Source organism: Plectropomus leopardus, chromosome 12 (genome assembly GCF_026936395.1).
Source record: "Plectropomus leopardus strain MGB_pleo_1.0 chromosome 12, ASM2693639v1, whole genome shotgun sequence".
Classification (NCBI taxonomy): Eukaryota; Metazoa; Chordata; class Actinopteri; order Perciformes; family Serranidae; genus Plectropomus; species Plectropomus leopardus.
Window position 1 is genome coordinate 7,950,501 of NC_142187.1, and position 135,056 is coordinate 8,085,556.

Sequence of the window (135,056 nt, forward strand, 5' to 3'; positions counted from 1 at the left end):
GCGCCGAGTCAAAGCGGCTGGAGTCCCACGAAGACCCACACGGAGGACAGTTACCCCCGCAGAATGGACGAGAGGGGGTTAGCCACGAGCCAAAACAACGCCGAAGCCAAGATGAAACTAAAAAAAGAAAAAAAACCCAGGCCAAAAGGAAGAGCCCGGACACAGAAATAGCCCGGACACAGAAAGAGCCAGGACACATAAAGAGCCAGGACAGCAGCAAGGCTCACAGCGGCGCGTGACGGCCGCGTACGGAGAGCAGGATCAGAGATGTCACCGTGGCAGGAGGAGGAAGCGCACACCCCAGACTCTAGCAGCGACAGCCGGGAGAAAACAAATCAGTACACCTCACCTGACCATCGGCAGCATAATATATAAAAAAAACAGAGAACTGAGCATCTTACCCGCAGAGAGTGCACCACACACACACTGCCCCGAGGGAGACAGCTCGGCTCCAGGTAACACCGCGCTGCCGGACGGAGCGAAACTGAGGTAAGCGCCAGGCCCACAACACAGAATAACTTGAGCAGATCGAGGAGACACAGAGCATGCATACCTTTGTTTGGAGATCTAACCTGCAAACCAGCGAGACGCCACCACACACGCTGTCGGCTCCGTGAAGGAGGAAGAGGAAGCGGAAAGAATGAGACGGGTCCGACCTGGTCTATTTATAGGCGATGCGCAATTGTCTGCCACACTGCCCCTCACGGCAGGGAGCGCAGCGCTATCCTGCCACATCTACCCCCAGATTTTGCGTCGTCGGCCCGACGATGAGCAGAAAATTACGGAAGCTAACACCAAGGTCTAAAAATGGCCATTTGGGCATTAGACACAGGCTGTGGGGGGCTACCATGCGGGCCTGCAGGCAAGGGAAGATGGTGGGGGTTGGAATGCTGGCCGGCTGTAGCGCGAGCAGTCCGACGCAGAACCTGCTGACTGGTGCTGGGTTGCTCTGAGGGGGACAACGAATGAACGGATGGCACAGTGCCCCTCGATGTAGGAACTGCACTTGAACTAGCCTGAACCTCTGAACGGATTTCGGCAGAGGGACGACTCGGACCCGCAGAAGGCAAAGGTGTTTCAGGTACCAAGAGCCACAAGTCACCATCACTAAGGGAGTCAGCCTCCACCTGTTCTGATCTACAAGGCGGTTGGGCCCTAGGAGGGGCTACTAGATTCTCAGGGCCACGAACAGCCTTCAACATATCTCGATGGACCGTTCGTACCTGGTGCAGATTACGTACGGGAGCAACAGTGTAGACCGCTCCTTGATCTACTGGGGCTTTTAACACCTGGTGAACAACAGAACTCCAGATATCCTGGATTTTATGCCGACCCCTGGCACTATGATCTTTTACATACACCAACTGGCCCACTGGTAGAGGCGCCTCACGAACACACTGATCATGGCGCTCCTTCCGGCGACCAGCAGCAGCCAACAATCGCTCCCGAGCACCCTCAAAAGCCACATTAAGCCTGGCTCGATGCTCCACAACCCAGTCCTGTACTTCCCCACGTACAGGATCCTGAACTCGCCCTAAGAGGAAGTCAATGGGAAGACGAGGTTCTCTACCAAACATCAGGTAGAAAGGTGACTCTCCTGTACCCTGATGAGGTGTGGTATTGTATGAAAACAACACTTGAGGCAAACAGGGGACCCAGTCCCGCTTCCTGGAAGCTGGAAGAGTGCGCAACAGGTTATGAAGGGTTCGATTAAACCGCTCACACTGCCCGTTGCCCGCCGGATGGTACGGCGTAGTGCGAGATTTAGCGACCTCATACAAACCACAGAGCTGGTGAATCAAGGCGCTCTCAAAACTCCTACCCTGGTCTGAGTGCAGGCGGCTTGGAACACCAAATTTGTAGAACCACTCAGTAAGGAGGACCTGAGCCACAGTGGAGGCCCGTTGGTCTCGTGTGGGGACAGCAACGGTGAACTTGCTAAAAACATCTGTCATGATCAGGACATTTTCAACACCATTGCGGGACGGCTCAAGCAGGGTAAAGTCAACAGCCACAATTTCATTGGGCTCGGAGGCAAGCAAGTGACCCATGTAACTATGTGGAACTGAGCCGGAGTCCTTGGCAACCTGGCAACGCTCGCACTCTTGGACCCACTGTTTAATGTCCGCGGACATCCCCGGCCAATAGCAGCGCTGCCTCACCAGGTCGGTGGTCCGATCAATGCCCTGGTGGCCATGCTCCTGGTGTAACCGATTTAAGGTCTCGTGCTGCAGAGCAGCGGGCAAAATCAACTGGAAAAATTCACTCCCGCCATCAGGCTGATAGACCCGTCGGTGGAGCACACCCTCTCTTTCGACCAAGCGGTCCCACTGACGCTTAACAAAGCCATTGCCGGTTTAGAAACCTGCAGCCTCTCAGCGGGAGTTGGCTTAGCCCGTCTCCGCCAGAACACCAGGACTTCCCCTACAAGGTGATCTGCCTCCTGCAAGGCACAAATATCAGCAGGAGAATGAGAAGGAAAAACCGATACCACACTCTGGGTTGCCGCAACTACCGGGTCTGGACGCGCTGTAAGCTGGAGGGCATTGGGGATTGAAGTGCCTGGCACAACACCCTCAGCCAAGCCAGAACCAGACATATACTGCCGAGAAAGTGCGTCAGCGTTGCGATTACTGCGACCTGAACGATACTTGATGTCAAAATCAAATGCAGCCAACTGAGCAGCCCAACGATGCTCAGTGGCTCCAAGCTTGGCGGACTGCAGGTAACTCAACGGATTGTTATCAGTAAAAACCAGACACTTATGGCCCAACAAATACTCACGGAACTTTTCGGTCATGGCCCACTTCAATGCCAAGAATTCTAACTTCATGGAGCTGTAGTTATCCATGTTGCGCTCAGTGGGCCTGAGACCTCGGCTGGCATAAGCCACAGGCTGCACACCTCTGTCGGTCTCTTGGGAGAGCACTGCCCCAAGGCCACTGTGACTAGCGTCGACCTCCAAAATGAAAGGACGAGAAAAGTCGGCATAAGTTAGAACAGGTGCTGACACTAACCTCGACTTCAAGGCCTCAAAACTGGTCTCACACTGGGTCGTCCAAGCAGCACTAAGAGCCTGCTCAGAACCTTTTCTGGACTTCTTGTTGGTAAGCTCAGCCACTAACTTATGCAGAGGACTAGCGAAGGCGCAAAGCCCTCAACAAAACGCCGGTAGTAGCTGGCAAAACCCAAAAAGGAACGCAACTCAGAGACATGACGAGGCCGCTCCCACTTGGACACAGCCTCAATCTTTTCGGGGTCTGTGGAGACACCCTCACTGGAGATCACATGGCCCAAGTACTTAACTTCCTTCTGGAAGAAGGTGCACTTCTCCAGTTTGGCCTTCAAGCCTTCCTTCTGAAGGCGACCGAGCACAACCTTCAGCCGCTGCAGATGTTGAGACACAGAGGAGGAGAAGATGACAATGTCATCAAGGTACAGAAGAAGAGACTGACCTTGCTGATCCCCAAACATCCTCTGCATCAGCCGCTGGAACGTACTCGGGGCGTTACACAGTCCAAACGGCATCCTATTGAACTCAAACAGCCCAAATGGAGTGCAAAAGGCAGTCTTGGGCCGATCGGGCTCCGAAACTGGCACTTGGTTGTACCCACTGGCAAGATCAATGGTTGAGAACCAGCGGGCACCACCAAGTGCATCAAGGCTTTCCTCAATGCGAGGCAAAGGGAAAGCATCCTTACGGGTCTTACTATTCAGAAGACGGTAGTCTACGCACAAGCGCAAACTGCCGTCCTTCTTACGGACCAAAACAATGGGCGAGGCATAAGGGCTACTGCTCTCCTTAATGACCTGCGCTTCGAGAAGCTGGTTGATGTGAGCTTTTACCGCTTCGTACTCAGAGGGGGGGATGCGACGGTACCTCTGCCTCACCGGGACATCATCCAGGAGCGGAATGTCATGGGAGATGAGGTTGGTACAGCCCAAGTCACCATCATGGGTTGCAAAAACTGAACTGTACTCCTGCAACAAGGACCTCACCTCCCCCTGCTCTTCCTCTGTCAACATTGACAGATCTACCTGTGGAGCAACCCCGGAAATTGAGCTAGAAGCTACGTGGGAAGAGACGGTAGCTGTAGCCTGCCGCACCTCTGTTACCCCTGTGGGTAAACTCACAACTTGGGCGCTGCTGAGAGCACCCAGACAGGTCCGTGGGTACAAGAGAATGTCAGTTGTCCCCACATTGACCACTGGGATGTAAGCCGTACCCCGGACAACACGAACCAAACAGGGAGATGCCAGCAACCCATCTGGCAGACCAGACTCAGGGGGCTCAAACAGCACAGCCTGCTCTGAAAACTGCGAGGAGCAAGTGCTGGCAACAAGCTTCATTACCCCACCAGGGATGCGAAGGGCCCGTTTACCTTGCACCCTGACTGAACCAGTAGGGTGTTTAAGACCCTGGGCTGCAACCTGGTGACATTTCTGAAGGGCCTCAATGACTGGGCCAGGGGCCTGTAACACAGGGGGTGCATCGAACAGAGACCGACCATAGGCCCCAAAAAGATCTTGATAACAACGTCTGATCACGTTCATCCCCAAAACTCCAGGGACTGAGGTCACAGCTTCAGGGGGGTCTTTAACAACCAGGATCCCACAACGGGACATCACCTTGGCACAAAGGGTCACATCAAGCTCTAAATAGCCAACATACGGAATAGGTAGGCCATTAGCTGCCCGGAGCCGCAACCAATTACAGGACTGCAGGCGATCATGTTCCCAGGATGCAAAGTGCTCCTGAAAGAAACTTTCTGTGATGGTGGAAACCATGGACCCAGTGTCCACCAAGCATGGCACAGAGACATCGCCCATCAAAACATTTGTAGTGGGACAAGAGGACATTAAACCAGACAGTTTACTTCCTTCAGAGCCTGGAGGTGCCCCCACTGAGCTGTGGCTCAGAAGCTCAGCGGGCTTCAGTTTTCCGACGGCTGCTGAGTGGACAAAGCAGGCCTAGAGGGGTGGGAAGTCGGCCCCGTAGCAGAGTGAGCGCGAACACGTGATGGAACACGCTCACCATCACACTCACGGGCAAAGTGCCCGGGCTGCTGACACCTGCGACATATAACTGGGTTGCGTGCTGTCCGACCTTGAGATTGGGGGGCCTGTAAGGCAGCCACAGTGCGGGTCAGATGGTTAAGCTGTTCTTGTTGGCGCTTTAAGAGGTCCATCAGTTCAGTTAAACCGGGCCCCTGTGGGACAACCACCGGGGCCGGGTGGAGCGATTCTGGACACTAAACTGCAAACCATGAGCAGATGGAAGAGAGCAGCTGCGCCCACGAGCACCTCCAGGAAAACCCTCCCTCTCCCATCTAATGGCCTCCCAGCGCACCTTTAACAATGAAGCTGTGGGCTCGCGCCTGACCATTTGTTTTAATTCACGGCGTAGAGAGCCGTCAAGGACATTCTCTACGAACTGATCGCGCAGCAGAACCTCAGAGTTCGGCATCTTATCAGGGGCGCACTGCTTGATACTCTCCATTAGAGCTAACAAAGCCAGTGAGAACTCCTGCAGTGTCTCACCTTCCTGTTGCTGCCTCGCAAAGAAAGCCTGCTGCAGGGTGACATAAGACAGCGAATGGCCATACAGCTCTCGCAAGATGGAAAAAATGCGAGCTGGATCCTCGCGCTCTACACCCGGTCGAAACCTAATCTCCTCACGCGCCTCTCCCTCCAAATGGTCAAGGATGAAGAGGGCCTGATCAGCAGCAGAGAGGTGGCGGGCTCGCATGCATGTCTGTATCTCCTCAACCCACTCAGCTACACCGATACCTGACCTACCATTAAACACAGGACATCTACGGTCCCTGGGAATCACCACCAGCCGCTCCGTCACAACAGGAGGAGGAGCCTCACTAGCACTAGCACCACTAGTTGTCTCCAAGGACACCGACGCTGCCCCATCAGGGGCCAAATGAGGCGCAGCATGCTCCTGACGGAGTCGCTCGTTGTCTGCCCTTAGCTGCAACACAAGCTCTTTGAGCTGCTGCACTTCCTCCTCCATACCGACAACAAAAATCTACCCCACCTACCCCTCTGATAGGAAAGAGGGGATGATTTTTAAACAACGACTGTTGCGTTACTGCTGTCTTGGCTCTATAACAAACCCTAGCTAGAAAGCTTACACACAAACACTACAAAATTTTTTTAAAAATGGAAATCACGTCTCTGTCCTTTAAAACTGTGGATCCTGCCGACAACGCCAGATTGTGGCAAGGCGAGCGGAATCAAAAGGTTGCTGACAACGCCACCTGGGGGCTTTCACCCCAGGATATAACAGGACTTCATAAGTTACCAGTTTTCGATTTGAAACAAGGCACGCAGGTCAAAATAACTCCACAGGACGAGAGCGTGATTTCCAATTATAAAAATATATTTTATTAAACAATTATTTTTAACCGAGTAACAGACTAAATGAATCAACATAAAAGATGGTAATAATGGTGAGAAATGATGTGAGGAGCCACTTAAAGGAAATAAGGGACAGGGCTGGGGCTTACCACGACAGCGGTAACAAAAAAAGGAGGGATCCAAAACTACACTTCACCCGTGACACTGCAAACCAAAACGTGAAAAAGGAACCACCACCAGGGAAACCGCTGCCGCTCTGGGCCTCAGCACCTGTCAACAGGAAGAAAACAATATTAAAACCATAAAATCAAGGCAGTCCTCACACACAACATAATCAACAATAACACCCCAAAGCCAAAAGAAACTATACTAAATCGCAAATTATCAAAATCAAGAAAAGAAATATTTCTAAACAATTAATCCGATATAACAGAAACTCAAGCAATAATAATTCAATGAAAAGAAATAACAAATAAATTCAAACAATAAATCCAATATAACACTGAGACGCAATAATAATCCAATAATAATCAATAAATGTCTGCCACTCTAATTTAAAACAGTCTTGGCGGGTGTGGCTCTGTGGCAATAAAAGTTAGGACGCCTCTCTGGGCGCACGCCGGCAACTTTTGGCTAGGCTGTGTTGCCACAGCCTTTGACTGCAGTCAACAGGGCCGGATCGGAGAGTCAAAGGCAGGCCGACCCGGAGCGCCGAGTCAAAGCGGCTGGAGTCCCACGAAGACCCACACGGAGGACAGTTACCCCCGCAGAATGGACGAGAGGGGGTTAGCCACGAGCCAAAACAACGCCGAAGCCAAGATGAAACTAAAAAAAGAAAAAAAACCCAGGCCAAAAGGAAGAGCCCGGACACAGAAATAGCCCGGACACAGAAAGAGCCAGGACACATAAAGAGCCAGGACAGCAGCAAGGCTCACAGCGGCGCGTGACGGCCGCGTACGGAGAGCAGGATCAGAGATGTCACCGTGGCAGGAGGAGGAAGCGCACAGCCCAGACTCTAGCAGCGACAGCCGGGAGAAAACAAATCAGTACACCTCACCTGACCATCGGCAGCATAATATATAAAAAAAAACAGAGAACTGAGCATCTTACCCGCAGAGAGTGCACCACACACACACTGCCCCGAGGGAGACAGCTCGGCTCCAGGTAACACCGCGCTGCCGGACGGAGCGAAACTGAGGTAAGCGCCAGGCCCACAACACAGAATAACTTGAGCAGATCGAGGAGACACAGAGCATGCATACCTTTGTTTGGAGATCTAACCTGCAAACCAGCGAGACGCCACCACACACGCTGTCGGCTCCGTGAAGGAGGAAGAGGAAGCGGAAAGAACGAGACGGGTCCGACCTGGTCTATTTATAGGCGATGCGCAATTGTCTGCCACACTGCCCCTCACGGCAGGGAGCGCAGCGCTATCCTGCCACACTTGCAAGACAAAACCAACATTCACAAGTTTAAACTTAACCCTTTGAAACCTGGAGCGACATCCCTCTTCTTGTGCTGCTTTCAGACGCCTTTCACGTGTTGAATTCAGTGGGAAAAAGGGAATGTTACATTGTATTATCATTACTACGTTATTGCTATAAGATATTGTTTATTTAAGCTACACACATAACTTGTGGCCACCAAAATAAACCAAAAGCCACAATTTGAATGATATGTGGTCAAAACTCCTCTGCAGAAAACCCTGTTGAGTCAATGTTGTCAGAGTCTCTCAAACATGACAAGACACTGAACTTCCCCTGCACACTTTCAGTTCTCCTCTGTTAGTCAGTTTACAGAGAAACCTCAGCTGACAAAACCAATGTGACCTCTCATCCAAAAAGACCCAGCAACCAATGAGAGCAGACGGTGTGGAAGAGTAAAAATAACAGAAACTTTGTGGTTTGGCAGGAGATCTCAGTGACGTTATTTCTGATACGTGATGATGATGATGAGATGGGAATACCAGCTGGCAACATGCTTAAGGCAGGTGCTTTGTACACAGTCGACTAGTTTGAACAACATGCTAATATTAGCACGCTAACATGCTTACAATGACAATACTAACATGCTGCCGTCTAGCAGGTATATGTTTACCATGGTCAGCATCTTAGTTTAATGGTAGGACATAATCACAATACACCTTGGGGGTACAAGTACCCCCTTATATTCAGAGAGCATTGAATTCCCCCTTAAAAAACATGTAGGCTATTAATTTTATATATGTATTATGTAATTGCAGACAAATTCAGGTGCTTTTCTGTCAGTTCTACTAAATTTGTGCAAAATTGAGGTTTTTGTGTCTATTTTTTGCAAGTGTTGGTTGTGGATTTTGTGTTTGGCTTTGGACGGTGGTGGCGTGTGGCTGAGTGTCAGTCATTGGGATGAGGACATCAGTTCACCATGCTGTAAACTGTCCTTCTGCCCACTTCTAGCTCCTAGTTAGCCAGGTAGAAGTTTTCAAATGTAAATGTCCGTAAACACAGAGGAAAAGATGAAGAAGAATGGACACCGGCTGTACTTGTATCCTGCTAACCATTGTACAGGCGTTAGAAAATAAACTGGGTGACTGAGTGCCACATCAGTTTTCAAGGGGATATCAGGAACTGTAATATCTTTTGATTCACCAAAAGTTGGCTAAATCCTGGACAGTGGCATTGAACCAGGTGACTCTGTTCTGTATATCGATTTAACAGAACAGAGAAATGAGATATGGGCCTGAGCTTTATGGTGAATAAGGACTGGTGTGATGTGTGGGATTGGGAAATGCTGTTGTGTGCCTGCAGTGGATTACTGCACTTATGCTGTTCAGAGGTGGCCACAGAGCGAAGTCGATGTCTGTGTTCTGATGTAACAACCTGAGGTATGGATGTGTGGACAGTTCAATCATTCCATAACCAGAAACCATGAATTACCAGAACTACCCAAAAACATAGAAAATTAAAAAGTAGCAGCCATTACATGATGCAAAAAAGGACTAAATTACAATGCACAAGTTAAAAGAACTGATTGGACCACATTTCACTGCAGTAGTACCTTGTATAATTCCAATGGACAAATAAATAAATGATTGATAAATTGATTGAATTTGACTGATATATTTATGTTCTTTTATTGTGCATAAGATTTGGCACCAATCAATATTGATTTCCAGTACAGCGGTGAACATTGAATAGATTTAACAAGAACGCACAACTGGTTCAAAGATGAGAATCGCCACTTGTTTGGGTTGTGGCTAGACTGCAGTTTTGTTGTGTAATAAAAGTTGAGCTGCGATGTAACGCGGGGGTGAGCTGGGTCTGCTTTCTATTAATACAAGGAAACATTGCGAACACGAACTTCTAGCTGTTTCTCAAAGTCTTGATAAAACTAATACGCAGTGTAGCCAAGACTGCACATATTTGTGCTTTAGCTGTTTGGTCCGTGTCTGATGTCATAAGAATAACTCTGGAATGAGTAACAATGACATTATGCTTCTCTTTGGAAAATTGTAAAAGAGAGACTCCAAAGCATCTACTCAGCAAAAGCACAATGTGATGAAATGTTTCACTGGTAGTTTTGTCTCATACACAAAGTGCCAGCGTCCAATGAGAGCAGGCAGTGTGGCTGACTAAAGTGCCTCATCAACTTTGTGGTGTGGCAAGGGATCATAATGATGTCATATCTGATACCTGATGATGAGCAGGGAAGACTCAAGATACATATCCAAACCTGCAGCGCTCTGTCAACCACATCATTACATCATCTCAGCTAAGATTTGCAGCAATGCTAGGTGCTCGGTGAGGCTGTACTTAATGCTTATGTTAGCATGCTAACATACTCACAATGACAATGCTAGCACATTTATATTTTGCAGGAAAAATGTTTACCATGTTTACCGTCTCATTTTTAATGTGTGAGCTTTGCTAACATTTAATAATTGACCCTGAACACAAGGGACAGTGGGGGCTGTTGTAATTAGGCAAGTTTTACAGGTATTTGTAATTAAACATAAGCAATGGACAAACTGAAAATCTGAACTGACATTAGCGCAAAATGGAAAGTCAGCTTACCAACATCATTTAAATCAATCCTGCAGGGGCAAGTTTCAATATCATTGTCGTTGTCTAAAAGTATGTGTGAATACTTGATTAAGAACAAACCAGAATTTAATCATTTATTATTACTTTACTTATTTTTCTAATCCCACCAGCTTTTTGCTTTTTTCATACAGGCTACATTGTCAAAGCATTATAATTTTCTAACTCATATTCAATCAATATGAGCAATTGTCAGTTCAACTGTCCAGGAGTCTATAGCATCATTAGCAACTCTGTATTTGGAGCAGTGTCGCTTTTAGATAAATGCTAATATCAACATGCTAACACACTCAGAATAACAAAACTGTTTAAGTAGATATAACTGTTAGGGACTACCAAGACATACAAAATAACCACACAATGGGCAGAAAAATCACAGTAACATACAAAATGACAGCAAAGCAACACAAAACAACTAAAAAACATTAAATGACCTAAAACAGACACAAAACAATAGAAAGATGCATAACAACTACAAAGAGAGGCAAAACCAACCACAAAGTTTCTGTGTCTTGATCCAATTAAGGAAAGGTGGTGGGGCCCTTCGCATATCTGTGCCCAGGGGGCCATTGTCTCATTATTTGCCCATGAAAAATGACATCGCGGTCCCTAAATCCAAGTATGGCTAAAAGTAATCAACCTCCTATCATCTCTACCTCCTTCTTTTTTATGTGCTATTAATAACTTCTATTTGGATACACCTCATTAGTAGACATTGTAAAGAGTTTTTTCAACCATTCCGTACATTCATCATATACTAAAATCCACTTTCTTCTGCTCTTGCAGTTTATCTGTGGAAAGTATTACATGTTCCGTGTTTCCATTCTGATCAGAAATGATGACTTCTCAGCTGGCCTCACCTCTGAATCATTTAACTACACGCCCAAACACAGAGTGCAGCCAGGGGAATGTCCCTGTATAGAGGAAGTATAATGCTGTCATTATTGTAATGGAGGAGACAGAGGTACTATTATTTTGCAAGTGAAAAGCAAGCCATAGGTCGCAAGTCTTAAGATGTAAATAGCAACAGAGCAGACCAAAACCTGTGTAGTGTGCATTTTGAGTTGATTTTTTTTTTTCATTTATTTAAAGTGTGTGAAAAAAATTACAAGAAGCTTTTTTAAAATTAGTATGTCCCACTGACCACAGCAGTGGTATGTGAAAACTTTTTTGAATGAAAGATTAGATTTAAAGAGCACTGTGACTGATTTGAGCCAAAGTCTTATCGCACTTGTCGAAATACATTTCACAGCAATCCATCCAGTCGCTCTCAAGATACTTAAAACCAAAATTCCCATCCTCATGGTGATGCTAAAGGGAAAGTCAGGGATCAAAATGTCAGTAGGGTTCAACCTGTGGGACCATGATTGCACCAAATATCATGGCAATCCATCCAATTGTTTAATGAAGATATTTAATTGAATTTGTGAAGTCTTGACCTCATGGTGACACTAAAAAACTCAGGGGACCACCAAGGTTCCTAAGCTTCATTCTCTGCGGGCCATAAATATTTGTGCAAATTTGAATGGCAATCCACCCAAAAGTTTAGGAGATATGTCAGACAGGACACAAGTGGTGGTGGGCCAAGTGACACAAGTGAGGCTAAAAACCCTGTAGAAACATACAAATATGTACAAAATAGCAATGCAACAAGAACTGACTGTATAGTGCATGTGTTAGGTCTTGTTTTCAGTATTGGGTGGTGGTGGTTTTCTGCATTGTGTCAACCAGAGATGAAACTGCTGTTTCTTTGCTGTTGAATTAAATAGATTCTCTCCCGAGGGTCAAACAGTCTGGGTCAGGGTTGGGGAGAATCATTTAGATGAGATAAGAAGGGTAGCATTAAGCAAAATGTTACAGGAAACACACAGTAAACAGCACAGCAGTGATATTCAGCCTACGTCCCTACGGGCCCGATTTGGTCTGCGATAGGGTGTCAGGTAGAACCACCAACCATTTTCTAATTTACAGTGAAAATAAATGGATTCATGTAGAGATTTCTTTTTGTACTTTGAATGTAAATAAGGTGCCACGTCGCATTAAAAGCATCCAAATAGAGGGGAGAAAAAAAAACAAGAAAAAAAACCCCACCGAAGGATCCCCCTGGACCCCCCTACTGAGGTCCAGGCCAACCCCCCTATGTCCTAAAATCCTAGAAACACTCCTGCTTTTATTGAATATATGCAGAATATAATGTAAAGAATTTCTTTGTCTCTAAAAGTTTAAGATTTTATCATTTTTACTATTCTAATAGTATTTTAAATTTGCATGCATGGTGATTTATTAGAAAGGCTCTTAAATGCAATACAGCCATTGGTAATGTTATAACTTACACCTGTGATTTTCCTGCTATGACAAGTAAAATATCAGCAATAAAATCTTGAACAAACCCCTTCATAAGAAAAAAGAAATAAGCTCGCCCCACAGAATTGATTTCTACATTTGCTGTGGTATTATTTGTAAAAATGATTTTCTATAAGAATTGTAGCTCGGAGCCATACATTACATTTTTGTCGTGACTATTTGTATTTTGGAAAAATGCAGACCACCGGTCTTATTGTTCATCTTGCTGGCTTGACACCAGTGTGATAAACGACACGGACAACATTTGCGGCTTGTGCAGAGCGGTGGGCGTGAGAGGAAACATAAAGGTGACTTGGGTTCGCTGAGTATCTGAGCATAACAGATGGGACTGGGTCTGGGCTCTGACACTGTACGTGGGAAACCAAACACCCATCAGCGCGCCAAAGGAAACTTCCTGACTGTGGGAGACAAATTAGGATTGGGGAGAAGAGTTATATAAATTTTTACTGAGCAGCAGTGAAAAACAATAAAGGAATAAAGTTCTGTTGTTCATTATATGTTGGGAAAATATGTGCACCACTGTCCTGCAAACTACAGTACAGCAGGATTGGCCCTGAGTCAAGGAGTGTCAGTGAGAATATTTTTGGTATGTGCTGTATTGACACGTCTCTGTTAAATAATAACCAAGTTCCTCTGACCTTTTCTGAACTTAAAAGGGACACAGAGCTGTTATACACTCTACTAAATGATCTGCTTTACATAAAAATAGACGTATAAAAAGAGAATAAAGAAGCGGCACACACTTAAAGTCCATATGGTGTTTAAGGAATAGTTTATCATTTTGCAAAAGCTTTCTTGTCAAGTTAGATGAGAGGATCAATACCACTCTCATGTCTCAGATATGCTCAGTAAAGCTATAGCCAGCAGCTAATTATCTTATCTCAACATAAAGACTGGCAGAAGGGTAAACAGCTTCACTCTTTCTGAAGATCTGTCTATCAACACTTCTGAAGCTAACTAATTTAGCATTCTATATGTTTTATCCTTACAGAGCCTGAAGTATATAGACAAAAAGTTATCGTTTTACTGGACCATTTTTAGCTGTTTCCCTCCTTTTTATTTAAATCTTCAGCTAACACTCACATAGCATGCAGCTGATACCAAGTACAATGAGTATGTAGGGCATTCCAAACGCATAGAATATGGTTTTTGTGTTCATGAGAAATATGTATACATATATGAACATATGTGTGGGAGATGGTTCTTGCAGTAGCCGGAACAGAGCAAATACAATACAAACACGATCTTATATACAATACATTAAACACTATAATATTTAATAATCTAAATATGCCTTAAAATGAATCTGTAAATTGTTACACTGGGTATAAGAAGTAACACTGAAGTTTCAAAAATCATAAAAGTAGTGTTCATTTGTGAAGTTTAGCCGGCTGAAAAAAACCTGTAAGTATCAAAGACTTTTGTTTTCCACAGTTTATTTTCTGCAGTGATCCAGAATCCAATGGAAAAATCCCATGGGCTTTTTGTTGAGGAAATCAAGGTCACATGAACTTCCAGGTCAGCCTACAAAAAACATAATCTCTGCAGCTCTCCGTTGCTCAAGTATACTTCAGTGTAAACAAATTGCTGGTAATAATGTACGTAATCATTACTTTAGTATGCAGTGTGTAGTACATATGGAATCTTAAATTGAAATAAGGAAGCAAAGTGGGGACAACTACAGTAGAAACTGCCAAAAATAGTTCAGCACATAACCTCCCATAAAACCACAACTTGTGTTTTTACATTTCTGTTTTTTTATAAATTGAACAAAGATGGAACAATGTGATGATTATCAAGACTTGCTGGTACACACTTTTTTTTAGCTTGCTGTTTTCCCTGCTTACAGTCTTTGAGTTAGTCTCCTGAGTTCTCATCAAACTTTCAGCGAAAAAAAAAAAAGTAATCTTGTCCACCATTGCTAGAAGGCAGATTTGCAATTTATCATCTAATGTGGGGTGTTTGTTAGAAAAGGTTGGCTCTTGAAATACCAGAGGACAAAAGCATTTGCAATATTGGTTTAATTATTGTCATAACTAATGTGACCTCTCACCCTGTTTCACCAAGAAAACAATTGTATCTTGACACAGAGCCAAACCACAGTCTGCCAAAGACAGAAGACAACTTTTTATGTAGTGAGGAATTTATGAATGCTTATATAATTATCTCTACAGAATTGTTTCTCACTATAATAAGTAGGAGTGGAGTATTTACCGTTGGAAATGACTGCTGTGTCTCTGATTTGTATGATTCATATCAAAGTTCAGCCTGTGACTGAGCTGTGTGTGTGTGTGTGTGTGTGTGTGTGTGTGTGTGTGTGTGTGTGTGTGTGTGTGTGTGTGTGTGTGTGTGTGTGTGTGGTTTACAACGCTGTGATGAAATGAGTCTGCATACGTCTGTGTGACTCTTAATCAATTGCAGTGTTCATTCACAGTTTGCCGTGTGGGGGGTGATTCATGCATCCCAGTTGCTCCGGAGATGAACACAAACAGACAAAGCCAACGGGAGCTCTGCTGTTCAACAAATGATTTATCTGTTGCTCTGCGTCTCTGCTCCACAGCCCCTGCTCTCGCTATTAAAACAAATCCTGACTGAGCATGCAGGGTTCACTTTGTCCTCTGTGTATCAAAGGCAAAACCAGGTTTCTCCTGAGCACATTTTAGACAGGAAGCATGTTCATTCCTGAAAAGTATTGAATAATTGACTGAGAGCAGACCAATATTAAATCATTTATCATTGCTTTCCATATTATTCTAATCCTACAATCTTTTTGTGGTCTATGTGGACTATTTCCATTGTCTGCATATGGCATGTGATTTTCTTACTTATGTTTTAGTGTAGCTACAATTGAGCAATCTTCATTTTACAGCCTTATATGCCTTCTATGGGCCCTTAGGGACTGATCATTATTTGCGGGGGGGTGGGGGCAAAAAAGATTTTTAAAGAAAATTTTAAAGAAAATATGCCTTCCAAAGTCATCTGTGGGTTTTCAAGGATTGGTAAAAATCACCATAATTAAAACATTTATCATAGCACGAAACTGTAAAAACCTAAATTATTGTTGGATTTTCAAATTTCCAACAACATGCTAACATGCTGATTCCACTTTCTTCTGCTATTGCAGTTTACCTTTAAGTTTACCTGAGAGTATTACATGTCTGTTTTTTCCACTCTGATCAGAAATGACAGCATCTCAGCTTGCATCACCTCTGAATCATCGAACACATTTACATGCCCAAACACAGACTGTAGCCAGGGGAAGCCATGTGGGACATAGGCTGATGCCGTCATTATTGTCACAGAGGGCAAAGAGGTGCCGTTATTATGCAAATCAAAAGTAAGTCAGAAGTCAAAAGTCCTCAACTATTGATTTTGAGTCTTAAACATGTGTCCTCTCCTAATTTTAGAGAAGTGTTAAGATGTAAATAGCAGCAGAGTAGATGATCATTGAGTAGTTCAGTATAGTTAGATTTATAGTAAGTAAGATTTTGTTAAATCTTTATTTATTTATTTATTATACTTTTTAGATACTTTGGGTTTGTGTCAAAAACTGTACCCAAAATAAAATTGTTTTTTAGTACATGCAAGTATGTTACACTGATCCCATCAATAGGTTGTAAAAACATGAGGGGGGGATACATCTTGTCTGTTAAATGATGTTAAAAAAAAACCCCAAAACAATGTGATATGGGAAGTAAATCAGAAATCAGAGATGGGGTCTAACTACTTTTAATGAAGCATTAGAATTCAAAAAGTTCTCTGATTAATTTGGGCCAAACTTCTCTTGTTCACAGTGGAATGTGTTGAAATGAAATATGTTTTTATACAATAAGGTTATCTGCACAAATACTGATGGCTTTGAAATGGGCCTACAAATTGAAAAAATGGCTGTTTCATTTCTACTGAATATACAACAGGCTCCCACCAAGGTTCTTCAGCTTTTTGCGTAGGGAAAGTAAAAGGTCTCTCACGTCAAGAGCCCTCATAAAGTCATGAGTCACTGCTGTTAAAGCTGGGTTTGTTTATTTGTTTTTTTTTTGGTTGAATCACATGCCTTGCGGTCCAGTCCACACCATAGACACCATGTATATAAAGTCTATGCAGTTTACGATCCAGATCTCTGATTGTTCCCACACACAGGGTGAGGTTTTGGGTGAGCATTATCATAAATCCTTTTACCAGTAAAGTAACCATGCTGCCCTCTAGTGGTTACAAACAAAACTCACCAGTACCACTCAAGATCACTGCAATTTATGGAATTACAAATAACAAACAGCATAAAACAAAGTATTTATTGTTTACTTGTAGACATCAAATTATTTTCCCAACATGAAGCATTTCCTTCTCTATTAATGACTTAGACTGAGTTTGCAGTAGTAAATAATTTTTAAAAAATGATAGTCAAAACAAGATTTTGTGTTGATAATTTAGATACTTTTGGTTTTGATCCACCCACTCCTAATTGTTATCTGGCTACACTTTTTGTGTTGTTGCATTTAACAAATCATAATTTTTCAGAGAAAAAAATGAAAGATCCAAAAAAAAGTAATGATCCAAAAGTGACATGGAAAATTAAGATATGATATTAAGATATATATGATATAATATGATATAAATAATAAATAAATAAATAAATAAATAAATGGCCATGGTAGATATAATATCAATAACAATAACAACAACAACAACAACGATAATAATAATAATAATAATAATAATAATAATAATAATAATAATAATAACAATAATAATAATAATAATAATAATAATAATAATAATAACACAGTTTAATTTGTCAAGAAATAAAGAAAGAAATTTTATTTTTTTTAAAAAGTCAGTAGGCACCGCCCAGTTACGTCATCACTACGCGTCTCTGTCAGGACTACACATCTCACACGTGAGTTAAACTGAACTACATGTTGTTGCTTTCTGTTAATTCTGTTTGTATCTCCTTGTATCATATTTTGCACAAATGACGCTAAGTGTCTCATTAAATGTTCTGTAACAGTTTGTTAAAAATGTCCTCTTGTTTCGAAAACTGTCGAGCGTGTTTGTGTCGCAGCGCTCGCGCGGTTAGCATGGACGCCTCCTCACGGTTGTACATGTAGCAATCGTCTTTAAGCCAAACTCCCTTTCCAGAATATGTCAGTATAACTTGACACTGTTATCGGCAAATATATTGACCTCGTAAAACATAACTTATGATATTTTCCAATTTAGTAGTAGCCGGAGGTAAATTCGGCATACATTACAGTTACCCAAATCCCTTATTTGCATTTAATTTCTTATTTGCCTCCCTAACATTGCCCTCAGTTACACCGTAAAAAGGCACTGACCGATCAAAAACACGACAGTCAGTACTGAGATACTCAGCAGAAACAGAAAATATTAATTTGTAAGTCTAAAAAATGTAAATGTATAATGTAAAAATTGTAAGTACAGAAAAAAGTGTTTCAGGGCATTTAAAAAAAATTTTTTTTAAAGAAATGTAGTTTTATTTAATTCCTCGTAAGGTTTTGGTCTGTTTATATTATGCCATTTTAATTATTAAATACAGACAAACTTGTTAAAAAATATTAAGTTCAGTACATACTATTGCTATTAATGTAAGTTAACAATACTCTGTGTAGCTACAGTATCACATCAGTCATGTTATTGCATGAAATACTTGTATTTGCATTAAAACCCAGCGCTTTAGTAATTAAAAAAAATTAATGTACTGTAGATAAAGATGTGCTGTTTGGTGAGTCACATTTCCCCCTTATCTTTTCAAAACTACAGCCTGAAGTTAAAACTCTCCAGAAGTCACCCTACTTGTAACTTGCTTGTTGTGAGGTCCAAGCTATGCTGGCGAAAACTGAGGAAAGGAAGCCACAGAAAGGAGGAGGAAAGAAGAGAAGACATCCTGGTGGAGATGGAGATGGAGAAGGAGAGGAGAAGAAGAGGAGGGGAGGCAAAGAAGGAGAAGCGGGTCAGGGAGACGGCGGCAGGAAGCGCCTGGATGCCCTGAGTGTGGGCTATTTCCGCCGAGTTGGGGAAAGACTCAGTGAAGCTTTTGAGGATAATGAGGAGAAAGGTGAGAGAGATTATTTCATATTTGTCACTAAATATCAAACACTGCCTGTGTATGATCTCTGTAACCTTTGTGCATTTTTTTATGTTTCTTCCTTAGAGATGTTTGTGGAGAACGTCCTAACAGAGGTTAAAGGTAAAGCGTCGCTGGTGGCGATGGACCGGACAGGAAGCATCACTCTGCAGCGGCTGCTCCCGCTCTGCAGTCTTGATCAGGTGGCGGAGGTGCTCACTGAACTGGGTGGAGAATTGGGAACAGAGTTTAAGGCGGTCTCTTGTGACCGGTGCGGCGGTCATGTAGTGGAGAGTGCAGTCAGACAGATATCCAGGTGGAGCGGTGAGATGGACATGTTTCATTTCTGAGCCGCAGTATGAAAACACTTTGTAGTAAATAGGCAAATAATAACTCAACTTTGTGTATTTATTCATTTTTAGATTCGGCACAGAAGGAGTCATCTGCCACCACAGAAGAAGAAGAGACCTGTGGAGCGTTGGAAGCCCAGGTGTTGTCTTTAAGTCAGGTGGTGAGAGACAACTGCGCAGAGTTCATCAGACATGTCCATGGCTCACACGTGGTCCGCACACTTTTACACGTGCTGGCAGGCTGTCTGGGACCACCCCGCACTGAGGCCCGTCCAGGTATGTATGCGCGCGCGCACACACACACACACACATTCAGTGCTTCGCCTAATACGGGACTCTCAAAATCTGATCCAGTGGGCCCTTCCTCTGACAAAAAATGAGTACCTCCTCTTATTTTGTCACTTGTCACTTCTATTATTACTCTTTGTCCAACTTCTATTTGGTAAGCAATCATTGCTCAAATTTTGGGCATTGGATAAGCCATGGAGTCAGTTTAAACAAAGTTTAGAAACGAAATGACATTTGTCCATGATCCTGCAACATCTTTGGAGTTGAAGGATGAGTTGATTAAAATCAGCAGCTACTATAAAGATATCATCCGTTTGCTCGGCCGTGTTGCTGCTGGTGGCATCCTTCCATTCCGGCATTGCTTTTTCTTGAATTCAGTGATTTAACTTAGTGATTAGCTGAATCTAATTTAATAATTTTTGAATGTGATCTGTATCATGATAGTTATTAACATACAGTTTCATGATATCTTGTGAAAAAATTACTTTTCCTGTACATTTACAGGTAATGTTGGACATACAGAAATCACACAATCTGAACAGGACAACAATAAACATAAATATTTACTGCAATAAACATGAACATGCCTTTTCAACGCACTTTCAGGTTTGGGTTGTTTTTTAAAAAAATGTGTTTAAAATGAAGTACGACCATTTAAAGATGAACGTTCCACCACCAAACCAAATCAAGAAACATCACTCCCTTCCCAGTGTTTAACAAATTATTCAGAGTGCCTCCCCCACTTTTGGATCACAGACTGTATAATCACAGTCAGTGTGTTAGTGAGTGTGCCAAGCTACACTAAGCAGTAAGTAACTTTCAGCTGATTTTAGAGCACCAGCATGCACCTGTTCCTTTCTCCTCATGTGGTGTTTTCACCTCACAGAGTTTGAATCCCCCCGGCCCCATGAAGCTGTTGTTGCTGAAAGCCGGTGACCCTACATCACCCAGTGTCTGGCAACATTGACTCCAGTCAACCCCGGTCAGACAGAGAGAGAGCTGTCTGAGCGGCTATTCAACCTAGAAAATAAGTAATTCATTCAATTGTTGTGGTAGTCACCTCACTCTCAGCTTGTTTACAACAAGAAAGAAAAGAAGAAAATAAAGCTTTAGGTCTCTTTGCTCTGTCTGTGCTCACTCTCTAAGGCCGTCCCAGCGTGTCAGCATCTCTACGCACAAACACACACAGGCTTGTCGCCTTAAGCTTGTATTCATGTTGTGTTTTGTTATTCTTGTTTTTTTTTTTTCAGGTGCGAAAGAACGCAACTTTGCTCCTCAGCTGACAGACTTTGAGATTCCAACGTCATTTTGGTACGAGCTGAAAAACCTCACAGAGGCCTTGATGGACAACGTTAATAGTGAGTCATCTTTCATCAAATATTATCAAGAAAATGGCTGTTTTATGCCTCTGTGGCAGCGAAAGCTGTGGCTAAAGGCGTTATGTGTTTGCGTTGTCTTTCTTGCCCACTCTTATGGATACAGTTTCTCGAAAACACCTCATGGGAATATCTTAAAATTTGGCACAAACGTCCACTTGAACTCAAGAATAAACTGATTGGAGTTTGGTGGTCAAAGGTCAAGGTCACAGTGACCTTGCATTGTACTTATTCCCCTGATCACAGTATCTCAAGAACACCTTGAAGGTGTTTCCTAAAATTTGGCACAAACATCTACTTGAACTCAAGAAGGAACTGATTAGATTACAGGACGGGGTTGTCAGCTGTGCAGGAGCTTGTATAACTTCATAAATGGACGTGAAATAGAGTGGAATATGTGCTTATAAATATGAAAATACAGCACTCATATCAGCAGGCAGCGGTATGCCTTAAGGTTCAGTTAAGGCTGGACTATTTTGATGCAGGAAGAATGGACTAGTTATAATTATCTCTGTTAGAGAAAAGTTAAAGTGTTATTCAAACTGCACTATTTTAACTGTAAGATGTTTTTGTTGGGCTGCTAGATTTGAGGTTTGTTACTGTAACAAAGAGTAACTGTTTTGTTAAGTGACTTGAATTTTACATCGTTTTATTTATTTTGCTGTTTGATTGCTAAATGTAGATTACACTACATTCCTTTTGCTTGAGTGGAACAAGCTCTTGCATTAATTTTATTTTGGAAAGACTTTATATCAGACTGTAAAACACAGATTACACACAGACTGGGCTATTTTTTGTTGGGAAATAATGCCCTGCAGTGTATGGCAAGTTTTAAAATGTTATTTTTGGTGAATTTGCTGTTATATTAATTGAGAAATAAAAAAATAATAGCAAGATCAATAAAAAAATAATCAATAGATTAATCGATTAATTGAAAAAGTTAACGATAGATTAATCAATAAAAAAATAATCATTAGGTGCAGCCCTAAAATGAAATACTGGTATCACCTGATGATTTCTGCAAATATCATAAACATTTTTTTTAACTGACAAAGTGACAAGGTAAGAAACATCAACCCGTAGTTGAGTAGTTTTCTTATCTTGCACAGTAAATAAATATTACATAAATTAACCCTTTGAAACCTGAGTAAATTGGCTTGGTTTCTTTCAAAAATGTGAAGAAGGCAAGGAGCACAAAGAAGACATTTACCAAAAATTTAGCTAGACTAAAACACAAGAGAATTATCTGAAATTTGTGATTTAAATAAATAAATAACATTTTAAAAAATAAATAAAGTGCTTAAAAATATAATTGTTTTGTGAAATAATATGACATATAATATAAATATGTTATTATGATAATTATAAATATAGTTTTCTCCTGGCTTTTGTCTTTTTTTACCACTTTACATGTTCCCTTTTTAAAAATAATTTTCGAAACCTACTGATTTCTTGCAATTTGTGAAACATTTCTTACCAAAGTGCCCATTGTCTTTCATGTTTTTGAAAAAAACTGCACCAAGTTGCTCTGGGGTTCAAACAAATCTTGTGAAAGGCATCTGAAAGCAATGTCTCCAAGAGTATGCATAATATGATGTTAAGTCCACCACAAAAAGTGACCTAATGATCACTATAATAAGGTGGGTGAAAAGTGGATATATCAATATCGGTATCGGTTATCGGCCTATTGGATATTGGCTAAAAATCCAATTTCATGCATCCGTGCCAGGATCATCTGTGCTTTGTGTGTTTGAAGATGTGTGTTAAACATCCATGTTTTCACAGAAACGGATGAAAACTGTAACTTGACTGGTATGTTGAAGCATACAGCTGCAAGGCTGTAATTCTGGTTAGTTTCTGTTTCTACCATATTTATGCAATTATTATTCATTTAGACACCTTTTTTTTTGCTTAGTTTTAGCCATAGTTTGAAAAAGCAAAAACAAGAATGTGTGTATTAAACACTCAATGGTTGTGTCACGATCTTTTATTAGGGAGTACTAGAATTTCAACTAATCTGGCAGACTTCCTCATATCAGCAAACACTGCCAACAGTGCTGCCTCCCTCTTTCTGTATCTGCTGACGGTGCTGGCATTTTTCTTGGAATCAGAAAAACAGTTAAGCCTGTTTAATGCAAGTGAGGACTCACAGGAGAGTCAAAGAGGAAATGCTCAAGGGCTGTTTATTTTCCGCTGTCTAGATTGCGTTTAGAATTCAAATGATAAATGCAACCTTGCTGTTTTTAATTTCAAAATAAAATGAAATGGTCAATACATAACCTCGGGGTGAGTGCACATGCTGCGGAGAAACCTAAGTGGCTTTTAACAGAACTCTTCTGCACAGGGACACATTTTTAACGCACCAAACAGAACACAAAGTGTCTGTTTAACTGGAGCGAGGTCACATATGAATCTTAGAGGCTGTTCTTCAAATCTGCAGTGGAAGTAATGGAGGCTGGCACAGCTGGTACTACTAATCATAAGCTTTACACGCATCATGAAATCACTTCAGTTAAAATTAAACACTAAATGCGCTGTGAGTGTGGGAGTAAATAAGGGCTGTAGCTAACAGCAACTTTGGTACAAGTGTTTTCTGCTGATATTTAGTAATTATCAGGGAAAAAAAGTTTTTCATATCCAAAAGTCTAAATGTGTATTCAGTCATTTTTAAATCCTGCACAAATTTAGGTCCACTTGAAAGATTTAAAAAACATCACATGAGTAAATCATGTCATGTTCATTGTTTAAGCTGAAAGGTAACCTGTGAGATTGGTGACCAGTAGTAGGGCTACTGAGCAAAACTTTTTGTTGTTTAATGTGTCGTGCATATGCACAAGGATGAACATGCACAACATTCCTGCTGCAGCTTTCACACTATTCCACTGATCTACAGTTGGTGGAGACCTTAGAAAGTATTAAAAAAAAAACAAAAAAAAACGCCATCATGACGTCATCCATTGGTTTTTGGATCGGACTACTGATTTGAAACCCTTAGTTTGGCATTTTGATAGTCGCCATCATAGATTTTTGAAACCAGACATGATGAGTAGTGACCATATTTGGAAGAGAGGGTGGAGCTAATCCCCCAGCTGGTAGCCCTGTCATCATAGTGCATGGTTTAACCCTTTACACACTTTTTACGCTTCATTTTTCAATTTTTTTTCTCTGTATTTATGCTTATGGCATACATTTTGTTTAATCTTGGAATTTCCAGCTCAGCTCTTACAATAAGTCTAAAATACACTGTGTAAACATAGATGTTATTGTTGAGTGCAAAAAAATGCACCATTGAAACCCATGCAATTTTTGATCCCACAGCCATCAAAGCATAAAAACATGCACTGTATTGTTTCTGGGTATCACTCTGGGCATTTGCCTTGGAATTGTTTTTATATGTATTTTTTCACTATTTTTCACCTGATAATGTAATTTTTTACCATATTTGGCATATGGAGAAAATACATGCTATTTCCATGAGGTGCACATTCACATGTCAATGTTTCTGCTAACCACTGACATATCCCAGGCTGTGATCATCAAAAAAAACATAATCTGCTTTACATGTAGTACATTGAAAATTGTTCATTGAACAGTGAAAATTCAAAAATGACCTGAAAATGTCCAGAAATGTTACAGAAATATGTATTTGTGCATTTATATCAGCACTTTTTTAGTTCATTTCCTATTTCATTATTTTATTTTACTGTATTATAATTTTTTTTTTAATAAGTTTCAGGTCATTTTCTTGTTGTTGTGTGTAGGGGGCAGTATTTTATTTTTTTTTCACTTTGGTTTATTTTCAGTTTATTTTCTTGTGATTTTTTTCTTAACAAATTTCTTACTAATTTTGAGTAATTTCATGTTAAGTTACTATCTCAGTGTATTGTAAAGAAATCAAGCCATTTGCTCAGGTTTCCAAGGGTTAAAGCAGCTTGGGGTTACCATTTAGCTATGAATGCTGGCAAACATCACAAAAATAGGACTTTGCTATTTTTTAAATATTTGGGTTTTTTTGGAAGGAAATAGAGGGGCTGCTGATTTTTGAGGTGTAGGATGGTGTATGACAGTTTCAGAAATCTGATAAGAATATAGGTATTTAAATATAACAACATAACATCAGCAATTTTATTGTGGATCCCTGAGGTTTGTTTTTTCACAAATCGAGTGCAAGATGTAAACTGGCTGGGACTCTTTACAGTGAAAAAATCATATTGTTGAAATGGTGATACTGTTTTCAAATAACCTAAAACCTAGTTTGTCATTTCCTACCTAGAGTTAATGGTTACTTACCTGCCGAGTTATACACCCATACTGATGGGCCTATATCTGCAAAAAGCTACTATGGACCTGGCAGATTTATTGGTCTCGCTTTGAGAGGAAATGCATTGTGTGCAGTGTGTTTTGGTGGGAAACACTGAAAATAAATATGACTTTTCTCTCCCTCTGTGTCTCTGTCCTTCCTAGTAAGCGTGACAGATTCTGTTGCCAGCGCCGCGTTCCAGACCATGTTGACTGTGAGTCACAAAAAAAGACCGAAACTGTGCAAACAGCTCCTCAAACGCATCATGGAGTACCTGACAAGTCGCAACGCTGCTCCAGGAGTGAGGTCAGAGACGACTCCTGTGCTGTTTTTCTTTTGTCCAGGAGTGAGTCGATAAGCCATGGCGTGTTATGTAACTCCTTGTTTGTATTTTTCACTCCCTTCAGTCCCCTTCTGGTGTTTCTTAAGGACCAGGCCTCGAGTCACCTCATTGAGACCATCATACAGCTGTCCCACAAGGCCCTCCTTCGGGACCTCTACAAGAACCATCTCAAGGGTCAGCTTGTTGACTTGGCCCTCCATTCCATCGCCAACTTCCCCATACAAAAGCTCACCGCCGCCTCGGCCAAATACAAACTGGTTGGTCTTTATTTTATTTTATTTAATTTTTACAGCACAAATGTTGCAGTTTCATGTTGTACAAGACAAAAACAAACAAATGAGACACACTAGACAAATGATTAGCACAAAAGCACACGATTCAAAAGTGATACATAGAAGACATAAGACGGACAGTACAACTACGGGTCGACCGATATTGGTTTTTCAGGGCCACTTCCAATTTTTAGTTAATGAGACCAGTAACTGATATTTGGAACCGATATGCATTTACAATAACAAAAAAAATCTTTCTGTCAATATTTAGAATTTGTAATATACCAAAGTCCAACATTTGTTTAAATACCTTTTGCAAATGTTCAATCAAAACTGAATCTTTCAACATCATATACAGCAAGCTCCCAGCAACATTTTTTCATAAAGTCAAGTGAAAATTTAGATAAAAAATGAACAGTAATAAAAGCTCCTTGAGGTTTTACAAAGTTAAAGTTCCTCCCATGCTGACGCGTTCTTTGCATTTAATGACTTATTTTTATTGGCGATTATTAAAATAAAAGGCAGATACAGATAATCAGCAAAATGCCAAATATCGGTCCCGATAATCACCAGGCTGATAATCTGTCGACCCCTAAATACAACGTAAAGCTACGCAAAGAAGCACATTATTTACAAAACACAAAATAAAATACTACACACTAAAGCGCATCACAAGTGAATGCTTGTCAAATTAAAAGTTATAAAATCCGGAGTTCACGGTCAGCGAGTACAGAGCTGAGCAGCTTTTAACCGCCTTTGTCTGCCTGTCACACGGTGCGGGATGTAAATCAGGATTTTGTAATGGCAAGAATGACTTGATTTTCTCTCCGTCTGCCCGTAGTTCCTGAGGTTGTTTGACGAGCTGGTTGAGGGTGTGGAGGCCATCTTGGCCGCGGGTCACATGGGCGTGATTGTGCGTCTGGCCGAGAGCTGCGCAGAAAGCGGGGAGAAGCAGGAGGAGTTGATGCAGTGCCTTCTCAGTGTAAGCATCAAAGGGTGTGATTGAGACGTAACGGCCCACCTGGGTCTTAAATCAATAGAACAACACCCTTGTTTTTATTTTTCTCCCTCTTTACGACCAAAATCAAAAGTGCATTACAACGCTATAAAACTACTTATGCTTTGATTTGTGGGTAATGAAATCGTTGTTGATGGGTTACCTCCCAGGCGTTCCACTGCGCTGAGCCTGGCTCTCGCCTCGTCAGCTGCCTGCCTCTCTTCATGTCCCTGACCACCTACGAGGTGTACTACCACTCTGACACAGCAGAGGGCAACATAAACACAGAGGTGAGCGACACAGCAGGCTGATCACATCATCTGGGGCTGGATTTTAATTGTGGTCTAGACATTTTAGTGTAATAATTAATATTAAGCTGAACCACAGAGGAAAAATGAATGCACCTTTCAGCTTGTCGATGTTGAATAAATGTTCACTGAGGTGTATTTCTGCTCTACTTTATCATCTCTAGGTGCCACTGTCCTCCATCTGTTACCACGGCTCCCGGCTGGTGCAGGCGCTGGCCAAGTTCAAGGAGCGCTCCCTCCTCCTCAGCAGCCTGCGCACTCTGACCCCCGCCGACCTCCTGACGCTGGCGTCTGACCCGTCAGGCAGCCACGTCCTCCAGGCCCTCATCACCACGTCCAGCGACAAGGGGAGAGGCAAGATCCTCAAGAGACTGGAGGTATGATTACAGTGACATGATAAGTCTATTATAGGCTAAGAAGAAGCTGTCACAACATTGGGATTTGTAATTTTAGCTATTAGCAGTTCCTGGTAGCAGGTTTAAACACTAGTACTGACATTTAACAGATGTTTTGGCAGATAAAGCTTGTCACTGGTTTTTGTTTTTTAACCCTTAAATTTAAATTTAAAAAATAAAAATATTATTTTTATTTATTTATTATTTATTATTTTTATTTTTATTAAATTTAAAAAATATTAGACATTAATATTGTTTTCTACTTTTGCTGAGTTCATTTTTTAACAAACATCAGTCCTAATCATAAATATCAAATATTCATCAATTTTCAGAATTTTAACCCTTTCAATGCTAGGTGTATTTTTTTTTTTTTTAGCACAATACCACTTTGTTTTTAAATGAAAAAACAAAAACAAAAAACAATTTCTTTTCAATGTGATTTTGCAAAATTTATTTTTTTTGGGATATGTCAGTGATTTGCAGCAATGTTGATTGTGGCCGTGCACCTAATGGAAATAGCATGTATTTTCTCCATATACCAAATGTGGTAAAAATGACGTCATCAGGAGGAAAATAGCTAAAATGACAAATTCCAAAGCGATAGCCCAGAATGACACCCATGAATAATACAATGCATGGTTTTATGCTTTGATGGCTGCAAGATCAAAAATGTCAGTTCGAATGGGTTTCAATGGCTCATTTTTTGCACTTGACAGTATAAATGTAACCATTTTGTTTATACAGTGTATTTTAGACCTATTGTAGGAGCTGAGCTGGAAATCCCATGATTAAACAAAAATACACAGTCTTGCCAAAATCTATGCGATATGCATGAGCACAGCTGAAATGATAAAAAAGAAGAAGGAAACGTGTGTAAAATGAGCCAAACAATCCTTGAGGGTTAATCACTATTAAATGGGAAGTATTTTGCATTTGTATTTGAGTTGGAAGGAGGATAGTTACACGTACATCACATGTAGGTGCAAGACTGTTGAGAATCTACAGACTGACTTCACACTATACGTGTATTTCAGTGGAAAACAGATGTGGTTTCCCAGGATGATTAACATCGCAAAGCAATGCTTAAAGTAGTACGCACACTCATGCAAAGAGCCTTTTGGAGGTAGAGATAACTGTGTAAAATATATATGTTTATCAAAAACATATTTTTTAAAAAGTAAATTTGTTGAGTTTTAAATGAAATATTGCAACATTGTACATAACAAAAGATATTAAAAGCATATTTCAGGAAAAAAAACAGAATCCACTAATCTACATTACATTTTTCCATTAACATTATATGTACATGCACTGTAGCTTATCAACAAGAAACTATACTAAAAAAATCTAAATGCATAGATGTTTTAAGTTATTTTTTATTCTTTATCTGGTGTCAAAGTGCCAAGAACTTTTCTGTTTTAAGTGGGACATTATCATGACATATCACAACTCTTTTGCTTCTTTTTTTATTATTGGTCCTCTCAGGGTCAGTATACTCAGATGGCCTGCTCCAGGTTGGGCAGTCGGGTGCTGGAGGCCATATGGAACAGCGCCTCAGTCAGTCACAGGCAGAACATCGCACAGGAACTAGGTAATGCCAGTCTACAATTCTACAATTCTACAATTTCATTTAGCAGACGCTTTTATCCAAAGCGACGTACAACACAAGCAAGAATTTAGACTTCCCACAATTTAGTCATCCCACAAATCCTCACTTTAAGGGGTTTCTGGATATATATGTCTTACATTTAGTTAATTTAGTTTTTAAATTCATTTCCCATCTCCTCTTGCCTTTCAGTGCCAAGTGAAAGCCAGCTGAGGTCAGATCAGTTTGCTCGGCACGTCTGGGCCAAATTTGCCCTCTCCCACTTCGTCCACAGGAGAGCCCACTGGCAGGAAATACAGACGGGCGAGTCCAAGAAGCGGAAGCTTTTCAGTGACATCCTTGAGTAAAATAAATGTTTTGCATATTTATGAAATGTAGTAGTGTGTTTATTTTCTATGTAATTGGATAAAAAAATAAACAGGAAAATATTCCTTATTTGTGTGTTCATTTTGAATTCCTCTTATAGATTACGGATCAGGGCTGTTCCTGAATACCAATTTAGGGGAATTGAAATGAGGTTTAAAAGTATTTCTGATTAATGAAAGGTTTTTGTCAGAATCATCTTTGTAAATATTTTATATATTTTCTGACTTTTTTCAATATCTTCGTCTAACAAGGGTCAATTTTTTTTTTTAAATACATGCTCTACCAAACAGTTGATTTGGCCTTTTATGGTAAAGGTAGTGAAGCTAAGCTAATGTCATTATTTTGACAATTTGCAATAAAAACAACAACCAAAAAACCCTGAAAAATACATACAGACATAAATACACACATTTAATGTTTTCCATTATATATGACATAATTTTGTTAGTATGTTTAAAGCCATGCTTGAGCAAATGGTTAAATTGTACTTTCATCTGAAAAATAGTAATGCTAAGATTATAAATTTACATTTTTTATGAAGTAAAAAAAAGGTGGATACTTACAGTTGTTAATAACAAATATTTCATGTTATTCAATTATAGCTTTGATGAAAGAAATATGATTTTTCTTCATTATCTGAGATGTTTTCAAAATGCTAGAAATGTACATACTGAGAATACATGCATGAAAATCATATCAGTGCTGATAATTCAACTAACTCCATGATAACAAATCGATAGACTTGCACAGCTGCAAATCCGGGTGGTTTTCCAGAAAGAGTATGTTAACCCTGAGATGAGGGAAACTCTGTGTTATCCGTTCCAAAAAGACAGTTAAGTCAAACTCTGAGTATGTTAACATGGTAACTGACTCTGTAAACAAAACCTACTCACTGGCAGGTTTTCTATAAGAAACACTGTGTTTTTACCTGTCTCCTGCAATCTGAGAGATATTAAAACAGAATTATTACGCAGTGCCTTACGTCAGGAGAGGATTCTCAGACCTTGATTGGATGTGCTCTCATTCCCGGATGAATATTTGTTAAAATAGCACAGTTTTTACAACACTCAATCATTTGTCTTAATGACATTCTCCGGCTGAACATATCCTATATCATACAGGAATCACACTTTCTGTTGGCTGAGTACAACTCAAATATTATTTATTTATAATCAGTACCTTATTAAATTTTCATAAACACGTCACCAAGATTTTAGTCTACAAATCAATGACTCCAATATAGATAAAATAAATGATTCAAAAACCCAAATAAAATATAAAATGAATATATCAAAAACAATAAAATAAAACAAACAAAATCAATAATCAAATATCAGTAAGCTAAAAAAAAAAAAGTACAGTCGACATATTTCTATGCACTATAATCTAATACACAATCATCATAGTCATTCTCAGTCCCATGAAGAAAGTTGATATCGTGTTCAGGGTGTGAGCTTTATATCAATATCAAATGCTAATCTACTCAGCAGGATATTAGGCGAGAGGACATATATGTGTTAAGACAGCATTCTGTTGGAGGGTTTAAATTACTATGTTGAAATAGCGACTGAATGAGTATTACTTTTTTGAACGTCAAATATGAATAATATGAATGGTGAATAATATATGTTACTTTTCTTTCTAAATAGGCCTATGTAGGCAGCATCAGGACCTCTAGTTCCAATGGGGTAGAGTAACTTGGTTTCTTTTTTCAGCCGTTGCCATGGTGAATCGACGTACCGGGGCTTTTTATAGAGGTCGTGCACGCGCTGAACTCAGGGTGAGCATACTCATAGTTGATTGAAGTAGTTCAGATCAGCTGTTCCGGAACCGAATACTCATTTCTCTGTCTCGGAGTAAATAAACTCAGAGTTCAGGGTTAGACTCAGTTTGTTGACCCTTTATTCTGGAATAATAATACGGTGTGTGCAGACTGAGCCCACTCGGCGTACGCCGGTGTGGGAAAGGTGCGCACCCACCAATCAGGTGCGCTCCACACAGGTGAAGGGGGCGTGGCGATGAGGAACAAAGGAAAGTGCATTATTTGGGGAGAGGATTTTATTTTTGTTTATTAAGGAGAAAATGAAGGAGTGACGTTGACAGCCCGTCATGGAAAAGACCACGTTTGACTTGTTTTTTTAATGCTGATATCTGGACTGACTGGAGCCAGCAGTGAAACTCCGGTGTATGGAGGACCATAAAGGCTGAGCGAGTCATCATGCGAAAGCTGGATTACAAGTATTTATTTTTTCGACTCTACAGCTGGTGAGTTTAATTTTCCTGGTTTTTATCTTTGTGCTGTGAAGGGAGGACATTGGGCATTTCTTATTTATTTATATTTTTCGCATGGAATACTTTCATGAAGGATGAGTGTTTTTGAGTTGGACGAAGGGGACAATTGGTAGAAATTCCTCCAGTTATTTATTACTTGTACTTTTACTTGGGAAGGGCAATTGTTAGCTTTTATAAGTTGTGATGAAGCTTCATTTCAGTTTTCTTTTAGTACTTTCTTTTGGAGGTGACAGTAGGCAATTAAAGGCAGCCCGTTATTTTCTTGCTGTTCGTCTTTTAACCAAGTTATTAATACCATAGTAGCTTTTTAATTCTACTTATAGCTAGTGTTAAAATTTAAACTGATTATTATTACTTGGGTTTAATATTCACAATCGTATGAATCACATTTTTTGTTCTGCTATGATATTATTTCAACGTGTCAAGTTTAAATCCAGAAAATATACATGTGTGCCCCCTTTTGAAAGTATGTTCTGTGCTCAAGCAGATTCATAAGAGCTACAGTGTACTTTTCTCCACATAATTATTATTTGATGTAAGGAGCGGCATGGCCACTAGAGGCTGCTCATGTAAATCTTTATTATCTGAGCCGGTCTTGTTTGGCCATAGGTCTTAAAGCCTTTGAGACCTGAGCGAATTGGCTTGATTTTTTTTCCCTCAAAAGACATGGGAGAAGGCATTGAACAACTTGAAAAAGAAATGACCCTTAAAATTGGCAAGAAATTGGTAAAAAAAAAAAAAAAAAAAAGAGAAGAAAAATAGCAAAAAGGGTCTAAAACATGGAAAAGACCTGAAAAAAATGTTAAGAATAAATATACTTTTGTAACATAATTTTAAATATAAAATAATGATATAATTATGATAATTATGTTTTTCTGGACATAATGTCTGTGTTTCAATTAAAAAAATAATAATCTAAATTTGCAGGACATTTCTTGGAAACTTTTGAAAGAAGTCTAGCCAATTTGGACAAAATTCATGAGTTTAGAAATTTGTGAAAGACATCTGAATGCAGCACAGGAAAAGTGACACTGATCAAGGTTTCAAAGGTTTAAATGAATATGGCAACACTGTAGCTCAGATATGTGAAAATCAAGTCACTTTCAGCAAAAAAAGCTAACAGTACATCTGTTTTTCCCTTTTGCATTGCTGAATAATAAAAACATCAGCACTAGTACAATATGCATGTATGCATATGTTTAATATGCAAAAGGCATTTTAGTACATGTCAGTCCAGGCTGAATTAGAGCAGAAAAGTATCGGGCAATCTTTGAATCTTGACTCTTCTGTTTCACTGTATGTTGCACCTCCTCAACAGAAACACAAACAAGTCTAGGCTGTCAGGAATCGTTCGTAGCCTCAGCAGAGAGCTTCTTTTGTCGCAGGCCTGTGGGAGATGCAAAAGCTTTGTCACAGAGGGGAACATTGATTTTAAATTGATTTAAAGACGGAAGGCCTTTATCTTGCCTGATGCCTTTCAGCAAAGGAGAAGAAGCAGGCAGACATGGAGCCACTCTGTACGACAGCACGTATTATCAGTGTGGGTACAAACACAAAGGCCACCATACCATGAGGTCATAAGTGCTCTGTCAATTCATTCACAGTTTGATTTGAGCCACACGGACAGCATGCACTGGTCCATACTGGACATACTGTACTGACCCCATATATATAACAGGTGCAAACCACCTTAAAGAAAACCACCCATGTCCAATTCTGGAACACTTTTTTACCTTCTTTTAAACCATTTTATTAACTAAAGACATTGATTCATACTCAATCCAAAGATCCTAATTCTTTGGAACCTGAGCAAATTGGCTTGATTTTCCCTTAAAAACATATGGAAAAAAAGGCAATGAGCAACTTAAAAAAATATAAACCCACAATTTGCAGTAAATAAAATAAATAAAAGAAAATAATAAAAAATAAAAAGAACAAGAACATTACCTTAAAATTAGAAGAAAAACAAATTTTCAAAGTAAAAAAAGACAAACAAGGAAATTACTTAAAAAAAAAAAAAGCTTAGAAAATAATTATGAGGGTACCCAGTAGCTGGTGGAGCGGGCACCCCGTGTGTGTGCAGAGGATGTGTCCTTGCCCCAGCGACCGCGTGTTCAAGTCCTACCTTGGCCCTTTGCTCCATGTCATCCCCTCTCTCTCCCCCTTTCACACTACATCTGTCCCATCCAATTCAGATGAAAAAGATCCTAAAAATATCTTTGAAAAAAAATATAATAACAATTCTGTTTAAATTTTTTTTAGAATATATATGTTATGATAATTCTAACTATAGTTTTTGGGATATTTATTCCCTAGTTTAAAAAAAAAATTCCAAATCTAGCAATTTCTTGCAGTTTACAGAACAGTTCTTGCCAAATTGCTCACTGCCTTTATTCCGATGATTTCAAAGGCAAACCACTTTGTTCAGATTTACTTTTACTTTTTAGAATAGCGAAGGCATCTGAACGCAGCACAAGAAAAGTGAATGTCGATCCAGTTTTCAAAGGGTTAAATGAAAACAGTCAGCGTTAGTGTGTGAGGCAGAAAAATAGAAACCACTCTACATTGTCATTCGATCTAACACCGTCCTCCTGTAATAAAAACATCCTTTTTTAAAACTGTGTTGATTCAACTGAGAGGTGCTGAGTCGAGCGTATGGTAATGTTGACGCTCCAGGTTGTGTTAGGTTGCTCTTTTGCTGTTGTAGGATGTTTCTGATGTTTCACTGTCCACATTGGAGAAACGGCTTTCAATACAGTGTGGTATAATAACCACCAAGGTGCAGTCTCAAAACAGAATTCATAAACGCCTTAAGAGGAAGTGTCAGTTATGTCAATTATTTGCTGCTGCTCTTCATTGCTTTGGATTACATCATGTACATCTAGTATTTTAGTTTGAAACAGCTCTTTTCATTGTGGAATATTTAAAGAATTTGTTTACTTGAGTCAGCTGCAAATATACTGCATTTTTCCAGTTTACTGAAGTATTGAACCATGAATGTAGTTTTTTTTTTTTTTAGTAGCAATGTTTTTCAGATATTTCAACACCTTACTACAGTTAAGCTAAATGAAAGCTGGCCTGCAGTGATCAAAGCAAGAAACCATGATTACCTTTAAAAACTCAACATCAAAGTACTGTCCTGTTGTATGTGTCTCTATAGTCTCCACTGCATGAATGAATCTTTATCTTTTTTCAACCCCTCGACCTTTTTTTCTCTGGCAGAATATAAAGTGCAGACTATGCACTTAAGATTTTAGTAACACTTTCTTATGGGGATTCATATCATGTGCTTGATTAATGCATAAATAATGATTCATGAGTCATGATTTAATGCATGAGTTACTGCAGGGTGTATCATGAGTTCCTGCTGCTCGCCATTAAGTGATGAAGTCACTATAAGTTTATGTAATTAATTACACTTAATCAGAATATGGAATATAACCAACAAATTTTTACTAAAGTACAAATTTGATGTACTTTTGACTACACAATACAGTTGTTTCATAACTTTAGTCACTAGTTACTTTGCAATTTAAGATTTTAGCACACAAATCATAAGAATATGTATGTATGTATGTAACTTTGATGCAGTAAAAATGCTGGATTGTCAGTATTTGAGATGTCCTGAACTCAAATATTTCAATTGTTTCAAATTATGAAGCTAACTGAAATGTATTAATCAATGTCAGTAATTATCTATTTAAATTTTATATCCAGAAACCTAAAAATCAAAGACTTTTTTTTCAGTGACATTTTCCTCACTATTTAATGATTTATTTTTAATTTTATAAGGGACACATGTTATTTGTTTTATTCTCCTTTTAAATATAATCCAATTATTCATATTTAAATTCATTGTTTGATTAATAAGAAAATTAATTAGCAACTAAAAAGCATGCAGTGGTTCCAGCTTCTCAGACATTAGTGATTGTTGCTTTTCCTTTAAAATATTTTAACTGTTTTGATTTATTAAATTTATATAAACTTTTCTGCATGAGTATTTTTTACTTTTGATACTTAAATATGTTGCCATGATCTTACTTAAATACTTTAATATACTTTAAGAGTATTTATATTTTATATACATTTTAAATACATTTTTTTTTTATAAATATTTGATTTATATTCAATATTTCACAGTGTGGTATTAGTAATTTAACTTAAGTAAAGAATCAGAATACTTCCTCCACCATTGCACTTTATGGATCATCCATTAATGAACATTGACTAGTTATTCTCTGAAAGCATAACAGCAACTGTTCTCATACAAATTTGAAGCCTTTTGTTAAGTCACAGCCGGATTTGCGACTCAACATTAATACTCAATTTTTTTTTTGTCTCACTTAATTACAATGTGAGCTGTTGATGTATGCTTTAACATGTCCTTCCATTCTCTCCTCGTGTCAGCTGGCACCTGCTCGATGTTGTTCATTTGGTAACTTGATGAATAAAGTAACTGTGAATTAACACTCTTTATGATCCGTCAGGCTTTAACTGAACTCTCAGTGACTCGATTCATTTGTTAATGGCGAGCAACAGGAATGCATGATGCATGACACATACATAATGCATCATCATGAGTGATGTACTTTTAAAAAAACTTTTTTCTTTTTTTGCACCACTCTATGCTTTGCAGTGTTATCAGATATTTCATAGTCCTGCTAATTACAGAGTATATTCAAACCCGCAAAGAGAGGAAAATGGCCACAGCTTGATGTAGCGTGCTTCAGCTGCACATACCAAGCCTTGATCAGCTGAGTTGTGATGGTGGCCTTACTTCAGGGAACAGCAGCTCCGTCCCATGACATTGCTTGGTAGCAGGACAAAGTACTGACAGTCTGTCCTCAAACCAATCTGGGTCTTAGACCGAACTACTTGGCTCTAAACTTGTGGCTCAGAAGGCAACTTGAGGAAAGGTTCCTTAAATATCTTGATGTTTTCAGATCTTGCAGCTTGTAAGTCAATCTCTTTGAGTTGGACTTTTCTTTTTTCTATGTCCTGTCCTTTCCTCTATGCACCTTATCGAGGACAAACTTTATATTTTTGTCCCTTCTACTGGGAACTTGTTATACATAAAAAAAACCATGACATTTATTCCATAAAAGACTTTTGGGTGTCATGTAAACCTTTAGAGATTCATAATTGTGAAATCTTCCACTAAATGCAAAAGTTAAAGGGACATTTCACCCCAAATGAAAAAATACATACTTCTCCTCTTACCTGTAGTGCTAGTCATCAGTGTAGATTGTTTTGGCGTGAGCTGCTAAGTGTTTTCAAAATTAGCCGTAGAGATGTCTGCCCTTATTTCTTGAAACAGCGATGACGTTCACAAAGATCCAGGTGCATTTGCCGAAACAGCTGATATAGTTCAGCACAACACTGTAGTTCATCTGCAAAAGGTCATGTCTTACCTACAACATTTAACACATGCTTCAAAAATTAAATCATTAATTCTCTCATAGAAAAAGTCAATGCCTTATAAATGAAAAGTTCCTTTGACAGTGTTTCAACAATGCTGGTCAAAATGTTTGGATGTTTTGTCAATGTGGCAGTGGACCCTGGAAATATCCCTCACATCCACATTTCACTCTTTTTGGCCCATTTTTTCATTGACACTGAATGGTTACTGTGCTAGAATGTTTTTTGTCCTGCTAACTGAATACTATTATGTATCAAACTGAGAAAATGGTTGGAGACACTGTAGAACGGTTCACATTAGGCTGCACTCAGCAGCCTGTTTTTGCCCACAATTGTTGCTGTATTTTGTCTGGGACGGTTCTGCATCGTTTAGATCCTCAGCACTTATCTTTACCATCATGGATCTTTTCTCCTCTTCCTCTTCCTCGAGCAGGCAGTCGCCCTTGCTCATTTACCTAGACAGGTGTGTCCATGTTCAGAAATGACCGATTCTGCTGTGATTACGTTTTGTACTTACTGTATATGTTTGGCAACATTCATACTCATGGGTAGCAGCTGTCCGCTAACTTGAAATAATGTGTGATCTGAGTTCTCCCCCTTCATTAATCCTTTGAAATCTGAGCAAATTATTTTGATTGCTTTCAAAAACATAGGTGGAAGACAACAAGCCAAGCCGAGAAAAAATTCAGTCACAGAGAAAAAGTGCTGAAAATAAAATATGTAAGTATTTTAGTATAAGTATTTATTTTGTTATATTATATTTCTATAATGTACATTTAAATATGAAATTAATTACAAATATAGTTTTATGGACACGTTTCCCTTATTTTCTAATAATCCTCCCCTCCTTTTTTTGTTAAACAAATCTTTAGTTAAAATTTATTCACAATTTGTGGGATTTGTGGGACATTTCTTGCCAAGTGAGTCAAAACCTTTTTTCCCCTATGTTTTTCAAAGAAATCAAACCAGTTTGCTCAGTTTTCAAACGGTCAAGCAGGTTGTGAGCTCAACTGATGTTGATCCAGGTTTCAAAGGGTTAAACAAGTTCAAGTTTCACCCGACAGTCAATTTACCATTTTGGCAGATGTTCCAAAGGAACCATATTACCGTGATGCTATTCATAATATATATGCCTGACAAATTTTGACAATTGAATGGACTGTTGTGCATGTGATGACTTACACAATGAAATTATGTCTTCATGTTTTGGAGGGTGCAACGACAATTCGACTGAGAAGCAACACAATCAGTTTCGATCAGCAAGATAAAGTCAGTTGGTAATTATGCAAACTGTTGACAATTGTACTCACTCATTTGGAAAGATGTGCTAAGGCATTTGCAATTTGTTGGAAGGAATGAGAAATTCAAATCTGATGCGAGCAAGTGCCACGTGCAAGTGGTTTAGGGGTTTGCATGTGTAGTTTTGAGAATATTAAGTCCAACTGGAAAATGAGCCAAAGCAATGGAGAAAAACTGTAATGGAACTAGATGGCTCTCTTGTGGTGCTCTGAGTGCCAAATCATTATGGGATTTTTTTTTTAGCAGAAAGCAGTGTACATGGCACTTTTGTAGTTCCATTGTGGGAAATTTCGAACTCAGAGTTCAGCCCCTCAAATTAAATGGCCGTTAGTTAATGTGGTGCACTAGATAGTAATTAGGGACTGAAGTCTTTGCTCCCGCCTTAGAAGTATAGTCTAAAAATGAGCACAAGTAAAACTAGAACTCATTTTTACACCTAAGTGTTGTACAGATTGCAGAAATACGGTATAAAAAGTCATTGATTAAACTTTAGTGTTACTTGTAAGTGTGTTACTTTTCTACAGAGCCGGCCTTGCTGTTGTCCACCACTTTGATGAGCATATTACAAGGTCCGATTCACAGAAAATGTTGCACTAATCATAATATGTTTACAAAGTCTTGTAGCTGAGTGCAATTAGCCCTTTTCTGCGTCTGATTGCGATTATCCATGTGGAAAAATATGAAAGTTGCCTTTGCAGCAAGCACACGAGGCAGAACAATGGAAGGCGAGCACAGAAATGCAAAAGTCCTCTTACACAGGAGCAAGACACACAGACTTTGTGGTCATTCTGCCTCTTTTTTTGTTGTCATTATACACTTTTTGTCTCTTAGAAGTCTTTTTGGGTCTGTATGAGGACAGTAAGTATTTTATGTCTCTTTATAGTGTCTTTGTGTCTTTTTCCAGTTTCTTTACATATCTTTGTAGTCATTTTGAGTCTCTTCCTGGTTGGTATGTTCTCATTTGAGTGACATTTTGCAGATGAAGGTCGGCAGGGCCCCTGACAGTTTGTTCCCCTGGGCCTGGGTCTAGTAGATCTGTTAAGTAATCCATCCATGCTTATGAATGCGCTTCTGTTACCACCAACTCTCGGAGGACGCTAATAATAATTGTACTGTACCTGCATGCAGCTGTTAGCTTGAATCTTTGTGAACTGGACTGTTTTTACAACGAGGCTTATTTGCACATAAAGGGGCCAATTTTGCACCAACTATATGCATATTAGCTAATTTAGATGTATGCATATAGCACAGGAGCAGCAAGAGGCTATTTGCTTGCCAGTGCGGTTTGGGGTGCATTTTAACCTTTGCGGGTGCACTGAGAATCGCACGCTGTCTTTTTGTCTTATTTGTGCAAGTTTTAAGCCACACAGTCCTTGCAATCCTCCTTGTAAATCCTTTTCTAAGGTCCTCTGGCTTCAGTTTAATATTTAACAGACAGATGTATGATTGGTATGAAATGTATGAAATCTTAACAAGAAAACCATTTAGTGTATTTCCTTAACCATCAAATGATTCATTTAAAGAATGTGGTTTTTGTATTTTTGTGGTCCTGTCGTGTTTTTGCAGTTGCTCAGACTGTAATTTCTTTCAGACAACAACTAGCTTTGTATCAAATCACTGTGGGTGGTATGTGTAAATGAGCTGTGGTAAACCTTCCTCCAAAAAACTGAGATTAAACGGTAAAACTAAGCAGTGCTGATAAAATATAAACTAAGATTCTATGACAGAGTTGCATATTTCTCGCCTCAAATGTTTTCCAGAAACATGCTTTAGCTTACTGGTAAACTTTTAACATGAAATCCGGCCGGCCTCCATCGTGATGAATGGATGAGATTGTTACCCACCAAGGGGAGCTTTTATTGGTCTGGTAGGGCGCAGTGCATTGTGGTAGTTGTAAGTTTTCTACCTCTTAAGCAAAAGCATCCTTTTTCTCTGTTTTCTCTGGTCGTGTAGCACCAATTTCCAAAGATTTTAGCATTTATTTCTACTGCATAGACATTCTAGTTTTATGTGCAGACCCTCTTTATAATGGTGAAATACTTCTTCAAGACACCACATTTATGTAATGCATTGGACAGTTTCCCACACATTCCCCATCACATCCATGTGGGCTAATGTTGAGATCAATACTAATCTGATGGCATCTAGTTATAGTTTTCCATGTTTCGCAGAACACATTCTGCTCTCACCTTTTGAACTGCTATTAATCCACATTACTGGAGGCACAGGGAGCGCTGCATGAGGCATTCAGCCCGTAATGATTTGTGGCTTTGTCTTCAACCTGATATTACAACCACTTGGCCTAATCATTCACTTTGGTGTTCTTGCTTTGACTGAACCAGTTTTAGTAACGTGCTTCATCCTGAGTGTGATATTCAACTGGTCTGGCTCATGCTCGCTCCCTTTTGTTGTTTGGTTATCATAGCTGCGTGCATCTATAATCTGCTGTGTGCCCTCGGGAGACAAAGCAGAGGAACAGTGACCTTTGGGGTACAATAAGCCATCGATAACAAATCAAATAGATTCCCCCGGGATTCAGCAGTGCTTGCTTTAATGCTCAACTTACTTTGGTTGGAGGCCACTTTTACAAAATGAGAGGAGGCCAAGGGCTAGTTGCAGCAGCCCTCTTCGTGTTTCAAGAATTTTAGGACATTTCTCAGATTTTAGCACGTTTTATGATTTTATGTCATTTCTAGGATTTAAAGACATTTCTAGGATTTAAAGACATTTCTAGGATTTTAGGAGGTTTCTGGATTGTAGGAAATTTCAAGGATTTTAGGATTTTCTAGGAATTTAGGCATTTTCTAGTATTTCAGGACAAGGACTTGGATAAGACCTCAGACAGTCTGGGGTTGTGGGGATCCTCCACTGGCACCTCCATTTTGATTCTGTTTTATGCACTGTGGCACCTAATGTATACTAAAAGTACAAAAACAGTTCCCAGTGTAAATGGTTGGGAGGTGAGGCACCTATCCAGGGAGCCACCCTATCAGGGACCAGATTTGGCCCCCGGGCCGTAAGTTGAGTATCCTTGCTTTAATGCCACTCAATGTCTGGCAAAACCAGTCCATCACTGCAGCCTCCACATGCTCCAGTCTGTCCCCTACATCCATTACACAGACCAACATCAGCTCCTACCTAACGTGCCTACACCCACACCTCAGCAAAATATGCATCTCATTAATTATGCACCATCAAAAATAGTCTTTCTTTGGTTGCAAAGTGAGCAGTAAGTTCGACAGGCTTTCACTGGTACACAGTAGGTGGTTTTTCAGCTTCTGTCTTCCCTGCTCTTGAGAAGCATTCTTTTGCCCAAAAATCACAGTCGATGCCCACAGAATGAGTCAGCGACAGAAAGACAGAGAGAGGGAGGATTTCTGTCACGATTTGAGAGACGGATAGGGTGTCACAAAAACAAATTGTATCATATTGTCTTCTTTCTCTCGGTTTCCTGCAGGGCGTCTGTGCAGCTGTCGAATGTATGCTATTATCTGACAGCTATCTGACCTGTTTAAGGCTGATAAAATCCTTTGTGTGGCATTTTTCATCACATGTTGTATAAAAGCCAGCCTGTCTCCATTTGAAAAGTTCACCTTTTCATTATCGCCATCTGTCTCATTCACCTGCTGGGGGGGGGGGGTCAAAACAAAACAAAAAGCTGGTCTTGCGGAAAATCAACATAAATATAGGACATTTAAGATGCCAAAGGACTCTAGGACTCATCGTCTCCTTGACAACGGTCTCCAAGCAACCATTACTCCTCAAAGCATTTCTCCAACCCTGTCTTTCTCTCTCTCTCTCTCTCTCTCTCTCTCTCTCTCTCTCTTACTCTGAGTCTCTCTTTCCTCAACCCCTCTGTCTCTTTGCCAGTTTTGCCTTCCTCTCAAGAGTCCTCCCATGTAACCACTCCAGATAGTTGCAGTACCAGCATCAGAAGCTGAGAACCGCAGCTATCTGATGTGATGTCATGTGACTGGCTGGAGAGAGACGTGTTCTTGCTTTTGAGCCTGAGGCGATCTTGTACACCTGCTAAAACTAGGGTGGAGCAGAGACAGGGGAGGCAGACAAAGGTTTTCATGTGCCAGTATTTTTGGAGACTCCAAACACTGAACTGAATGTTTCTTTGGTGCATTGTGTTAAAGGAATACAGGAATCAAGTATATTGGGCTTACGTGTTTAGTGACATGGAGTCAAAGCCCAAACCCTTGTAGATCATTAGCTGTGGTACTTGTTAGCTACCATGTTAGCTACAAACTGCATCCATTTTTTTTGCTTGTTCGAGGTCTTTTTATTAGTATATGATGTCATGCAAATACATTTTGTCAAGGATGTAATTGGAAAAATATGATGCCCACCTCCCCTGTTTTTTTTTTTTGTGACAACAAAAGCAGGTGAGACCCAAATAAATAAATAAAAATAATGAACACAACAAACAAGTGGGAAGAAAATTACAGCAAAAATGAAAAATATATACAATAAGGAATCCATATTTAAACTGTATCCAGTTTATGTATTTATTAAGTCTAAGTGTTCTTTTTTGGTGGACTGTTGATCCTCTTCCATGTAACTAATTTAACTTTAAAAAAAATCAACAAAAAAAAAACAAAAACGGGGTAACCAGCCACTACATAGAAGTTTTCAGCTTTAGACAGTCTCCTATATGCCCCCTCTCCTTAACTTTCTTTTGGAGGGAAGAAGGGTGATTGCGGAACAGGTGGTGCTGAAATACTAACTCATCTTGGGGTTTCAGGATTTTTTCCTGCAGCACTCTGTGGATACATGATAAAAAAAAACAATTAGCTATGACAATGGCTGAAGAGTTGAGATATAAGCTAACAGTAATTAATAAGTGGTAGTTTGGATGCAAACTGCTTAAACAATGACCCTTTGAATGTAATAAAAACTATTATGATAATACACATTTTGTATCATTAAAAATGTTACAGCACCCTATGTTTTCATAGTTTTGAAGTGACTAATGGACATGGCAGTTTATTAAATTGGTCCAGTATTGAGAGAGACAGCTGCAGTTGGCACAGGCTGCAATTTATGCCCACTAAAAGTGTTTGTTTTTGCCACTGACAGGCTCAGATTGTCTGACATTATGGATAGGATCACAGACAAAATTACCATTGCCAAACTTAACAGACTCTATGTAAGTAAACAGCAATTTTATAACACACTTCGATCAAATTCAACAAAAAATAAATAAAACTAACAAAACCATCTTGGTTTGTCTTTCCGCTGTTCCAACAATCACAAGCTCTGGTTTGGTTGAATTATACTCTTATTTACCCAGTTTGATGTGATAATATGCTGGCACTGTAAACGCTAAAATTATTTTGTATTTAAATGGAATCTGGTGGGTTTGGTGATGGTGTTTTCGGGCATGCTTCTGGTAAAACAAAAAGGATCTCATTCCTCAACAAAAAGTTATCTCTGTAGTCATCCTTTACATAATTTTGTCAGTAACTTTATAGTAATAATTTGAGCCTTTCAGTGGCAAAAACAATCATGTTTAGTGGACCTACATTGATATTGCAAAATTGCCCCAAGTAGTGACATTGTAGCCTGGTTAGCTGCTGCTGGCTGTAGATCTTTCTCTCAATACTGGACTAATTTCAGAAACTGTTGTTTCCATTAGTCACTTATTCTCAAAAACATGAAAAAATAGGGTATAGCTTGAAAAATATGGTACTAACCCTTTAATCATTAATTTAATCATGATTGTTGCTATTAGTCACTTAGACTCAAAAAACAAGATAAATATGGAGTCCAGCTTGAAAAATATGAAAGTTACCCTTTATAGCAGCAAAGGGGTATTTAAGTTGATTTTTATGGGGTTGTTGGGGGTTCGCAAGACAGAAAGAGATGGGAATCACTGCCATAGAAGAGCAAAGTAGAATCTGTGGAGGCACATTTTAGCTATAACATCGTCATCGTTCAGCAGGTAACTTGGCAGATCTGTCAAAATGCATGTGTTCTGTGTATGTATCTTATTTCAGTCTGCTTTCTCCCTGAGATTTTGTTACAGCCATAAAATGGTGACATTGCATCTTTTTACTGCTTGGTCCTAAATGGAACAACTGTCCTGAGAGGGTGTCTCACAGTCTGTCTAAAGGACCCATGAGTCACCTGATGACCCGTCATGCCAACCAGGTAACAGCTGTAATGAGACATTCGTTTCATAACGTCGTCGAAAAGAAGGACAAAACACTTTCGGGATGTCAAACAAAAATTAATTTATTCTCAGTGGAAAGACGAGTGTTTAGTAGACTGTGACAAACGAGTGTGTCGGTGACGCGGCCACGCTTGACAAGATATCCAAACAACGTTTCCAGAACGTTCTGTTATGGGTCACCTGTGTGGCCAGCCCCCACAGAATTCAGTCTCAACACACATACTGATGCCAGTGGGTAGAAAGAGAAAAAAAAGGAAAAACATCAAACAGCCACAGGTAGATTAGGTTTTCTCTTGTTTGTCCTCCTGTGCTTCAAGAACATCGTTCAGTGACTCAGCATCTTTTGAAGAAAAGATCAGTCTGGTCAGCTCTGCTTACATCTTCTTCCTTATAGCCACTCTGACCTTTTTTTTTTTTCCGTTCGCTCCTTCGGTAAAAGATTCTTTGTGCTGATTGCTCATGATGCATTCAGCAGATATATGGCTTGGGTGCCTTGTATAAAAAATGACAGATGTATGCCATTGGTGGTATTATGGAACACTTCAAAACAGGACACAAAAGGTGGATGCGGTGTGAAGATTGTGGCTAAAAAATGCAAGGAGCATTTTTTTCCATATAAATAAAGGGTTTTGCCTTTGAGATGGCGTTGCTAGAGACACTAGCTGGATTGTGCATTAGCTATCAGCCACTGAGGTTCAGTCAATCAAGGAATTGTAAAACCTACAGGGTCTTGTCTTAGATCGTCTACTCGGCATGCTATAAAACAGGGTTCACAATAGGTATACATTAGACTGCTATCAGTCTCTACGTAATCAGTGCGTGCTACTCAGGTGTGTGATTATTTGTGACCCCCATCCCCTCCCTCCGACAGCAAACTTCCAATCAGCATCTTTACGTGACTCTCTCCAGTGTCACTAATTTTTGCTCTCCTGCTCTCTTCAGGTAATGAGCGTTGCTGCTTCAAGCTGGAGCACCAAATCAAGTTCGCCCCCTTATCTGTTTGTCTGTTTTTTCTCTCCCAGCTGGCCTTTTCGTCTTGCAAAATTGCTTTCAGTGATAGGGAAGAGATAAAGGTTCAGTGCTGCGATCCAGGATGATTTCAGCTTAACTTTTTCTCCTGCTTTCTCTCCTTTTTGACCTTAATCTGCCTTTCCACCCCTTGAATGTTCCCACTTCTTCTATGGTTTTAACATCTCCCTCTCCTTTCAATCTGGTGTGTGTGTGTACAAGTGCAGGAGTGTGTCTCTTCGTGTATGTATATGGTCACAGTGCACTGAGGTCGTGGCAGGAGCGAGACTTCTGGCGGAGGATCTTGCTGCCCCGGTGGCGGCTCATCTCCCGGTAGCGTCCCCGATCCCGGTCACGGTCCCGCCCATATGAGCGTGGTACCAGCCCCGACAGGAAGCGCTTGGCCCTGCTGGTCAGGCTCTCCCTGCGGCCTGACCCGGGGTCGCCGTCGGTCCAGCCAGGGCCAACGCAGTCACCCCTCGCGGTCCGAACTGCGGCCTCTAACAGCTCGTTGGTGCCGTGGTCCAGGGAAGCCGAGAGCTCCATGTAGAGGCAGTCGAACATCATGGCGCTGGATTGGGCCTCTGGTGAGAGAAAGAGATAGGGAGATTCCATTGTAAGTAATTGAGGCTTCGCACACTGGCAGCTGCAAATGGTAATTAGAGGCAGCAGTTTGATATTTAAGGACATTGGATCTTGAATCCAGCAAACCATCGACATCCTGCTAACAGCCCTGCTGCTGTATAACGGCCATCAGCAACAACATAATACCTCTGCATCGACAGCTCACTGTCTGCTGTTTGGGAGACTCTATTAGAGTTAATTTGTTGCTTCTTATGCACTAAATTGTGACAAATTGAGTCAATCTGCAGATCTCAATATGTGGGGAAGGGAAACTCCTCTCTGTTTAGCGTGCTTTTGAAATCTTATGTGATCGCTATAACAGTGAAAGAGAAATCATCATAAAGTGTGAAGTGTTTTTGGGGGACTGTGATTTATTACAAAATATACCTTTTTTTCATCTGTAAAAATTATCATAATTTATTTATATAGGCCCACTGTATGGTTTATATTACTTTTAAGATAAGCATGAAAGTAAATGTTTGACCTTGAAAATACAAAACACACAAAACAATCCAAACTCAGGGGCCACTTACAGCTTTTTTTCCTGAGATTTCAACTAGGAACATCAGTGGTGGACCGGTTAGTTAATCGCCAAAAATATTTCTGAGTGGTTATACATGGTGGTCTATAGGTTAATTTTGCTTCTCTTTACTGCACTGAGCATCACCTGGGTCTGGTAGGAGCTAGGTAGTGTGCGGTGCTGCTTAATGCATTGTTGACTTTGTTATCATTGTCAGCTCTGTTACCACAACAAGTTCTCACTCCGAACTCGTCACGTGGTGACGGTCAGCAAGTGACGGTCAGTTAGCGACCTGCCACCAATGACATTTTAGTTATCCTTGCTGCGTCAGCCTATGATGTTCAGAGATACTGCTATGGTGATGTCAACATATGCACGTGTGGTGGGATGAAGTCATGGTGGGATGATGCAGCCTTTTACCATGATGTCAACAAATGAACTTGTCAAAAGAGTCTGCCATGTTGTTTCTATAGTAGCCCAGAGTGGACAAAAAAAAACAAACACTGGCTCTACTTGAAAATGCCCTTTTGTCCTCACTGCTAGATACAACTAAATCCTACACCTTTAAAATGAAAAATCAAATTTTCAAATTTTTTAAAAAATATTTCATTAAATAAATCCAAATTTTCCAGTTAAATTAATTCGCCTTTATTGCATTGCAGTGTTTCTAAAATAAAAATTCTATGTATTCCTTTTGCAGAGAGCCAGAAAGAGAGCTAGCTCTGGCAGGATGGGGTTAATGTTGCCACCTGAGTTGTATAAGCTCAAATCTCTTTGCTGCAGCTCAAATGAAAAAATCATTTCTATCTCAATGTGACTCTCCTGGATAAGGACACTAAACAAGGCTCAGTATCGCCGCTAAAAGCTCCTGTTTGTCCCTGCTCAAACATGCCGGGGTGATAAGGAAAGCTGACAGATACAGATCGCTCTGCAACAAACGGGCTTCACTGTCAGTTCAAATTGCATTTTTTTTCAGCTATACTTCAGCTTTTTCCTGATTGCCTCTGCTCTCTCAGAAGCAGTATAAGAGCGCCCTTGAGCAGCTGTGCGCAGAAAAGGCTTTTGAGGTTGATTCATAATAACTGAATAAAACTTACACCGCATGAGCTCAAAATAACTGCAAAGTGTTGGCAGCAGGGAGATTTCACTGCCACATTTTAGGCTGAGTTGCCAAATCAAGATTTTCATGACAAATCTGTAGGAAAATAAAGACTCAAGTTGTAAAATGAAATGTTCCTGGGGCCTCTTAACTTTTTCCGGTGCTTTCAGCCACACGTCGATGGAGTTTGCTCAGTTGTCATGGAGACAAATCTGTTGACAGGAGACTAAGCAAACTACAGCTACAGGATAAAATAATAAACTGCACCAGAAGATGATTTAGTCAATACTAAAGGCCTATTTAATCTACTTAAATCCTTGTTAATTTTCTTAGGTAATGTCAGTGTAATGTGACACAATCTGTTTTTTGTGTGGCTGCTTTTATGCGGCATGAATACTCACTGAACAGGTATTTCAACACACAGAACTCGATTTGATCAGGGCGTAATAATCCAGCTGCACAGCATCTGTCGACCCACAGCAGTGTCACTGTATAGTGGGCGAGGTGAGCGAGGGAGGAAAAGAGACAAATCCCAGACAGGGTCAACAGGGCTTATCCTAATACCGACGACAACTGATTGAATCAAACTAAATCTTTATCACCTGTTAGAAGAGTGTCTGGGAAATTGAATTGGAAAGGAGAAGGAGGGAAAAGAAAATTAAGAGAGGACAGGACAACAGGGGAGAGAAATGAGGACAAAAGGGAAACGAGGAGAGGAAGGCAGAGGAGAGAAGAGGGGACAAGGAAACAAAGATTCAAAAGAATATAGGATATTTGAGAGGAAAGGAGAGAGGAGAGAACAGAGGGGACATGGAGATAAAGACACAAGAGAGGAGAAGAGAGAAAACAAGGAGAAAAAAGAGAGGGATGAGGAAATGAGAGAGAAACAGGGGAGAGAAAGGAGATGAGGAAAATAGCATAGGAAAGAGGAGTATAGGAAGTATGAGAAGAAAGGAGGACAAGGAGAGGAGAGTAACAAAGGAGACAAGAGAAGGTGCGAGAGAAGAGGAAAGGAAATGAGAACAGTGGAGGACACAAGAGGAGAGATAATAAGAAAATCATTTAAATATAATGAACAGCACAGCCTTTGCATGTGAATAAGTTCCCCCGATAAGCAGTGATGCACTGTTTATGTCTAGGGCTTTAATTTTGAAGGGTAAGAATGGAGGAAGTGGAGCTAATGCGTTGCTGTGTTGCTGAGTTTGCCATCTAGGTTCAAAGTCTGTGTAAATATTTCATAGCTTTTATAGGTATATGTGTAATGGTATCTAGCAGCTGACCTGTGGCAAGTGATAGTTTAGCGGATCAGCTGATGTCCCATACAGTCAGGTTTCGCTGCACAGGTGTGTGAGTGTGTGACACACAGCAGGAGCAGCTTAGAAGCAGCAGAGCAGTGTGACCCTAAATGACACCTAATTGCTGCCGAGACTTTCAGCACAGTTTATTTTATGACTGTTTTGGTGTAGACATTTAGTGTAAAAAATGGTGTTTCTGTTACTCTCACACTCCTAAATGATCCAGGTCTCACTTAGCAATTTTTAGGTACAGTTGTGAGTGAATTGCTCACACTGTAAAGGCCCTGCTGTGAGCCACCCAAAAGTCCTTACCTGTGTGCTGACAGAGAGAAAGAGACAGACAGAGAATAAAGTGCATTGAGACGAATAGGATGAAAGATGTGAGTCAGGGAGACAGAGGGAGGAGACACTGAGAGGAGGTGACAGGCAAGATGGCAGATGAAATGAACAAGCAGGGGGAGACAAAGGAGAAAGAAAGAGACAGAGGGATAGATAAAAAATGCGGACTAAGCAAACAGAGTCAGAGCGTCCATTAATCAAAGCCCTGAGGAGCGGGGCCACACCACAGCCATACTGAGCAAACGATAAATACATTCCAGTGGGACAGTGTGTGTGTCACAGTGTGTGTTAAGGCGAGAGAGAGAAATGTAGCAAAGGGGGGAAGGTGAGAGATAGCAGAATAAAAGTGTCAGTGTGCATGCCATAAATAGACTTTATGACTTCAGCACTCTGCGCTGGGCCCAGGGTTCTTTAAAGAGGATGTTAGTGAGCCGGGCAGGCTGGGCCCTCTGTCAGGCTCACATATCAGAAAGAATACATGTGGTCTGTCCGCAGAGAACATGAGAACATCCTTGTCAGGTGCCTCGGGAGCAGAGATGGAGCATTTCCATATCGCTGACCACATCGCTGCTCCTGGGTTGTTGTTTTTTGTTTTTTTATGAAGGCAGAATATGCTGAGTACAGGCATATCTCATTATTCATTCCTCGCCTCCCTACTTCTTCCACTCGTGTCATTAAGAATACACCAGAGCAGTGACCGAAGTGGAGTCGACAGCAATGTGCCGGCACCGATGCACACATTTTACACTTGCTGCCTCTGTTTAACTTGCAAAACAAAGCAAAGCAAACAAGGTTTGACCCCACATTGTGGTTTCTACACTTCCACACAATGAACACACACACACACACACACACACACACACACATACACGTTTCTGTTCTTATGTCCTTATGAGAATTTGTCTCTGACTGTATGCTTTCTCTTAGTCTCAACCTTCATTATAATATACATACAGTTAACCTGAAACAGAAACACTGTAAAATTTGACAAGTTGATTTTACTTTTAAAAAAGAAAACCAATTGCCTTGATTAATGTGTTCATCTCAATTTATGTTTACTTATATGTTTACTATATCTAATTAAGTTTACTGAAGAGTTCCTTTATTTTGTGAAGTTGTTGCAACTGAAAATGGGAAGTTAAACCCTTTGAAACCTGAGAAATGACCCAAAAATTAGATTTTTTTTTTTTAAGTTAAAAGTTGCAGGAAAAATTACCTAAAATTAACTAAAGGAAACAAAATAAAAGTAAAAGAACAAAAACAAAAACACCCCCCAACAAAGCAGCTTTCTCATGTTTCAAAGGTTTAAATGGTGTAAAAGTCATCCAAATGCAGCACAAAAAATGGTAATGATCCAGGTTTCAGCTCCAATAAATCAAGTTTACTGTGCTATATATCTGTATCCTGCTGGTTGCAAACTAGTCAGTCATATTTGTATATTTTTCATATTTAGGAAATTAGAACGTTATGTAATATACTCATGATCATCGCCCACTGATGTCACTCATTAAACTCACATGATGTACCAAATGTAATTTTATCCAAAACATGATCTTTTTCCAAACCTTATCCAGTTTTCCAGTTTTGCTGCTTAAACCTAACCGAGACTATTTCAGCCACATGTTAGTGTTTGACAGTGTGTTGTCACATACCCTTAAAGGTGTCCTGTGTGTAGCTGTCACATGTTGAGGGGTATTATTTAGCCTCCACCAATTCCTGAGGAGAATATCAGCGACTTTACCTTTCTAGTTGACCTCCCAGCTCCCCCTTTGCTTTGACTGTCTGCTGTTTTGTGGTGCTGATACTCTTGTTTGCTGTAATTTTTCAGCGGGGGTTCAGTGAGAGCAGTGGGTCTTTTGGAAAACCAAAAGAAAGGTAAAATAATGGTAGAGCTGCAGAGATGAGTGTGGGTTCTCAGTGGGTTGACACGCAATCTTTTCACATCACCGAGAGTCATTTAACATCTAAAATGCTTGAACACTAAAAGCTGAGTCGAGTGAGGGCTAGCATTCCGTTGCTATCTGAATGGATTCTTGTAGCGATTTATAATTTAAACCTCTATTGTATCTGAAAGTTGAGTTCACCTCTGGTCACTGAAAATTTCTGCAAATTACAGATGAGACAATTCACCTTTAAAGCCTCTCAGGACCATCAGCAGCAGTTCATGGGGGTCATTAAGCAATTCTGAGTGTCCACCATAAAGGGAAGACTGTGACGAAATGAGCAGGCCAGGATTGTCTCACAGAATAACTTTTTTCATATTGGCAAGGAAACATCTACCACCTCAATGATGTATGGAAAAACCAGTGCATTGATGTTAACCCTTTGAGCCCTGGATCGACATCAGTTTTCTTGCTCTGCTTTCAGATGCCTTTTACAGCTGCCTTTTACAGATGCTTAACCCTCTGAAACAAAAGCAAATTGATTTGATTTCTTTGGAAAATATGGGGAAGACATTCAGCAAGTAACTTGGCAAGAATGAGATGAAAGAAAGGTGACCTGAAATTTAATTTTTTGAAAAGGTAAAAATGAAGGGAAAAAAAGAAAACTCTGTTCATAGTTATTATAATTAATTAATCAAAAATAATTAATCAACTATAATGCAGAAAAAATGTTTACATCCAATTTTTTAAAATTTATTTTTCAGCACTTTTTTGTGTCATTTTCCTTGTTTTGAACTCTGGTTTGAACTTTGGTGCTTATATTCAGGGAATCTTTTTGTAACTTTTTCCTAAATTCTTGCTAATTTTTAGGCCATGTCTTATTAAAGTTGTTCAATGCCGTCTCACAATTTTTCTTTTTTTTTGCCTGAAATCCAACCAAATTGCTCAGGTTTCAAAGGGTTAACCCTGGCTATACAGGCTCCCTTTGTTAAAATTTCCTCAGTCTGAAGGTCTAGAAACTCAAAGTGGTTCTTTCAAGGAAAACAAAACAGGCCTCACTCTCCTCCCAACACACACAGCGCGTTCTGCACATCTCTTTGATCCAACACTCGCATTCATACACATACCATCCTCATACATTCGCCCTTCCCTCTATCACTCATTCTCGTCAGTTATTGGTGTCCCTGCTATGAAACAGCCTCGCAGACATTAGGCAGCATGAAGATGAAGAGACATGAAGCGGCTGCTTGTTTGTGTGTTCACTGTGTACACGCAGGCAGTTGCGCACGTATGCCGAGTGCAAACGTAAATAAAGATAGTAAAAGCGTGGCGTCCTGTATGAGCGAGATAATCCCAACAGAGATGCGCCATCTGGAAAAAAACACAAAACAACACAACAAAAACAACGACCCGCGGGAGACGGGGAGATAGAGTCCCCCCAGAGGATTAGATAGGCAGGGATAGGGTAATATTCGCAACAGCAGCAGAAGATGTGTCTTTATATTTGATTGTGATACATCCACAGACGAAATGTCTGTTGTGAATGCAAATTGACTGTAAAGTTTTGAATTTATATACCAGATGGATTGTGAATGCAAGTTCAAATCAAGGTCAAACTGTGCTTTCTTTGCTCCCTTGCAACTGCAGTCGCTCCACCAGATTGAAACATTAATGACATTCAGAATATGGGATGGCAGGCCAGTGCTACTTGAAAAAACTCACTCATTAAATCCTGCAGTAACCTGTCTATGGTTTAATCTCTCTCAGTGAATTTTGTTTGGATTCAGTACAGCACTTTGTGTTTCTTTAGTAAATTTATTTTGCCAAGACCTTGCCTCAGTGTTGCATGCCAAAATACATAAAAGGTCTGTTCGACATGCAACTCAACAGTGATATTTACCAAAGTGAAGCGAGCTCTGCGATTCACAGGATTTATTCATTTTGCAATGGGAATTGTTAATCAAAACAACACTTACACACACTTAAAAACGTTTATCCCCATGGACTTTTCTTGTTTGTTCTTCTTTTGTTACAGTGAATCACAGTGGATGTAATTAGGATTTAGGATGAAAAATACACAAAAACATCTTGCACACAGGTACCTAAATTGAAGACAAATATAAAACACAAATGAGTTAACTGCATTAATTTTTCATCCCCATTAATACTTAATAGGGGCAACTTTGGTTACAGCCTCCAGTCTGCTGAATATGGATAATCTTGGATCCACTTTGCACAACCCCTGCTCTTATATAAACCCATTTATGATTATGAGATGTTTAATAATCTTAATCGTTTGAAGTATTGTGTTTATGATGTCATTTTTACCTGAAAATATATTACATTTTATCGTAAAAAGTACAGGTCTATTTCACTTGGAATAATATGGCTCACTTGGATTACACACACAATTTATTTGTGTGTAATCCAATTACACATTTATTACAACAACTGGATGATCTATGTCTATCGTAGTAAGTGCAGAAAATTGCAGCTGAAACATAGCTAGCTTAAATGCTAACATCAGCATGCCCACCCATGGATGTATTAACAGACTCGAATACTGTGTTTGAGGTGGAGCCCCGCTCATTCCTTTAAAAAACACATAAAGCGAAAAAAGCTAAATTTCTGTTGTATTAAGTTACCCAAATGATAAGAGCTGCCTCCGCATCATTGGGGGTAAAAATTGTGTAAGATTCAAAGATCACCAAAGTCATTAGGATTCAATCTTTGTAAAAGACAATTTTTTTAAAATCGATAAAATTTTTGACAAGTTAATTTAGTCTGGACCAAACTGGCAGATCGAGCGGCCAACTGACTATAAGCTCCAGTGCTTGCATGGCTACAAATACCATCCTGATTGGTTTCATGGAGGGACTGGCAAACCATTTGTTTTTTTAAATAGGATTTTTTTTTATTTAGATTTGTTTCTTTACTGTCAAAAAATCTTCGTACACACTGTGTGGTTAAACAAAACATAAAAAGCCATGGGGGTAAATTGATTTTATAGGCTCTTTATTTCTGACCCTTTACAACAATAATAGATGATAGAATTTTCTTCCCGCAAGGAGTTTACCAACAGAGCATTTATCCCTGGATATTGTAAACAATGAAGAAATTGATTTTGCTCATCAAAGATAGATCCCCCAAGAGTCTTTCTAATGGAGAACGATGTCGGCTTGGAGGAAGATTTATGGTAGAATACCACGGCAGAGAGACGGATGAGCCAAGACAGAGAAGGAGAGAAAAGAGGGTAAATAAAAGGGATGGATGAGTAATTGCACAGAGCGCTCTACCATTGTTCTCCAGGGGAAAATGTGTCTGTATGTGTGCCTAACTACACAAATCCATTGTAACCAGCAGTAAAAAAGCATCAATATCTCGCCAATCACTGTAATTACAAGAAAATTTCCATTTGAGATTTTTCATTTGAAGAGCATCTTGAAAGGCATTATAAGAAATGAACAAAAGATTACATTTCAAATGTTTCTTGTGCGTTTCGTTTCTTGCATCACCCAGCAGTCTGGCATTTGTTCATCATTTCGTCTGTCTGGGTACATGGAAACTAAGCCCTCCACAGTTACCTTGATTTTTCCTTTAAGCCTTTAGTTCTCACATGACACATATGGTATAAAATTTAAAAAGATAATAGTGGCAGCTTTCCCACTAGAAATGATTAGTCTTTTTTTAACAGTGGGTCTTTTATATGTATTACAGAAGTAGACAAACCTGAGATTCTTATTTTGAATTTGTAGGCTCTCGATTCTGTCAGCTGAAATGTCAACCATCATTGGCAGATTTTATTAGCTGTAGTTAACTTGCTAATTAAGATAATGCAAGCGCATGACTAGGTTCAAAACTCTATGACTTTTTAATATTTCCTATTGAATCATGATGGAAGTCTTCACCTCCAGGCTAAAGACAAAAAAGACCATCCAGATTGTATTTTTCCCCATGAAAGTGCATTTCTGGGTGAGTTTTTTCCTTATCTGTTGCGAGGGGCTAATGATGATATTGGATTTTATAGATCAAATTGAACTTGAAATTGAATTGAAATTATTATTGTTCTGCCCTTCAGGGCATGCTTGTTTATTGGCCTACCATGAACATTGACTTGTCTAATCTGTAAAGCACTTTGGGTTGTCTTTAGGTATAAAATGTATTATATGAATAAATTTCCCTTGCCTTACTTGCACAAAGTTCAAATCCAGTGTCTGTGATGGTATAGAAGTGTATTAGTGCCCCTGACATCATGGCTAACTCTCGTATCTCAAATGGTACCATGAATATTAATAGGTACAAACAGGTTTTGGAGCAACATATACTGCCATCAAGATGATCTTTTCCAGGGATGTCCCAGCTTATACCAACATGACAATATTAATCTATATTCTGCACATGTTATAACAGTGTGGCTTTGTAGTAAGAGAGTTGGCACTGCACTGCAGTCCAAATCTGTGTCCCATTGAGTGTGTGTGGCAAGTGATGATGTGCAAACACACCACCAGAGACCCTGGACTTTTGAGTATCTTAAGTCATATATCGAGGAAGAATGTGAAAGAATTTCACTTTCAAAACCTCAACAGTTAATGTCATCTGTATGCAAACGCTTTCTGAGTGTTATTAACAGAAAAGTTGATGTCAGATAGTGGTCAATATGACCCTGTCCCAATGTTTTTGGAACATGTTGCAGACATCTAATTTAGAACGAGTGTATATTCACAGAAACAACAGTTTATCAGTCTGAACATGAAATATCTTGTCTTTGTATTGTACTCAATTGAATATAAGTATGTTTCTGTTACATAACTGGTAACCCTGTTAAGTGTAGTTTTGGTCATGGTAGTAACATTGGGTTAGGTTTCTACTATGTAATCCATAGTCTGACAGCCCTGCCCTGCTAGCTGAGACATAGTTGCTAAGATACGATTGGGAGGTCACTGTTGGGGGAGGGGATTGTCGAATGGCCAGTTGCGTGCATGAATGACAGGTCTACATTACAAACACTCTACTTACCCTCAGAGCTGATTTCACGGGAGCGGACAAGGTCGCTTTTATTGCCCACCAGGATGATTGGTGTGTGTGGCTGGGACTCCCTGAGGAGGAGGCGGAGCTGGGCGGTGCGGTGGAAACTTCGCCTGTCAGTCACTGAGAAGACCAGGATACACACATCACACTGTAGAGTGGACAGGTCCTGGGGATACAAACACACACACGCACATTAATAAAACAACACCTCGTTGGAGCTGATTAGTAGTGCATACGTAGAGGAGAGGTCCGATAACAGCTGAATAGATGTGAGATACCAGGTAGCTCCACGTTACGCAAAAAAAACTTCAACAAATAAACAGTTTGTCCTTGATGTTTAAACTCCTATTCCTCCTCAAGTCCTTGTTTTGTTTTGCTGGAGCTTAGCCTCTGAAAGGACATCAGTGCTAATGCCAGGCAGGCGGCACTCAAAGTTTTTATCACTGTCCCATGAGAAGACGCAAAGGAGGCTTTGCACAACTTGATTGTACACGCGACACGCTTCGCTTTGAATCCCCTGAACCTTTTGACAGTGAACACGAAACATCCCATCGGGGCTTCCTGTCACAGAGGCTCAATTAGGACAAGTGGCTCTAGCAGAAACAGCAGCTTGGAACTGCCTGGGACCATCTTTGTCCTCTCTCGTTTTCTCTCCCTGATTCTGCCAGCTGAATTTACGTTGGACTGAAGGTGGTTCACAATTGTAAAATAGGTCATGGCAAAGTTCTTCTGGCTGTAACTTGAACAAAATCTCAGCTTTTAAGTCATCATATCCAGAGAGCAATCATGGCCAAATCTCTCCCATCTGATCATTTGGTGACCCAAATATTCATCCCCAAATAATAATCATACTTGTCAAAGGTCTGCTAATTTAGTGAGTGATATTAGGCACAGGGGCTTCGCCATATGGTTCAGGGTTTAGTGAAAATAATTCCCCATGATTATGAAGTGCTAAGCAAAATGCAATCCAATTTTGGATTTAAGTGTGAAGCCTGTGGTCAAGAGGATTAGGTATGCACAATTTGTGTCACACAGTATTGTAGCTTTTCATGTGATTCACTTTCTTTGTTTAAAATATAACCAAAGAACATAAACTTTTTAACCACATGGTTCCTATTTTTCCCTGCACAATATGAACAAATAAGTCAACTGATTATGTGTAATAGATGATGTCAACCATAGAGACATGTCCATAGAGAATTGCCTCACAACTTTACAGTTGCCCTCAGCTCCATGCAGTGTTTTGAGCCTGTTTACATCTGGTATTGACATATGTTTTGGTGATCCAAACACAAGTGGACAGAAGAGACACCTGTGTCTATCATTTGTCTCCAGCCTACCACTTGTGTTCTGATTTTATTTCTGTCATTGTCGTCTTCCCAGTGATTCCACAAAACAAGTATTTGTGTTTTTATGTCTGGAACACTGCTTTAAATTGAAAATATTAGAAGTCATGTGCACTTACTGTAATATATCTCAGACATCATGACAATTTAAATATTTTTGGGAGCCTTGGCATCTTCACTATACTTTAGGTTTTAGGTTCTTGTGATTGCAGTGGGGTTTAAGAGGTTAAAACACACATTAACTGGACAAGCACAATCAATACAAACTGTTTTTCCCCCAAGACAGAAACCTGAGATCAGACTCCACAGTATTTTTACAGTCAAAGTCCCACTCTCTCTTGATTAAAACAAAAGAGACCCAGTGTAGGATAAGAAGAAATACAGGGCCAATTATTTTATAGCCAGATGGATTCCTCATAGTGAAGCACACACTCTGACTGTAGTGTTCAAATGTAATTTTTAGTATTCCCACTGTGTCAACAAAGTATTTCTGTTCAGTGTTTATAAGTCAATGCCAGAAAATAAAGCTTATATTACAGTCTTGAGCTCAGAAGCTTTTACTTGACTTCACTGTAAACTTGCTCAAATGGGGGATTGTTATAATTCTACTTGAAGCTTAAATCTATAACTTCCAATTGTGTTATTTCTATACACTGCAAAACTCTGACCCGAGGAGCTGTAAACACAATCAAATTGTACTTCAACTTGAAATAGGCCTCTGAAGCCGTGAACACAGGTGACTAAATCAATATGAAAGCATGTTATTCCCACAAGATAACCCAATCTGCCCCGCTGACTTTGGACTACATATAGTCTGTGTGTATGTGCGAGTATGTGGATGCCCTTGCCCTACATCCACCACCCTGAAGGTAAATTCCAGCTCTCCAGAGAGTTTTAGACGCCTGAAAAATTCACACTGTCTCAAAGCAGCCAAGTAGTATCGGATCAGACCCTGGAGCAGGAAATTCGTAGGGTGCGCCTTGGCTCTCCTGTCTGTTTGACGGAGCACAGGAAAAGACAGGGAGCGGAGAAAGGAGGAGGGAAAGGAGCCATTGGCGTGGAAGGCGGCTCCACCACCTGTCACTGTCTGATTTAGGGAAGAGGAGGATGAATGGAAACAACAAGACAGAGAGAAGGAGAGAGAGAAAACGGAGAGAGACAGCACTAATCTTTGTAAGCAAAGGAGTACAAACACAGAGTGGACATCAATTAGGAGTGTGATGGAGTGCTTCAGGAGGAAAAACTGTGAGCAAGTAAATACACCTCTCTATCAAACGGAGGCAGAGCAAGTCAGGACAGTGCCAACTCCCTCCCTCCCTCTCTTTCTTTCTCTCGATTAAGCAGCTCTTCTCTGTTCACAGGGAGCAGGCCATCTGTCAATACCTACTCCCCCTAGTACATACAATCACATGGACTAACACACAAAATCAAAAGCCAAGCCCACATAGAGCAATATTTAAATCATATGCAAATATGCACAGATCAGTGGGCATTCAGGGAAAATACCAATTAAATCATCGCAATAACAAAGAACTCATCAGGCTGACCAGGCTATTTTCCCTCAACAGTGGATGCTTGTGATGTTTCATTTGATTGTTATCTTCCTGTACACTCCCTTCATTGCTACACTGCATGGCCAAAAGTATGCAGATGAATTCTGTCAACATTTTTATGTTAAAATTATAGGTGGGCTGCATGACACCAGTCCATATATATATGTGTATGCTATCTAACAAATTTGTGCACCACCAGTTACATAATGTTAAAGTAGGTTAGGTTTCGGAAAGTAAAATTATGAAGGTTAAGTTTACCCGTTGAAGATGGTTTAGGCAAGTATAGTTATAGGGTTTAGGTTTTGGCAAGTTAAATTATGAAGGTTAGGTTTAGGCAAGTAAAAGTAAAAAGCTTAGATTTATGCAAGTAAAGTTATGAAGGTAGGATAGTGAAGTTATGAAGATTAGGTTTAGGCAAGTACAGTTAGGAAGGTTAGATTTAGGCAAGTTAAGTTATGAAAGTTAGATGGTTTGGGGATTTAGGGTTCAGGGGTGTTAGGTTAGGAAGTTTACACTTTGGTAGGTAAAGTTACGAAGGTTAGACTTACGCGATTGCAGTTACAACAGTTAGACTTGGGAAATTTAAGTTACAAAGGTTAGACTTAATGTTACAATGGTTGGGTTCAGGCAAGTCATGAAAGTTTCTTCTTTACTCTTAGTGGCTCATGACTATATGGGATATATATGAATTGTGATGCATTACTTAAGTAATTTGTAAGTAAGAGTGTATGAGAAAAGCCTGCAAACAACATAAGTGCCCAACCTCTCTTAATGCTCCTGTGGCTGACTGGGCGAAAATCCCAAAAGCAAGGTTCCAAAATCTGGTGTAAAGTCTTCTGAGAGCAATGCAAGCTGTTATAGCTGCAGATTACTGCGCATGGTTATTAAATAATAAGCTCAACAATCACATATAGCCATAATGTTCAGGTGTCCACGTACGTTTGGTCATGTAGTGCCTTAATACTTCAGGGTATATGAACACATCTCGATTTTCTAAATGCTGAGGCTGAGCTCTTCATACCTAGATAATTACGCAGCCGTAAGTTCACAACTAATTTGTATTCAAACCTACATGTACACAGTTGGCTCTATGTTGAAATTATGAATAAATAATGGTGGGCGACTGTTGCTTTGGGCCTACATCCTGAAATGTCTCTGCCAAGTGCCTAATGCAGTTGCCCATCATTTATGACTGTGTATTACTATCCATCTTACTGATAGCTTTAGTTTCATGGAACTCACCACTAGTGCTAATTGTTGAGGTTATAACATAAACACATAATGTAAACAAGAATTTTTAATGAGGTCCCTTGAGGTGTTTAGTCATTGAAATATTCTCAAGATATGTGCTGAGCAGGATAATTGCAACACATATAAATAAAAAAATAATTCACACATATTCATCACTTCTGTACTGCAATTTTGTTTTTTTTTTTACTAATTGTCTGAAATATACACCCGTACTATAATCGACTGATAATATATCATGTGGAATGTATTGGTCAAGCTCTTCCTACCGTCTCAACTGTTTAAACACCGTCCTCTGGAGCAATCATTCAAGCCCTCAAACACCATGATAAATAGACAGACAGGCCTATCTTTTCCACCAATAAAAAGAGTCACAAACCAGGCTTTCTAAGAATCAATTTTTCCACTACTTCCTGTTTCTGGTGCAGATGTAGATAAGAAAAACAAATTCAATAAAACCTCACAGAAAGCATGGTTTCCAACCCCGCTTTCATCAGTGCAACTTACAGACACGATTTTTCTTTCTGAAAGGGAGATTCATCATGGTTTGTGCACGCCTAATGTCCAGTGAGAAGCCTTGGAGTTTCTCAGAGCTATCAGTGGAGTTGCAGTTGACTTTAACAAACCACTTAACTGGAATATTCATATGTTTCACAGGCTTTTTATATGCACAGAAACTATACACACATATATTAACATGCACTCAAAAACACACTGACATACCAACTTGCTTGAGCACTACAGTGACCATTAACTGTGAGGACATCACTTGTCGAGCATGATTTGCATGACATGCTGTGGCTCTGCAAGCACTCTATTATTCTTTCCAGTAGTGAAACAAGGCAGAAAACACCCCTCATTATACAGCATGCTCCCAACTTCCTGGAACACAAAACTTGAACTATTCCAATCTATTGGTTCCCAAGTAATTCACTTTGCAGAGCAAGATACATGAGCAAAGCAGCTTACAGGCCTTACCATGAAAACAAAAGGTCAAAGGCATCCCCACCTGCTCACACAAACATCCACAGATAAATACATAGACCTTAATACTGACATTTTTATCGAAAGCGAACACGTTCTTGGCACACATCTGCTTCTTTGACTTGTGTTCTATCTGCCTGCCTGTCAGAGCAAAATGAAAGAGCAAGCAGATCAATAAAGATGCAGGGGTGATGAATGAAGGGAATGAAAGAAAGACAGGAAAAGGGAGGGAAGAGGAAGGAGTAGAGGGAAGAGTACTTTACTCTGGTAGCTAAGTCAAAATCTGATAATAGGATGACAAAGCTTAGTGCAGACGGAATGCTGAGTTAGTGGGTTTGTTATTTTTCTCTTGCTTACTTTCTGCTGCACAGAGACCACGCTTCCCTAAGGAAATATATTACTGAGGCCATCTGGCCTGCACTGGCTAGGCCACACACATGCACGCACAAATACATGCAAACACACACTGCATAAGCGAAGCACCAATGACAACGAATGACCACATCATCAAAGAATGCAGATGACATTACAGCACAGATAGAGTGCGACATGCAGACTACTGCTGCCGTGATAACCAGCCACCTTAGACACACAAATACACACGTACACACAAAGGAGGCTGGTGTAGTGACTGTCCCTGCATGACTCAGATTAAGGCTGCAGCATGCAGAGCCTCCACTCTGCTGAAGTATTCATTAGTAAATCCCAGAATCCCTACCAGTTCGAGAGATGCTGTTCTGTAGTTGACCTCTGACCTCACCTATTGAGGGAGGATAAACGAGGATTTCCCTCCAGGACACAAGAATTGCATTACTTTATTACCATTTTGTGAAAAATTACTGCATTTTTTTATATTTATACAGTAATGCCCTTGTACAAATTGATTTTCTATTTTTGGACCTGGACTGTTCAGAGTACTATTTGAATGTATATATAGTGGAGCAGCTAAATGCATTTTTACAGGAAAATCTTTCTCAAGTGGAAAGAAGAAAACAATACCATTTGAATATGCATAGTACTACACTCGGAGTGCAGAGTGTACTCTGGGCACAGACGGAGCAGCAGAACATCAGGCACAGTGAAAGTGAAACATAATGGTTCATTGCACCTGGTCTAAAAGTTTGCATTTACTGCTGTAGCAGCTTCTCCTCATCCCATGATCTCATCGGCAACAACGTCAGAATTAAAATAAAAGGGGACACACAAACACACAATATGTTGTTCCCGTGGTTTGCATCTTTGAATGACAAATACAGACTACCATTTCCTGCTGCTATGGAGAGTAGAACATACATGTTTGTTTTCTGTTGGCTGTAGCCTTTGCCATGTGTTTAAGTCCAACTTTTTTGGTTGAGACACAACACGAGGCAATAGAACCGTGGTCCTTGTTGCCACTAGTTCTTTGATGTTGGTTTGGTGTGTCTAGGTCGTTAGCTACCATGCCACAGGCCTACAGCTAGCTAACAAATATCAATTTCTACTCATGCTAATATTTTTCTACCAAGAAACAATGTTATTACTAGTAACCAGGGCTTAATTTGTGCCGGATGCTGCTGAAAAAGGATCCGGATCCTCCCGGCACTTTAGGTTACGCAGCACATGGTGTTAAGAAAGTCTGCCAAGACTGGCAAGGAGGAAACTGGTCAAATGGCAAAAAAAAACAATCAAGTTTGATGAATTTCCTCAAACTAGCTGGCCAGTCCGACCCTAAGCAGGCCAAAATTGGACCTCGCTGAGGTAATGGACAGCAAAAGGACATTAAACTGCTTAAGATGTAGGCAGTCAAGGAACAGGCAGGGAAATTTTGGATGTTTAATGGGCTGTTTTGGACAAATAAACATGAAGGTAGGAGGGAACTTGGATTGGTATTCTCTGCTGTGTCTGTTTTGATAATTGATTTGGAGGGTGGCAATAATATAATTAATGCAATGTTTGCTGTTATGTGGTTTAATGTTTTTTTGGACATCTACATATCTTTGGCATATGATTACTGTAAGCCCCGCAAGCAAGTGGGCCTTTTTGCTGTTAGATGGTGAAATGATTGCACGCCTGTGGCTGTATTAAAGGTGGAGTGTTATCACTTCAAACCTGTCAGTGAAAATCTCGTATTATACTGTCAAAAAGAAGAAAGGAAAATGGGTGCTTTTTTGTGTATTTCCGGCTATCTACCCGATATAAAAAAAAAAACTCCATGTCAAATTTAATAGGATTTTGATATCTCGCCCTTAATTATGATGGAGCATATAGCTTTTCTTGATTTTGGTTCATACCAGGTATTCCAAACAAATAAACTGAGCTGTTACTCCCATGTGAAAACTAAAACAAACAAAACTGTTAAGGTGTAATAGCTTTTGTGGCAAGAACTGAAGCCAGAATGACTCTCAGACTGCAGAACAGCTAAACAGGAAATAGAAAGATGTTCAGGAAAAGACCACCCCTAGAGACAATGCCAAAATCAGTCTCTGTTCCAAGAACTGGATGGTCTAACAATGTTTTTCTTCCTCCTAAATGGGCAAAAGAATGTGGTCAAGCAGCAATTGTCCTCTTCCAAATTACATCCTGGACCTTTTCTCTAATTTGCTTCAACATAATAAATGACCCTGTCCTCCGGGGGCAACAGCAAATTCTCCTCACTGCACGCTGATAAGTACACATATACATCACTGTCCTACATTTTTAAAGGCTTCAGACTGTACCTTTTAGTTGTCTTTGATAAATATTTTAATTTCAAGATATCAAATAATAATGGCAACTCCAAAAATTCAGACACATGCATGGACACACAGACACTAAGATAGATAAACACACATCACAGGAAAAGGGTGACAGGGCGCCTCTGGTTCCTCAGTGACCTAAATCTCCCACACTACATACCGAACCCACTTGGCTGTTTAAGAGATACATTACACAACCAATGTCAGTCTAAAAGCGAAGGGCAGCATGGGCTGGCTAGGTCAATGCCAAGTGTGCCAGTGTTGCTATTTTGGGCACATGGATGACTTATTTAAACCATCCAACCCCTGTGACGTCAACAACACTCACAACGTCCCAGCGTCTGGCTGAGCAGACTCTCAGCATTCTCTGCATGTGCATGCTGGTGTGTGTTGTACATATTTGACCATGCCGATGCAGCATGTGCGCGTCTGTCAGCAGAATCAATGTATATGTTTCTACACTCACGTTGAGCTCTACCTGCGGTTTGTTGTGTGCTGCTCCCTGCACTGCAGTTGGGAAAATTACAGCTCCAGCTAGACCTTCATGTGTCAATCAGCTGCGAGTCAAGCCAAGAAAGCACTTGAAGGAACAATCACTGAGTGTGAATGTAACAGTTTTTCATCTTTTTTGGCAGTTTGTGTTGCAGGGGAATGACGAAGCGTCGTTCGGCCTGGCCAGAGAACATAAGACGCCATGCAGCCAACAGTGTTGGATGCTGACTGTTGTAGCGTGATCTTATGCATGAGTGATTAAGTCTGTATGTGCATACGTGAGAGTGTGTCTGTGTGTTTGTGTGTCTTCGCATGTTGCTATAGTAACTTGGGTGTAGGTTGGGGTGCCCCATGGAGAACACTTTCAGTTCCACTCTTGGGACTGGCGGTTAATGCCATGCCAGTTCAGGGTCACAACACGTGTTAGGAGGCTGGACAACATCTGTCTGCACACCTGGCTCTGTGTGTGTGTGTGTGTGTGTGTTTCTATGTGTATAAAAAGCACAAAAACACGAGTATGAATTAGTGGATGATTTGGGACGCTGTCCAGTCCTCTCTGCCTCCCCCCGCTGCAGACGGCCCTGGAGTTATTCCAAGCTCCCTGCCGGCCTGGGTCTGTTGCTTCAGCCTTAATGCCCTGCCTCGTATTAACACGCACAGAATAACAAATGTAATTAACGCTCAGCGAGATTTAACCATGGCAGAAAAGGGCCAGTGGAAAGAGGCGAGCGAGCGCCACAAAAAAAGCAACAAAAGGAGTGAATGGACATGGAGATTTGGTGATGATGACAGTAGCAGGAAGGGAGGGCAACTAAATTGGGGGTGAGAAAAGAAAGAGAGAGCTTACAGAAACAGCGAGGAAGTGAGGAAATGATCCAGTGGAGTTCCCCAGAGCTAAATGTAGCTGCATGTGTATAATTCAACCTTAAGGGGAGAGTCCCTGAAGGGCGAGTGGACATCTGGAATAAGATGCATTAGAGATGATCCACCCCACACACTAATTAGAGAGCTTGACCGTTCCATCACATTATTAATAGGCATTAATGACCACATGCTTTTTAATTTCAAGCAATGTCGTCAGTGTGATGAGAAGCTGTTTTGACGAACTGTTATTCCTCTCCACCGCTGTCTGGTTTTTCCCTGCTCAAAAACCATTTGCCATGGGTCACATTAACTCACTCACACCATTCCGCTCAAAAGGCTTGTGATGCACAGCCACAGCAGTTTTTAGCCTTTGCCGAAATTTCCCTGTTAACTGTAGATTTGAATGGAAACAAGTAAGGCTAACAAGAGTGATTTCCACTTTTCCGAATGAGAGAACTTCAAAAAGCTCGAGTACAGTGAGCGCAGCTGCTCCTGCAGGATTCCCTGTACACACAGACGCACACTTGTGCACATTAAAGCTTGAGTATGTACACACTCTCTTTTACACCCGAATACACACAAATAATTTGCCCATCAGAGAACCTGAACAAATGGCTTTTTCCATTTCTTATAAACCTGCAGTGAATGTAAGAGTGAGGCTTAGAGAGAAGGAGGTCAACAGAGCACATACAGACAGGCAGTCGCTCTAAACCGTATGTGATAAACAAGAGAGTAACTGAGGTGTGAAGCTGACAGTCTGTAACTCACCTGTTTCCAGTTGTCAAAGATTATGACTTTACTGTCTTCGTCGTCGACGGTCACTGAGCACTCATAGCCTTCGCCTGCAAGCAAATACACATGTAACACACATCAGCACACACACCCATTGCCATAAAATAGTGGAGGCACTTCATATTGTAATACCAAAATATGACAGCATGCATTGTGGAGTCTAAATGAGCTGCAATATTAAATTAAGTGACTGCTTAAAATGTTGACAAATGAATCTAGGTCCTTTAAAAAGTTCTTGACCTACTCAAGGCACCTTAAATCAGATTTGTGAACATGCTCAAATTGGGTTATGTGGCCCACTGTTCTTAAAGCAGTACTGAAAACCCATTTCAGACATCTGCGCCTTATCTTTATGAGGACTGTCTTATCCAGACATTTATTCAAATTTAAAGGATAACCCTGGTGAAAATCTATACTTTTTGTTATTTTCAATAAATCTCAAAGAAAAAGAAAGACAACAATGTCTTATTTAACACTTTCCAAATTCCCTTTTGGTGGCCCTGGCCTAGATTTTCATCATTCATAAATACTCAGTAGTTTCCTAAAATAAAGCTGGGCACTGCAGTTTTTGGGAAGTTACTCAAACAGGAGTAAATTATGTATTTGTTGGGGACTATTTTCAGCAGTGGATTAATACACATTAAGTGCAATATTGAGTTTTAATGCAGCAGGAGGGTCTATGTAAGATTGACCCATAATCATCTACAGTACCAAAGCTCATCTTAAAGAGGGGAAAAGTCACACAGTAAGATACTGTGGCTCAGTGATGTTTTATGATATATCAGGCTTTGACTACACAAACAACATATTCTTGTAAACAGGTTTGTATTATATCCTTCAACAATGTACACTCAACAGTGTTTTTGATATCTTATGAATTAGGGTCCAATGAGTGACGCTATGTCCTTACGGAGGTTAGGTTTAGTGAGGATGCACCTTAATGTCCAGTTCATTGTGACCCATCCACCACCCAAACCTGTCTCCTCAATAGACTACTTGGGACTGCTTCGGTCTTTACTCCCATCAGTGCATTAATTACTGGATCAATTGAAGCTTTGCCTTTTGTAGTTAAACATATGAACAGTGCCTTAAAACAGCATTACAAAGACAGTTCTTGTTAATAGATCAAGTAGTCATTGTTTGTTGCTTTTCATGGGATTTGTTGACAATAACAAAGAATCATATATAGACTCGGAGAAAGCTATTGTTTGCATTTCACTGCGAAGTTCCCCTGAAACCCCTGAAAAATGGTTGTTGACCATTTATCAATACAGAAACAACACTATCTGTAACTCCTTGGAGGCTTTTAAAACACACATCAAGCTAAAATAGCTTGAAATAGATTGGAAAACCAGCTATGATAAAGGACATGTCTATCTCAAGATATCTCAAGCACACTGAATCTCTTGGTGTTAATCAGGTCTTGCTGTCTTCCAGTAATAATTACTTGGTGAGGACACATATTGATTGGATAGGTGTTAATCCTCTCAGAGCTGATATGGTGCTAGAGCATCTGGTCAAAAGCATTTTAAAAAAGTGTTAATTAAATAAGGGTGCTGATAATTGATTTGTTTTTGTTTGTTTGATTTGCACTTTGCAGTTTCGATGTGTAGCTTACAGAATAATTCAGCACATTATTCAGAATGAGAATGAGAACGGCATCATGAAAATGTGTACAAGCTCCTAGGATGGAAGTGCTTTTTCTGTCCATTTATGATGCATGAATCAAAGTGTACTACATGGGCAGTGATGAATACTGTATGGCATGAGTCAGGGGCAAGTCAGCTTTATGCATTTGGGAGAACATTTGCCTCATAGTGACAGTGACTTATCGATTGGCTGGTTGAGAACAGGGGCTCATTATCCTCTGTGTACAACAGACACACCTAGTGACAGAGGCTTTAAACAGAAATATACCTAAGGGGGAGATAAGTAATTCCTTTTCTTGCTGAGAGTTAGATAAGATTCTCATATCTGTTCATTGAAGATGAAGCTACAGCTCGAAGCTGGTTAGCTTAGCTTAGCATAAAAACCTTGGAAAATGTGGGAAAAGAATAGCATGGCCCTGTCCAGAGGTTACACAATGATTCCACCCACCAGTCAATAGGGAATGTCAAGTTGACATCATGCCAATAGACGGGTGCATCATTTTGTGAGGAATGTTTAAATGAAGCTTTTCTAACCCTTTAGACAGATTTAAATAGGTTTGCCAGTCCTGACACAGGTGCACACACACAAAAACACACTCCACCATCCCCTATCCCAGTTTTTACCACATGCTTGGGTCTCAGAGTCTATAGAGAGGGATCTGTCAGACTGCCCAGCCAGAGATAAGGCTAGTGACGATTTCCCCACGCCATTCTGTCCCAGTAACACTATCCTCAATGCCCCGCCGTGGCTGTGGTAAGTCGACTGGGCGGTGGCTGATTGGCTGAAGGACTCATCTCGAGGCACCGCTGTGTCACTGATAGGCAACGTGGCAGGCTCCTCAATACCCGGGATCCAATCGCAGTCCTCAGACACGGCCTCTTCCCTTCGCAGCTGGTGTTTGAGAGGCAGCGGTGTGCTTCCACGCCGGAGGGGGGGCGCAGTGGTGAGAAACATACTGTACTAGAATGAAATTGAGATGGATAACAAAAAACCACATGTAAGTGTAAAAACTGAGCTATTGGGAAACACACATGGTGCTCTTGCCTGTGCTTGCAAATAGTCCAAGAGGTTCAAACATGCTACAGATTTACCTGCAACACTGTAGTGGTACATGTTAGCACTGAAGAATGGGGGAAGGGCGTTTCCACAGTGTGTGTCTTTGGGTGAAAAGAGGAGTGAGGTGATGACAGTGGAGGTGAGTCAGATAAGTGGCAGTGTGAGAGAAAGATCCTGATGAAGACGCAGTGTGTTAAAAGGAAACCTAGAGTAGGGGGGAGAAAGTGTGTGTGTGTATATGTGAGGAGGCCAGAAGACAGCAGGTTGATAAGGACTCACAGAGAGAGAGAAAAAGGAGAGAAAGAGGAAGAGGGGCATTGTGAAAGAAACACAAGGGAGAGACTGAGGACAAGAGGCTGCAGTTGTGTGTAATGGGTGCTCTATATGGTGGCTCTGTACTGTACAGTGAGTACATAGTGACCCCCGCATGAATTCACACAAAAATGGGTCAGAAACATAAAGTCTTGAGCTCCATCCCTACTTTTTTTTCAACAAAAGAAAGCTGTCAGCAGTTTTCTGCAGAAAAATAGTTTGGCTGAGAAAAGTTCCTGTGTGGGTAGGTATGTCTGTGTATGTGCATAATAGTGTGTTTGCCACAGCAGGTCAACCGTAGATGACCCTCATCAATATTAAAACAGCAATTAATCTAGCTCCAGCAGCATCCCGGGGCTTCTGTGGCCCAGCGTCTTGCCTGTGGCAAAGCTAAGTACTTTATTGGTGCTTGATTAAAGGGTATTGACATAGTAACAGCAGGACATTAGAATATATATGTGATTTATTTCAGGCACCACCACAGATGAAAATCTGTTACTATAAGATGAATCAACACCTCTCTGACACAGTGCCAACAGAAACTGCGGTTTATGAGATTCAAAAAAGTTAGGCTTTATCTCAGGGATTTTGCACATAATTGCATTAGATTGTTAGTTTGTACAGGTGTACCTAGTTACTTTGTTTCCATAGCACACATTTTCTGCTTTTGGTTTGTCTTCATAACATACTTTGAATACTGTATAATTACCATAGTGCACTATTAGTAACATTATATACTCTTATGTATGTGCAGTAGCATGTACTGTGCTGCATAGCACAGTACAGTGCATTGCATTATCAAATGGTGGAGAAGCATGTAATTTAGTTAAAGCACGGTATAGTGTAGTGTGGTGTATTGTACTTGAATGTAGTATTATACATTATAGTATTGTGTAATGCAGCATAGGATTGGGTAGTGAAATATTGTACAGTACAGAATACTTTGGTGTAATGTGATGACTATATTATATTTTATAGCATTGTGTAATATATTGCTGTATAGTATATTAATGCATAGTGTAGTGAAATATAGTAAATATAGTGTAGTGTAGTAGTGACGTGCAGACAGTGCTGTGTATGTGATGTACTGAAATACATGGTGTGGTGTTACACAATAGTATAGTGTAATATAGTAAGGGTAGCGAAGTAGAGAAAAGTATAGTGTATACTATAATGTAGTATAGTATTGTGTCGTGAAATATAGTATTGTATGGTACAGTATTAGTGTTTTTAAAATGTGATGTACTGAAATAAATAATAGTGTAAAATAGTGTAGTATTGTACTGTATGTAATATAATGTACTTTAAGATTCTGTACATTGCAGTGTTGCGCAATATATTGTTATATAGTTTAGCAGAGTATAGTATAGTAGAGTATAGAATAGTGTGGTGCTGTACAGACACTGTTGTTTCCGTGATTCCGTGAGTGTGTGGTAATGTGTAGTATTGTATGATACAGTATGGTGTTATGTGGAATGTGATGAAAAAAGTATATGCATTTTATGTAATATTGTTCTGTATTGTGTAGTAAAGTTACAATATTCTGTTAGAATATGATAAACTGTAGACTTATATATTGTTTTGTGTAGTTTTGTGTAATATATTGTTATATAGTTCGTTCTAGTATAGTGTGGTGTGACTGTAGACTGTTGTGTATGTAATGCACTGCAATATATAGTGTAGAGTTCTGTAATGTATTATTGTACTGTATAATACAGTATTATTTAGAATAGTATAGTATAGTATAGTACGATAGTGTTGCACAATATGGTATAGTGTAGAATAGTATATGTAGTGAATGTAGTATGTAGTGTTGTGTACTATACTATACTGTACTACAGTACAGTATAGTACAGTGAAGTGGTGAGTAAAGCATTATTGTATAGTATAGTACAGGGTAATATCGAATAGTTTATAATTAAGTAGGCTACAGTGGTGTAGTAGAATGTTGTATAATGTAATGTTGTATAGTATAGTACAGTATAATATACTGTAGTATAGAATAGTGTTATGTATGTGATGTGCTGTAATATAGTATGGTGTAGTAATGTGTAATGTGTTGTAAAGTATATTACAGTACAGTTAAGTACAGTTATAATAGTCAACGGTATTGTAATTATTTTTCATATATGTAGCTAAGGTGTGGCAGCTTGTGACACAGTTATGTAGCTCTCTCACTCACACACACCCATACATCATTCACACAGGCTCACTCGGGTAGCTCAATTAGGTTAATTGAACGAGCTAATCAATTAAGCATGGCCTTTATTGTCAGCGGCGCTCAGGGGAGCTGTACATGCAGAGACAGGAAACTCTGACCGCGGGCTGAGGCAGTGTGTCAAGGGTTAATCTGCTTCTCTCGCCAGGCTGTCGAGAAACTGGGGCAAACAACGGTGCACAATACAAAATTAATACTACAGGCAATGTTTTTATTCTTCGGTCGTTACGGCCCAATTACACTGTCTGCTGCTTCTTTTAGCAGATGCAGCCCAGTTATGTCTGGTGTACTTTGATTTTTCTAAACCACGTTTACTGTCGCGCTCAATAGAATGCAATTTAGACTATCTGTGAAAGAATCTGAAACGGTCCACTAAGAGAAAAAGATAGATCGGAGAAGAACTGTTAACACAAAAGCCGCATCATAGCCAAACCTTGAACCAGGTTACAAATATGACACAAAATCCAACATTTCGCCTAGAGCGGAAAATACTATGAGACATATAAATGTTACTATGAAGTCAATACTGAGTGGCACAGACGCGCTTCTCTGTAGTATTATTTTTACATCACATTCGCGTAAAGATAAATACAAGCTCCAAATTCTAAACTCAATTCCCACACAGAAATAACAAGGAGAATGTGCTGCGTAAAAACAATAAATCGATCTCGTGTTATTATAGGCTACACATTAGAGGGTGTGTGCGCTTGTAGTCTTGGCTATTGTGCAGAGCGCACGAGGTGGGATAAAGGAAGGTGGAAAAAAAAGGTGTCGATTTACCTGGTCAGCCATGGTTATCAAAAAGTCTTCTCTTTAAGGAACAAGCGCTGTAGTTGCCTCTGCCGCCCGGCTCAGGTCATCTGTGCTGGGTGGCACACATTCACAGCGGCGGCATCAGGCGGTGCACAAAAGAGACGCGCCACATTTCATTTAACATAATGATATTCTTCCCATCCGGCGCGTAAAAATCCTCCTCTGGTGACTTGGAGGGAGAGATGCGGCGCAAGGAAAACTGGGATAAGTAGTATGTTGATGGTGTGGAGGGAGGGGATAAGGAGGCTACACCTGCGTTTCCGTTTGAAATAAAAAGCGAGTTCTTATAGGAGGAAGAATGAGAGCCATCAGCACAACAACACATCCCCTCCTGTCCTTTTGGCGTCCCAATGGCCAGCACCAACTGCGCGTCCCTCCCCACCTCCAGTTACTACCTGAATCTCTCTCTCTCTCTCTCTCTCTCTCTCTCTCTCTTCTGCAAAGTGTGTATGGGGGGCGTCCTTGAGTGTGTACACTGACTGATCCTCCCATGGATTTAGTTGGAGATGGTGGTAGGGATGCAGTGGCCCACGCTGCGTTCATCCAGTGTAAATATAAGCTCAGGTGCACAGATTCCCTCGAATATGTGCTTTGGTCAAACACCGGTGAGGGTTTTTCCTCAGGGACACACAGCAGATATTCAGTGTTTTGTACCTGTGACATAAAGCTGCCGCAAGAGGGAGGCAGAGGGACACCTCCCTGTGATTGTTTGTACAAATGAGTGAGGTTATATTGTGCTTCTTGGTTACCTCAAATGACCAGAAGAAGTTGTCATTAAACAACCTGATTATGTTATTAGTTTCAGTCATTTTGCATAGAGTGCTCAGGTGATGATATTTATCTGTAGGCCAAGCAGGAAGTTAATTTTGTCCTGGTTCCCTTGTCAAAAAGTCTTTGGGATGTTTCCATTAGACTTTGAATAACTGCAGAAAATCAGATCTGTGGTAAAGAAATGTTCATATTCGAGAATTAAGTTGTAATATTAAGAGAATAAAGTCAGAATTTTACGAGAATGAAGTTGTAGTTTTACAAGAAAAAAGCTGTAATTTTGTGAGAATAAACGTGTCATATTACCAGATTAAACACAAGAAAAAACGTCTTAACGACACAAAAATAAAGTCGTAATTTTATGAGAATAAAGTTGTAATTTTAAAGAATAAAGCCTTAATTTAAAAGAAAAAAAGTCATAATTCTACGAGAATAAAGTTGTACTTTTACAAACTTAACCACTGCACTTTTGAATGGCTCCTTTCACTTAAAAAAAACAAAAAACTCCCAGTAGCAGTAGTTAGGTCGACAAGTGAAAAGTAATAAGCACCTTTGTTAAACATCATCCCTGCAGCACTCTATAGACAGATTCTTCCTCACAATGTGTTAATATTGATCCCATCCTGTGCTGTAATTGGCTAGTGCTCGTCACATTGACACGTCAAGGTTAGAAGTGGTTAAAATTAGGGCAGGACATAGTTAGGGTTTACACTAGTCAATCTCAGTCATTCTCTGAGATCAAAATACTAAATTTACAAGAAAAAATCACAACTGTGCTGCCTGAGGTGATGCAGAAAAGGGAGAGACACAGGCCATGGAGGCAGTAACTACACAGGTAGACGCTGCATAAAATTTTGCAGAATAGCTGAAAAGACCTGTTCTTGTTATTATGACATTGCTAGGATGCCTAGGAATATACACCCAGGTGTAAATAACGACATTAGCTTTTTACACACTGAGTGTAAATAGCATTGTTGGTTACAGACACCTACATCTGCCGAATGCAAATTAGTTCATTTAAAAAAATATATATATATTATGTATTGGAGTGTCCTGATAGCAGAATGATCAAAGAGCATACCTCTGGACCAATTCCAGTTAGTCAGTGTCAGTCATGTTCATTTTTTAGAAGACTATTGATGACAGAATGTGTAAAAGTCACTGTCACACAGTGCAAGCTACATTTACGGTGGCTTGGCTAGAGTGTATACTCTGTACAATATGAACACAGCTTCACAAGCAGTTTGCAGGGAACAATGGCTATCTATGGTCACATGCACACCAACGTTCCCCTGTTATTCCGATTATAACAATATTTAGAATTTGATGTAGGTCATGTAAACAGCATATTTGGATTAAATATCCATAAAAGGGTTGAATTTAGCATTTTCCTATTAAGATATAAGGGATATGCCAGTGTTATTCTTGTTTCGGGAGCATTATATGGGCATGTATACAGTCAATTTGGAATGGGTTTTTTGCTGTAGTTTGTGACACATGTCAGATTATGGTTGGCTCTGTGCGTTGTCATGGATACGTTGTACACAAACTGACTTGCAAACAGTATTCAAGGCAGGGCAGAGATATATGCAAAAAATCACATATTTCTGGTTGGATGTGAACAGGATTTGAATATGCGCAAATATCACAGCACTGACCATCATTTCAAGAGGGTTGTTGAAGAAATGAAAGAGGGAGGATGAGCTTGCATGGTAAAATAAGTTCAACACTGTGGGGAAACTGTGAAAAAATCATATTTTGCTGCAAAGAAGCAAAATGACAAGCGGCTCCAGTTGTTTTTCTTTTCCATCTTGTGACACAATGAACAACATGTTTAGGTCACATTAATCGAAGTATGCATGTAAATGAGTGTATGAGGAATATTCATTAAACAGCTTAGTAGATATATTGTCTTTTCCAAACTGATGGCACAAACCAGACTACTGTGTGCATGTAAACATACTTAATGTTTCTGAGTGACTTGATGTTTTGTACCACTCAGTAATCAAGTCCATCACTAGTGATGCCAATGTAACACCCATGCCACTGTCTATTTGCTGACTGGCACTCTCAGTGGAAAATGTACTGCTTCAATTCATTTACATAACCCCTCTTGCACTGACAACATCTCAGCCCCAGACCATATCTATCAAATATGAGAGAAATAAAATCAGCTTCCCATAAACACAATCAAGTCACATTCTGATAAAGAGTTTAAACCTTTTTTGGTCATATCTCATTACAGATAACTGCTTGCAGATGACTGGACTCCAAAATTGGGAAAATTATCAGGAGGGGATGACATGCAACAAGGGCCATATTCAAACCCTGACTATTGCCAAGGTCTCAACCTATGCGGGGTGCACACCAGGTAAGCTCCCTCCCTTTTTGTTTTTAAAAATTAGACTTTGTATTATAGACTGATAAATATGAAAAAGGTTCTTAGAAGCATAAAAACATTTTTTTTTCTCTCAGTGACAGCAGTTTGCCACTGCTGCTTCTAGTGATGTCCTTGTTGTCGATGATGGTGCATTTTTAATGTTGTTAGGCTCTAAGCCAAGGTTAGGCCTGCACTAAACATCACAGTTTTTTAATGCTTTCTGTTGCCTTCTGTTAACTCTTATCCATTCCTCCAAACAAATCCCCATAAAGTTGGCTTTTGCCTATTGACATACATGTTGTGAAACCTATTATTGGTCATAAACATATTTAGTTAAAGACACAGTATGCCATAGACATTAGTGTACAATTAAAATTGGCAAATAGAGTACTCACATCTGCCATTTTTAATATGACATGAATCCAGCACGAATGAGCTTGCTCCACTTCTTCCCCAACTTACAGTACAAGCCAAGGGCAGTGGAGTGCTACTTGCCAGTAATGTTAATAAGCTGATTTTTTTTCTGGCTTAGGCTTTTTATATGATGACTTTCAATAAGCTGCAGTGTAAATATTTAATGTCCTTGTAGGGCACTGCCTTTTATAGCCAGTATTCTGACTCAATAAATCAAATCCATTGATTGACCCAGGACTGCCTTTGCTAACCATAGAGAACTGCTAAATGTCTTCTTTCGTAGTTTTATTTAGGCACTCACTATTCAAAGACAAATGGTGTCTTGTACGGTCACATGAATGGAGAAGTGAACTTGAAGAAGAATGCTTTGAGACATGGCGTAGTTTAACTCAAGGACACCAAACAGCCTTTAGCAATAATTAGCCAGTTAGTGTGTTAAAACATTCCAGACACGTTCAAGAAAAAGTTTAAACTTAACCAGTGTTGAGTAGCATTACTTTACATTATGATGTTTAAGCACCAGCATTATCACCCCCCCCCCCGGCAGCATAGAACAGCTATACAATCAGCACAGTGGACACCCACAAATAGTTTCACCAATTCAGTATCTGACCAAATGTCTTCCCTTCTCCTCCTGATTTATGGTACTGAATAATGGCAAGAAAAGTATTTTTGCAGAAAACCCGACCTTTGAAATTTTGGTTAAAGCTCATCATTACTTAATCACTTCATTCTATTTGACATTTGTGTCAACTTTTCACATAGTTAGCATATTAATTCTTGAGTTTTTACCAAAAACATGTTTCGTGAGGTTCTTTCATCCATGGATCATGAAACATGCAGCAGTGCAGTCTGGGGAATGTCAGGAGGTCAGTGACCTTGACATTTGATCGCCAATTTGCAATCCCTTCATTTAAGTCTAGATGGACTTTTGGGCCAAGTTTGAGGAAATTCCTTTAAGGCCTTCTTGAGATCTGTACACAACAATGAGGCAGATTTGGGCTCTCTCTCTATTTTTGCAAGTGTTGTTGGAGATTGTTGTGGTTGGCTTTGGATGGTGATGGCATATATGCCAAATATTATTTACATATACTGCAACCAATTTTATTTTCAGCATAACAGAAGGGTAAGCACCATTGCATTCGTACAGGTGACAAAAAGCAGGTTGTAATATCAAAGTCCCCCCCTACATCCCTATAGAGTGCCCCGAGGATGACGTTTTTCTGTAGGCAAACCCAGAAGCTAACGTCCCCCTGATTCCCTCGCCAAAAAGCCTATGGGATTTTTCCAATGGAAGACAACAGTTGGTATCAGATAAAAGATGTGTCCACACAAATGAACGTTTATTCTAGAAATTTAACAAAGGCACCAAATGAAAAAATATTATGCTCCTGCTTATTTCCAATTTACAAATTTAGTAGGCCTGTTGCTGAGTGGAACATCCTGCAATGTGAACATTCTGGCCTGGTTAAAGGCTTATTTGTAAATCATTACTTTTCCATGACTGTGTATTAAACAGATCCTCCCTGTGGAAATTAGAGTTCAATGACAGTGAATGATTTGACATTCTCTTAAGGCTATAAAGTGGCAAGTGTTTGTTCCTGCTCTCACACTACATAAAATCAATACCTCTTTTAAAATGCCCATCTAGACAATGAGAAGTCCCCTCAGTTACAATAACCATCTCCTAAATGCCTTGTATATTAATCTCCTCTATCGCTTAGCAGTCCACTTTGCTCTTCCATGGCTGATCTCACTGCGTTTTCAAAAACTACAACAGGCCTCCAGACAAGTGAGGGGCTCAATAAACAACCTGAATGGAAACGGGAAAGATCCTCTCTACGGGCCTGCTGAGCATGACTTATATTTTAAGCTCTCTCTAATCTGCACACTTAATTAAGTCTCATCAGGACATCAGAGCTCGCTAGTGCCTTGCACTGTGTGAGCAGATCACAGTGCAGACAGATGACGGAGATAAGTGCTGTCATTAGTCACCAAGACAGTATCGGCGAAAAGCTGCCTGTGGCTCCTTCCCATAGGAAACACTTTGGTCTGTCACTAGAATGTGCAGCAGTGTAGTGTGGGAAATGTCAGGAGGTCAATTTAACCAAGGTACAGTTCATGGCCATCAATAAGATCCATGTACCACCACAAGGTCAGAGATAACGTTATGCATTTATCATGTTCACCTGCCTGCCATCCACAGATCATGATAATGACACAACTGGAAGATAATTACTTTTGGCCATCCAGTGAAATGTAACTACTATGAGCATACAAAAATTAAATATTGATCTGAAATACTTTTATTTACACACAGCAGATGTTTTGCTTTATTGATAAATTAGACAAACTTTACAAACAGAGGCTCCAGAGGGTCACTGTGCCCAGCCAAGACATGGTCAGGCCAAGCTCCCAGGACAGTTGCCAGGCTTTGAAGACAATTTTCATAGTGTCCAAACAGTGGAATTACACCTTCAGAGTCATTTGCACAATGCCATTAGGTCCCAAATAGACTTTTGTGCGCTATTGTAGAAATGCAGCTTCCAGTGAGATAGTGGAGGAGGCAGTAAGCTAGTTAATGGCATTGACTTTCTATGGTTATAGCCCCAGTGACTAATCTTTGCTGTGCATCTGTAATGTTATGAACAATGTTAAAGCATAACGATAAAGTTAGTCACCTACCTACTGAGAGGAATAGGTTACAACCCATATTGTGTAAGGTTAATACCAGACTTTCCAGTTTCGAAAAATAATAGGAATTGTCCCTCACTGAATCAATACGAAATTTGTCCCGTATTATCATGCACACCCTGCTTGAAAATACACAAGAAAATAATATTAAAAAGAAGATTTTCAAGAGCTGAAAAGTATTAAACCAGAACTTGTTGAACGAATGACATCTAGAATAATATATCATTCTGATATCCCTGTCTTTCTCTGTTGGACTCCATTCTCAGCCTACATTAGAAAATTAACCATTAAACTCAAAAATAAACTCAGCAGAATAGGGTACATTTAATTATGTGTTTAGTCATCTAGACTGAGAATGTGTTACTGAGTTACCGTATGTCTTTCATATAATATAATAAATGCCTAAAGTTATTTATTTAACTACTTTATATTTCTAACTGCTTTATATTTACACTGCCTGCTCCAACCGGTAAAGACTTTAAACTTATTTTTAAACTGGATTTTATATCAATTTAAATGATCATTTTATCTTTGTGCCTCTTGTCTGCACTTTTGTTATTTTTAATGGTGATTTTTATTTTAAATATTATTTTATATCTTAACTCTCTACTCTTTTATTGTAAATCTGTATACTTTATTATATTTTATTGCTCTGAATTACCCTGTTGTATGAAATGTGCTATACAAATGAAGCTGCCTTGCCTCCTCATATTACTGAGGTCTGCTGCTGAGTTTGGCGTTATGTTTCCCTCAGTAGAACCCTGATTTAATAAATCAACAGCTATAAAAATGTTTAAACTGCGTTGTTAAGGCAGACAAGCGAACCATTAGCTGGGAAACATCAGCTTTATCCACTTTACAAGGAGTTAAAATTTAATATGTTAAATATTCACTGAATTCATTCTTGTGTGTTTGTTATCTTTGGGCAGAGCCAGGATAGCTGTTTCTAGTTTTTTTGTCATGCCAATTTAAGCTAACCAGCTGCTGGCTGTAGATACATCTCATCTAAGAAAGTAAACAAGTGTATTTTCCAAGATATCTTGCTTTTAATATGTCAGTATGTGTTTGGGATTTATAATTCATGCAGTTTTCTTTCAACTGCAAAACAAATCAATTACATAATATTTCAGGGCAGCTCAAGTGATGCCAACTTCCCAATAAATTTAAATCACTGCTTCACATCTCTCAGTATTAATAGTCTGACAACAATAAAATCCAATTTCTGGTCCTCAGCCAATTTGTCAAACAAAGAGAGAACATGACATACCCTTTAACATTGTGATATTAAACCACTCCGGATGCAGATGGGCTCCACTTGTTAACAAGTAATTTTTCCCATGCAGCCATCTTCTGATGCGATCCTTTGTGTCAAATCCCTATTTAATAAGCACCTCTCCGCATTCAAGCTCCGAGCAAGGCAGCTTCTGTTAAATGCGTCTCGTAAGTCAAAGAGGCCACTTCTCACAAGGTTATTGAGATGACATTGAATTTAGATGTTGCTACCAAGAGCTTTACTCAGAGCTTTACAGGGAGGCAGGCACGGTGCAGCGTATCCCCAGTGTTTTTGTTGTGTCAGATGGCTTAGTAATAGGGTTACGGGGTTGTATTGCTTGTCATAATCTACTAGATGCAATGAAATCCTGCGTAGAATCCTCAACTCAAATCAACCAAGACACTTTTCATATCACATACATATTGTATATCATACTTATCATATCCTTTTTTTTATTGTAGTGAAAAGCTCCATAGGGAATTTGATTTATGTTTGCTTGGGTGGTTTATGTCAGTCAGTGTGTGCTCAGCAAATGTCCTTCAGTCCCTGAAAAAGGCTGTTAAGATTACAGGTTGAGTTTCCACGTGGGAAACATCTCTTTAAGTTCAGTGACCTGGATTTGTAAATGGCAACGAGCGCTTTGACATAAACAGAAACTCCTTTGTAAGTTCCTCGTGAAATGCTTCAGTTGTTTTGAATCTGAGGATCTCGTCCTCTGCAAGTCTCACACTGCCTAGACAGTGAGTTACTTAGTGACTCTGATGTTGTGATGAGGATTATAAACCTTGCGTTTTTATGACATATAATGCATTCTGTTTATGATGCATTGTCATCTCTCTGAGAGGCTGTTGCCTAGAGCCTTTTTATACATTTATTGTTCCAAAAGCAAAGAGGATGTGGCTGTAACTACAGAAGCATCTAGCAAACATAAGAGCAAAAAAAGCTTGTTGTGACTCAAGGATGGGAATTATGGATAGTATCATGGGACATGTGAGTGAGCACAGCTGTGTGTTTACTCACTTTACTGAGTCAGCCTGTGTGTCAGAGTTTGGTGAGTAAGTGAGTGTGCAGGAGGCTGAGGGTGTGGCAGGCGTGGAGGAGGAGCAGGAGTAATACGCCAGCGCTGCACAGGGTTTTTAACCAAGTGCTTATGAAAGAAGGAAGGCAGCAGAGCTCGGAGCTGGTGCACAGCTGGACGTGACAACAGGAAGTAGAGTGGCGGATTCCAGCACGGTGCCAGACACACCAACAAAATGGCTGTCAGGGAAGCCACCTCCCACAGCAAGGACACTCTTGTCTCTGTTTCCTCACTCGAAGCAGGAGAGGTAGATGACAAATATGATGAAGTTGAAGATGCCCCATGCCTGAAACTGCTGATTGGAGAAGCTGCTGAGCTAACATGAGGGGACATAACATTGACAAACTCAAGTGCATAATACGGCAGCCAGCTAATTGCAAAAACCAGTGTTGACCCAATGAGCAGAGCAGTAGCTTTCTTGTTGCGCCTGTCGGCGGCCAGAGTGCCCTTGCAGCCGTGGAGGTGAGAGATGATGAGGCCACAGTTGACAGCAATACAGAGGAGAGGGGCCACGTAATAAACCAGGAAAGCTGGAACCAGGAAGGACAACCATTCGTCTCGGCCCACTGCCCACGTGCAACCCCCATCAAAGTTGATGTAGGTGACCTTGGGTAATGCCATGGTTACTGAGACCAGCCAAATGGCTGCAACAGTACATAACCTGTAAAAAAAAGGATGACAGAACATAGGTTTTTTTGTTGTGCAGGACAATCATGAATGTTCTACAGCATTTATATACTGCAAGAATCAACCCATTCATCCATATGGGATCCATATGAGTTGGGAGTGAGAATATGTTGCAAGAATACATGGACCTTGGTCTGACGGGAAGGATAGTGACAGTTTGACTTGTGATTAGCCATCAGTTTCATATAACATTGATCTACTGATGTCTGCATTGACCTAAGATATATAAGAATGTGCATGGTTCTAATTTTTGTTGGTATATGTAATTTTAGCCTTCTGGGCTAACTTCAGAGGTCCAGTGTGTAGGGTTATATAGGATATAGGATATGTTGGCAGTATTAAATGTAATATAATAAGCATGTTTCGTATAGTCACTGAAAATTATTATTGGGTTTTTGTTACCTTAGAATGAGACATTTATGTCTACATAGGAAGCAGATCCTCGTCGACAGAGTCCGCCATTTTGCACTGCTGTGTTTCTACAGTAGCTCAGAACGGACAAACCTAATACTCACTCTAGATAGGGCCATTTTTTGCTAACACGTCAACCACCACAGTTAACAGCCTCGCCACTATAGGCCAAAAAGTGACAATACAGACAATACAGATTTGTAATGTAAAACTGCTTTATGTAGTGTTTTTATCAATTTTAATCACCTAGTCCTTTTGTTTTGGAGAGTAAGAGACCTCTGTGAGTTCTTTTTATACATCTATGGTCAATACTGACTTGGTATACCAGTTGGTATGAAACCAGGATGAATAGGAGGATCAAGTCATTGTTGCAAATTTATTATTATTATTATTATAACCTTTATTTAACAGAATCAGAATCAGAAAAGATTTATTGCCAGGTATAGTTAACACAATACGAGGAATTTGTTCTGGTGGTTTGGTGAAACATAAATATAGAAAAAAAAGAAAACAGATAAAATAGAAGATACAAATATAAAATATAAAATATAAAATATAAAATATAAAATATAAAATATAACAATATAACAATATAAAATATAAAATATAACAATATAACAATATAAAAGGTGCAAGTCTAGTATTGATATTTACATTGAAATTCACATTTATACAGGTTTGAGTGCAACTTTATGGATGGTCCCATTGAGATCAGAGATCTCTTTTACAAGGGAGACCTGGCCAAGATCAGCAGCAACACAGATTTTCAACAATAAATAAACATAAAATCACATACAGTCACATAAATTACAATACACTGACACAATCAGGTAAAACATTTGCACACAGACAGGCTGGACTCAGTAGGGGTTTTATGGAACTTGTTGACTATAAGAAAAATAATACTGCTTAGCATTTTTCTAAATGTTATTTTTGGGGGGCTTTTATGGCCTTTTTTTTTTATAGGACAGCTATACAGATGAGAGGAAAGGGGGATAAGAGAGAGTGGGGATGACATGCAGCAAACAGCTGCCAGTCAGACTCAAAGGACCGATAGCCTCGGGGTATGGGGTGCACGATCTACCAACTGAGCTACCAGACACCCGAATACCACTTATCTTTAAAGACATGCATACTCACACTTGTGTCAGGCTAGCAGGCGGTCTTGTCCGTGGAGCAACAATACGGTACCTCAGCACTGACAATGCCGCCAGGCTGAAGATTTCCACTCCCACTGTCACCGACGTCATGAACCCCAAGAGAACACAGGTCCCACCGCCAAGCTGCCAGTCCTGGAAACTAGCACTCAGAAGAACACAGGGCAAGGTGAGCAGGGCGCCCAGGTCTGCCAGGCTCAGGTTGAAGAGCAGAACTGAGCCTGGCTTGGAGCGACTGCGCGGGTTCCTTAAAAGCACCAGCCACAGCAGGAGGTGACCTCCAACCCCCACCAGAAGAGAGACCAGGCTGACCATCGGCAGCACCACGGTGAAGGATATGGTGGTGTTGGTGGAGACGACATTGAAAAATAGGTTGACTATGGCAGGCATCATGAAGGCAAGGTTCTAGGTGGTGCAAGGTGCCACCTGGATCAAAGACGGTTGAGCAAATGGAGAAAAGAAAGAGAAGATAAGAGTCTCAGGCAATCAAATTGGAGTAAATAGTACAAAATAGGATTGTGAAGAGGGAACAGCTGGATGAGGGAAATGAACGTGCTAATGGTGATGTAGGGGTCGAGAAAATGTAAGAAACAACGTGAGAAATTACAAATGAGATGAGACAGGAGCATCAGAGAGATGATGAGAAAGCAAAGGAGCTGTAGAGAGTACCAACCACTGTGAGAGCATTGTAGACAAAATCAGGGTTGTTTAGTGAGACACGGAGTGATTATAATTCTGAAAAATCATTTTGATAATCAGACATGGACCATGTATTATTCATGTTTGTAATAGATACAGCTCCGCGGGTCCCAAATCACCCACAATCCAAAGCTCACCAGGCCCTCTTTGTGACTGACAAGCCTGATGATTCAGACCCGATGGTCTAGTCCCCACTCTCCTCTCTCTCAAGAGACTTCAGCAGCAAGCACCCGATGACATCAGCAAGTTGACTGCATCTCGACACAAACAAGACAACTCACCTCAGCGGGCACATGGCACTGGCAGACGCACCGCTCAGACAGAGGGAGTTTGTTTGTTCCCAGGGGGATAAACAACACACACATATAGACTAGATGTGCAGAGGAAGAAGTGCAGTCTTTGGTTAAAGAGCAGGCAGTTGACCAGAGCAAAGCCCCACAAATAACAAACCACTTATCCCCACAAGTAAACAAGCCACTTATTTGCTGTTAGAGAGATGACTTGGCTGCCTACTTGCTGACATTTGGGAAGGTTTTCTGAATAATTGACGTAACGTCGATGTCTGAACAGAATGTTCAACATTTGCCCCGAATCTGCCATGAATTTCGACCGTGTCATGGACAGTTTCATAGATCGATTCAGCTACTCTCTTCTGCATCCCTCTGGAACATCCTGAACAAAACAAACCACAAAGCTTTGAAGATGGATTAAACAAAAGGCTCTTTAAAGCACCCTGGGAGTTGTCTACTGAGAAACACAAGCATTTCAAATGTCAGACTCACAAACATTATCCAGTTTCTACTTTGACATGTTTTCGTAAACCTCTTCCATTATTATGTGAGCCTGGACAGTAGCTCGGCAGAAGTATGCCATGGTGAAGTTAGACCACCTACAAATCATCAACATAATTTTTAAAGACTTGTGAAAATACCTTTATTCTCAGTTTTTCTGTGTGAGAAAATCAGTGTTATACAGTATATTCTGCTACAATTAGTATGCAGTTTGAGACTGCCTATTTAACCTGAAGGCAGGAAATGAGCAAAGATGTAGTTTTGTCCAATGGAAAAAAAAACAACACTTAGAACACCTGTAAAGTTTACTTATTAACCCATTGTATCCATTTAACTTGATGTAAAAAATGCAACTCGTAGGTTAAAGGGAATCTTCTGCATTTATTTTTAATGTGGACCCTATTTTCTCATATTTTTGTGTCTTAAGTGACCAATGGAGACAGCCATTTTTGAAAATGGTCCAGTATTGAGGGTGAGCACTCAAGCCACAGCAGTGCAACAGGCTGCAATGTAAACCTGCAACTGTACACCCAATATTTACATCCATTAAAAAATGCCTGTTTTTTCACTGACAGTCTAAGATTATTATTAGGCGTGTCTAAAAAAATTATGGACAAAACTCTGCAATGAAATTAAATATTTTTCCCTACCTTTTGCTGGTCTGTTTGCAGAAGTCTCATTCTGAAGTCTCACAAGAGGTGAATCGTTGCAGGAAAAACAATGGTGGGAACAGTCATAAGTGTTAAAGCTAAGTGCCAGAGTTTGTTGTGTTGGAGTACAGTAAGGATAGTTTAGTGTTAAATGAGAGATTTACATGACACAGCTGAATATTTAGTGGATTTTGACAATGTGGAAAAGTCTGCAAGATTTCAGAATGAGACTTCTCCTTAAGCAAGACTTGGTTACACACACTAACAAGAAGACCAGCGAAAGGTACATTTTTCTGTAGGTTTTTTTTCATAATGTTGTCAGACACTTAGAATAACATTCTGAGCCTGTCAGTGGCAGAAAAGCACTCTTGGTAGATGTAAATTGATGGTTCACAATTGGCCATAGGGATTACAATGCAGCATGTTGCTCTGCCGCAACTGGAAAGGTCTGAATTGAATGTGGACCAGCTTCAAAACTTGTTGTCTCAGTGTTGTGCCATTATAAATGTTTAAAAAGCAGTGTCTATGGGTATGTTATATGTCACACTTGAGGCAGATGCTGTTGTGGTAAATGTCAAGCCTCTTTTGCTTTTGCAATGCCAGCATTCTGCCTAAAATCACACACTTGATGCCACTGTTGTTTGGTTCTGTGTAAAAGTGCAAAGGCAGCTTAAAGAAGGGACTTAGTAGCAACTATATTGCACGATCTCCATGTAAAAAGGACTGAAGTTTCTTTAAGCATGACAATGAACCCCAAGTTTCTCATGATTGGCAGCTCCACCACCATCCATGTATGAATGCGTGTATGAATGGGTGGATGAGTGGCAAATGGTAAAGCTGTAAGCGGCAAGGTAGAAAAGCACAATGTAAATGCAGTTTACAATAGTCACTGGTCAATATAGTATAAAAATCCTTTGCCAAAGTAAAAGAAGCAATGCCATACACTGAAACCACTCCATTATAAGTAGAAGTCCTTCATTCACAACTATTTTTATGAAAAAGCATTAATGTATTGAAAACAAAATATACTTAAAAGTAGTATGCAGAATGGCTCTTGTCAATTTTATACTAAAATATTATTGGATCATTAGAATATTGATGGGTTAATGTGTTATTGATACTCAAATGTTGTAGTTGATCGAGGTGGAACTAGTTTAAACAATTCATACTTCATTACTTGTTGGTTGTTTAATCTGTAATGATACATTATATCATAAAGTGACCGGGGGTGTCCTGCACATTAATTTATTTGTTTTGGTTCGCCAGGATTAAAACATCTGTTGCCATGTATTGATTTTATAATTTTTGGAGTTGGACTGTTCATTAAGAGCACTATTGAAATACATAGCTGATACTATTTGGTTATTAATTGCACTGGCAGTGCGGGGCGTACTCTGGGCACAGACAGAGCAGTAGAACACCAGTTGGAGTCAAAGTTAACAGTTTCTTAGAGAGATTACTTGGCTGCCTCCGTTCACAGTGCGCATCTGCAGCACCTCCTCTTCTCATCCATCAGATCTGCCATGACCCTTTCCCCCTCGCCAGATTTCTATTCTATTGGAAATATTGGGATCATAATTTAATAACTAGTAACTCAATGATAACATAAATGTGATGAATGAAGTAAAAAAGTGTAATATTTCCCTCTGAAGTACCCCAGAATTGTACTAAAGTACAGTACTTGAGTAAATGTGCTTAATAACTTACAAGTTCTGACTCTAGTAATTTTTTATGAAAACTGTCATTTTCCACAGAAATACTCTTTAACCATAAATTGTAACATTATGAATGTAATTTGAAAATGCCAGAGTGTGGTGGTTGGATGCATCATTACTCCCATTTTTTTCAAACCCTGATCAACTGTCCGCGATACTGTGTGTGAGGGACAGATGGACAAAGAAATGAACAAATGTTTGTTCATTCCATCATCCATCTGTCCCTTTTGTGCAGTATCTCACTCAAGCTTAACATCCCTGTCCAAATTTCATCTTTGGGGGCTGGGTGATAATGTGTGTTTTACACGCAAAGCTAGAAGGTCAGCGGGACAGCTCTGTTGGTATTTCGAATGAAGAATCATTACTTACTATTACTTTTTTAAATACAGGCCTCATACGAACATGATTAGATGGGGCATCATTTATTTGAGGGGAAATAACAAATCAGCAGCCTGCTTCCAGCCTTTCTAAAATTTATTTCACACATCACAATAACACTGAAGCAGACAACGGAGCTTCATAGTGTTTCTATTTTTTCTTGCCACTCTGGTTTTATTAGTATAGCTGCAATTTAATGATGAGTGAGAAGCAGAAGTAGCGGAAAAGGGCTAAAAGGGAAAGATGTTACATGATAGATGAGGAGAGACAGCCAAGAACGCAGAAGTGATGAGAAGGACAGAGACATTAAGTGAGCAACACAAGGCTTAAATAATTGTGTTTAATTTTAGACAAATTGACCTCCAGCTGTGCTGATTTACTGATTTACAAATTGTGACTAGCACCGGGCTATTTTCAGTCCCTGCACTTTCACATCCTATGCCGCAGTATGGATTTATTTGACAATCAATTAGTCCAGGCTGCAGTTTTCAGTGGAAAGTAAAAGGAAAAACCTTATTGATTTACCACACGAATTAATTCAGATACAGATGGGTGACATGTTAGGAAAAAAGTCTGAATAGATTTGTGGAGAAACATAAGGAAAGTGGATACTTCTGTACAGGGCAATAGGAATCCTTTACAGGTGTGATGGGCATGCAAATATTATGAACCATTTAGAATAAATATCTTTTGGAAGAATGTTATCCGTTTCCCCGGTGGAGTCCCAGAAAGTTGATGAATCTATGAAAAAAAAACTGTTGTGGCTCAACACGTAACTAAGACAACGCTGGGTTTTAAGCCTAGCCAGAGTAACTTTTTCAACAACTGTTGAATGGATTGCCATGAAATTTTGTACATATATTCATGATCTACAGACAAAGAATCCTAATAACTTTGGTGATTCCTTAACTTTTTATGTAGCACAAGTCAAACTTCTCAAATCGTTTAGTTTATAACCAAATACCAGCAAATGACCTTCCCATCAACCTCAGCTGTATGTACAAAGCTAATTTCCTAAGTGCCAAAACCTGAAGTTCCTCTAATCGCCACTTGCGATTCATTCCCCATAGACCCCAGTGTGAAAAGGCACAGCAGAGATAAACTTGCACAGCCTGTTACCCAAAATCCTGTTGAGTGACAGGCTGTCAGTCAAGTCAATCCCTTGTTACTCAACAGCTTCACCGTCTAGTCCAAATATTGTCACTTCTAGTCCCCAAAAAACATTGGCCGAAATGCCAAACACAAGGCTTTAAAACAGGAGTCCAAAACCTATAGGTGACACAACAGTAGCCATGTCCATTATTTACACAGCCTATGATCAGTACCAGTGCTGATATTTCCAGTATCAACAATGTGAGTATTTTAGTGTACTTATGTTAGCTTCAAGTTCAAATGACCACTGTGCCTACAAATAATGCTACCTTACAGCATCACAGTGCTGCTAGCATGGTTGTAGGCTATTAGTCTTCCAGGTCTCCTTTTAATTTGACATCCATTTATTTGTTCATCACTTCCTGGAGTTTTTAAAGGACACAAGAGGGTTTATTCATAATGATTTTCAAATTAAAGCATACAAATTCTACTGGTGGCATAATTTATTATCCAGTAGTTTAGGTGGCTCAACTACTTTGGATAATGCATTCATTTGTAAGAGTAGTTGTAGGGCACATCCATAAACTTTAGTGGAAGAGATGTGACACATAAAGATGAATTAAATTCAATAGAAAAGTTGCCCACTATAATCCCACCGCTAGGCTTAACTGGAACCATTTCAACTCAGCACTAAGTCGTCCTCCGCGAAGTTATATAACAAGATGACCAGTTACATCATAATAACGCAATCACATTCATATGTGTCGGTGCATCCTTATCAAGAGCTGAAAGACATAGATATGAAAAAGTGCAAAAGTATTACTCAAAGATGTGTCACACAGTTATTCTATCGATAGGTCACAAGAGGATCCACCAGAGGAAAATACAAATTTCAATAGAGTAACACAAAAAGGTCAAACCTCAAGATGGCTCAAACAGAAGCCAAAAATTCTGTGCAGCAGCTCTCTGACCCAGGTGTGGAAGGAAGGTGGCAGAGCCACAGGGAGATAGAAAGAGGTTAAATATATGTGCCTCACTTACTGTGAAGAGTAATCTGCTCAGGGGAGAAGCCCTCCACTCGCCATCAGCTGATGTACTGTATAAAGAGGAGAAAGACAGGACACACACCTGCGTTCCTCCCTGTATCCCCTCCTCCTCTTGACTTCCCATGCTATTCTTTGGCCACATCGAACAAACACAGACACACACACAAATGACTTTTTCCCCTTTTCCACCAAATTAGCTCTGGTTCTTGAAGCAGTTCTGTTTGGTTTGATGTAGCAAACCACTTTTGAGTGGAACCATTGTGATCAATGATGTGTCATCAGCAGAAGATTTTGCACAATGGACAACGGAAGTAAACAGTAATAGCAAAACTACTGCATGCATTGTTGTTTTTTCTGACGATTTCTTGCTAGACTTCTCAACTGTTCCCCTCTCCTCTCTCTCTCGCTCCAACTGACATGCCCACTTTTGTCATCACAGTTTGCACTTCATGTCAATAAAAACCTGCTATTATTTGGTTCCAGCTAAGAACCAACTTTTTTTGAGGTTCTAAGTCAGCTTATTTTTGGGTTGACATGCTCTGAATGGTTCAAAATTAGGTGCTGGATCCAGAACTGGTTCCATATTGGTGAAAAAGCTGTATGTAAGGCTTGACTTAGGCATATATATATATATATATACATATATATATATATATGTGTGTGTGTGTGTGTGTGTGTGTGTGTGTATATATATATATATATATATATATATTAGCTAATTGCTCACTGTAGATGCTATAACATGTTGGCAGTGATTATGCTAACGTGTTCACTTGTCAACATGCTGATATTTAAGGTTAGTGTTAGTAGCTAATTAGTGTCATACCAAAAGTGCATTAGAGGCTTGTGGGAATTGTTGGTTTTTAGTTATTTAAAGTGTTGGACAAACAAAACTTTTGACCTGATGATGACGCTTGATTAAAGTAAGGGGGTCACAGAAAAATTTGCTAACTCATCCTGAAGAGGGCAAGAATGTCTGTAACAAATTTCAGGGAAATATATTCAGTAACTGTTGAGACATTTCACTCAAATTCTCAAATTTGAATCTCTTGGTGGCACTAGAGGAAAAGAAAACATCAATGGTATTCATCCTCTGGAGACCATAACTGTCTGTTGAACATTTTGTGCCAATCCCTTTGATAGATGAAAGATATTTTCCACAAAGGAAAAAGTTTGACCTGCTGGTGGCACTATACAGATCAATTCTTCATATCATCAACATCACTGGGATTGATTCTCTGGGGACCATGAATGTGCCAAACTTTGTGACAATCCATCCGATACATGAATAGATATTTTCCTTGAAGTGGAAACCTGACCCTGCTGGTGGCACTATACAGTGAAATTCATTATAACTATGACATCACTGGGAATTATCTGCAGAGCAACATAAATACTTGTGCCAAATTCAACGAAAAAAAACATCCATTAATTGAGATATATCAGTTTAGGCCAAAGTGGTAGAAGACCAGCTTTTGAACCACTAGCATAACAAAGAAATAACATATGGTTGTTTCTGTTTGTATGTCCACACGCTTTTGGCCATGTAGTATATCTTCAGTATATAACTTTAGTGCTTTAAGTCTGAAAATCCCCCTCCCCTCCGTGTCTGGGTTACCTCAGTCAGACTCTCTCCCTCTAGGTATTTGTTGTCTACAAAATATCTCACTCCCACTAAATCTAACACTGCCTCAGCTCCTCCAACACTGACCTCAATATCACTTTTCTTTTCACTCACACAAACTGACACACACACCTAAACAGAGTAGCATGCAAGCACATTGAAACACCTACGCAAGTGCAAATGCACCGAGACACGCGCACACAGCTTTAATATCCACTAATTGCTGGCAGTATGAGACATTGCTTGTTCTCAGGGAAAACAAACAGGTATACATGGGAGTGAGAGAGAGAGAGGGGGGGCATTAAGAGCAAGGCAGGCGCAGAGATGATGAAGGAAGGAGGGAGAATGAATGACTGCTTCCGACCACAGAGGCCTGTGTTGAAAGTGTCAAACACGCCTCCTCAGATTGTAAAGATGGGTACAAACTGAATAGAAGCCTTTTATGAACCTGAAAGAAAAAACACAGCGACAGCTGCGACGGTGGGAGATGTCTGAGTCGTGCAGAGTTCAGGATAGAGCCAGAGGAATGCAAGAGTGTGGCGCTCTGTTGCGTCACGTTTGTTCTTTTAATGGAGGAATAAAGGTGTTAATCTGAGTTATGGCAGGAAAATGGAGGCAATAAAGTTTATGGGTTTACTTGAAGCTCTGTTGACTCTTAGCTGATTTACAGCACAGTGGGGTTCAAACCCAGACTCAGTTTAACTCTGTTTTCAGTTAAACTTTGTTTAGGCAGTTTGTCTTTGACTTTTGATTTGAGTCATGAGACTGACCTCCCGACTTGGTAAAAATGTCTATTTATTCTGCTATTATCTACTGCATACCATTTATTTACACACCAATGTAGTAATTGCAAAACCTTTATAGCACTATGGCTGACTGGCATTTTAAAGATTCCTATAGTGGCTATATTGCAGCACTAACCGTGTTTAGGAGAGGCAGCCATGCAGCTGTTTTGTCAGGGTCGAGACATTTCACTGGAATTTTGCCTTATATAATTAAATGATTGATTGTGGACTTGACAGTGATACTCGTTGGTAACTGGGAATAGCTACCAATAGCTACTGAGGAAAACAATAGCATTATCCTCTTTCTATATTAGTTGTGCATTAGCAAGTAGTCCAATCTGATAGATATTTGTGCCCGTCAGGATGACCTACTCCACATTTGACTACATTTATACAGGTAGTAGCCCATTCTTATAAATATTTTAGCCTGACAAAATGACCTACTTTACATTAAACAACATTTATGCAAGAAGTAGTCCAATCTGAGAGACATTTGCATCTGACAGAATGACCTACTCCCCCATTTCAGTTCAGGTATTTCACTATTCTAATAGATAGATATTTTTTCTTCTTAGAATGACCTACTTAACATATATTTAGTCAATTTTGATAGATATTTGTAATACACAGAACAACCTACCCCACATTAGTATGGGTAGTAGTTCATTCTGATAAGTTGTACCTGATAGAGAGATCTACTCAACATTTACAGGTTACCATTATCATAGATGTTTTACCAAAAAGAATGACACACTCCACATTAAATTCATCGTTCATACAGGTACTTTAAGGTATTTATACATTCTGGTAGTTATTTGTACCTGACAGACTGACCTTCTCCCACATTTCACTACATTCAATTGGTACTGGTCATCAGGGGCACAGCCCCACCTACTGTCGCCAGAGGAGCTATGCAAACAAACAGGTCCTCATTGATGCTCAAATATTATAATTTGCAATATTTTATTTGGTCTTAATATTTAGCATCTTCCCAATTTGCATATCATCAGCGTTGCTGAATTTCAATTCAAAATTTGTTCTTGTTCATGTTTATTGGTCTCTGTTCACCTGGTTTGTGTCCGCACTAGAGGCACGCTGGTTGTAGGGTAGGGTGTAATGTATGCTGGAAAATGATAATAAGCATGCTTGGGGTGTCTGTGTATCCACTTTAAATCATGAAATTTATTTACAGTTGGGGCTGACAGCCCAAAGTCCCACCATTTGATTTGCCAATATTTCAAAATGGCAAGGATGATTGGTTGATTGTCTGTGAAGTCTGGCACTGCTGACTGCAGCTGTGAACTTTAAGTAGTCGGCAAGAAGTGGGAGTATTCTGACTTGTGAAAATGAATAAAGTGGATGTCCTCCTGGAACACAGGTTGAAACCCTTAATTTGCAGGAGTTGGAATTAAAGCACCTGGGTGTCCACCAGTCAAGGGTCTTTACATCCTTATACAAACTGCTGGCAAAAGAAATCGTGGATTTAATGTAAACTGGTTTTTGAAGTAAAAATGGCTAACCATAAAAATCAAAAAGAAGGCATTCTGTTTTCTGTGTCTGCTATTTGGTGGAGATGGCACCTGCTCAAGGACAGATTTCAAAGTTTTAAAATATCCTTCTGAAAGGACTGCAAAACATGAAAGCAACGGGAGTCATCTGGACAATGCTGTGAAACTGGGCTTACCTGGAAGAGTAAATGTCGCATAGATGTCAGTGCATACACATGCTCCACTGAGCAGCATAAGAGGTAGGTGGACTGGAACAGGTTCATGCTTTGAAAATTTTGAGACAGCACTGTGGGGTCAGTTGATTGGTCAGATGAGTTGGCAGACTCTCTAAACCTGGGAATATTCTGGTGCATTTTTGAGACAATTTCTGAGGGTAATTTAAGGCTTCAGAGGCACTAAGACTCTCAGGCCAGAGGGACGTCCAAAACTACACATAATGAATTGTTAGACTGTATTTACAAAGTGCACAAGGAGGAGAAAGCCAAACAAGTGGGCGTGATATCATTAGTTGCTATACAGGCAGACGAAACAACTGATGTCTCTTGCATATCACAAATGATGGTTGTGCTGCGATACATGTTGCCTGACAATAAAGTGACCGAGAGGTTCTTGGAGTTTGTTGAGGTTGAAGATAAAACTGCATTCAGACTCTCCAATAGCATCAAGGCTATGCTGGAACCGCTGAAGCTGGGAGAAAAGCTGATCGCTCAGACATATGACATATGGGAGCATCCATGGTGTACAGACACTAATTAAACAGACGTACCCACATGCCCAGTTTGTTCTCTGTTATGCCCACCAGCTAAACTTGACCTTGCAGCAACAGTAAGAATGAATGTCCTGAAGGTGCTTGTTTGCAGATTTAACTGCTTTTGTCACATTTTTCTCTGGTGCCCTAAGACGTTTCGCAGCCCTTCTAGAGGCTACACAGAGATGCATTCCAAGGCCACCGGCTGTGAGATGGAATTTTAAAAGCAGAACTGTTCATGCAGTGTGGGACGCCTACACTGCACTGCTCCACTGTAATGAGGACATATAACCACAATGGGATGAGGCCACCATAAGTGAGGCATACAGACTGCCAAATAAACTCTGGGACAGAGCCTCTCTGCAGCTGCTGGATTTTTTTTCATTGCTCATGCCAGAAGTGGATGTTTTATACAACACTTTGCAAAAACGGAGCAGGTTTTCACAAAGTAACCACGTAATCGCTGCAAAGCTGGTTGGCTCTGGTTGACTAAGTTGACCTGTTTACAAGGGGTAAACCAATCTTTAATTTAAAATTTATACTTAAAACAAAATATTCCAAAATGTTTGTATCATTGTCCAGTCTATTTCCTGTTGACAACAGCACAGTATTTTCCAAATGTCAAAGTCGGAGATATCATCTGCTTTTTGTCTATTAGTCTGCACATGCATTGTCCAAATGAATATATTGGTTGTACAAAAGCTGGAAGCATTTACATGAGAAACAAAACTCTGCTATTGCAACGACAAAAGAAATCTCATTCTTCATTTTGTCCCCAAACTTTAATCAAGCTGCAGACTATCTAGTCTGACTTCAAGCTTATTTTCTCTTTCCACAGCAGCAATTGACTCAAGAAAATTAAAAAGCAAAGCTGGCCAAGCAACAAAAGGAGAAAATTAAACTTTGTTGTTTTCATCAAAAGAATCTTGAAGCAGCCGGTTCTGTTGCTCACAAAATTGCCACTGCCATAAAATGCCTCTAGCATTACAATAATAATCTGTCACTTGTGAAGGTTTAGCAGAGCACCAGCCAACCTTTGCATCCCAATCCCTTAACCACAATTTGATGAGGTAAATAAGGGCAGATTTAAGATTAAAAGGGGACTTTACATTGAGGCCCAAAAGTGGAATAATGCTCCTTATATAGGTCAGGTATTACATATGGTATTTTCAGCAGTATAACACTATAATTGTTTTCTCCTTATGTCTTTACCATCACAATACACAAAGTAATGGAAGTGATGGAAATATCATATTAAAAGAAACTGTTAGAATTAAATTTTCACAAAATACATAATATTGTTTTTCATTGTTTTTCATATTATTTATAGATTCAAAGGAAATATGAGATGTCTGGAAATCACAGCCAGTGATCTTACTCAGCATGAGATTTTTCCAATAGATTTTGAGATATTGCAGAAAATGAACTGGCCAAAAAAAAAAAGAAGTTTAGAATATTTACTTCGGCTGACCCTTAAAAGTTTGAGATTTGAATCATCAGTCTGAGACCCCTAAGTAGACTGAGATTGCTTCAAGTTGAGCAGTTGTTTTTTTGGGGGGGGGGGTCGCGACCCAGTGTGCTCCACAGTCCTGTGATCTTAACTTTCATGATATTTATTGGTATAGGCTGCAGGGTGGAGGAGAGCTTTGCCCAATAAGGCCCTGAGATAACATTATCTTTTCTCTTCTGCTAAGAAATTTACATCTTAAAGTAACGCAATATTCTCTGGCTTTTGTGTGATATCTAGTGTCGACAGAAAAATGTCGTTTCACATTTCTGACCCACTGTTTGTGTCATTAGCTTGTTTACTATATTGTCCGCATCTCTGACATTACAAACATATCCAACCTTGGATAGCCCCATATTTTCTGGTTGTATAGTAAGCAATACCACTGTCACAATGAACATCCTGGCGAGCAAAATTTAAAACTTTATATGGGGAAAAAAACAAAACAAAGCTGAATTATAGATTATTCATATTCAACAGCCAGATGTGATTGGACTGACATAGTTTTAAACTGGGTACAGTCCTAATATTAAGCCTTTTGTTCAGCAAGATAATCTTCAAATGTGAACACTACTTTTATGATTGTTGAAGCCTAAATACAATTGCCATCAGTAAAAAGCTAATGTTAGGCTATAAACGACTACACTATGGTCACATGACTTAATGCCATTGATACAACAAAGCAGTAAAGCCATGTTTGCCTTCATATTATCCTGTAGTCTCATTTAGCCACCAGCTTTAAAACTCACAAGTGGTATTTTATATACTTTTTATGTATTTTATGTCTTAAGCTTGTAGTATCTGTTCTTCCATCACATGACTATTGCTGTGGTCACCAAGTATACAAACTCGAAAGGAAACTCCCTAAATTTACATTTTACACAATGTGGTGGAAATGACAGTTATCTAAAGCAAAAAAAATGAGAAGGAAAACCCCAACAACAACACATTAAATACTAATATATCTCACAACACAGGATACATTTCATGAAAACTGGTTGGCTATTTATGCATCAGTTACATATGAAATTAATATTGGATCAGTATTTGAAATTAAGCTGGGCTGAATGTCTGTTTTAGTGCTGAAATGTTTAGCTGGATTTTATGAACCAAAACAACACTTAAACTAAATTAAAAGGACTTTTGTTAGTAGCTAAAATAAGTTTTGTTGCCGCCCCCAACCACAGCAGTAGATTGCTTTCATGTCGGACTTCTGGAGGCAGATCGATTGACATCTACTGTATGTATGTAGGCCTACCCCATACAATTCTATTTTTAAAAAAACCTTGAACTATCCCTTTCACATCATACATGCAGTGAAACCCCTCATGTTTGGGCTTTGTCACCTGGTTTCATGCTCCTCAGTATAGGTGCACGGTGGAGCACACTGGCTCATATAAACTCATTACCAGCATTCTACTGTTGACACAACGAGTCAAGAGGCTGGCTGCTGACCCATCTGCTGGTGCTGAACATGTGACACACCAACACACACTCAGGGGAACACACACTTCTATAGAGATACTGTGGACACAGATGAATGAGTAAGCTCGGAAACACACTGATAACTGAGCGCACACCTCACACCATCTGATATGCATAAAGATGAATGACCTGAAATTGCATTGAATAAGAACACACACATTGTGTTTTTGCATGTATGAGCCGTACAGGTTTACATACTGTAATGAAACATTCAGCCGGGCATATGGTGTGTGGATGGAAAGACTGCGAGAATTAACCAAGCTTATCCGGTGACCCAGTGAATGTGAATGCAACACCCCTGGCTGTGATCTGTCCTGGCAGTGTGGGAGATCAGGTGACTGGATGGAGGGAATTAAACGCTTCTCGTTTTCACAAGACAAACAAGCTCATCATTGTCTCTGGAAAAGCTGACAAACAGTCTAAGCCTGATCTCACCTGTCATGCCTGAGATATGTGCATGACAGAGAGCCTGCAACACAGAGTGAGAGCCTCCTGTATAGGCCCAATCTGCTGTTTGAATGCCAGAGATAGGAGTAAGCATGTTTATACTGTCCGTTAAGTGCTGATCTCCCTCATTAGTAAGTCTCCTCTAGACATTTGGATGATCTCATCTGCAAAAAAAAGTCAACATCACAACAGCTGTATCCTCATGCATATTCTGCCCTCATTACTGCAGCGACAGTGGCTGCCGCTGGGATCCATGTTTATGGTAATGACAGTGCATGATGACTTGGCAGCGACATGTCATTGGAACAGTGAGCAGGCGCTTTCAGGCGAGAGGAGTGCTCAGTCTCTGCTGCCATCTGCTGCTCATAAAATGCAACAAACAGTACAAGGGTGGACCTGGAGTCATAACAACACCAAAAACAAAATTACAAAGTCTAAAGTGTTGGGGACCCTCACTTGAAGAGACTCATACCGATCAAAAAGAAACTCAAAATGATAACATGCAAAGGAACTGCAAAGAGAGAGAAACAACTACAAAATGGGCAAAACAACCAACAAAAGACACAATATTACCTCAAATAGACACAAAATGACTTCAAAGAGACACAAAACAGCAAAAAAAAATACTTAACTACATAGAGGCTCAAAACAATGTGGATGGAGCGGTGCTCCATCTGCCCCCTCCAATTAATGGGTGCAGCACGGACCAGAGAAATCTGCAAATGCCTGGCCAGCCTCGTTGTCAGGGAGGTTGGAAACCCTCCGCCCGCCAGCATGCCCCCTACAATTATCTGTTGTGATAGAGTTTTACTTTGCTAAATACGTTAGTTTTAGGGGTGCCGTCTTGAATTGTATTTCTTTAGTCAGGTTTTCATTTCCACTTTTGATTACATCAAAGATGTTTAACAGCTCTTGCTTTACAGAGCCCTTTTTTTGTTATATTTCTTTCTTTGATTTAATCAATACTTATAAACCCTTTCCTTTGTAGTTTTGCATCTCAGTGTTGTTGGTCACAATAATCCTAATGTTCCTGTTGATAAATAACTCAAATTTACCAAAAACACTAGGTCTTATGTTGCTTCCATTTTCCCTCATGGGCTTGTTTAAAACAATATTGAAAAAAGTCATGCAAACGTGTGTCTAAGAAAAAACAAAACAAATGGCGTCCAAAACTGCATAAAAAACTCATAGTATAGTATGTCATCCGGAACAACAAAAAAACTTCATAGTATAGTATGTCATCCAAAACGGCATAAAAACGGCATAAAAATATCATGCTATACTATGTTATCCAAAATGGCATAAAAAAGTCATAGTAGAGTGTGTAGTTCAAAATGACAGTAAAACTTCATAGTATGTTATGTCATCCAAAACAACAAAAAAGTCATAGTGTAGTATGTCATCCAAAAACAGCAAGAAAAACGTCATAGTATAGTATCTCATCCATAATGGCAAAAAAAGTCATGATATAGTATGTCTTCCAAAACAGCACAAAAGAGTTATACTATCATATGTTCCAAAATGTCCAAATGGCAAAAAAATGTTGTAATATAGTATGTTGCCCAAAACGCCAAAAAAAAACCATATCATAGTAGGGCATTTTGTCCAAAACAGCATACAAAAGTCAAAGTAAAGTTTGTTGTCCAAAACGGCACAAAAAAGTCATGGTATAGTATGTTGCCCAAAATAGCATAAAAAAGTAACACCTGTTTCATAATTATTTGTTAAACTTTCCAGCATTATATGAAAGTTAAAAGCTCCATCTTAAACAAACTTCAGGTAAATTTCAGCACATTTTGTTCACAGTAGGCCAACCTCTCCTGACTGCAGGACTTCTGTGCTATTAATCATTTTACTCTTTTGAATAGGCCTTCTTTTCCTATAGCTGCCAACAGCCTGCCAACATTCCCAGTTGGAGAAAGGGTGAAAATGAGGTCATGTGGTTATGGCCCCAGGCTCCCAAAACATTACATCTTTCCCTGGTAATAATAATGAGAGCTCAGCCCTAGCGGCTGGATGAGACATGAAGTGATGCATCCTGCTGTTTCTAATTCATCTGAAGTCCGATTAAACCTGAAACTAACACAACATAGTCTGTATAAGTCTAAAGAAGTCACTTTTCACCTCTGCAGATGTGTCTGTTTCAGACACTTCGGTGCTTTGAAGAGAAGCTTTGCTCATTTTGTGTGTCTCGGTGCGCTGCTGTCGGACCATCAGCTGTTTGATCCACGATGATGAAATGCTGTGGCTGTCAAACACTCAGCTGTTCTAGAGTCAAAGTTGATCACTTTTTTACATGATTGTTCTTCTTCTGCCCTCGCTGTGTTTTGGCGTGAAATTTTCCTCAGTGTCATGAGAGCATGAGACAGAGCCCAAAAGTGTGAGACGCACAGCAGATGCATGGGAGTTGGCAGCCCCAGTGAGGAAAGGGTTAATAGAATTTATAAATAACCGAAATACCCAACATGAGCAAGATTATGTTGGTTAGAGGTTCTGAATGTCAGTTTCGATTATTTTTCGATTAATTGCCCAGTACTACTCCTTAAAAAATATTGTTCTCATTTTTACATTTTATTACAACTTGGCCACAGGTCCGGATAATACAAAGTTTTGGTCCTGATGCAGACTGCGGTCCACCAATTATAGCATGTCGTCCATCATAGTACATCATCTAAAATGGCAAAAAAATATCATGCTATAGTATGTTGTCCAAAACGACAGAAAAATGTCATAGTATAATATGTCTTCCAAAACAGCAAAAAAAAAAAAAAAGTCCTGCTATGGTATGTCGTCCAAAATGGCATAAATGGATCATAGTTTATTATGTTGTCCAACAGGGCAAAAAAAGGTCATAGTATAGTATGTCGTCCAAAACGTCAAAAAAAAAAAGTAATGCTGTAGTATGTCGTCCTAAACAGCATAAGGAAAATCAAACTCTAGTATGTCATCAAAATGACATTAAAATGTCAATGTATAGTATGTCAAACACCATAAAACAGTCATACTATAGTATATTGTCCAAAACAGCACAAAAAATTCATATTATACTATGTAGTCCTAAATGACATAAAAAGCAATAGTATAATTATTATCCAAAATGGCATAAAAACATTATAGTTTAATATGTCGTCCAACATGGCAACAAAAGGTCATTTTAATAAGGTCAGTATGTCATTTTTAGCCATTCTCATGACTCGACAAACTATACTATGGCGTTTTAAGCCATTTTTTCTACATGCTAGATTATAACATTTTTGGCATTTTTTGGCCTTTATTACCATGTTGTTGTTTCTTAAGTAGCAATGATGTGTAGATGATGAAGAAACCTCAGCTGACACCGACTTGGTTGCATAAGAACCTTAAAAAATGGAGCATAATACACCACAACCAGATTGTATACTATGTTGCATCTTTATAAGCTATAATTTGTAATTTTCACATGCTATATAATGACATTTTGGCATTTTTTTGGACATTTTTTTCAATATGCTATGCTATGTCATGTCTATGAGCTATAATAAGTGGTTGTCAGCCATTTTTGGGACATATCAAAGCTGTGATTTTCACCATACTCTAGTATGCGGTTCTTGGCCATTTTTTCAACATGCTATATTATGACTTTTTGGCCTGCTTGTGGCCCTATTGTCAACATGCTATATTATGGCAGATGTCCATGAGCTATAACAAGCAGTTTTCAGCCATTTTTGGAACATGTCAAAATTTGTGATTTTTCACCATACTATAGTATTCAGTTTTTGGTCCGTATTTCAACATGCTATGCCATGGGGCATCTGTATGAGCTATAATAAGCAGTTGTCAGCCATTTTTGGGACATGTCAAAATTTAAGCATTTCGCTATACAATAGTATGCGATTTCTGGCCATTTTTTCAACATGCTATATAATGAATTTTTTGCACTTTTTTCAACATGCTATGCTATCATGTCTCTATGAGCTATAAAAAGCGATTAACAGCTATTGTTAGGACAGTTAAAAATTTGTGATTTGTTGTCATATTATGGTATGCGGTTATGGGCATTCTTTTAACATGCTATATTATGACATTTTGGCATTTTTGGCCCCTTTTTTCAACATGCTATGCTATGGCGTGTCTCTATGAGCTATAATATGTGGTTTTCAGACATTTTTTTAAACAAAAATTTAGATTTTTGCCATACTACAGTATACGGTTTTTGGCCCTTTTTTCAGCATGTATATAAGAAGAAGTATATAAGAGGTGGTTTTCAGCCATTTTTGGGACATGTCAAAATTTAAGATTTTCGCCATACTGTAGTTTGTTCATTTTAATTTGTTCATGTTAATTTTTTCAACATGCTATATTATGACTTTTTAGCACTGTTTTCAACATGCTATGCTATGAATTATCATAAGCAATTTTCAGCCATTTTTGGGACATGTCAAGATTTGAGATTTTTTGCCTCACTATAGTATGCGGTTTTAGGCCATTTTTTTCAACATGCTTAATGATGATTTCATGCCCTTTTTGCCTTTTTTCAACATGCTATGCTAGGGTGCATCTCTATCAGCTATAATAAGCAGTTTTCAGCCATATTGGGGGTATGTCAAAATTTGTGGTTTTCGCCTTACTATAGTATGCAGTTTTTGGCCATCTTCTTAACATGCTATATTCTGACTTTTTGGCCTGTTTTTTGGCCTTTTTTCAACATACTATGCTATGGTGCATCTCTATGAGCTATAATAAGCGGTTTTCAGCCATTTTTGAGACATTTCAAAATTTGAGATTTTCACAATATTATAGAATGTGGTTTTGGGCAATTTTTTCAACATGCTATATTATGACTTTTTGGTCTGTTATTGACCTTTTTTTCAACATGCTATGCTATGGAGAATATCTACAGCTATATAAAGCAGTTTTCTGCCCTTTTTTGGACAACTTGAGATTTTTCATCTTACTTTAGTATGTGGTTTTCGGTAATTTATTAAGCATGCTATATTATGACTTTTTGGGCTTTTTTAGCCCTTTTTTCAACATGCTATGCTATGGCGCGTCTCTATGGGCGGTAATAAGCAGGTTTCAGCCATTTTTGGGACATGTCAAAATTTTAGATTTTTCAACTTTTTCATCTTTCAACTTAAAATGCTGTTTTGTGTCATTTTTTAACCATGCTATATTCTGACTTTTTGGAACTTGTTTCGCACATTTTTTTTAACATGCTATGCTCGGGAGCGTCTCTATCAGCTAAAATTAGCAGTTTTAAGCCATTTTTGGGACATGTCAAAATTTGAGATTTTCATCCATTTTGGGACATGTCAACATCTTTTCAACATGCATTATTATGGTGTTTTTGTCCTTTTTACAACATTCTAGGCTATGGCGTGTCTTGGCACACTATTTCATGCTGTTTTGAGGCATTTTCAGCTGTTTTTGGGACATGTCATATTTTGACATTTTTCCATACTATAGCCTTGCCTTTTTGGTCATTTTTTCAACATGCATTTTTATGGTGTTTTTGGCCATTTTTGATCAATTCTATTTTATGGCGTGTGTTTGCATGCTAGTTTATGCAGTTTTGAAGTGTTTTCAACTGTTTTTGGGACATGTCATATTTTGACATTTTTTCCATTTTTTGCCTTTTCAATCATTTTTTCAACATGCATTTTTATGGTGTTTTTGGCCATTTTTGATGAATTCTATTCAATGGCATGTCTTGGCATGCTATTTTATGCAGTTTTAAAGTGTTTTTAGCTGTTTTTGGGACATGTCATATTTTGACATTTTTTAATACTATAGCCTTGCTTTATTGTAATTTTTTCAACATGCATTTTGTGGTGTTTTTTTTGGCCATTTTTGATAAATTCTATTCAATGGCATGTCTTGGCATGCTATTTTATGCAGTTTTGAAGTGTTTTCAGCAGTTTTTCAGACCTCTCATTTTTTGACATTTTTCCATACTATAGCCTTGCCTTTTCGGTCATTTTTATACATGCATTTTTATGGTGTTTTTGGCCATTTTTGATCAATTCTATGTTATGACGTGTGTTTGCATGCTATTTTATGCAGTTTTGAAGTGTTTTCAGCAGTTTTTGGGACATGTCATATTTTGATATTTTTCCATACTATAGCCTTGCCTTTTCGGTCATTTTTTCAACACGCATTTTTATGGTGTTTTTGGCCATTTCTAATGAATTCTATTCAATGGCATGTCTTGGCATGCTATTTTATGCAGTTTTAAAGTGTTTTTAGCTGTTTTTGGGACATGTCATATTTTGACATTTTTTAATACTATAGCCTTGCTTTATTGTAATTTTTTCAACATGCATTTTGTGGTGGTTTTTTTTTGGCCATTTTTGATAAATTCTATTCTATGGCATGTCTTGGCATGCTATTTTATGCAGTTTTAAAGTGTTTTCAGCAGTTTTTCAGACCTCTCATATTTTGACATTTTTCCATACTATAGCCTTGCCTTTTCGGTCATTTTTTTCAAAATGCATTTTCATGATGTTTTTGGCCATTTTTGATAAATTCTAAGTTATGGCATGTGTTTGCAAGCTAGTTTATGCTATTATGAAGTGGTTTTAGTTGTTTTTGGGATATGTCATATTTTTGACATTTTTCCACTACAGCCTTGCCTTTTCGGGTCATTTTTTCAACATGCATTTTTTATGGTGTTTTTGACCATTTTTGATCAATTCTATGTTATATGGCGTGTGTTGGTACATGCTATTTTATGCAGTTTTAAAGTGTTTTCAGCTGTTTTTGGGACATGTCATATTTTGACATTTTTCCATACTATAGCCTTGCCTTTTCGGTCATTTTTTCAACATGCATTTTTATGGTGTTTTTGGCCATTTTTGATAAATTCTATTCAATGGCATGTCTTGGCATGCTATTTTATGCAGTTTTAATGTGTTTTTAGCTATTTTTGGGACATGTCATATTTTGACATTTTTCCATACTATAGCCTTGCTTTATTGTAATTTTTTCAACATGCATTTTTATGGTGTTTTTGGCCATTTTTTATCAATTCTATGTTATGGCGTGTGTTTGCATGCTAGTTTATGCAGTTTTAATGTGTTTTTAGCTATTTTTGGGACATGTCATATTTTGACATTTTTCCATACTATAGCCTTGCTTTATTGTAATTTTTTCAACATGCATTTTTACGTTTTTTTTTGGCCATTTTTGATAAATTCTATTCTATGGCATGTCTTGGCGTGCTATTTAATGCAGTTTTGAAGTGTTTTCAGCAGTTTTTCAGACCTCTCATATTTTGACATTTTTTCCATACTATAGCCTTGCCTTTTCGGTCATTTTTTCAACATGCATTTTTATGGTGTTTTTGGCCATTTTTGATAAATTCTAAGTTATGGCTTGTGTTTGAAAGCTAGTTCATGCTATTACGAAGTGTTTTTAGCTGTTTTGGGGTCATGTCATATTTTGACATTTTTCCATACTATAGCCTTGCCTTTTCGGTCATTTTTTCAACATGCATTTTTATGGTGTTTTTGGCCATTTTTTATAAATTCTATTCAATGGCATGTCTTGGCATGCTATTTTATGCAGTTTTAATGTGTTTTTAGCTGTTTTTGGGACATGTCATATTTTGACATTTTTCCATACTATAGCCTTGCTTTATTGTAATTTTTTCAACATGCATTTTTACATTTTTTTTTTGGCCATTTTTGATAAATTCTATTCTATGACATGTCTTGGCATGCTTTTTCATGCAGTTTTGAAGTGTTTTCAGCAGTTTTTCAGACCTCTCATATTTTGACATTTTTCCATACTATAGCCTTGCCTTTTCGGTCATTTTTTCAACATGCATTTTTATGATGTTTTTGGCCATTTTTGATAAATTCTAAGTTATGGCGTGTGTTTGAGAGCTAGTTTATGCTATTATGAAGTGTTTTCAGCTGTTTTTGGGACATGTCATATTTTGACATTTTTCCATACTATAGCCTTGCCTTTTCGGTCATTTTTTCAACATGCATTTTTATGGTGTTTTTGGCCATTTTTGATCAATTCTATTTTATGGCGTGTGTTTGCATGTTAGTTTATGCAGTTTTGAAGTGTTTTCAACTGTTTTTGGGACATGTCATATTTTGACATTTTTTCCATACTATAGCCTTGCCTTTTCGGTCATTTTTTCAACATGCATTTTTATGGTGTTTTTGGCCATTTTTCATAAATTCTATTCAATGGCATGTCTTGGCATGCTAGTTTATGCAGTTTTAATGTGTTTTTAGCTATTTTTGGGACATGTCATATTTTGACATTTTTCCATACTATAGCCTTGCTTTATTGTAATTTTTTCAACATGCATTTTTACGTTTTTTTTGGCCATTTTTGATAAATTCTATTCTATGGCATGTCTTGGCGTGCTATTTAATGCAGTTCTGAAGTGTTTTCAGCAGTTTTTGGGGCATGTCATATTTTGACATTTTTCCATACTATAGCCTTGCCTTTTCGGTCATTTTTTCAACATGCATTTTTATGATGTTTTTGGCCATTTTTGATAAATTATAAGTTATGGCGTGTGTTTGCAAGCTAGTTTATGCTATTATGTAGTGGTTTTAGTTGTTTTTGGGACATGTCATATTTTGACATTTTTCCATACTATAGCCTTGCCTTTTCAGTTATGTTTTGAATATGCATTTTTATGGTGTTTTTGGCCATTTTTGATCAATTCTATTCAATGGCATGTCTTGGCATGCTATTTTATGCAGTTTTAAAGTGTTTTCAGCTGTTTTTGGGACATGTCATATTTTGACATTTTTCCATACTATAGCCTTGCCTTTACAGTCATTTTTTCAACATGCATTTTTACATTTTTTTTTGGGCCATTTTTGATAAATTCTATTCAATGGCATGTCTTGGCATGCTATTTCATGCAGTTTTGAAGTGTTTTCAGCAGTTTTTCAGACCTCTCATATTTTGACATTTTTCCATACTATAGCCTTGCCTTTTCGGTCATTTTTTCAACATGCATTTTTATGATGTTTTTGGCCATTTTTGATAAATTCTAAGTTATGGCGTGTGTTTGTGAGCTAGTTTATGCTATTATGAAGTGGTTTTAGCTGTTTTTGGGATATGTCATATTTTGACATTTTTCCATACTATAGCCTTGCCTTTTCGGTCATTTTTTCAACATGCATTTTTATGGTGTTTTTGGCCATTTTTGATCAGTTCTATGTTATGGCGTGTGTTTGCATGCTATTTTATGCAGTTTTGAAGTGTTTTTAGCAGTTTTTCGGACATGTTATATTTTGACATTTTTCCATACTATAGCCTTGCTTTATTGTAATTTTTTCAACATGCATTTTTACGTTTTTTTTGGCCATTTTTGATAAATTCTATTCTATGGCATGTCTTGGCGTGCTATTTAATGCAGTTCTGAAGTGTTTTCAGCAGTTTTTGGGGCATGTCATATTTTGACATTTTTCCATGCTATAGCCTTGCCTTTTCAGTCGTTTTTTCAACATGCATTTTTATGGTGTTTTTGGCCATTTTTCATAAATTCTATTCAATGGCATGTCTTGGCATGCTAGTTTATGCAGTTTTAATGTGTTTTTAGCTGTTTTTGGGACATGTCATATTTTGACATTTTTCCATACTATAGCCTTGCTTTATTGTAATTTTTTCAACATGCATTTTTATGATGTTTTTGGCCATTTTTGATAAATTCTAAGTTATGGCGTGTGTTTGTGAGCTAGTTTATGCTATTATGAAGTGGTTTTAGCTGTTTTTGGGATATGTCATATTTTGACATTTTTCCATACTACAGCCTTGCCTTTTCGGTCATTTTTTCAACATGCATTTTTATGGTGTTTTTGGCCATTTTTGATAAATTCTATGTTATGACGTGTGTTTGCATGCTATTTTATGCAGTTTTGAAGTGTTTTCAGCAGTTTTTGGGGCATGTCATATTTTGACATTTTTCCATACTATAGCCTTGCTTTATTGTAATTTTTTCAACATGCATTTTTACGTTTTTTTTGGCCATTTTTGATAAATTCTATTCTATGGCATGTCTTGGCGTGCTATTTAATGCAGTTCTGAAGTGTTTTCAGCAGTTTTTGGGGCATGTCATATTTTGACATTTTTCCATGCTATAGCCTTGCCTTTTCTGTCATTTTTTCAACATGCATTTTTATGATGTTTTTGGCCATTTTTGATAAATTCTAAGTTATGACGTGTTTTTGCAAGCTAGTTTATGCTATTATGAAGTGGTTTTAGTTGTTTTTGGGACATGTCATATTTTGACATTTTTCCATACTATAGCCTTGCCTTTTCGGTCATTTTTTTCAAAATGCATTTTCATGATGTTTTTGGCCATTTTTGATAAATTCTAAGTTATGGCATGTGTTTGCAAGCTAGTTTATGCTATTATGAAGTGGTTTTAGTTGTTTTTGGGATATGTCATATTTTGACATTTTTCCATACTACAGCCTTGCCTTTTCGGTCATTTTTTCAACATGCATTTTTATGGTGTTTTTGACCATTTTTGATCAATTCTATGTTATGGCGTGTGTTGGCATGCTAGTTTATGCAGTTTTGAAGTGTTTTCAGCTGTTTTTGGGACATGTCATATTTTGACATTTTTCCATACTATAGCCTTGCCTTTTGGTCATTTTTTCAACATGCATTTTTATGGTGTTTTTGGCCATTTTTCATAAATTCTATTCAATGGCATGTCTTGGCATGCTAGTTTATGCAGTTTTAATGTGTTTTTAGCTATTTTTGGGACATGTCATATTTTGACATTTTTCCATACTATAGCCTTGCTTTATTGTAATTTTTTCAACATGCATTTTTATGGTGTTTTTGGCCATTTTTTATCAATTCTATGTTATGGCGTGTGTTTGCATGCTAGTTTATTAGCTATTTTTGGGACATGTCATATTTTGACATTTTTCCATACTATAGCCTTGCTTTATTGTAATTTTTTCAACATGCATTTTTATGGTGTTTTTGGCCATTTTTTATCAATTCTATGTTATGGCGTGTGTTTGCATGCTAGTTTATGCAGTTTTAATGTGTTTTTAGCTATTTTTGGGACATGTCATATTTTGACATTTTTTCCATACTACAGCCTTGCCTTTTCGGTCATTTTTTCAACATGCATTTTTATGGTGTTTTTGGCCATTTTTCATAAATTCTATTCAATGGCATGTCTTGGCATGCTAGTTTATGCAGTTTTAATGTGTTTTTAGCTGTTTTTGGGACATGTCATATTTTGACATTTTTCCATACTATAGCCTTGCTTTATTGTAATTTTTTCAACATGCATTTTTACATTTTTTTTTTGGCCATTTTTGATAAATTCTATTCTATGACATGTCTTGGCATGCTTTTTCATGCAGTTTTGAAGTGTTTTCAGCAGGTTTTCAGACCTCTCATATTTTGACATTTTTCCATACTATAGCCTTGCCTTTTCGGTCATTTTTTCAACATGCATTTTTATGATGTTTTTGGCCATTTTTGATAAATTCTAAGTTATGGCGTGTGTTTGTGAGCTAGTTTATGCTATTATGAAGTGGTTTTAGCTGTTTTTGGGATATGTCATATTTTGACATTTTTCCATACTACAGCCTTGCCTTTTCGGTCATTTTTTCAACATGCATTTTTATGGTGTTTTTGGCCATTTTTGATGAATTCTATGTTATGGCGTGTGTTGGCATGCTAGTTTATGCAGTTTTGAAGTGTTTTCAACTGTTTTTTGGGACATGTCATATTTTGACATTTTTTCCATACTATAGCCTTGCCTTTTCAGTCATTTTTTCAACATGCATTTTTATGGTGTTTTTGGCCATTTTTCATAAATTCTATTCAATGGCATGTCTTGGCATGCTAGTTTATGCAGTTTTAATGTGTTTTTAGCTGTTTTTGGGACATGTCATATTTTGACATTTTTCCATACTATAGCCTTGCTTTATTGTAATTTTTTCAACATGCATTTTATGATGTTTTGGCCATTTTGATAAATTCTAAGTTATGGCGTGTGTTTGTGAGCTAGTTTATGCTATTATGAAGTGGTTTTAGCTGTTTTTGGGATATGTCATATTTTGACATTTTTCCATACTACAGCCTTGCCTTTTCGGTCATTTTTTCAACATGCATTTTTATGGTGTTTTTGGCTATTTTTGATCAGTTCTATGTTATGGCGTGTGTTTGCATGCTATTTTATGCAGTTTTGAAGTGTTTTTAGCAGTTTTTCGGACATGTTATATTTTGACATTTTTCCATACTATAGCCTTGCTTTTTCAGTCATTTTTTCAATATGCATTTTTATGGTGTTTTTGGCCATTTTTGATAAATTCTATTCTATGGCATGTCTTGGCGTGCTATTTAATGCAGTTCTGAAGTGTTTTCAGCAGTTTTTGGGGCATGTCATATTTTGACATTTTTCCATGCTATAGCCTTGCCTTTTCTGTCATTTTTTCAACATGCATTTTTATGATGTTTTTGGCCATTTTTGATAAATTCTAAGTTATGACGTGTTTTTGCAAGCTAGTTTATGCTATTATGAAGTGGTTTTAGTTGTTTTTGGGACATGTCATATTTTGACATTTTTCCATACTATAGCCTTGCCTTTTCGGTCATTTTTTTCAAAATGCATTTTCATGATGTTTTTGGCCATTTTTGATAAATTCTAAGTTATGGCATGTGTTTGCAAGCTAGTTTATGCTATTATGAAGTGGTTTTAGTTGTTTTTGGGATATGTCATATTTTGACATTTTTCCATACTACAGCCTTGCCTTTTCGGTCATTTTTTCAACATGCATTTTTATGGTGTTTTTGACCATTTTTGATCAATTCTATGTTATGGCGTGTGTTGGCATGCTAGTTTATGCAGTTTTGAAGTGTTTTCAGCTGTTTTTGGGACATGTCATATTTTGACATTTTTCCATACTATAGCCTTGCCTTTTGGTCATTTTTTCAACATGCATTTTTATGGTGTTTTTGGCCATTTTTCATAAATTCTATTCAATGGCATGTCTTGGCATGCTAGTTTATGCAGTTTTAATGTGTTTTTAGCTATTTTTGGGACATGTCATATTTTGACATTTTTCCATACTATAGCCTTGCTTTATTGTAATTTTTTCAACATGCATTTTTATGGTGTTTTTGGCCATTTTTTATCAATTCTATGTTATGGCGTGTGTTTGCATGCTAATTTATTAGCTATTTTTGGGACATGTCATATTTTGACATTTTTCCATACTATAGCCTTGCTTTATTGTAATTTTTTCAACATGCATTTTTATGGTGTTTTTGGCCATTTTTTATCAATTCTATGTTATGGCGTGTGTTTGCATGCTAGTTTATGCAGTTTTAATGTGTTTTTAGCTATTTTTGGGACATGTCATATTTTGACATTTTTCCATACTATAGCCTTGCTTTATTGTAATTTTTTCAACATGCATTTTTACGTTTTTTTTTGGCCATTTTTGATAAATTCTAAGTTATGGCGTGTGTTTGCGAGCTAGTTTATGCTATTATGAAGTGGTTTTAGCTGTTTTTGGGATATGTCATATTTTGACATTTTTTCCATACTACAGCCTTGCCTTTTCTGTCATTTTTTCAACATGCATTTTTATGGTGTTTTTGGCCATTTTTCATAAATTCTATTCAATGGCATGTCTTGGCATGCTAGTTTATGCAGTTTTAATGTGTTTTTAGCTGTTTTTGGGACATGTCATATTTTGACATTTTTCCATACTATAGCCTTGCTTTATTGTAATTTTTTCAACATGCATTTTTACATTTTTTTTTTGGCCATTTTTGATAAATTCTATTCTATGACATGTCTTGGCATGCTTTTTCATGCAGTTTTGAAGTGTTTTCAGCAGTTTTTCAGACCTCTCATATTTTGACATTTTTCCATACTATAGCCTTGCCTTTTCGGTCATTTTTTCAACATGCATTTTTATGATGTTTTTGGCCATTTTTGATAAATTCTAAGTTATGGCGTGTGTTTGTGAGCTAGTTTATGCTATTATGAAGTGGTTTTAGCTGTTTTTGGGATATGTCATATTTTGACATTTTTCCATACTACAGCCTTGCCTTTTCGGTCATTTTTTCAACATGCATTTTTATGGTGTTTTTGGCCATTTTTGATGAATTCTATGTTATGACGTGTGTTTGCATGCTATTTTATGCAGTTTTGAAGTGTTTTCAGCAGTTTTTGGGGCATGTCATATTTTGACATTTTTCCATACTATAGCCTTGCTTTATTGTAATTTTTTCAACATGCATTTTTACGTTTTTTTTTGGCCATTTTTGATAAATTCTATTCTATGGCATGTCTTGGCGTGCTATTTAATGCAGTTCTGAAGTGTTTTCAGCAGTTTTTGGGGCATGTCATATTTTGACATTTTTCCATGCTATAGCCTTGCCTTTTCTGTCATTTTTTCAACATGCATTTTTATGATGTTTTTGGCCATTTTTGATAAATTCTAAGTTATGACGTGTTTTTGCAAGCTAGTTTATGCTATTTTGAAGTGGTTTTAGTTGTTTTTGGGACATGTCATATTTTGACATTTTTCCATACTATAGCCTTGCTTTATTGTAATTTTTTCAACATGCATTTTTACATTTTTTTTTGGGCCATTTTTGATAAATTCTATTCAATGGCATGTCTTGGCATGCTATTTCATGCAGTTTTGAAGTGTTTTCAGCAGTTTTTCAGACCTCTCATATTTTGACATTTTTCCATACTATAGCCTTGCCTTTTCGGTCATTTTTTCAACATGCATTTTTATGATGTTTTTGGCCATTTTTGATAAATTCTAAGTTATGGCGTGTGTTTGTGAGCTAGTTTTTGCTATTATGAAGTGGTTTTAGCTGTTTTTGGGATATGTCATATTTTGACATTTTTCCATACTACAGCCTTGCCTTTTCGGTCATTTTTTCAACATGCATTTTTATTGTGTTTTTGGCCATTTTTGATGAATTCTATGTTATTACGTGTGTTTGCATGCTATTTTATGCAGTTTTGAAGTGTTTTCAGCAGTTTTTGGGGCATGTCATATTTTGACATTTTTCCATGCTATAGCCTTGCCTTTTCGGTCATTTTTTCAACATGCATTTTTATGATGTTTTTGGCCATTTTTGATAAATTCTAAGTTATGACGTGTTTTTGCAAGCTAGTTTATGCTATTATGACGTGGTTTTAGTTGTTTTTGGGACATGTCATATTTTGACATTTTTCCATACTATAGCCTTGCCTTTTCGGTCATTTTTTTAACATGCATTTTTATGGTGTTTTTGGCCATTTTTGATCAATTCTATGTTATGGCGTGTGTTGGCATGCTAGTTTATGCAGTTTTAATGTGTTTTTAGCTGTTTTTGGGACATGTCATATTTTGACATTTTTCCATACTATAGCCTTGCCTTTTCGGTCATTTTTTCAACATGCATTTTTATGGTGTTTTTGGCCATTTTTCATAAATTCTATTCAATGGCATGTCTTGGCATGCTAGTTTATGCAGTTTTAATGTGTTTTTAGCTGTTTTTGGGACATGTCATATTTTGACATTTTTCCATACTATAGCCTTGCTTTATTGTAATTTTTTCAACATGCATTTTTACATTTTTTTTTGGCCAGTTTTGATAAATTCTATTCTATGACATGTCTTGGCATGCTATTTCATGCAGTTTTGAAGTGTTTTCAGCAGTTTTTCAGACCTCTCATATTTGGACATTTTTCCATACTATAGCCTTGCCTTTTCGGTCATTTCTTCAACATGCATTTTTACGATGTTTTGGCCATTTTTGATAAATTCTAAGTTATGGCGTGTGTTTGTGAGCTAGTTTATGCTATTATGAAGTGGTTTTAGCTGTTTTTGGGATATGTCATATTTTGACATTTTTCCATACTACAGCCTTGCCTTTTCGGTCATTTTTTCAACATGCATTTTTATGGTGTTTTTGGCCATTTTTGATGAATTCTATGTTATGGCGTGTGTTGGCATGCTAGTTTATGCAGTTTTGAAGTGTTTTCAACTGTTTTTTGGGACATGTCATATTTTGACATTTTTTCCATACTATAGCCTTGCCTTTTCAGTCATTTTTTCAACATGCATTTTTATGGTGTTTTTGGCCATTTTCATAAATTCTATTCAATGGCATGTCTTGGCATGCTAGTTTATGCAGTTTTAATGTGTTTTTAGCTGTTTTTGGGACATGTCATATTTTGACATTTTTCCATACTATAGCCTTGCTTTATTGTAATTTTTTCAACATGCATTTTTATGATGATGTTTTGGCCATTTTGATAAATTCTAAGTTATGGCGTGTGTTTGTGAGCTAGTTTATGCTATTATGAAGTGGTTTTAGCTGTTTTTGGGATATGTCATATTTTGACATTTTTCCATACTACAGCCTTGCCTTTTCGGTCATTTTTTCAACATGCATTTTTATGGTGTTTTTGGCCATTTTTGATGAATTCTATGTTATGACGTGTGTTTGCATGCTATTTTATGCAGTTTTGAAGTGTTTTCAGCAGTTTTTGGGGCATGTCATATTTTGACATTTTTCCATACTATAGCCTTGCTTTATTGTAATTTTTTCAACATGCATTTTTACGTTTTTTTTGGCCATTTTTGATAAATTCTATTCTATGGCATGTCTTGGCGTGCTATTTAATGCAGTTCTGAAGTGTTTTCAGCAGTTTTTGGGGCATGTCATATTTTGACATTTTTCCATACTATAGCCTTGCCTTTTTGGTCATTTTTTCAACATGCATTTTTATGATGTCTTTGGCCATTTTTGACAAATTCTAAGTCATGGCCTGTTTTTGCAAGCTAGTTTATGCTATTATGAAGTGGTTTTAGTTGTTTTTGGGGCATGTCATATTTTGACATTTTTCCATACTATAGCCTTGCCTTTTCGGTCATTTTTTCAACATGCATTTTTATGGTGTTTTTGGCCATTTTTGATAAATTCTAAGTTATGGCGTATGTTTGCAAGCTAGTTTGTGCTATTATGAAGTGATTTTAGTTGTTTTTGGGGCATGTCATATTTTGACATTTTTCCATACTATAGCCTTGCCTTTTCGGTCATTTTTTCAACATGCATTTTTATGGTGTTTTTGGCCATTTTTGATCAATTCTATTTTATGGCGTGTGTTTGCATGTTAGTTTATGCAGTTTTGAAGTGTTTCCAGCAGTTTTTGGGACATGTCATATTTTGACATTTTTTCCATACTATAGCCTTGCCTTTTCGGTCATTTTTTCAACATGCATTTTTATGGTGTTTTTGGCCATTTTTGATAAATTCTATTCAATGGCATGTCTTGGCATGCTAGTTTATGCAGTTTTAATGTGTTTTAGCTATTTTGGGACATGTCATATTTTGACATTTTTCCATACTATAGCCTTGCTTATTGTAATTTTTCAACATGCATTTTTATGGTGTTTTGGCCATTTTTATCAATTCTATGTTATGGCGTGTGTTTGCATGCTAATTTATTAGCTATTTTTGGGACATGTCATATTTTGACATTTTCCATACTATAGCCTTGCTTTATTGTAATTTTTCAACATGCATTTTTTATGGTGTTTTGGCCATTTTTATCAATTCTATGTTATATGGCGTGTGTTTGCATGCTAGTTTATGCAGTTTTAATGTGTTTTAGCTATTTTTGGGACATGTCATATTTTGACATTTTTCCATACTATAGCCTTGTTTTATTGTAATTTTTTTCAACATGCATTTTACGTTTTTTTGGCCATTTTGATAAATTCTAAGTTATGGCGTGTGTTTGCGAGCTAGTTTATGCTATTATGAAGTGGTTTTAGCTGTTTTGGGATATGTCATATTTTGACATTTTTCCATACTACAGCCTTTTTTCTGTCATTTTTTCAACATGCATTTTATGGTGTTTTTGGCCATTTTTGATAAATTCTATTCAATGGCATGTCTTGGCATGCTATTTTATGCAGTTTTAATGTGTTTTTAGCTGTTTTTGGGACATGTCATATTTTGACATTTTTCCATACTATAGCCTTGCTTTATTGTAATTTTTTCAACATGCATTTTTACATTTTTTTTTGGCCATTTTGATAAATTCTATTCTATGACATGTCTTGGCATGCTTTTTCATGCAGTTTTGAAGTGTTTTCAGCAGTTTTCAGACCTCTCATATTTTGACATTTTTCCATACTATAGCCTTGCCTTTTTAGGTCATTTTTTCAACATGCATTTTATGATGTTTTTGGCCATTTTGATAAATTCTAAGTTATGGCGTGTGTTTGCAAGCTAGTTTATGCTATTATGAAGTGGTTTTAGCTGTTTTTGGGACATGTCTTATTTTGACATTTTTCCATACTACAGCCTTGCCTTTTCGGTCATTTTTTCAACATGCATTTTTATGGTGTTTTTGGCCATTTTTGATGAATTCTATGTTATGACGTGTGTTTGCATGCTATTTTATGCAGTTTTGAAGTGTTTTCAGCAGTTTTTGGGCATGTCATATTTGACATTTTTCCATACTATAGCTTTTCTTTATTGTAATTTTTTCAACATGCATTTTTACGTTTTTTTTGGCCATTTTTGATAAATTCTATTCTATGGCATGTCTTGGCGTGCTATTTAATGCAGTTCTGAAGTGTTTTCAGCAGTTTTTGGGGCATGTCATATTTTGACATTTTCCATGCTATAGCCTTGCCTTTTCTGTCATTTTTCAACATGCATTTTATGATGTTTTGGCCATTTTGATAAATTCTAAGTTATGACGTGTTTTGCAAGCTAGTTTATGCTATTTTGAAGTGGTTTTAGTTGTTTTTGGGACATGTCATATTTTGACATTTTTCCATACTATAGCCTTGCTTTATTGTAATTTTTTCAACATGCATTTTTACATTTTTTTTTGGGCCATTTTTGATAAATTCTATTCAATGGCATGTCTTGGCATGCTATTTCATGCAGTTTTGAAGTGTTTTCAGCAGTTTTTCAGACCTCTCATATTTTGACATTTTTCCATACTATAGCCTTGCCTTTTCGGTCATTTTTATACATGCATTTTTATGATGTTTTGGCCATTTTGATAAATTCTAAGTTATGGCGTGTGTTTGTGAGCTAGTTTTTGCTATTATGAAGTGGTTTTAGCTGTTTTGGGATATGTCATATTTTGACATTTTCCATACTACAGCCTTGCCTTTCGGTCATTTTTTCAACATGCATTTTTATTGTGTTTTTGGCCATTTTTGATGAATTCTATGTTATTACGTGTGTTTGCATGCTATTTTATGCAGTTTTGAAGTGTTTTCAGCAGTTTTTGGGGCATGTCATATTTTGACATTTTTCCATACCTTGCCTTTTCGGTCATTTTTTCAACATGCATTTTTATGATGTTTTTGGCCATTTTTGATAAATTCTAAGTTATGACGTGTTTTTGCAAGCTAGTTTATGCTATTATGACGTGGTTTTAGTTGTTTTTGGGACATGTCATATTTTGACATTTTTCCATACTATAGCCTTGCCTTTTCGGTCATTTTTTTAACATGCATTTTTATGGTGTTTTTGGCCATTTTTGATCAATTCTATGTTATGGCGTGTGTTGGCATGCTAGTTTATGCAGTTTTAATGTGTTTTTAGCTGTTTTTGGGACATGTCATATTTTGACATTTTTCCATACTATAGCCTTGCCTTTTCGGTCATTTTTTCAACATGCATTTTTATGGTGTTTTTGGCCATTTTTCATAAATTCTATTCAATGGCATGTCTTGGCATGCTAGTTTATGCAGTTTTAATGTGTTTTTAGCTGTTTTTGGGACATGTCATATTTTGACATTTTTCCATACTATAGCCTTGCTTTATTGTAATTTTTTCAACATGCATTTTTACATTTTTTTTTGGCCAGTTTTGATAAATTCTATTCTATGACATGTCTTGGCATGCTATTTCATGCAGTTTTGAAGTGTTTTCAGCAGTTTTTCAGACCTCTCATATTTGGACATTTTTCCATACTATAGCCTTGCCTTTTCGGTCATTTCTTCAACATGCATTTTTACGATGTTTTTGGCCATTTTTGATAAATTCTAAGTTATGGCGTGTGTTTGTGAGCTAGTTTATGCTATTATGAAGTGGTTTTAGCTGTTTTTGGGATATGTCATATTTTGACATTTTTCCATACCTTGCCTTTTCGGACATTTTTTCAACATGCATTTTTATGGTGTTTTTCACCATTTTTGCAACATGATATGCTATTGCGTGTCTTGGCATGCTATGTCATATTTTGACATTTTTTCCATACTATAGCCTTGATTTAATTTGTCATAGTATGAACAAAATTTCGAAATATTACATGTCCCAAAAACAACTGAAAACATTTCAAAACAGCATAAACTAGCGTGCCAAAACACGCCATAACATAGAATTTATCAAAAATGGCCAAAAATACCATAAAAATACATGTTGAAATCATGACCAAAAAGGCAAGGCATGGAAAAATGTCAAAATATGACATGTCCCAAAAATAGCTGAAAACACTTCAAAACACCATAAAAAAGCGAGCCAAGACACGCCATGTCATACAATTTATCAAAAACTGCCAAAAACACCATAAAAATGCTTGTTGAAAAAATGACCGAAGAGGCAAGGCTATAGTATGGAAAAAATGTCAAAATATGACATGTCCCGAAAACAGCTTAAACACTTCAAAACTGCATTAACTAGCGTGCGAAGACACGCCATGTCATAGAATTTTTCAAAAATTGCAAAAAACACCGTAAAAATGCATGTTGAAAAAATGACAGAAAAGGCAAGGCTATAGCATGGAAAAAAAACAGCTGAAAACATTTTAAAACAACATAAACTAGCTTGCAAACACACACCATAGCATAGAATTTTGTAAAAATGGCCAAAAACACCATAAAAATGCATGTTGAAAAAATGACCGAAAAGGCAAGGCTATAGTATGGAAAAATTGTCAAAATATGACATGTCCCAAAAACCGCTGAAAACACTTCAAAACTGCATTAGGTAGCTTACAAACACACGCCATAGCATAGAATTTATCAAAAATGGCCAAAAACACCATAAAAATGCATGTTGAAAAAATGACCGAAAAGGCAAGGCTATAGTATGGAAAAAAATTTCAAAACATGACATGTTCCAAAAACAGCTAAAAACATCTTAAAACAACATAGACTAGGATGCAAACACACGCCATAGCACAGAATTTATCATAAATGGCCAAAACCACTATAAGAATGCATGTTGAAAAAATGACGAAAAGGCAAGGCTATAGTATGGAAAAATTGTCAAAATATGACATGTCCCAAAAACAGCTGAAAACACTTCAAAACAGCATACTCTAGAGTGCAAACACACGCCATAACATAGAATTTTGTAAAAATGGCCAAAAACATCATAAAAATGCATGTTCAAAAAATGACCGAAAAGGCAAGGATATAGTATGGAAAAAATGTCAAAATATGACATGTCCCAAAAACAGCTGAAAACACTTCAAAACACCACAAACTAGCATGCCAAGACACGCCATGTCATAGAATGTATCAAAAACTGCCATAAACACCATAAAAATGCTTGTTGAAAAAATGACCGAAAAGGCAAGGCTATAGTATGGAAAAATTGTCAAAATATGACATGTCCGACAACCAGCTGAAAACACTTCAAAACACCATAAAATAGCGTGCCAAGACACGCCATGTCATAGAATGTATCATAAATTGCAAAAAAACAGCATAAAAATGCATGTTGAAAAATCACCGAAAAGGCAAGGCTATAGTATGGAAAAAATGTCCAAATATGACATGTCCCAAAAACAGCTGAAAACACTTCAAAACAGCATAAACTAGAGTAGAAACACACGCCATAGCATAGAATTTTGTAAAAATGACCAAAAACACCATAAAAATGCATTTTGAAAAAATGACCGAAAAGGCAAGGCTATAGTATTGAAGAAATGTCAAAATATGACATGTCCCAAAAACCGCTGAAAACACTTCAAAACTGCATTAGCTAGCTTACAAACACACGCCATAGCATAGAATTTATCAAAAATGGCCAAAACCACCATAAAAATGCATGTTGAAAAAATGACGACAAGGCAAGGCTATAGTATGGAAAAATTGTCAAAATATGACATGTCCCAAAAACAGCTGAAAACACTTCAAAACAGCATAAACTAGAGTGCAAACACACGCCATAGCATAGAATTTTGTAAAAATGGCCAAAAACACCATAAAAATGCATTTTGAAAAAATGACCGAAAAGGCAAGGCTAGAGTATGGAAAAAATGTCAAAATATGACATGTCCCAAAAACAGCTGAAAACACCTCAAAACAGCATGAAATAGCCTGCTGAGACACACCATAGCATAGAATGTTGCAACAACGGACAAAAACACCAAAATAATGCATGTTGAAAAAATGACAAAAAAGGCAAGGTTATAGTAAGGCAAAAATGTCAAAATATGACATGTCCCCAAAACCGTTGAAAACACCTCAAAACAGCATAAAATAGCCTGCTGAGACATGCCATAGCATAAATTGTTGCAAAAACGGACAAAAACACCAAAGAAATGCATGTTGAATAAATGACAAAAAAGGCAAGGCTATAGTAAGGCAAAAATGTCAAAATATGGTATGTCCCAAAAACAGCTGAAAACACCTCAAAATAGCATAAAATAGCCTGCTGAGACACGCCATAGCATAGAATGTTGCAAAAACGGACAAAAACACCAAAATAATGCATGTTGAAAAAATGACAAAAAAGGCAAGGCTATAGTATGGCAAAAATATCAAAATATGACATGTCCCAAAAACAGTTGAAAACACCTTAAAACAGTATAAAATAGCCTATTTAAACATGCCATAGCATACAATGTTGCATAAACGGACAAAAACACCAAAATAATGCATGTTGAAAAAATAACGAAAAAGGCAAGGCTATAGTAAGGCAAAAATGTCAAAATATGACATGTCCCAAAAACAGTTGAAAACACCTCAAAACAGCATAAAATAGCCAATTTAGACACGCCATAGCATACAATGTTGCATAAATGGACAAAAACACCAAAATAATGCATGTTGAAAAAATGACGAAAAAGGCAAGGCTATAGTAAGGCAAAAATGTCAAAATATGACATGTCCCAAAAACAGTTGAAAACACCTCAAAACAGCATAAAATAGCCTACTGAGACACGCCATAGCATAAATTGTTGCAAAAACGGACAAAAACACCAAAGAAATGCATGTTGAAAAAATGACAAAAAAGGCAAGGCTATAGTAAGGCAAAAATGTCAAAATATGGCATGTCCCAAAAACAGCTGAAAACACCTCAAAACAGCATAAAACAGCCTGCTGAGACACGCCATAGCATAAATTGTTGCAAAAACGGACAAAAACACCAAAGAAATGCATGTTGAAAAAATGACAAAAAAGGCAAGGCTATAGTAAGGCAAAAATGTCAAAATATGACATGTCCCAAAAACAGTTGAAAACACCTTAAAACAGTATAAAATAGCCTACTGAGACACGCCATAGCATAAATTGTTGCAAAACGGACAAAAACACAGAAATAATGCATGTTGAAAAAACCACGAAAAAGGCAAGGCTATAGTAAGGCAAAAATGTCAAAATATGACATGTCCCAAAAACAGTTGAAAACACCTTAAAACAGTATAAAATAGCCAATTTAGACACGCCATAGCATACAATGTTGCATAAATGGACAAAAACACCAAAATAATGCATGTTGAAAAAATGATGAAAAAGGCAAGGCTATAGTATGGCAAAAATGTCAAAATATGACATGTCCCCAAAACAGTTGAAAACACCTCAAAACAGCATAAAATAGCCTGCTGAGACATGCCATAGCATAAATTGTTGCAAAAACGGACAAAAACACCAAAGAAATGCATGTTGAAAAAATGACAAAAAAGGCAAGGCTATAGTAAGGCAAAAATGTCAAAATATGGTATGTCCCAAAAACAGCTGAAAACACCTCAAAATAGCATAAAATAGCCTGCTGAGACACGCCATAGCACAGAATGTTGCAAAAACGGACAAAAACACCAAAATAATGCATGTTGAAAAAATGACAAAAAAGGCAAGGCTATAGTATGGCAAAAATGTCAAAATATGACATGTCCCAAAAACAGTTGAAAACACCTTAAAACAGTATAAAATAGCCTATTTAAACATGCCATAGCATACAATGTTGCATAAACGGACAAAAACACCAAAATAATGCATGTTGAAAAAATAACGAAAAAGGCAAGGCTATAGTAAGGCAAAAATGTCAAAATATGACATGTCCCAAAAACAGTTGAAAACACCTCAAAACAGCATAAAATAGCCTACTGAGACACGCCATAGCATAAATTGTTGCAAAAACGGACAAAAACACCAAAGAAATGCATGTTGAAAAAATGACAAAAAAGGCAAGGCTATAGTAAGGCAAAAATGTCAAAATATGGCATGTCCCAAAAACAGCTGAAAACACCTCAAAACAGCATAAAACAGCCTGCTGAGACACGCCATAGCATAAATTGTTGCAAAAACGGACAAAAACACCAAAGAAATGCATGTTGAAAAAATGACAAAAAAGGCAAGGCTATAGTAAGGCAAAAATGTCAAAATATGACATGTCCCAAAAACAGTTGAAAACACCTTAAAACAGTATAAAATAGCCTACTGAGACACGCCATAGCATAAATTGTTGCAAAAACGGACAAAAACACAGAAATAATGCATGTTGAAAAAACCACGAAAAAGGCAAGGCTATAGTAAGGCAAAAATGTCAAAATATGACATGTCCCAAAAACAGTTGAAAACACCTTAAAACAGTATAAAATAGCCAATTTAGACACGCCATAGCATACAATGTTGCATAAATGGACAAAAACACCAAAATAATGCATGTTGAAAAAATGATGAAAAAGGCAAGGCTATAGTATGGCAAAAATGTCAAAATATGACATGTCCCAAAAACAGTTGAAAACACCTCAAAACAGCATAAAATAGCCTACTGAGACACGCCATAGCATAAATTGTTGCAAAAACGGACAAAAACACCAAAGAAATGCATGTTGAAAAAATGACAAAAAAAGGCAAGGCTATAGTAAGGCAAAAATGTCAAAATATGGCATGTCCCAAAAACAGCTGAAAACACCTCAAAACAGCATAAAAAAGCCTGCTGAGACACGCCATAGCATAAATTGTTGCAAAAACGGACAAAACACCAAAGAAATGCATGTTGAAAAATGACAAAAAGGCAAGGCTATAGTAAGGCAAAATGTCAAAATATGACATGTCCAAAAACAGTTGAAAACACCTTAAAACAGTAAAAAATAGCCTACTGAGACACGCCATAGCATAAATTGTTGCAAAAACGGACAAAAACACAGAAATAATGCATGTTGAAAAAATGACAAAAAAGGCAAGGCTATAGTAAGGCAAAAATGTCAAAATATGGCATGTCCCAAAAACAGCTGAAAACACCTCAAAACAGCATAAAACAGCCTGCTGAGACATGCAATAGCATAAATTGTTGCAAAAACGGACAACAACACCAAAGAAATGCATGTTGAAAAAATGACAAAAAAGGCAAGGCTATAGTAAGGCAAAAATGTCAAAATATGACATGTCCCAAAAACAGTTGAAAACACCTTAAAACAGTATAAAATAGCCTACTGAGACACGCCATAGCATAAATTGTTGCAAAAACGGACAAAAACACAGAAATAATGCATGTTGAAAAAACCACGAAAAAGGCAAGGCTATAGTAAGGCAAAAATGTCAAAATATGACATGTCCCAAAAACAGATGAAAACACCTTAAAACAGTATAAAATAGCCAATTTAGACACGCCTATAGCATACAATGTTGCATAAATGGACAAAAACACCAAAATAATGCATGTTGAAAAAATATGAAAAGGCAAGGCTATAGTATGGCAAAAATGTCAAAATATGACATGACCCAAAAACAGTTGAAATCACCTCAAAACAGCATAAAATAGCCTGCTGAGACATGCCATAGCATAAATTGTTGCAAAAACGGACAAAAACACCAAAGAAATGCATGTTGAATAAATGACAAAAAAGGCAAGGCTATAGTAAGGCAAAAATGTCAAAATATGGTATGTCCCAAAACAGCTGAAAACACCTCAAAATAGCATAAAATAGCCTGCTGAGACACGCCATAGCACAGAATGTTGCAAAACGGACAAAAACACCAAAATAATGCATGTTGAAAAAATGACAAAAAAGGCAAGGCTATAGTATGGCAAAAATGTCAAAATATGACATGTCCCAAAAACAGTTGAAAACACCTTAAAACAGTATAAAATAGCCTATTTAAACATACCATATTATACAATGTTGCACAAACGGACAAAAACACCAAAATAATGCATGTTGAAAAAATAACGAAAAAGGCAAGGCTATAGTAAGGCAAAAATGTCAAAATATGACATGTCCCAAAAACAGTTGAAAACACCTCAAAACAGCATAAAATAGCCAATTTAGACACGCCATAGCATACAATGTTGCATAAATGGACAAAAACACCAAAATAATGCATGTTGAAAAAATGACGAAAAAGGCAAGGCTATAGTAAGGCAAAAATGTCAAAATATGACATGTCCCAAAAACAGTTGAAAACACCTCAAAACAGCATAAAATAGCCTACTGAGACACGCCATAGCATAAATTGTTGCAAAAACGGACAAAAACACCAAAGAAATGCATGTTGAAAAATGACAAAAAGGCAAGGCTATAGTAAGGCAAAATGTCAAAATATGGTATGTCCCAAAACAGCTGAAAACACCTCAAAACAGCATAAAACAGCCTGCTGAGACACGCCATAGCATAAATTGTTGCAAAACGGACAAAAACACCAAAGAAATGCATGTTGAAAAATGACAAAAAGGCAAGGCTATAGTAAGGCAAAAATGTCAAAATATGACATGTCCCAAAAACAGTTGAAAACACCTTAAAACAGTATAAAATAGCCTACTGAGACACGCCATAGCATAAATTGTTGCAAAAACGGACAAAAACACAGAAATAATGCATGTTGAAAAAACCACGAAAAAGGCAAGGCTATAGTAAGGCAAAAATGTCAAAATATGACATGTCCCAAAAACAGTTGAAAACACCTTAAAACAGTATAAAATAGCCAATTTAGACACGCCATAGCATACAATGTTGCATAAATGGACAAAAACACCAAAATAATGCATGTTGAAAAAATGATGAAAAAGGCAAGGCTATAGTATGGCAAAAATGTCAAAATATGACATGTCCCAAAAACAGTTGAAAACACCTCAAAACAGCATAAAATAGCCTACTGAGACACGCCATAGCATAAATTGTTGCAAAACGGACAAAAACACCAAAGAAATGCATGTTGAAAAAATGACAAAAAAGGCAAGGCTATAGTAAGGCAAAAATGTCAAAATATGGCATGTCCCAAAAACAGCTGAAAACACCTCAAAACAGCATAAAACAGCCTGCTGAGACACGCCATAGCATAAATTGTTGCAAAAACGGACAAAAACACCAAAGAAATGCATGTTGAAAAAATGACAAAAAAGGCAAGGCTATAGTAAGGCAAAAATGTCAAAATATGACATGTCCCAAAAACAGTTGAAAACACCTTAAAACAGTATAAAATAGCCTACTGAGACACGCCATAGCATAAATTGTTGCAAAAACGGACAAAAACACAGAAATAATGCATGTTGAAAAATGACAAAAAGGCAAGGCTATAGTAAGGCAAAAATGTCAAAATATGGCATGTCCCAAAAGCAGCTGAAAACACCTCAAAACAGCATAAAACAGCCTGCTGAGACACGCCATAGCATAAATTTTTGCAAAAACGGACAAAAACACCAAAGAAATGCATGTTGAAAAATTACAAAAAGGCAAGGCTATAGTAAGGCAAAAATGTCAAAATATGACATGTCCCAAAAACAGTTGAAAACACCTTAAAACTGTATAAAATAGCCAATTTAGACACACCATAGCATACAATGTTGCATAAATGGACAAAAACACCGAAATAATGCATGTTGAAATAATGAAGAAAAAGGCAAGGCTATAGTAAGGGAAAATGTCTAAATATGACATGTCCCAAAAACAGTTGAAAACACCTTAAAACAGCATAAAATAGCCTACTGAGACACGCCATAGCATAAATTGTTGCAAAAACGGACAAAAACACCAAAGAAATGCATGTTGAAAAAATGACAAAAAAGTCAAGGCTATAGTAAGGCAAAAATGTCAAAATATGGCATGTCCCCAAAACAGCTGAAAACACCTCAAAACAGCATAAAACAGCCTGCTGAGACACGCCATAGCATAAATTGTTGCAAAAACGGACAAAAACACCAAAGAAATGCATGTTGAAAAAAATGACAAAAAAGGCAAGGCTATAGTAAGGCAAAAATGTCAAAATATGACATGTCCCAAAAACAGTTGAAAACACCTTAAAACAGTATAAAATAGCCAATTTAGACACGCCATTGCATACAGTGTTACATAAATAGACAAAAACACCAAAATAATGCATGTTGAAACATGACGAAAAAGGCAAGGCGAAAGTAAGGCAAAAATGTCAAAATATGGTATGTCCCAAAAACAGTTGAAAACACCTCAAAACAGCATAAAATAGCCTACTGAGACACGCCATAGCGTACAATGTTGCAAAAACGGACAAAAACAGCAAAGAAATGCATGTTAAAAAATGACAAAAAGGGCAAGGCTATAGTAAGGCAAAAATGTCAAAATATGACATGTCCCCAAAACAGTTGAAAACACCTCAAAACAGCATAAAACAGCCTGCTGAGACACGCCATAGCATAAATTGTTGCAAAAACGGACAAAAACACCAAAGAAATGCATGTTGAAAAAATGACAAAAAAGGCAAGGCTATAGTAAGGCAAAAATGTCAAAATATGGCATGTCCCAAAAACAGCTGAAAACACCTCAAAACAGCATAAAACAGCCTGCTGAGACACGCCATAGCATAAATTGTTGCAAAAACGGACAAAAACACCAAAGAAATGCATGTTGAAAAAATGACCGAAAAGGCAAGGCTATAGTAAGGCAAAAATGTCAAAATATGACATGTCCCAAAAACAGTTGAAAACACCTTAAAACAGTATAAAATAGCCAATTTAGACACGCCATAGCATACAATGTTGCATAAATGGACAAAAACACCAAAATAATGCATGTTGAAAAAATGATGAAAAAGGCAAGGCTATAGTATGGCAAAAATGTCAAAATATGACATGTCCCAAAAACAGTTGAAAACACCTTAAAACAGTATAAAATAGCCTATTTATACACACCATAGCATACAATGTTGCACAAACGGACAAAAACACCAAAATAATGCATGTTGAAAAAAGTGACGAAAAGGGCAAGGCTATAGTATGGCAAAAATGTCAAAATATGACATGACCCAAAAACAGTTGAAATCACCTCAAAACAGCATAAAACAGCTTGCTGAGACACGCCATAGCATAAATTGTTGCAAAAATGGACAAACACACCAAAGAAATGCATGTTGAAAAAATGACAAAAAAGGCAAGGCTATAGTAAGGCAAAAATGTCAAAATATGACATGTCCCAAAAACAGTTGAAAACACCTTAAAACAGTATAAAATAGCCTACTGAGACACGCCATAGCATAAATTGTTGCAAAAACGGACAAAAACACAGAAATAATGCATGTTGAAAAAACCACGAAAAAGGCAAGGCTATAGTAAGGCAAAAATGTCAAAATATGACATGTCCCAAAAACAGTTGAAAACACCTCAAAACAGTATAAAATAGCCAATTTAGACACGCCATAGCATACAATGTTGCATAAATGGACAAAAACACCAAAGAAATGCATGTTGAAAAAATGACAAAAAAGGCAAGGCTATAGTAAGGCAAAAATGTCAAAATATGGCATGTCCCAAAAGCAGCTGAAAACACCTCAAAACAGCATAAAACAGCCTGCTGAGACACGCCATAGCATAAATTGTTGCAAAAACGGACAAAAACACCAAAGAAATGCATGTTGAAAAAATGACAAAAAAGGCAAGGCTATAGTAAGGCAAAAATGTCAAAATATGACATGTCCCAAAAACAGTTGAAAACACCTTAAAACAGTATAAAATAGCCTATTTATACACGCCATAGCATACAGTGTTACATAAATAGACAAAAACACCAAAATAATGCATGTTGAAACATGACGAAAAAGGCAAGGCGAAAGTAAGGCAAAAATGTCAAAATATGGTATGTCCCAAAAACAGTTGAAAACACCTCAAAACAGCATAAAATAGCCTACTGAGACACGCCATAGCGTACAATGTTGCATAAATGGACAAAAACACCAAAATAATGCATGCTGAAAAAATGACGAAAAAGGCAAGGCTATAGTAAGGCAAAAATGTCAAAATATGACATGTCCCAAAAACAGTTGAAAACACCTCAAAACAGCATAAAATAGCCTGCTGAGACACGCCATAGCGTACAATGTTGCATAAATGGACAAAAACACCAAAATAATGCATGTTGAAAAAATGACGAAAAAGGCAAGGCTATAGTAAGGCAAAAATGTCAAAATATGACATGTCCCAAAAACAGTTGAAAACACCTTAAAACAGTATAAAATAGCCTATTTAGACATGCCATAGCATACAATGTTGCATAAACGGACAAAAACACCAAAATAATGCATGTTGAAAAAATGACGAAAAAGGCAAGGCAAAAATGTCAAAATATGACATGTCCCAAAAACAGTTGAAAACACTTCAAAACAGCATAAAATAGCCTACTGAGACACGCCATAGCATAAATTGTTGCAAAAACGGACAAAAACACCAAAGAAATGCATGTTAAAAAAATGACAAAAAGGGCAAGGCTATAGTAAGGCAAAAATGTCAAAATATGACATGTCCCCAAAACAGTTGAAAACACCTTAAAACAGTATAAAATAGCCAATTTATACACGCCATAGCATACAGTGTTACATAAATAGACAAAAACACCAAAATAATGCATGTTGAAACATGACGAAAAAGGCAAGGTGAAAGTAAGGCAAAAATGTCTAAATATGACATGTCCCCAAAACAGTTGAAAACACCTCAAAACAGCATAAAATAGCCTGCTGAGACACGCCATAGCATAAATTGTTGCAAAAACGGACAAAAACACCAAAGAAATGCATGTTGAAAAAATGACAAAAAAGGCAAGGCTATAGTAAGGCAAAAATGTCAAAATATGACATGTCACAAAAACAGCTGAAAACACTTCAAAAGAGTATAAAATAGCGTATTTATACACGCCATAGCATACAATGTTACATAAATAGACAAAAACACCAAAATAATGCATGTTGAAAAAATGACGAAAAAGGCAAGGCGAAAGTAAGGCAAAAATGTCAAAATATGGTATGTCCCAAAAACAGTTGAAAACACCTCAAAACAGCATAAAATAGCCTACTGAGACACGCCATAGCGTACAATGTTGCAAAAACGGACAAAAACACCAAAGAAATGCATGTTGAAAAAATGACGAAAAAGGCAAGGCTATAGTAAGGCAAAATGTCAAAATATGACATGTCCCAAAACAGTTGAAAACACCTCAAAACAGCATAAAATAGCCTGCTGAGACACGCCATAGCTGCATAATGTTGCATAAATGGACAAAAACACCAAAATAATGCATGCTGAAAAAATGACGAAAAAGGCAAGGCTATAGTAAGGCAAAAATGTCAAAATATGACATGTCCCAAAAACAGTTGAAAACACCTCAAAACAGCATAAAATAGCCTGCTGAGACACGCCATGGCGTACAATGTTGCATAAATGGACAAAAACACCAAAATAATGCATGTTGAAAAAAGTGACGAAAAGGGCAAGGCTATAGTATGGCAAAAATGTCAAAATATGACATGTCCCAAAAACTGTTGAAAACACCTTAAAACAGTATAAAATAGCCTTTTTAGACATGCCATAGCATACAGTGTTGCATAAACGGACAAAAACACCAAAATAATGCATGTAGAAAAAATGACGAAAAAGGCAAGGCAAAAATGTCAAAATATGACATGTCCCAAAAACAGTTGAAAACACTTCAAAACAGCATAAAATAGCCTACTGAGACACGCCATAGCATAAATTGTTGCAAAAACGGACAAAAACACCAAAGAAATGCATGTTGAAAAAATGACAAAAAAGGCAAGGCTATAGTAAGGCAAAAATGTCAAAATATGGCATGTCCCAAAAACAGCTGAAAACACCTCAAAACAGCATAAAACAGCCTGCTGAGACACGCCATAGCATAAATTGTTGCAAAAACGGACAAAAACACCAAAGAAATGCATGTTGAAAAAATGACAAAAAAGGCAAGGCTATAGTAAGGCAAAAATGTCAAAATATGACATGTCCCAAAAACAGTTGAAAACACCTTAAAACAGTATAAAATAGCCAATTTATACACGCCATAGCATACAGTGTTACATAAATAGACAAAAACACCAAAATAATGCATGTTGAAACATGACGAAAAAGGCAAGGCGAAAGTAAGGCAAAAATGTCAAAATATGGTATGTCCCAAAAACAGTTGAAAACACCTCAAAACAGCATAAAATAGCCTACTGAGACACGCCATAGCGTACAATGTTGCAAAAACGGACAAAAACACCAAAGAAATGCATGTTGAAAAAATGACGAAAAAGGCAAGGCTATAGTAAGGCAAAAATGTCAAAATATGACATGTCCCCAAAACAGTTGAAAACACCTTAAAACAGCATAAAATAGCCTGCTGAGACACGCCATAGCATAGAATGTTGCAAAAACGGACAAAAACACCAAAGAAATGCATGTTGAAAAAATGACGAAAAAGGCAAGGCTATAGTAAGGCAAAAATGTCAAAATATGACATGTCCCAAAAACTGTTGAAAACATCTTAAAACAGTATAAAATAGCCTTTTTAGACATGCCATAGCATACAGTGTTGCATAAACGGACAAAAACACCAAAATAATGCATGTTGAAAAAATGACGAAAAAGGCAAGGCTATAGTAAGGCAAAAATGTCAAAATATGGTATGTCCCAAAAACAGTTGAAAACACCTCAAAACAGCATAAAATGGCCTACTGAGACACGCCATAGCGTACAATGTTGCAAAAACGGACAAAAACACCAAAGAAATGCATGTTAAAAAAATGACAAAAAGGGCAAGGCTATAGTAAGGCAAAAATGTCAAAATATGACATGTCCCAAAAACAGTTGAAAACACCTTAAAACAGTATAAAATAGCCTATTTATACACGCCATAGCATACAGTGTTACATAAATAGACAAAAACACCAAAATAATGCATGTTGAAACATGACGAAAAAGGCAAGGCGAAAGTAAGGCAAAAATGTCAAAATATGGTATGTCCCAAAAACAGTTGAAAACACCTCAAAACAGCATAAAATAGCCTACTGAGACACGCCATAGCGTACAATGTTGCAAAAACGGACAAAAACACCAAAGAAATGCATGTTGAAAAAATGACGAAAAAGGCAAGGCTATAGTAAGGCAAAAATGTCAAAATATGACATGTCCCAAAAACAGTTGAAAACACCTCAAAACAGCATAAAATAGCCTGCTGAGACACGCCATAGCGTACAATGTTGCATAAATGGACAAAAACACCAAAATAATGCATGCTGAAAAAATGACGAAAAAGGCAAGGCTATAGTAAGGCAAAAATGTCAAAATATGACATGTCCCAAAAACAGTTGAAAACACCTCAAAACAGCATAAAATAGCCTGCTGAGACACGCCATAGCGTACAATGTTGCATAAATGGACAAAAACACCAAAATAATGCATGTTGAAAAAATGACGAAAAAGGCAAGGCTATAGTAAGGCAAAAATGTCAAAATATGACATGTCCCAAAAACAGTTGAAAACACCTTAAAACAGTATAAAATAGCCTATTTAGACATGCCATAGCATAAATTGTTGCATAAACGGACAAAAACACAGAAATAATGCATGTTGAAAAAATGACGAAAAAGGCAAGGCTATAGTAAGGCAAAAATGTCAAAATATGACATGTCCCAAAAACAGTTGAAAACACCTTAAAACAGTATAAATTAGCCTATTTAGACATGCCATAGCATACAATGTTGCATAAACGGACAAAAACACCAAAATAATGCATGTTGAAAAAATGACGAAAAAGGCAAGGCAAAAATGTCAAAATATGACATGTCCCAAAAACAGTTGAAAACACTTCAAAACAGCATAAAATAGCCTACTGAGACACGCCATAGCATAAATTGTTGCAAAAACGGACAAAAACACCAAAGAAATGCATGTTGAAAAAATGACAAAAAAGGCAAGGCTATAGTAAGGCAAAAATGTCAAAATATGGCATGTCCCAAAAACAGTTGAAAACACCTCAAAACAGCATAAAATGGCCTACTGAGACACGCCATAGCTGCATAATGTTGCAAAACGGACAAAAACACCAAAGAAATGCATGTTAAAAAATGACAAAAAAGGGCAAGGCTATAGTAAGGCAAAAATGTCAAAATATGACATGTCCCAAAAACAGTTGAAAACACCTTAAAACAGCATAAAATAGCCTATTTATACACGCCATAGCATACAGTGTTACATAAATAGACAAAAACACTAAAATAATGCATGTTGAAACATGACTAAAAAAGGCAAGGCGAAAGTAAGGCAAAATGTCAAAATATGGTATGTCCCAAAAACAGTTGAAAACACCTCAAAACAGCATAAAATAGCCTACTGAGACACGCCATAGCGTACAATGTTGCAAAAACGGACAAAAACACCAAAGAAATGCATGTTGAAAAAATGACGAAAAAGGCAAGGCTATAGTAAGGCAAAAATGTCAAAATATGACATGTCCCAAAAACAGTTGAAAACACCTCAAAACAGCATAAAATAGCCTGCTGAGACACGCCATAGCGTACAATGTTGCATAAATGGACAAAAACACCAAAATAATGCATGCTGAAAAAATGACGAAAAAGGCAAGGCTATAGTAAGGCAAAAATGTCAAAATATGACATGTCCCAAAAACAGTTGAAAACACCTCAAAACAGCATAAAATAGCCTGCTGAGACACGCCATAGCGTACAATGTTGCATAAATGGACAAAAACACCAAAATAATGCATGTTGAAAAAATGACGAAAAAGGCAAGGCTATAGTAAGGCAAAAATGTCAAAATATGACATGTCCCAAAAACAGTTGAAAACACCTTAAAACAGTATAAAATAGCCTATTTAGACATGCCATAGCATAAATTGTTGCATAAACGGACAAAAACACAGAAATAATGCATGTTGAAAAAATGACGAAAAAGGCAAGGCTATAGTAAGGCAAAAATGTCAAAATATGACATGTCCCAAAAACAGTTGAAAACACCTTAAAACAGTATAAATTAGCCTATTTAGACATGCCATAGCATACAATGTTGCATAAACGGACAAAAACACCAAAATAATGCATGTTGAAAAAATGACGAAAAAGGCAAGGCAAAAATGTCAAAATATGACATGTCCCAAAAACAGTTGAAAACACTTCAAAACAGCATAAAATAGCCTACTGAGACACGCCATAGCATAAATTGTTGCAAAAACGGACAAAAACACCAAAGAAATGCATGTTGAAAAAATGACAAAAAAGTCAAGGCTATAGTAAGGCAAAAATGTCAAAATATGGCATGTCCCAAAAACAGCTGAAAACACCTCAAAACAGCATAAAACAGCCTGCTGAGACACGCCATAGCATAAATTGTTGCAAAAACGGACAAAAACACCAAAGAAATGCATGTTGAAAAAATGACAAAAAGGGCAAGGCTATAGTAAGGCAAAAATGTCAAAATATGACATGTCCCAAAAACAGTTGAAAACACCTTAAAACAGTATAAAATAGCCTATTTATACACGCCATAGCATACAGTGTTACATAAATAGACAAAAACACCAAAATAATGCATGTTGAAACATGACGAAAAAGGCAAGGCGAAAGTAAGGCAAAAATGTCAAAATATGGTATGTCCCAAAAACAGTTGAAAACACCTCAAAACAGCATAAAATAGCCTACTGAGACACGCCATAGCGTACAATGTTGCAAAAACGGACAAAAACACCAAAGAAATGCATGTTGAAAAAATGACGAAAAAGGCAAGGCTATAGTAAGGCAAAAATGTCAAAATATGACATGTCCCCAAAACAGTTGAAAACACCTTAAAACAGTATAAAATAGCCTTTTTAGACATGCCATAGCATACAGTGTTGCATAAACGGACAAAAACACCAAAATAATGCATGTTGAAAAAATGACGAAAAAGGCAAGGCTATAGTAAGGCAAAAATGTCAAAATATGGTATGTCCCAAAAACAGTTGAAAACACCTCAAAACAGCATAAAATGGCCTACTGAGACACGCCATAGCGTACAATGTTGCAAAAACGGACAAAAACACCAAAGAAATGCATGTTAAAAAAATGACAAAAAGGGCAAGGCTATAGTAAGGCAAAAATGTCAAAATATGACATGTCCCCAAAACAGTTGAAAACACCTTAAAACAGTATAAAATAGCCAATTTATACACGCCATAGCATACAGTGTTACATAAATAGACAAAAACACCAAAATAATGCATGTTGAAACATGACGAAAAAGGCAAGGTGAAAGTAAGGCAAAAATGTCAAAATATGACATGTCCCAAAAACAGTTGAAAACACCTCAAAACAGCATAAAATAGCCTGCTGAGACACGCCATAGCATACATTGTTGCAAAAACGGACAAAAACACCAAAGAAATGCATGTTGAAAAAATGACAAAAAAGGCAAGGCTATAGTAAGGCAAAAATGTCAAAATATGACATGTCCCAAAAACAGTTGAAAACACCTTAAAACAGTATAAAATAGCCTACTGAGACACGCCATAGCATAAATTGTTGCAAAAACGGACAAAAACACAGAAATAATGCATGTTGAAAAAACCACGAAAAAGGCAAGGCTATAGTAAGGCAAAAATGTCAAAATATGACATGTCCCAAAAACAGTTGAAAACACCTTAAAACAGTATAAAATAGCCAATTTAGACACGCCATAGCATACAATGTTGCATAAATGGACAAAAACACCAAAGAAATGCACGTTGAAAAAATGACAAAAAGGGCAAGGCT

General features: G+C 38.2%; 4 protein-coding genes and 1 long non-coding RNA gene across 5 annotated transcripts; 2 read left to right on the plus strand and 3 right to left on the minus strand.

Annotated features, from left to right (window-relative positions):
* Positions 1 to 4,924: 4,924 nt before the first annotated feature.
* Positions 4,925 to 7,809, minus strand: LOC148188039 (uncharacterized). Its single transcript, XM_088085507.1, has 3 exons — positions 7,480 to 7,809; positions 5,226 to 7,384; positions 4,925 to 5,123 (listed from the first exon to the last, which is right to left on the minus strand). The coding sequence occupies exons 2-3, from the start codon at positions 6,020 to 6,022 to the stop codon at positions 4,925 to 4,927; spliced, it is 996 nt and encodes a 331-aa protein (XP_087941633.1). The 5' UTR covers positions 6,023 to 7,384; positions 7,480 to 7,809.
* A 9,842-nt stretch (positions 7,810 to 17,651) lies between these two features.
* nop9 (NOP9 nucleolar protein) lies at positions 17,652 to 29,567 on the plus strand. The gene is made up of 12 exons (XM_042498098.2): positions 17,652 to 17,709; positions 18,594 to 18,888; positions 18,985 to 19,221; positions 19,320 to 19,523; positions 20,786 to 20,893; positions 25,376 to 25,517; positions 25,619 to 25,811; positions 26,668 to 26,808; positions 26,994 to 27,113; positions 27,296 to 27,508; positions 29,012 to 29,117; positions 29,325 to 29,567. The coding sequence occupies exons 2-12, from the start codon at positions 18,657 to 18,659 to the stop codon at positions 29,477 to 29,479; spliced, it is 1,851 nt and encodes a 616-aa protein (XP_042354032.2). The 5' UTR covers positions 17,652 to 17,709; positions 18,594 to 18,656; the 3' UTR covers positions 29,480 to 29,567.
* Positions 29,568 to 31,559: 1,992 nt separating this feature from the next.
* On the plus strand, positions 31,560 to 89,597 carry LOC148188040 (uncharacterized). The gene is made up of 3 exons (XR_015778105.1): positions 31,560 to 31,763; positions 75,540 to 75,665; positions 89,571 to 89,597. It is a non-coding gene; the product is annotated as an uncharacterized LOC148188040 (long non-coding RNA).
* On the minus strand, positions 44,733 to 72,922 carry rem2 (RAS (RAD and GEM)-like GTP binding 2). Its single transcript, XM_042498099.2, has 5 exons — positions 72,494 to 72,922; positions 68,751 to 69,087; positions 66,454 to 66,527; positions 56,473 to 56,650; positions 44,733 to 46,280 (listed from the first exon to the last, which is right to left on the minus strand). Exons 1-5 carry the CDS (start codon positions 72,503 to 72,505, stop codon positions 45,952 to 45,954), a joined length of 930 nt encoding a protein of 309 aa, XP_042354033.1. The 5' UTR covers positions 72,506 to 72,922; the 3' UTR covers positions 44,733 to 45,951.
* Positions 81,077 to 83,778, minus strand: LOC148188041 (somatostatin receptor type 5). The gene is made up of 2 exons (XM_088085448.1): positions 83,372 to 83,778; positions 81,077 to 81,794 (listed from the first exon to the last, which is right to left on the minus strand). Exons 1-2 carry the CDS (start codon positions 83,776 to 83,778, stop codon positions 81,077 to 81,079), a joined length of 1,125 nt encoding a protein of 374 aa, XP_087941574.1.
* Positions 89,598 to 135,056: the final 45,459 nt, after the last annotated feature.

Coding starts and splice junctions, on each gene's coding strand:
- LOC148188039 (XM_088085507.1), bottom strand. CDS start 6,022: ATGGAGGAGGAAGTGCAGCAGCTCAAAGAGCTTGTGTTGCAGCTAAGG. Junction 5,124..5,225: donor AATCGCTCCACCCGGCCCCG/GTGGTTGTCCCA, acceptor GCTGCCTTACAG/GCCCCCCAATCTCAAGGTCG.
- nop9 (XM_042498098.2), top strand. CDS start 18,657: ATGCTGGCGAAAACTGAGGAAAGGAAGCCACAGAAAGGAGGAGGAAAG. Junction 18,889..18,984: donor TGAGGATAATGAGGAGAAAG/GTGAGAGAGATT, acceptor TTTCTTCCTTAG/AGATGTTTGTGGAGAACGTC. Junction 26,809..26,993: donor TGATGCAGTGCCTTCTCAGT/GTAAGCATCAAA, acceptor GTTACCTCCCAG/GCGTTCCACTGCGCTGAGCC.
- rem2 (XM_042498099.2), bottom strand. Junction 66,528..68,750: donor CTCTGAGACCCAAGCATGTG/GTAAAAACTGGG, acceptor ATTTGCTTGCAG/GCGAAGGCTATGAGTGCTCA. Junction 46,281..56,472: donor CCGTGAAATCAGCTCTGAGG/GTAAGTAGAGTG, acceptor TTCTCTCACCAG/AGGCCCAATCCAGCGCCATG.
- LOC148188041 (XM_088085448.1), bottom strand. CDS start 83,778: ATGCCTGCCATAGTCAACCTATTTTTCAATGTCGTCTCCACCAACACC. Junction 81,795..83,371: donor CCTGCTAGCCTGACACAAGT/GTGAGTATGCAT, acceptor TTTTTTTTACAG/GTTATGTACTGTTGCAGCCA.